We start from the raw sequence: 143,582 nt of genomic DNA on the forward strand, positions 1-143,582 counted from the left end.
CGAGTGTCGTTAATGTACCTGCCTCGACCACTTCCTCCGGCAGCTCCTTCCACAGACGGACCACCCGTATCCCCCTAAACCTTTCCTATCCGTGTCCCTGTCTGAGTGTCGTTAATGTACCTGCCCCGACCACTTCCTCCGGCAGCTCCTTTCACAGATGGAGCACCCGTATCCCTCTGAACCTTTCCTGTCCGTGTCCCTGTCCGAGTGTCGTTAATGTACCTGCCTCAACCACTCCCTCCGGCAGCTCCTTCCACAGACGGACCACCCGTATCCCTCTAAACCTTTCCTATCCGTGTCCATGTCCGAGTGTCGTTAATGTACCTGCCCCGACCACTTCCTCTGGCAGCTCCTTCCACAGACGGACCACCCGTATCCCTCTAAACCTTTCCTGTCCGAGTGTCGTTAACTTACCTGCCTCGACCACTCCCTCCGGCAGCTCCTTCCACAGACGGACCACCCGTATCCCTCTAAACCTTTCCTATCCTTGTCCCTGTCCGAGTGTCGTTAATGTACCGGCCTCGACCACTTCCTCAGGCAGCTCCTTCCACAGACGGACCACCCGTATCCCTCTAAACCTTTCCTATCCGTGTCCCTGTCCGAGTGTCGTTAATGTACGTGCCTCGACCACTTCCTCAGGCAGCTCCTTCCACAGACGGACCACCCTCTGGGTGAAAAACCTTCCCCTCGGGTCCCTATCAAATCTCTAAAACCTGTGCCCTCTGGATCAAGATTCCCCGACCCTGGGGGACAAGGTCTGTGCACATTCACCCTATCTGTGCCCCCTCGTGGTTCTACACCCCTCTGTCAGGTCCCCCCTGCGCTCCAGGGAGTGAAGTCCCTACCAGCCCGACCTCTCTCCGTAACTCGGCCCCTCGAGTCCCGGTAACACCCTCGTAAATCCTCGTGAGCTCCCGCCTGCGGTACGCGGTGCCCTGTCGTACGGTGGCGGGCATGCCGAACGCCGCCTTCACCGCCCCGTCTGACTGTGACCCCGCTTCCAGGGACCAGAAATCTAGGGAAATCTAGGAATCTAGGAATAATTGTGCATAGTTCCCTGAAGGTTGAATCTCATGTGGATAGGGTGGTGAAGAATGCTTTTGGTATGCTGGCCTTTATAAATCACAGCATTGAGTATAGGAGTTGGGATGTGATGTTACAATTCTACAAGGCATTGGAGAGGGCAAATTTGGAGTGTACAGTTCTGGTCACCGCGTTCCTTCAATCGAAGGCTAAAGTTCTGCCTCTTTCACCCCTCTCCGTCTCTCACCCTGTCCATGTCTCACCCTCTGTGTCTCTGCCCCCCTCTGTTTTCCACCTTTCTCTCCCCTCCCTGTCCGACCTCTCTCATCTCTCTCCCCATTTGACTCTCATGTCTCTCCCTCTATCAATTGCCACCTCTCTACTTTATCCCCCTTCCCTACCCCCATCTCTCTCCCACCCACCCCCTCTTTTCCTCACCCATTGCCCCCCTTCTCTTCCTCCTGGTCTGGGTCTCCCCACCTCCGCCTACCCCAATACCCACTCTCATTCACGCCTCTCTCTTCCCCGGCCATCTCCACCCATGCACATCCTTTTCTTTCGCCCCTCTCTCTCTCACCTCTCCGTCTCTCACCCTGTCCATGTCTCACCCTCTGTGCCTCTGCCCCCCTCCTCTGTTTTCCACCTTTCTCTCCCCTCCCTGTCCGACCTCTCTCATCACTCTCCCCCATCTGATTCTCATGCCTCTCCCTCTATCAACTGTCCTCTGCCACCTCTCTTCTTTCTCCCCCTTCCCTACCCCCATCTCTCTCCCACCCACCTTCACTCTTCCTCACCCATTGCCCCCCGCTCTTCCTCCCGGTCTGGTTCTCCCCACCTCCGCCTACCCCAATACCCACTCTCACTCTCCCCTCTCTCTTCCCCGGCCATCTCCACCCATGCCGCTTCCTCCCTGTCTCTCTCTGTCTCTCACCTCTCACCCCATTTTTCTCTCTCTCTCCCCCTCTCCCCTTTCTGTCTGGCTCTCTCCCCCCTCCCATGCTCCGTCCGCCAAACACCGAATCTCGCAGAGGTTTGTCAGCGGGATCACGGTGATCTTGCTGGTCAACTGCCTGGTCTCGCTGGTGATGTCCGTCCTCACGGCCATCGCCAACTGCAGGGACCTCGAGTGCTGCGCCACACAGCCTCCGGTGGTGAGTGGGATCTTCCTGTGCACGGGGGTTGTGTGTGTGGGCGGCGAGGAATGGGGCATGGGAACAAGAGGTGGGGGAGGTGAACACCGTGTGGAGGGAGCAAGAGAGCGGGAGGGGTAGAGAGAGCTGGAGGCAGAAAAGGAATAAGAGGGTGCGGAGAGGGGTGGAGAGAGGAGGATAGGGTGGGGAGAGGGGTGGAGAGAGGAGGGTAGGGTGGGGAGAGGAGGATAGGGTGGAGAGAGGGGTGGAGAGAGGAGGATAGGGTGGAGAGAGGAGGATAAGGTGGGGAGGGGTGGAGAGAGGAGGATAGAGTGGAGAGGAGGATAGGGTGTAGAGCGGGGAGGAGAGAGGAGGATAGGGTGGGGAGAGGGGTGGAGAGAGGAGGATAGGGTGGAGAGAGGAGGATAGGGTGTAGAGCAGGGAGGAGAGAGGAGGATAGGGTGGGGAGGGGTGGAGAGAGGAGGATAGGGTGGAGAGAGGAGGATATGGTGGGGAGAGGGGTGGAGAGAGGAGGATAGGGTGGGGAGAGGGGAGGATAGGGTGGAGAGAGGGGAGGAGAGAAGAGGATAGGGTGGGGAGGGGTGGAGAGAGGAGGATAGGGTGGAGAGAGGAGGATAGGGTGGAGAGAGGAGGATAGGGTGTAGAGCGGGGAGAAGAGAGGAGGATAGGGTGGAGAGGGGTGGAGAGAGGAGGATAGGGTGTAGAGCGGGGAGGAGAGAGGAGGATAGGGTGGGGAGGGAGTGGAGAGAGGAGGATAGGATGGGGAGAGGGGTGGAGAGAGGAGGATAGGATGGGGAGAGGGGTGGAGAGAGGAGGATAGGATGGGGAGAGGGGTGGAGGATAGGGTGGAGAGGGGTGCAGAGAGGAGGATAGGGTGGAGAGGGGTGGGGAGAGGAGGATAAGGTGGAGAGGGGTGGAGAGAGGAGGATAGGGTGGGGAGAGGTGTGGAGAGAGGAGGATAGGGTGGATTGAGGATAGGGTGGGAGGGGGTGGAGAGGGTGCGGAGAGGGGTGGAGAGAGGAGGATAGAGTGCGTAGAGGTGTGGAGAGAGGAGGATAGGGTGGAGAGAGGGGTGGAGAGAGGAGGATAGGGTGGAGAGGGGAGGAGAGAAGAGGATAGGGTGGGGAGGGGTGGAGAGAGGAGGATAGGGTGGAGAGAGGGGTGGAGAGAGGAGGATAGGGTGGAGAGGGGGTGGAGAGAGGAGGACAGGGTGGGGAGAGGGGTGGAGAGAGGATAGGGTGGGGAGAGGGGTGGAGAGAGAAGGATAGGGTGGAGAGGGGAGGAGAGAAGAGGATAGGGTGGGGAGGGGTGGAGAGAGGAGGATAGGGTGGAGAGAGGGGTGGAGAGAGGAGGATAGGGTGGAGAGAGGAGGATAGGGTGGAGGGGGAGGATAGGGTGGAGGGGGAGGATAGGGTGGAGAGGGGTGGAGAGAGGAGGATAGGGTGCGGAGAGGGGTGGAGAGAGGAGGATAGGGTGGAGAGAGGGGAGGAGAGAGGAGGATAGGGTTGAGAGAGGAGGATAGGGTGGGGAGGGGGTGGAGAGGATAGGGTGGAGAGAGGAGGATAGGGTGGGAAGAGGGGTGGAGAGGACAGGGTGGAGAGAGGAGTGGAGAGAGGAGAATAGGGTGGGGAGGGGGTGGATAGGGTGGGAATAGGGGTGGAGAGAGGAGGGTAGGGTGGGGAGAGGAGGATATGGTGGGGAGAGGGGTAGAGAGAGGAGGATAGGGTGGAGAGGGGTGGAGAGAGGAGGATAGGATGGGGAGGGGTGGAGAGAGGAGGATAGGGTGGAGAGGGGTGGAGAGAGGAGGATAGGGTGGAGAGAGGGGAGGAGAGAGGAGGATAGGGTTGAGAGAGGAGGATAGGGTGGGGAGGGGGTGGAGAGGATAGGGTGGAGAGAGGGGTGGAGAGAGGAGGATAGGGTGGGGAGGGGGTGGAGAGAGGAGGATAGGGTGGGAATAGGGGTGGAGAGAGGAAGGTAGGGTGGGGAGAGGAGGATAGGGTGGGAAGAGGGGTGGAGAGAGGAGAATAGGGTGGGGAGGGGGTGGATAGGGTGGGAATAGGGGTGGAGAGAGGAGGATAGGGTGTAGAGCGGGGAGGAGAGAGGAGGATAGGGTGGGGAGGGGTGGAGAGAGGAGGATAGGGTGTAGAGCGGGGAGGAGAGAGGAGGATAGGGTGGGGAGGGAGTGGAGAGAGGAGGATAGGGTGGAGAGAGGGGTGGAGAATAGGGTGGAGAGGGGTGGAGAGAGGAGGATAGGATGGGGAGAGGGGTGGAGAGAGGAGGATAGGGTGGAGAGAGGAGGATAGGGTGGAGAGAGGAGGATAGGGTGTAGAGCGGGGAGGAGGATAGGGTGGGGAGGGGTGGAGAGAGGAGGATAGGGTGTAGAGCGGGGAGGAGAGAGGAGGATAGGGTGGGGAGGGAGTGGAGAGAGGAGGATAGGGTGGAGAGAGGGGTGGAGGATAGGGTGGAGAGGGGTGGAGAGAGGAGGATAGGATGGGGAGAGGGGTGGAGAGAGGAGGATAGGATGGGGAGAGGGGTGGAGGATAGGGTGGAGAGGGGTGGAGAGAGGAGGATAGGGTGGAGAGGGGTGGAGAGAGGAGGATAGGGTGGGGAGAGGTGTGGAGAGAGGAGGATAGGGTGGATTGAGGATAGGGTGGGAGGGGGTGGAGATAGGGTGCGGAGAGGGGTGGAGAGAGGAGGATAGGGTGCGTAGAGGTGTGGAGAGAGGAGGATAGGGTGGAGAGAGGGGTGGAGAGAGGAGGATAGGGTGGAGAGGGGAGGAGAGAAGAGGATAGGGTGGGGAGGGGTGGAGAGAGGAGGATAGGGTGGAGAGAGGAGGATAGGGTGTAGAGCGGGGAGGAGAGAGGAGGATAGGGTGGGGAGGGGGTGGAGAGAGGAGGACAGGGTGGGGAGAGGGGTGGAGAGAGGATAGGGTGGGGAGAGGGGTGGAGAGAGAAGGATAGGGTGGAGAGGGGAGGAGAGAAGAGGATAGGGTGGGGAGGGGTGGAGAGAGGAGGATAGGGTGGAGAGAGGGGTGGAGAGAGGAGGATAGGGTGGAGAGAGGAGGATAGGGTGTAGAGCGGGGAGGAGAGAGGAGGATAGGGTGGGGAGGGGGTGGAGAGAGGAGGACAGGGTGGGGAGAGGGGTGGAGAGAGGATAGGGTGGGTAGAGGGGTGGAGAGAGGAGGATAGGGTGGGAAGAGGGGTGGAGAGAGGAGGATAGGGTGGAGAGAGGGGTGGAGAGTGGAGGATAGGGTGTAGAGCGGGGAGGAGAGAGGAGGATAGGGTGGGGAGGGGGTGGAGAGAGGAGGACAGGGTGGGGAGAGGGGTGGAGAGAGGATAGGGTGGGGAGAGGGGAGGAGAGAGGAGGATAGGGTGGGAAGAGGGGTGGAGAGAGGAGGATAGGGCGCGGAGAGGGGTGGAGAGAAGGATAGGGTGGAGAGAGGGGTGGAGAGAGGAGGATAGGGTGGGGAGAGGGGTGGAGAGAGGAGGATAGGGTGGAGGGGGAGGATAGGGTGGAGAGAGGGGTGGAGAGGAGGATAGGGTGTAGAGCGGTGAGGAGAGAGGAGGATAGGGTGGGGAGGGGGTGGAGAGAGGAGGACAGGGTGGGGAGAGGGGTGGAGAGAGGATAGGGTGGGGAGTGGGGTGGAGAGAGGAGGATAGGGTGCGGAGAGGGGTGGAGAGGAGGATAGGATGGAGAGAGGAGTGGAGAATAGGGTGGGGAGGGGGTGGATAGGGTGGGAATAGGGGTGGAGAGAGGAGGGTAGGGTGGGGAGAGGAGGATAGGGTGGGGAGAGGGGTGGAGAGAGGAGGATAGGGTGGAGAGGGGTGGAGAGAGGAGGATAGGATGGGGAGAGGGGTGGAGAGAGGAGGATAGGGTGGAGAGGGGTGGAGAGAGGAGGATAGGATGGAGAGAGGAGGATAGGGTGCGGAGAGGGGTGGAGAGAGGAGGATAGGGTGGAGAGAGGGGAGGAGAGAGGAGGATAGGGTTGAGAGAGGAGGATAGGGTAGGGAGGGGGTGGAGAGGATAGGGTGGAGAGAGGGGTGGAGAGAGGAGGATAGGGTGGGGAGGGGGTCGAGAGAGGAGGATAGGGTGGGAATAGGGGTGGAGAGAGGAAGGTAGGGTGGGGAGAGGAGGATAGGGTGGGAAGAGGGGTGGAGAGAGGAGGATAGAGTGGATAGAGGATAGAGTGGGAGGGGGTGGATGGGTGCGGAGAGGGGTGGAGAGAGGAGGATAGGGTGCGGAGAGGGGTGGAGAGAGGACAGGGTGGAGAGAGGAGTGGAGAGAGGAGAATAGGGTGGGGAGGGGGTGGATAGGGTGGGAATAGGGGTGGAGAGAGGAGGGTAGGGTGGGGAGAGGAGGATAGGGTGGGGAGAGGGGTGGAGAGAGGATAGGGTGGGGAGAGGGGTGGAGAGAGGAGGATAGGGTGGAGAGGGGTGGAGAGAGGAGGATAGGATGGGGAGAGGGGTGGAGAGAGGATAGGGTGCGGAGAGGGGTGGAGAGAGGAGGATAGGGTGGAGAGGGGTGGAGAGAGGAGGATAGGGTGGAGAGGGGTGGAGAGAGGAGGATAGGGTGCGGTGAGGGGTGGAGAGAGGGGAGGAGAGAGGAGAATAGGGTGGGGAGGGGCTGGATAGGGTGGGAATAGGGGTGGAGAGAGGAGGGTAGGGTGGGGAGAGGAGGATAGGGTGGGGAGAGGGGTGGAGAGAGGAGGATAGGGTGGGGAGAGGGTTGGAGAGAGGAGGATAGGGTGGAGAGGGGTGGAGAGAGGAGGATAGATTGGGGAGAGGGGTGGAGAGAGGAGGATAGGGTGCGGAGAGGGGTGGAGAGAGGAGGATAGGGTGGAGAGGGGTGGAGAGTGGAGGATAGGGTGCGGAGAGGGGAGGAAAGAGGAGGATAGGGTTGAGAGAGGAGGATAGGGTGGGGAGGGGGTGGAGAGGATAGGGTGGGGAGAGGGGTGGAGAGAGGAGGATAGGGTGGGGAGGGGGTGGAGAGAGGATGATAGGGTGGGAATAGGGGTGGAGAAGGAAGGTAGGGTGGGGAGAGGAGGATAGGGTGGGAAGAGGGGTGGAGAGAGGAGGATAGGGTGGGAAGAGGGGTGGAGAGAGGAGGAAAGGGTGGAGAGTGGGGTGGAGAGAGGAGGATAGGGTGGGGAGAGGGGTGGGGAGAGGAGGATAGGGTGGGAAGAGGGGTGGAGAGAGGATAGGATGGGGAGAGGGGTGGGGAGAGGACGATAGGGTGGGAAGTGGGGTGGAGAGAGGATAGGGTGGAGGGGGTGGAGAGAGGAGGAAAGGGTGGAGAGAGGGTAGGGTGGAAGGAGGTGGAGATAGGTTGGGGAGAGGGGTGGAGAGAGGAGGATAGGGTGGAGAGAGGATGGGGTGGGGAGAGGAGGATAGGGTGTGGAGAGGGGTGGAGAGAGGAGGATAGGATGGGGAGGGGGTGGAGAGAGGAGGATAGGGTGGGAAGAGGGGTGGAGAGAGGATAGGGTGGAGGGGGTGGAGAGAGGATAGGGTTGGAGGGGGTGTAGATAGGGTGGGGAGAGGGGAGGAGAGAGGAGGAAAGGGTGGAGAGAGGATGGGGTGGGGAGAGGAGGATAGGGTGGGGAGAGGGGTGGAGAGAGGAGGATAGGATGGGAAGAGTGGTGGAGAGAGGAGGATAGGGTGCAGAGAGGTGTGGAGAGAGGAGGATAGGGTGGAGAGAGGGGAGGAGAGAGGAGGATAGGGTGGGGAGGGGGTGGAGAGAGGAGGATAGGGTGCAGAGAGGGGTGGAGAGAGGAGGATAGGGCGGAGAGAGTGGAGGAGAGAGGAGGATAGGGTGGGGAGGGGGTGGAGAGAGGAGGATAGGGTGGGAAGAGTGGTGGAGAGAGGAGGATAGGGTGCAGAGAGGGGTGGAGAGAGGAGGATAGGGCGGAGAGAGGGGAGGAGAGAGGAGGATAGGGTGGGGAGGGGGTGGAGAGAGGAGGATAGGGTGGGGAGGGGTGGAGAGAGGAGGATAGGGTGGGGAGGGGGTGGAGAGAGGAGGATAGGGTGGAGAGGGGAGGAGAGAAGAGGATAGGGTGGGGAGGGGTGGAGAGAGGAGGATAGGGTGGGGAGAGGGGTGGAGAGAGGAGGATAGGGTGAGGAGGGGGTGGAGAGAGGATAGGGTGGGGAGAGGGGTGGAGAGAGAAGGATAGGGTGGAGAGGGGAGGAGAGAAGAGGATAGGGTGGGGAGGGGTGGAGAGAGGAGGATAGGGTGGAGAGAGGGGTGGAGAGAGGAGGATAGGGTGGAGGGGGAGGATAGGGTGGGGAGGGGTGGAGAGAGGAGGATAGGGTGGAGAGAGGGGTGGAGAGAGGAGGATAGGGTGTAGAGCGGGGAGGAGAGAGGAGGATAGGGTGGGGAGGGGGTGGAGAGAGGAGGACAGGGTGGGGAGAGGGGTGGAGAGAGGATAGGATGGGGAGAGGGCTGGAGAGAGAAGGATAGGGTGGAGAGGGGAGGAGAGAAGAGGATAGGGTGGGGAGGGGTGGAGAGAGGAGGATAGGGTGGGGTGGGGGTGGAGAGAGGAGGATAGGGTGGGAATAGGGGTGGAGAGAGGAGTATAGGGTGGGGAGGGGTGGAGAGAGGAGGATAGGGTGGGAAGAGGGGTGGAGAGAGGAGGGTAGGGTGGGGAGAGGGGTGGGGAGAAGAGGATAGGGTGGGAAGAGGGGTGGAGAGAGGAGGATAGGGTGGGAGGAGGGGTGGAGAGAGGATAGGGTGGAGGGGGTGGAGAGAGGATAGGGTTGGAGGGGGTGGAAATAGGGTGGGGAGTGGGGAGGAGAGAGGAGGAAAGGGTGGAGAGAGGATGGGGTGGGGAGGAGGATAGGGTGGAGGGGTGGAGAGAGGATAGGGTGGGGAGAGGGGTGGAGAGAGGAGGATAGGGTGGAGAGAGGGGAGGAGGATAGGGTCGGGAGGGGGTAGAGAGGATAGGGTGGGGAGAGGGGTGGAGAGGAGGATAGGGTGGGGAGAGGGGTGGATAGAGGAGGATAGGGTGGGGAGAGGGGTTGAGAGGAGGATAGGGTGGGGAGAGGGGTGGAGAGGAGGATAGGGTGGGGAGAGGGGTGGAGAGAGGAGGATAGGGTGCGGAGAGGGGTGGAGAGAGGAGGATAGGGTGGAGAGAGGGGAGGAGAGAGGAGGATAGGGTTGAGAGAGGAGGATAGGGTAGGGAGGGGGTGGAGAGGATAGGGTGGAGAGAGGGGTGGAGAGAGGAGGATAGGGTGGGGAGGGGGTCGAGAGAGGAGGATAGGGTGGGAATAGGGGTGGAGAGAGGAAGGTAGGGTGGGGAGAGGAGGATAGGGTGGGAAGAGGGGTGGAGAGAGGAGGATAGAGTGGATAGAGGATAGAGTGGGAGGGGGTGGATGGGTGCGGAGAGGGGTGGAGAGAGGAGGATAGGGTGCGGAGAGGGGTGGAGAGAGGACAGGGTGGAGAGAGGAGTGGAGAGAGGAGAATAGGGTGGGGAGGGGGTGGATAGGGTGGGAATAGGGGTGGAGAGAGGAGGGTAGGGTGGGGAGAGGAGGATAGGGTGGGGAGAGGGGTGGAGAGAGGATAGGGTGGGGAGAGGGGTGGAGAGAGGAGGATAGGGTGGAGAGGGGTGGAGAGAGGAGGATAGGATGGGGAGAGGGGTGGAGAGAGGATAGGGTGCGGAGAGGGGTGGAGAGAGGAGGATAGGGTGGAGAGGGGTGGAGAGAGGAGGATAGGGTGGAGAGGGGTGGAGAGAGGAGGATAGGGTGCGGTGAGGGGTGGAGAGAGGGGAGGAGAGAGGAGAATAGGGTGGGGAGGGGCTGGATAGGGTGGGAATAGGGGTGGAGAGAGGAGGGTAGGGTGGGGAGAGGAGGATAGGGTGGGGAGAGGGGTGGAGAGAGGAGGATAGGGTGGGGAGAGGGTTGGAGAGAGGAGGATAGGGTGGAGAGGGGTGGAGAGAGGAGGATAGATTGGGGAGAGGGGTGGAGAGAGGAGGATAGGGTGCGGAGAGGGGTGGAGAGAGGAGGATAGGGTGGAGAGGGGTGGAGAGTGGAGGATAGGGTGCGGAGAGGGGAGGAAAGAGGAGGATAGGGTTGAGAGAGGAGGATAGGGTGGGGAGGGGGTGGAGAGGATAGGGTGGGGAGAGGGGTGGAGAGAGGAGGATAGGGTGGGGAGGGGGTGGAGAGAGGATGATAGGGTGGGAATAGGGGTGGAGAAGGAAGGTAGGGTGGGGAGAGGAGGATAGGGTGGGAAGAGGGGTGGAGAGAGGAGGATAGGGTGGGAAGAGGGGTGGAGAGAGGAGGAAAGGGTGGAGAGTGGGGTGGAGAGAGGAGGATAGGGTGGGGAGAGGGGTGGGGAGAGGAGGATAGGGTGGGAAGAGGGGTGGAGAGAGGATAGGATGGGGAGAGGGGTGGGGAGAGGACGATAGGGTGGGAAGTGGGGTGGAGAGAGGATAGGGTGGAGGGGGTGGAGAGAGGAGGAAAGGGTGGAGAGAGGGTAGGGTGGAAGGAGGTGGAGATAGGTTGGGGAGAGGGGTGGAGAGAGGAGGATAGGGTGGAGAGAGGATGGGGTGGGGAGAGGAGGATAGGGTGTGGAGAGGGGTGGAGAGAGGAGGATAGGATGGGGAGGGGGTGGAGAGAGGAGGATAGGGTGGGAAGAGGGGTGGAGAGAGGATAGGGTGGAGGGGGTGGAGAGAGGATAGGGTTGGAGGGGGTGTAGATAGGGTGGGGAGAGGGGAGGAGAGAGGAGGAAAGGGTGGAGAGAGGATGGGGTGGGGAGAGGAGGATAGGGTGGGGAGAGCGGTGGAGAGAGGAGGATAGGATGGGAAGAGTGGTGGAGAGAGGAGGATAGGGTGCAGAGAGGTGTGGAGAGAGGAGGATAGGGTGGAGAGAGGGGAGGAGAGAGGAGGATAGGGTGGGGAGGGGGTGGAGAGAGGAGGATAGGGTGCAGAGAGGGGTGGAGAGAGGAGGATAGGGCGGAGAGAGTGGAGGAGAGAGGAGGATAGGGTGGGGAGGGGGTGGAGAGAGGAGGATAGGGTGGGAAGAGTGGTGGAGAGAGGAGGATAGGGTGCAGAGAGGGGTGGAGAGAGGAGGATAGGGCGGAGAGAGGGGAGGAGAGAGGAGGATAGGGTGGGGAGGGGGTGGAGAGAGGAGGATAGGGTGGGGAGGGGTGGAGAGAGGAGGATAGGGTGGGGAGGGGGTGGAGAGAGGAGGATAGGGTGGAGAGGGGAGGAGAGAAGAGGATAGGGTGGGGAGGGGTGGAGAGAGGAGGATAGGGTGGGGAGAGGGGTGGAGAGAGGAGGATAGGGTGAGGAGGGGGTGGAGAGAGGATAGGGTGGGGAGAGGGGTGGAGAGAGAAGGATAGGGTGGAGAGGGGAGGAGAGAAGAGGATAGGGTGGGGAGGGGTGGAGAGAGGAGGATAGGGTGGAGAGAGGGGTGGAGAGAGGAGGATAGGGTGGAGGGGGAGGATAGGGTGGGGAGGGGTGGAGAGAGGAGGATAGGGTGGAGAGAGGGGTGGAGAGAGGAGGATAGGGTGTAGAGCGGGGAGGAGAGAGGAGGATAGGGTGGGGAGGGGGTGGAGAGAGGAGGACAGGGTGGGGAGAGGGGTGGAGAGAGGATAGGATGGGGAGAGGGCTGGAGAGAGAAGGATAGGGTGGAGAGGGGAGGAGAGAAGAGGATAGGGTGGGGAGGGGTGGAGAGAGGAGGATAGGGTGGGGTGGGGGTGGAGAGAGGAGGATAGGGTGGGAATAGGGGTGGAGAGAGGAGTATAGGGTGGGGAGGGGTGGAGAGAGGAGGATAGGGTGGGAAGAGGGGTGGAGAGAGGAGGGTAGGGTGGGGAGAGGGGTGGGGAGAAGAGGATAGGGTGGGAAGAGGGGTGGAGAGAGGAGGATAGGGTGGGAGGAGGGGTGGAGAGAGGATAGGGTGGAGGGGGTGGAGAGAGGATAGGGTTGGAGGGGGTGGAAATAGGGTGGGGAGTGGGGAGGAGAGAGGAGGAAAGGGTGGAGAGAGGATGGGGTGGGGAGGAGGATAGGGTGGAGGGGTGGAGAGAGGATAGGGTGGGGAGAGGGGTGGAGAGAGGAGGATAGGGTGGAGAGAGGGGAGGAGGATAGGGTCGGGAGGGGGTAGAGAGGATAGGGTGGGGAGAGGGGTGGAGAGGAGGATAGGGTGGGGAGAGGGGTGGATAGAGGAGGATAGGGTGGGGAGAGGGGTTGAGAGGAGGATAGGGTGGGGAGAGGGGTGGAGAGGAGGATAGGGTGGGGAGAGGGGTGGAGAGGAGGATAGGGTGGGGAGGGGGTGGAGAGAGGAGGATAGGGTGGGGAGAGGGGTGGGGAGAGGAGGATAGGTTGGGAAGAGGGGTGGAGAGAGGAGGATAGGGTGGGAAGAGGGGTGGAGAGAGGATAGGGTGGAGGGGGTGGAGAGGATAGGGTTGGAGGGGGTGGTGGGGAGAGGGGAGGAGAGAGGAGGAAAGGGTGGAGAGGGTAGGGTGGGAGGGGTGGAGATAGTGTGGGGAGAGGGGTGGAGAGAGGAGGATAGGGTGGACAGGATGGGGTGGGGAGAGGAGGATAGGGTGGAGGGGGTGGAGAGAGGATAGGGTTGGAGGGGGTGGAGATAGGGTGGGGAGTGGGGAGGAGAGAGGAGGAAAGGGTGGAGAGAGGATGGGGTGGGGAGGAGGATAGGGTGGAGAGGAGGATAGGGTGGAGGGGGTGGAGAGAGGATAGGATGGGGAGAGGGGTGGAGAGAGGAGGATAGGGTGGGGAGAGGGGTGGAGAGGAGGATAGGGTGGGGAGAGGTGGAGAGAGGAGGATAGGGTGGGGAGAGGGGTGGAGAGGAGGATAGGGTGGGAAGAGGGGTGGAGAGGATAGGGTGGAGGGGTGGAGAGGATAGGGTTGGAGGGGGTGGAGATAGGGTGGGGAGAGGGGAGGAGAGAGGAGGAAAGGGTGGAGAGAGGGTAGGGTGGGAGGGGTGGAGATAGGGTGGGGAGAGGGGAGGAGAGAGGAGGAAAGGGTGGAGAGAGGGTAGGGTGGGAGGGGTGGAGATAGGGTGGGGAGAGGGGTGGAGAGAGGAGGAAAGGGTGGAGAGAGGGTAGGGTGGGAGGGGTGGAGATAGGGTGGGGAGAGGGGTGGAGAGAGGAGGATAGGGTGGACAGAGGATGGGGTGGGGAGAGGAGGATATGGTGGAGGGGGTGGAGAGAGGATAGGGTGGGCAGAGTGTAGGAGAGAGGAGGATAGGATGGGGAGGGTGTGGAGAGAAGAGGATAGGTGGGGAGAGGGGTGGAGAGAGGAGGATAGGGTGGGGAGAGGGGAGCAGAGAGGAGGATAGGGTGGGGAGAGAGAGGTGGGGAAGAGATGGAGAGAGAAGAGGGGACTGAGAGAGAGGCTGAGGGAGTGGGTCTCATCTCTCCTCACCTTCTCATTCTCCCCTCCCCTCCTCAATCTGACCCCTCCCTCTCCCCCACCCTGCAGAAAATGGTGGTGATCCACGCCAACCAGCCCGCACCGCCAGAACTCGCCTCCGTCTTCTCCGGCAAGCCGGCGCTCGCTCCTGCCTTTGACGGGCCCCAGTGACGACACGTCCCCCTACTCCACGGGACAGCCTGAACGATTCGGGCCGAGCGATCTGAGGCTCAGCCCGAAAGAAAAGTCAAAGCAGGACTTTCAAGTCTGAGGAGGGGAGGGTAACGGTGTTAGCCTCTTCCCGGAGTCACATTCCTCCCCCGTGGGAACCCCCCAGTTCTTGCTCCCCTGTTACGAGCCGCCCTGTCCCACCCTCGGCTCCCGTCTCCCCTGAAACACTCCGCTCTCTGTCCCCTCTATCACCGCCCATCCCACCCTGGCGGCCATTTTGTGATGGTTACCATTGACAACCGCTCTCCCCGCATCATAGAATGGGGCAAACCCTTTTCCTCACCTTCCACTCACTTCCCTCCCTGTTTATTCAATCTCAACTCCTCATCCCTCCTCTCCTTCCCCTCGGTGCCCGATCTCCTGACTCTCCATTTAACCTTCTGCCGATAGCCATATTGTGACAGGGTCTGACCCTCCCTCCCACTTCCTCCACCACGAAGTGTGTCACTCCCTCACACTCATCATCTTGTCACCCTCCTTCCCATCCCATCACTCGCAAACCCCTTCCCTCCCTCCCCTCGCTCTCCTCCCCCCGCCATCTCGATGCTCTGCATCGTACGCTGGTTGGGGCTGCCATTTTGCGATGCCAGTCTTCAGCTCTCCTCATCGCCCTCTTTCTCTCTCTCTGTTACCCAGTGAGACACTCCCCTACTCACCCCGTCACTCCTGACACCCTTTACCCTCTCTGGCCCCTTGCCCTTTCTCCCGTCATCCACCACATCCTGAGTGGTGAACATTTTCTGATGGGAAATTCTGCTCCCTCATCCACTCCCTTCCCTCCGTCGTTGAGTGAGTCGCTCCCCTCTCCCTCTGTTGGGACACTCAACTCTCCGTCTCATCAGCCCTGGCCACGTCCCCGACCCCCCCTCCCCGCGCCCCCTTGTCTCCGTGCACACCCCCTTTCTTGCAGTTCGTCTTATTTGTGAAGGAAATGGTCACCACCCATTGATCCTCCACTATTGAAAACGTCACTCCCCACCCTGTCCAATCAGACCACTCCCCCCGCTCCCCCTTGTCTCGGAACACGCCCCCTCCCTTCACCACCCATTGATCCTCCACTATTGAAAACGTCACTCCCCACACTGTCCAATCAGACCACTCCCCCGCTCCCCCTTGTCTCCGAACACGCCCCCTTTCTTGCAGTTCGTCTTATTTGTGAAGGAAATGGTCACCACCCATTGATCCTCCACTATTGAAAACGTCACTCCCCACACTGTCCAATCAGAGCACTCCCCCGCTCCCCCTTGTCTCCGGACACACCCCCTCCCTTCACCACCCATTGATCCTCCACTATTGAAAACGTCACTCCCCACACTGTCCAATCAGAGCACTCCCCACCTCCCCCTTGTCTCCGAACATGCCCCCTTTCTTGCAGTTCGTCTTATTTGTGAAGGAAATGGTCACCACCCATTGATCCTCCACTATTGAAAACGTCACTCCCCACCCTGTCCAATCAGACCACTCCCCCCCCCCCGCTCCCCCTTGTCTCCGGACACACCCCCTCCCTTCACCAACCACTGATCCTCCACTATTGAAAACGTCACTCCCCACACTGTCCAATCAGACCACTCCCCCGCTCCCCCTTGTCTCCGAACACGCCCCCTTTCTTGCAGCTCGTCTTATTTGTGAAGGAAATGGTCAGCACCCATTGATCCTCCACTATTGAAAACGTCACTCCCCACCCTGTCCAATCAGACCACTCCCCCCCCCCCCGCTCCCCCTTGTCTCCGGACACACCCCCTCCCTTCACCAACCACTGATCCTCCACTATTGAAAACGTCACTCCCCACACTGTCCAATCAGACCACTCCCCCGCTCCCCCTTGTCTCCGGACACACCCCCTCCCTTCACCACCCATTGATCCTCCACTATTGAAAACGTCACTCCCCACCCTGTCCAATCAGACCACTCCCTCCCCCCCCCCCCCGCTCCCCCTTGTCTCCGAACACGCCCCCTCCCTTCACCACCCATTGATCCTCCACTATTGAAAACGTCACTCCCCACACTGTCCAATCAGAGCACTCCCCCGCTCCCCCTTGTCTCCGAACACGCCCCCTCCCTTCACCACCCATTGATCCTCCACTATTGAAAACGTCACTCCCCACCCTGTCCAATCAGACCACTCCCTCCCGTCCCATTACATCCCCCACACTCTCCACACTGTCCAATCAGACCACTCCCCCCCCCCGCTCCCCCTTGTCTCCGGACACACCCCCTCCCTTCACCACCCATTGATCCTCCACTATTGAAAACGTCACTCCCCACCCTGTCCAATCAGACCACTCCCCCCCGCTCCCCCTTGTCTCCGAACACACCCCCTCCCTTCACCACCCATTGATCCTCCACTATTGAAAACGTCACTCCCCACCCTGTCCAATCAGACCACTCCCTCCCGTCCCATTACATCCCCCACACTCTCCACCCTGTCCAATCAGAGCACTCCCTCCCGTCCCATTACATCCCCTCCCACCCCGTCCCATCACTCCCACTCCCTTCCTGTTGTTTCTCTCCTCCTCACTCCGTCTTTACCTTCTCCATGTCGGCCTCCAGTTTGTGTCAGGGACTTTCGCCCCTTTGCCTCCGTCCCCTATTGAGTCAGTGACTTCGCCACGCTCACCGTCTCATCAGTCCACTCCTCGTCCCGTCACTCCTCTTCCTCCCAAACCCCTCACCCCTCCTCCCCAAAACCCTCATGTATATGTGTATGTGTGAATATCTCAGATATATACATTAGTTTATTCAACGACAAAATTATTGGACTTAAAACATATGTACAACACCCAAGACAATATAAAACACAAATTAAAATGCTGTTATTACAATCAATAACACACTCTGTCCCGGGATTGTATCCATGGGCACCGCATCTTCCTCCGCCATAGATGCTGTGCGTGACAGTGGCCATTGTAAGTCAGTGTCTCACTCCATCCCTGGCGGCCACATCAACCAAGGATTCGCCCATTTTAAATCAGCGCGACCCTCCCTCTCTTGCGCTCACTTCTACCAAAGCCGTCACTCCCTCCCCAGCGGCCATTTCAAGTGAAGCGTCGGACATCCCATCTCTCCCGGAAGTTCCGGGAGTCTTCCGCATATTGATAGCAGCTCCCTGAGGCCCGCGAATTATATACAATCTCCCGCAAATCGATTTTTTGAGAGGGGGAGGGAGAGGGAGGGAGCGCTCCATGGCAGAGTATTTAAAAAAAAAAGAAAATACAAAACGTACTTCACCCCAGACTACACTGAAGTGTTCCCCTGCCTAATAGGGGTCAGGAATAATGACAATGTGGCTTGCTGCACTGTTTGCAACAGTGACTTCTCTATTGCCCATGGGGGATTAAATCACTGTTGAGGTGAGTTTAACGGGTGTCATTCGTTCATTCGCATAGCTAACGCTATTTAAACTAGCTGGCTGGCCGCTAAGGAGCTACTCTCTTGCAGACATCCCACCTCTCCCGGGAGTCTCCCGTAAATTGATGGTGTCTGCTTCCTTGAAATGCGACTTTGCAGGGTGGAATTCATTGAGTGATGGAATGGTGCAGACGGAGCTTCACTGTGTGTTTGGCATTGCAAGTGTGTGATGGGACAGTGTGGAGGGAGATTCACTCTGTGTCTGACCCCGGGAGTGTGTGATGGGACGGTGTGGAGGGAGATTCACTCTGTGTCTGACCCCGGGAGAGTGTGATGGGACGGTGCAGAGGAAGATTAACTCTGTGTCTGACCCCGGGAGTGTGTGATTGGACGGTGTGGAGGGAGATTCACTCTGTGTCTGACCCCGGGAGAGTGTGATGGGACGGTGTGGAGGGAGATTCGCTCTGTGTCTGAGCCTGGGAGTGTGTGAAGGGACGGTGCAGAGGAAGATTCACTCTGTGTCTGACCCCGGGAGTGTGTGATTTGACGGTGTGGAGGGAGATTCACTCTGTGTCTGTCCCCGGGAGTGTGTGATGGGACGGTGTGGAGGGAGATTCACTCTGTGTCTGACCCCGGGAGTGTGTGATTTGACGGTGTGGAGGGAGATTCACTCTGTGTCTGAACCCGGGAGTGTGTGATGGGACGGTGTGGAGGGAGATTCACTCTGTGTCTGACCCCGGGAGCGTGTGATGGGACGGTGTGGAGGGAGATTCACTCTGTGTCTGACCCCGGGAGTGTGTGATGGGACGGTGTGGAGGGAGATTCACTCTGTGTCTGACCCCAGGAGTGTGTGATGTGACCGTGCGGAGGCAGATTCACTCTGTGTCTGACCCCGGGAGTGTGTGATGTGACCGTGCGGAGGGAGATTCACTCTGTGTCTGACCCCGGGAGTGTGTGATGTGACCTTGCGGAGGGAGATTCACTCTGTGTCTGACCCCGGGAGTGTGTGATGGGACGGTGTGGAGGGAGATTCACTCTGTGTCTGACCCCGGGAGTGTGTGATGTGACCGTGCGGAGGGAGATTCACTCTGTGTCTGACCCCGGGAGTGTGTGATGGGACGGTGTGGAGGGAGATTCACTCTGTGTCTGACCCCAGGAGTGTGTGATGTGACCGTGCGGAGGCAGATTCACTCTGTGTCTGACCCCGGGAGTGTGTGATGTGACCGTGCGGAGGGAGATTCACTCTGTGTCTGACCCCGGGAGTGTGTGATGTGACCTTGCGGAGGGAGATTCACTCTGTGTCTGACCCCGGGAGTGTGTGATGGGACGGTGTGGAGGGAGATTCACTCTGTGTCTGACCCCGGGAGTGTGTGATGTGACCGTGCGGAGGGAGATTCACTCTGTGTCTGACCCCGGGAGTGTGTGATGTGACCGTGCGGAGGGAGATTCACTCTGTGTCTGACCCCGGGAGTGTGTGATGGGACGGTGAGGAGGGAGATTCACTCTGTGTCTGACCCCGGGAGTGTGTGATCGGACGGTGTGGAGGGAGATTCACTCTGTTTCTGACCCCGGGAGTTTGTGTTGGGCCGGTGAGGAGGGAGATTCACTCTGTGTCTGACCCCGGGAGTGTGTGATGGGATGGTGTGGAGGGAGATTCACTCTGTGTCTGACCCCGGGAGTGTGTGATGGGACGGTGTGGAGAGAGATTCACTCTGTGTCTGACCCTGGGAGTGTGTGATGGGCCGGTGTGGAGAGAGATTCACTCTGTGTCTGACCCCGGGAGTGTGTGATTGGACGGTGTGGTGGGAGATTCACTCTGTGTCTAACCCCGGGAGTGTGTGATGTGACCGTGCGGAGGGAGATTCACTCTGTGTCTGACCCCGGGAGAGTGTGATGGGACGGTGCGGAGGGGGATTCACTCTGTGTCTGACCCCGGGAGTGTGTGATGGGACGGTGCGGAGGGGGATTCACTCTGTGTCTGACCCCGGGAGTGTGTGATGGGACGGAGTGGGGGGAGATTCACTCTGTGTCTGACCCCGGGACTGTGTGATGGGACGGTGTGGAGGGAGATTCAGTCTGTGTCTGACCCCGGGACTGTGTGATGGGACGGTGTGGAGGGAGATTCACTCTGTGTCTGACCCCGGGACTGTGTGATGGGACGGTGTGGAGGGAGATTCAGTCTGTGTCTGACCCCGGGACTGTGTGATGGGACGGTGTGGAGGGAGATTCAGTCTGTGTCTGACCCCGGGACTGTGTGATGGGACGGTGTGGAGGGAGATTCACTCTGTGTCTGACCCCGGGAGTGTGTGATGGGACGGTGTGGAGGGGGATTCACTCTGTGTCTGACCCCGGGAGTGTGTGATGGGACGGTGTGGAGGGAGATTCACTCTGTGTCTGAACCCGGGAGTGTGTGATGGGACGGTGTGGAGGGAGATTCACTCTGTGTCTGACCCCGGGAGTGTGTGATGGACGGTGCGAAGGGAGATTCACTCTGTGTCTGACCCCGGGATTGTGTGATGGGACGGTGTGGAGGGAGATTCACTCTGTGTCTGACCCCGGGAGTGTGTGATGGGACGGTGTGGAGGGAGATTCACTCTGTGTCTGACCCCGGGAGTGTGTGATGTGACCGTGTGGAGGACAATTCTCTCTGTGGCTGGTCCCGGGTGTGAGTAAATTTACAAATGTAAATGAAACAATGTGTGAGCTGCTGACGTGCGGGAATAAATAAGCTGCTCCCGACTCACTCACAGTCACACACAATTAACTGACCGGCGACAAGGAGTGACCGGTTGAATAATCAGTCCCGTTTCTCACCGTCACTCTGAACCGGGGAACCGATGATTATAAAATCACACTTCAGGGCCGTGTCCGGGATCGCTGCAGATCCAGGGTCACTGCCGGGGGATTTGTCCATTTAACATCATTATATCGGCCAGGCTGCCGAATGCACCGTCCTCAGCAAAGGGGGCAAAAGGATTCTCTCCCGGGACCATCCCCCCCACCCCGGGACACCGGTGTCCCAGACTGAGCCCCGGACCCCGGGCTCTTCCTGTCCGGGTAATTCCCCGGGGTGCCACGTGGGGAGACTCCAACACGCACTTCCGGCGGAAGCTGCCCCGCCGGACAGCAGGCGGAAACACGTCACTGCGGGACCGCTGCGAGCGACGCACACAGCGCGAGGCCCGAGCCGGTTCCGTTAAAACCGTTGAAAGTTGAACCAGGCGCGCGGCCGTTAAAGGTAAGGGCGGGAGTTAAAGGGGAGGGCGGGGAGTCGGCCAAATGTCCCCATCCCGCGGGCGGGGATGTTCACACATTCAGATCCACCATCAGTCCGGGTCTGGGTTCCAGGTAAGATCAAGGTTAAAGGCCAAATGTCCACAGATCCACCATCAGTCCGGGTCTGGGTTCCTGTAGAGATCTCAGTTCCTTCATCCCGGTCTCACTGAACCGATTCACCACATTCAGATGTTCAGATCCACCATCAGTCCGGGTCTGGGTTCCTGTAGAGATCTCAGTTCCTTCATCCCGGTCTCACTGAACCGATTCACCACATTCAGATGTTCACAGATCCACCATCAGTCCGGGTCTGGGTTCCTGTAGAGATCTCAGTTCCTTCATCCCGGTCTCACTGAACCGATTCACCACATTCAGATGTTCACAGATCCACCATCAGTCCGGGTCTGGGTTCCTGTAGAGATCTCAGTTCCTTCATCCCGGTCTCACTGAACCGATTCTCCACATTCAGATGTTCACAGATCCACCATCAGTCCGGGTCTGAGTTCCTGCAGAGATCTCAGTTCCTTCATCCCGGTCTCACTGAACCGATTCCCCACATTCAGATGTTCACAGATCCACTCTCAGTCCGGGTCTGGGTTCCTGTAGAGATCTCAGTTCCTTCATCCCGGTCTCACTGAACAGATTCACCACATTCAGATGTTCACAGATCCACTCTCAGTCCGGGTCTGGGTTCCTGTAGAGATCTCAGTTCCTTCATCCCGGTCTCACTGAACCGATTCCCCACATTCAGATGTTCACAGATCCACCATCAGTCCGGGTCTGGGTTCCTGTAGAGATCTCAGTTCCTTCATCCCGGTCTCACTGAACCGATTCACCACATTCAGATGTTCACAGATCCCCTCTCAGTCCGGGTCTGGGTTCCTGTAGAGATCCCAGTTCCTTCATCCCGGTCTCACTGAACCGATTCACCACATTCAGATGTTCACAGACCCACCATCAGTCCGGGTCTGGGTTCCTGTAGAGATCTCAGTTCCTTCATCCCGGTCTCACTGAACCGATTCACCACATTCAGATGTTCACAGATCCACTCTCAATCCGGGTCTGGGTTCCTGTAGAGATCTCAGTTCCTTCATCCCGGTCTCACTGAACCGATTCCCCACATTCAGATGTTCACAGATCCACTCTCAGTCCGGGTCTGGGTTCCTGTAGAGATCTCAGTTCCTTCATCCCGGTCTCACTGAACCGATTCACCACATTCAGATGTTCACAGATCCACCATCAGTCCGGGTCTGGGTTCCTGCAGAGATCTCAGTTCCTTCCTCCCGGTCTCACTGAACCGATTCACCACATTCAGATGTTCACAGATCCACCATCAGTCCGGGTCTGGGTTCCTGTAGAGATCTCAGTTCCTTCATCCCGGTCTCACTGAACCGATTCCCCACATTCAGATGTTCACAGATCCACCATCAGTCCGGGTCTGGGTTCCTGTAGAGATCTCAGTTCCTTCATCCCGGTCTCACTGAACCGATTCACCACATTCAGATGTTCACAGATCCACCATCAGTCCGGGTCTGACTCCCTGTAGAGATCTCAGTTCCTTCATCCCGGTCTCACTGAACCGATTCCCCACATTCAGATGTTCACAGATCCACCATCAGTCCGGGTCTGGGTTCCTGTAGAGATCTCAGTTCCTTCATCCCGGTCTCACTGAACCGATTCCCCACATTCAGATGTTCACAGATCCACCATCAGTCCGGGTCTGGGTTCCTGTAGAGATCTCAGTTCCTTCATCCCGGTCTCACTGAACCGATTCACCACATTCAGATGTTCACAGATCCACCATCAGTCCGGGTCTGACTCCCTGTAGAGATCTCAGTTCCTTCATCCTGGTCTCACTGAACCGATTCACCACATTCAGATGTTCAGATCCACCATCAGTCCGGGTCTGGGTTCCTGTAGAGATCTCAGTTCCTTCATCCCGGTCTCACTGAACCGATTCCCCACATTCAGATGTTCAGATCCACTCTCAGTCCGGGTCTGGGTTCCTGTAGAGATCTCAGTTCCTTCATCCCGGTCTCACTGAACCGATTCCCCACATTCAGATGTTCACAGATCCACCATCAGTCCGGGTCTGACTCCCTGTAGAGATCTCAGTTCCTTCATCCCGGTCTCACTGAACCGATTCCCCACATTCAGATGTTCACAGATCCACTCTCAGTCCGGGTCTGGGTTCCTGTAGAGATCTCAGTTCCTTCATCCCGGTCTCACTGAACCGATTCCCCACATTCAGATGTTCACAGATCCACCATCAGTCCGGGTCTGGGTTCCTGTAGAGATCTCAGTTCCTTCTCCCCGGTCTCACTGAACCGATTCCCCACATTCAGATGTTCACAGATCCACCATCAGTCCGGGTCTGGGTTCCTGTAGAGATCTCAGTTCCTTCATCCCGGTCTCACTGAACCGATTCCCCACATTCAGATGTTCACAGATCCACTCTCAGTCCGGGTCTGGGTTCCTGTAGAGATCTCAGTTCCTTCTCCCCGGTCTCACTGAACCGATTCACCACATTCAGATGTTCACAGATCCACTCTCAGTCCGGGTCTGGGTTCCTGTAGAGATCTCAGTTCCTTCATCCCGGTCTCACTGATCCGATTCACCACATTCAGATGTTCACAGATCCACCATCAGTCCGTGTCTGGGTTCCTGTAGAGATCTCAGTTCCTTCATCCCGGTCTCACTGAACCGATTCACCACATTCAGATGTTCACAGATCCACCATCAGTCCGGGTCTGGGTTCCTGTAGAGATCTCAGTTCCTTCATCCCGGTCTCACTGAACCGATTCCCCACATTCAGATGTTCACAGATCCACCATCAGTCCGGGTCTGGGTTCCTGTAGAGATCTCAGTTCCTTCATCCCGGTCTCACTGAACCGATTCACCACATTCAGATGTTCACAGATCCACCATCAGTCCGGGTCTGGGTTCCTGTAGAGATCTCAGTTCCTTCATCCCGGTCTCACTGAACCGATTCCCCACATTCAGATGTTCACAGATCCACCATCAGTCCGGGTCTGGGTCCCTGTGGAGATCTCAGTTCCTTCATCCCGGTCTCACTGAACCGATTCCCCACATTCAGATGTTCACAGATCCACCATCAGTCCGGGTCTGGGTTCCTGTAGAGATCTCAGTTCCTTCATCCCGGTCTCACTGAACCGATTCCCCACATTCAGATGTTCACAGATCCACCATCAGTCCGGGTCTGGGTTCCTGTAGAGATCTCAGTTCCTTCATCCCGGTCTCACTGAACCGATTCCCCACATTCAGATGTTCACAGATCCACCATCAGTCCGGGTCTGACTCCCCACAGAGATCTCAGTTCCTTCATCCCGGTCCCACTGAACCGATTCCCCCCCAGCCTGAAACAGATGGGAGAATAAAGATGAAATAAACAGATCACACAACAGTGTCAGTAACAGGGGACCGGGGTTAATGTTTCAACAACACTCACAGACAAATATCACCAGAAAACCCGCGGATCCGCTGATATTTTATCACATTGAACATTAACACAAACACTCACACGATCAGCTCCAGACTCTGGAGGGTCAGGATGAGGCGGCGGAGAGCGGGGATAGATCGGTTTGTCAGAGAGTTGTATCCCAGGTTCAGATCCGTCAGTGATGTGTTTGTACTGAGAGCGGAGACGAGATCCTCGGCACCAGAATCTGTGAGACCGACATGGCTCAGCCTGGAGATGAGAGAGAGTGAGGGTGAAGGACACAGAGAGACAGGAGACGGTACAAATCCCCAGTGTTTATCAGTAACACAATTACTGATCACATTAATGTTCAGTGTCAGACACCCAGTGACTGTAAACACAATCTCCCTCAGTCTGGAGATGAGAGAGAGTGAGGGTGAAGGACACAGAGAGACAGGAGACGGTACAAATCCCCAGTGTTTATCAGTAACACAATTACTGATCACATTAATGTTCAGTGTCAGACACCCAGTGACTGTAAACACGATCTCCCACAGTCTGGTACTTACTCCAGTTTCTGTATTTTACACTCCGGGTTCCTCAGAGCCGCAGACACCAGTTTCACTCCTGAATCCCCCAGTTTATTATCACTCAGGTCCAGCTCCGTCAGTGATGGGTTTGTACTGAGAGCGGAGACGAGATCCTCGGCACCAGAACCTGTGAGACCGACATCGTACAGCCTGGAGATGAGAGAGAGTGAGGGTGAAGGACACAGAGAGACAGGAGACGGTACAAATCCCCAGTGTTTATCAGTAACACAATTACTGATCACATTAATGTTCAGTGTCAGACACCCAGTGACTGTAAACACAATCTCCCACAGCCTGGAGATGAGAGAGAGTGAGGGTGAAGGACACAGAGAGACAGGAGACGGTACAAATCCCCAGTGTTTATCAGTAACACAATTACTGATCACATTAATGTTCAGTGTCAGACACCCAGTGACTGTAAACACAATCTCCCACAGTCTGGTACTTACTCCAGTTTCTGTATTTTACACTCTGGGTTCCTCAGAGCCGCAGACACCAGTTTCACTCCTGAATCTCCCAGTTCATTACGACTCAGGCTCAGCCCCGTCAGTGATGGGTTTGTACTGAGAGCGGAGACGAGATCCTCGGCACCAGAATCTGTGAGACCGACATCCCCCAGCCTGGAGATGAGAGAGAGTGAGGGTGAAGGACACAGAGAGACAGGAAACTGTACAAATCCCCAGTGTTTATCAGTAACACAATTACTGATCACATTAATGTTCAGTGTCAGACACCCAGTGACTGTAAACACAATCTCCCTCAGCCTGGAGATGAGAGAGAGTGAGGGTGAAGGACACAGAGAGACGGGAGACGGTACAAATCCCCAGTGTTTATCAGTAACACAATTACTGATTTTTTTCTTCAGCACGACTGGGCAGGTCGGCCAGTGAGAACAGCGAGAAGAGTTTAAAAGGAAGACAGATTTACAGAGCGAGCGTCAGAGGAGCGGGAGACAGAGTAGGAAGGCTTTGGCTCAACGGGGCTTCGGCGATGAAGGGTCGAGGCGAGGTAGGTTATCTGTTTACAATACAGACAGAGAGTATGTGTGTGAGGCTGGGTTTCTGTGCTCGGTGTCAGATGTGGGAGATCCTGGAGACCCCCAGCCTCCCGGACGGCAACATCTGCACCCGGTGTGTCGAGCTGCAGCTCCTCAGGGACCGAGTTAGGGAACTGGAGATGCAGCTCGATGACCTTCGTCTGGTCAGGGAGAGCGAGGAGGTGATAGAGAGGAGTTACAGGCAGGTGGTCACACCGGGGCCACGGGAGACCGAGGAACTGGGTCACAGTCAGGAGAGGGAAGGGCAAGAAGCAGGTACTAGTGAATACCCCAGTGGCTGTTCCCCTTGACAATAAGTACTCCGGTTCGAGTACTGCTGGAGAGGGAGCAACAACAGCTGCACCTCTGGCACCGTCTGGCCCTGTGGCTCAGGAGGGTGGGGAAAGGAAGAGGAAGGCAGCAGAGATAGGGGACTATAGTTAGGGGGTCAGACAGACGATTCTGTGGACGCAGTAAAGAAACTCGGATGGTAGTTTGCCTCCCAGTTTCCAGGGCCAGGATGTTCCTGATCACGTCCAAGATATCCTGCAGTGGGAGGGAGAACAACTGGAGGTCGTGGTACATATTGGTACCGGTGACATTGGTAGGAAAATGGAAGAGGTCCTGAAAACAGACTACAGGGAGTTAGGAAGTAATTTGAGAAGCAGGACCTCAAAGGTAGTGATCTCGGAATTACTGCCTGTCCCACGTGACAGTGAGAATAAGATTAGGATGAGGTGGAGGATAAACGCGTGGCCGAGGGATTGGAGCAGGAGGCAGGGATTCAGATTTGTGGATCATTGGGACCTCTTTTGGAGCAGGTGTGACCTGCACAGAAAGGATGGGTTGCACTTGAATCCCGTATATTAATATACGGACAGCAAGGTTTGCTAAGGCTGCTGGGGAGAGTATAAACTGGAATTGCTGGGGGGAGGGAACCAAATTGATGTGACGGAGGAGAGGAAGGTTGGCTCACAAATAGAGAGAATTTGGAGACAGTGTGAAAGGGAGGATACGCAGGTGATAGAGAAGGGAGACACTCAGACCGATGGTTTGAGATGTGTCTATTTTAATGCAAGGAGTATGATGAATAAAATAAATGATTGTCTGTGTCTGAGTGAGTCTCTGTGGGTGGAAGTTAGGAACAGGAAGGGGTCAATAACTCTACTGGGTGTATTGTATAGACCACCCAACAGTAACAGGGACATCGAGGAGCAGATAGGGAGACCGATTCTGGAAAGGAGTAACAATAACAGAGTTGCTGAAGTGGGAGATTTTAATTTCCCAACTATTGATTAGCATCTCCCTAGAGTGAGGGGTGCCGATGGGGTGGAGTTTGTGAAGTGTGTTCAGGAAGGTTTCTTGAAGCAATATGTACATAAGCCTACAAGAGGAGAGGCTGTACTTGATCTGGTTTTGGGAAACGAACCTGGTCAGGTGTCAGATCTCTCAGTGGGACAGCATTTTGGAGATAGTGATCGCAATTCTATCTCTTTTACCATAGCATCTTGGAGGAAGGGGGATGGGGAAGAGAGATCCCACAGGAGGAAGGGGATGGGGAAGAGAGATCCCACAGGAGGAAGGGGGATGGGGAAGAGAGATCCCACCGGAGGAAGGGGGACGGGGGGGAGAGATCCCACAGGAGGAAGGGGGACGGGGAAGAGAGATCCCACAGGAGGAAGGGGGACGGGGGGGAGAGATCCCACAGGAGGAAGGGGGACGGGGAGGAGAGATCCCACAGCAGGAAGGGGGACGGGGAGGAGAGATCCCACAGGAGGAAGGGGAACGGGGAGGGGATCCCACAGGAGGAAGGGGGACGGGGAGGGGAGATCCCACAGGAGGAAGGGGGACGGGGAGGAGAGATCCCACAGGAGGAAGGGGGACGGGGATGAGACACCTCACAGGAGGAAGGGGGACGGGGAGGGGAGATCCCACAGGAGGAAGGGTGACGGGGAGGGGAGATCCCACAGGAGGGTGACGGGGAGGGGAGATCCCACAGGCGGGTGACGGGGAGGGGAGATCCCACAGGAGGAAGGGGGACGGGGGAGGGGAGATCCTACAGGAGGAAGGGGGTCGGGGAGGAGAGACCCCACAGGAGGAAGGGGGACGGGGAGGAGAGATCCCTCAGGAGGAAGGGGGACGGGGAGGAGAGACCCCACTGGAGGAAGGGGGATGGGGAGGAGAGATCCCACAGGAGGAAGGGGATGGGGAAGAGAGATCCCACAGCAGGAAGGGGGACGGGGGGGAGGAGACCCCACAGGAGGAAGGGGGACGGGGAGGAGAGGTCCCACAGTAGGAAGGGGGACGGGGAGGAGAGATCCCTCAGGAGGAAGGGGGACGGGGAGGAGAGATCCCACAGCAGCAAGGGGGACGGGGAGGAGAGAACCCACAGGAGGAAGGGGAACGGGGAGGAGATCCCACAGGAGGAAGGGGGACGGGGAGGGGAGATCCCACAGGAGGAAGGGGGACGGGGAGGAGAGATCCCACAGGAGGAAGGGGGACGGGGAGGAGATATCCCTCAGGAGGAAGGGGGACGGGGAGGAGAGACCCCACAGGAGGAAGGGGGACGGGGAGGAGAGACCCCACAGGAGGAAGGGGGACGGGGAGGAGAGATCCCTCAGGAGGAAGGGGGACGGGGAGGAGAGACCCCACGGGAGGAAGGGGGACGGGGAGGAGAGACCCCACAGGAGGAATGGGGATGGGGAAGAGAGATCCCACAGCAGGAAGTGTGATGCGGAAGAGAGATCCCACAGGAGGAAGGGGGATGGTGAAGAGAGATCCCACAGGAGGAACGGGGACGGGGAGGAGAGATCCCAAAGGAGGAAGGGGGGTGGGGAAGAGAGATCCTACTTTTGGAAGGGGGATGGGGAGGAGAGATCCCTCAGGTGGAAGGGTGATGGGGAAGAGAGATCCCACAGGAGGAATGGGGATGGGGAGGAGAGATCGCACAGGAGGAAGGGGGACGGGGAGGAGAGATCCCACAGGAGGAAGGGGGATGGGGAAGAGAGATCCCACAGGAGGAAGGGGATTGGGAAGAGAGATCCCACAGGAGGAAGGGGGATGGGGAGGAGAGATCCCACAGGAGGAAGGGGGATGTGGAAGAGAGATCCCACAGGAGGAAGGGGGATGTGGAAGAAAGATCCCACAGGTAGAAGAGGAATGGGGTAGCAATCACTACAGGAAGGATGTGGAAACCATAGACAGGGTGCAGAGGAGATTTACAAGGATGTTGCCTGGATTGGGGAGCATGCCTTATGAGAACAGGTTGAGTGAACTCGGCCTTTTCTCTTGGAGTGACGGAGGATGAGAGGTGATTTGTTAGAGGTGTACAAGATAATGAGAGGCATTGATCGTGTAGATAGTCGGTCTTTTCCCCAGGGCTGAAATGGCTAGCACGAGAGGGCATAGTTTTAAGAATGGGCTGCTGGAGGCGAAAACTTTAAACTACAGGATGGTTACATGGAGCTTAGAAATATAGAGCACTATGGGTAAAACCGAGGTAATTCTAAGGTAGAAACATGTTCAGCACAGCTTTGTGGGCCGAAGGGCCTGTATTGTCCTGTATGTTTTCTATGTGTCTACTGATCACATTCATTCTCATTGTCAGACACCCAGTGACTGTAATCACAATCTCCCACAGTCTGGTACTTACCACAGTATCTGTATTTTACACTCCGGATTCCTCAGAGCCGCAGACACCAGTTTCACTCCTGAATCTCCCAGGTCATTCCGCCCAAGTCTAAACGCAAACAGACAGTTTGATAAACAAAGTGATTCAAACCGTGGGTCTGGGGGAATTTCTGTCACTCGGATATTTCAGGAAACATTAAACTGTCCAGTGAATCACTGATCGGAGTTCCCATCACTGTCAATGTCCCTCACTGCCCAGCTCCAGGGTACTTACCGAATGTCGGTAATTTCGTCTGTCGGTGTGACCCTCTAAACCCCACATATACTGTCCCATTCCCCAATGGAGAGAAAAGTGTTTCTGACCGAAATGCAGAAATGTCAATGGGACACAGCGAAATAGACCCACCCAAGCTAAAGGGATGGGGAAGAGAGATCCCACAGGAGGTAGGGGGTTGGGGAAGAGAGATCCCACAGGAGGAAGGGGGATGGGGAAGAGAGATCCCACAGGAGGAAGGGGGATGGGGAAGAGAGATCCCACAGCAGGAAGGGGGATGGGGAAGAGAGATCCCACAGGAGGAAGGGGGATGGGGAAGAGAGATCCCACAGGAGGAAGGGGGATGGGGAAGAGAGATCCCACAGGAGGAAGGGGGATTGGGAAGAGAGATCCCACAGGAGGAAGTGGGATAGGGAAGAGAGATCCCACAGGAGGAAGTGAGATGGGGAAGAGAGATCCCACAGGAGGAAGGGAGATGGGGAAGAGAGATCCCACAGCAGGAAGGGGGATGGGAGAGAGAGATCCCACAGGAGGAAGGGGGATAGGGAAGAGAGATCCCACAGGAGGAAGGGGATGGGGAAGAGAGATCCCACAGCAGGAAGGGGGATGGGAGAGAGAGATACCACCAGAGGAAGGGGGATGGGGATGAGAGATCCCACAGGGTGAAAGTGGATGGGGGAGAGAAATCCCACAGAAGGAAGGGGAATGGGGAAGAGAGATCAAATAGGATGATGGGGCATGGGGAAGAGAGATGAGACAGGAGGAAGTGGGTGGGGAAGTGAGATCAAACAGGAGGTTGGGGGATGAGTAGGGGAGATCCCATTGGAGGAAGGGGGATGCTGAGGAGAGATCCAATAGTTGGAAGGAAGGGGGAGTGGGAACAGAGAGCCCAGAGGATGAAAGGGGGATGGGAAAGCGAGATCTCACAGGAGGATTGCTACCTGTGCCACGTGCTGGTGAGGCTAGAAATAGGAAGATAATGCAGCTAAATACATGGCTGAGGGGATGATGCATGAGGGACCGGTTCATGTTTCTGGACAATTGGGCTTTCTTCCAGGGGAGGTGGGACCAGTTCGAATTGGACAGTTTGCACCTGAACTGGAGGGGACTAACATCCTTGTCGGTAGGTTAGCAAGTTCTGCTCCGGGGGTTTTAAACAAGGTTGCAGGGGGAGGGGAACCAGAGTGTTAGAGCAGATAGTGAGGTGGTGGAGGATAAGGGTCATGCGAGGACTGCTTGTATAGACTGATATCAATGGTTTGTATGTGATAGAAATGTTCTCAGGTGCATCTATTTCAATGCAAGGAGTATTGCAGGTAAGGCAGATGAGTTTAGATCGTGGATTGGCACGATGATATCGACATTATTGCTATTAGTAAGACTTGGTTTGCAGGAGGGGCAGGACTGGCAGCTTCATGTTCCGTGTTTCCATTGTTTCAGATGTGATAGGGGGTAGGGATGAAAGGGGGCGGAGTGGCATTACCAGTCAGGGAGAATATCACAGCTGTGTGTAGACCGGAGAGCCTGGAGGGTTCGTCTACAGAGGCCATATGGGTGGAGCTGAGGAACGGGAAAGATGTGAGCACACTAATAGGGTTGTATTATAGACCGCCCAGTAGTCAGAGAGAATTCGAGGAGCAAATCTGTAGAGAGGTAGCTCACCAATGTAAGAAACAGAAAGTCGTAATTGTAGGGGATTTTAACTTTCCACATATTGACGGGGACTCCCACTCTGAGAAAGGGTTAGATGGCGTGGAGTTTGTCAAATGTGTCAGGAAAGTTTTCTAAATCAATATATTGAGGTATCAACGAGAGAGGGTGCAGTACCTGATCTCCTATTAAGTAACCAGACAGGTCAGGTGACAGAAGTATGTGTCGGTGAACATTTTGGGTCCAGTGACCATAATGTCATTAGTTTTATGATAATTATGGATAAGGATAGGACTGGTCCGCCAGTTAAGGTTCTGAATTGGAGAAGGGCCAATTTTGTGGAAATGAGAGAGGATCTGGGAAGAGTGGATTGGGATGTTGTTTTCTGGCAAGGATGTGTTCAGTAAGTGGAATGCCTTCAAGGGTGAAATTTTGAGAGTGCAGAGTTTGCATGTTCCTGCCAGGATTAAAGGCAAAGTTAACAGGCAGAGGGAACCTTGGTTTTCAAGGGATATTGGCGATCTGCTTAAGTAGGTGTTTAGCAGCTATAGGAAACAAGGAACAAATGAGGTACTTGAAGAGTATAGAAAATGTAAGCAAATACTAAAGAAGGAAATCAGGAAGGCAAAAAGAAGACATGAGGTTGCTTTGGCAGATAATGTGAAGGTAAACCCGAAGGGTTTCTACAAGTATATTAAGAGTAAAAGGATAGTAAAGGACAAAATTGGTCCCCTAGAAGATCAGAGTGGTCGTCTCTGTGTGGAGCCTCACAAGATGGGGGAGATCTTAAACAGTTTTTTTGCGTCAGTGTTTACTCAGGAAACTGGCATAGCGGATATGGAATTAAGGGAAACAAACAGTAGTGTCATGGAACATATAGAGATTAAAGAGGAGAAGCTGCTTGCTGCCTTACAGTGAATAAAGGTAGATAAATCCCCCGGGCCTGACATGATATTTTCTCGGACCTTGAGAGAGACTATTGTAGAAATTGCTGGGGCTCTGGCAGAAATATTTAAAATATCCTCAGCCAGCGGTGCGGTGCCGGAGGATTGGAGGGTAGTTCATGTTGTTCCGTTGTTTGAAAAAGGCTCCAAAAGTACACCAGGTAATTACAGGCCAGTGAGCCTGACATCAGTAGCAGGTAAATTATTGGAAGGTGTTCTGAGAGATCGGATATACAAGGATTTGGACAGACAAGGGCTGATTAAAGATAGTCAGCATGGCTTTGTGTGTGGTAGACCATGTTTAATGAATCCTGTAGTGTTTTTCGAGGATGTTACCAAGAATGCATATGAAGGAAAGGCTGTGGATGTTGTCTACATGGACTTTTGTAAGGCCGTTGACAAGGTCCCACATAAAAGGTTAGTTCAGAAGGTTCAGACACTAGGTATCCATGGAGAGGTTGTAAACTGGATTCGAATTGGCTGTGTGGGAGAAGACAGAGAGTGGTAGTGGATGATTGCTTCTCAGACTGGAGGCCTGTGACTAGTGGTGTGCCCCAGGGATCTGTGCTGGGACCATTGTTGTTTGTTGTCTGTATCAATGATCTAGATGATGATGTGATAAATTGGATCAGCAGGTTTGCGGATGACACTAAGATGTAGGCATTGTGGACAGCGAGGAAGGCTTTCAAAGCTTGCAGAGGGATCTGGACCAACTGGAAGAATGGGCCAGAAAATGGCAGATGGAATTTAATGCAGACAAGTGTGAGGTGTTCCATTTTGGAAGGACAAATCAAGGTCCGACATACACGATAAACAGTAGGGCACTGAAGAGAGCGGAGGAACAGAGGGATCCGGGGGTTCCGATACATAATTCCCTGAAAGTGGCTTCACAGGTAGACAGGGTTGTAAAGAAGGCTTTTGGCATCCTGGCATTCATAAATCAAAGTACTGAGTATAGGAGTTGGAATATTATGGTGAGGTTGTATAAGACATTGGTGAGGCCAAATTTGGAGTATTGTGTGCAGTTCTGATCACCTAACTATAGGAAGGATATCAGTAAGTTTGAAAAAGTGCAGAGAAGATTTACTAGGATGTTGCCAGGTCTTCAGGAGTTGAGTTACAGGGAAAGATTGAACAGGTTAGGACTTTATTCCTTGAAGTGCAGAAGAATGAGGGGAGATTTGATAGAGGTTTACAATATTATGAGGGTATAGACGGGGTAAATGCGAATAGGCTCTTTCCACATAGATTAGGAGAGATAAATATGAGAAGACATGGCTTCAGCGTGAAAGGGGAAAGGTTTAGGGGGAGCATTAGGAGGAACTTCTTCACTCAGAGGGTGGTGAGAGTGTGGAACGAGCTGCCATCTGATGAGGAAAATATGGACTCACTCTTAAGCTTTATGAACAAATTGGATAGATACATGGATGGGAGAGGACTGGAGGGTTATGGACTGGGTGCAGGTCAATGGGACTAGCGGAATAAGGTTTTGGTACAGACTTGAAGGACTGAATGGCTTGTTTTCTGTGCTGTAGTGTTCTATGATTTTATGATTCTATGGGGAGGAGAGTTCTCACAAGCAAAAGGGGAATGGGGATGGGGAAGCGAGATCCCACAGGAGGAAGGGGGATGGGGAAGCGAGATCCCACAGGAGGAAGGGGGATGGGGAAGCGAGATCCCACAGGAGGAAGGGGGACGGGGAGGAGAGATCCCACAGGAGGAAGGGGGACGGGGAAGAGAGATCCCACAGGAGGAAGGGGGACTGGGTGGGGAGATCCCACAGGAGGAAGGGGGATGGGGAAGAGAGATCCCACAGGAGGAAGGGGGATGGGGAAGAGAGATCCCACCGGAGGAAGGGGGACGGGGGGGAGAGATCCCACAGGAGGAAGGGGGACGGGGAAGAGAGATCCCACAGGAGGAAGGGGGATGGGGAAGCGAGATCCCACAGGAGGAAGGGGGACGGGGAGGAGAGATCCCACAGGAGGAAGGGGGACGGGGAAGAGAGATCCCACAGGAGGAAGGGGGACTGGGTGGGGAGATCCCACAGGAGGAAGGGGGATGGGGAAGAGAGATCCCACAGGAGGAAGGGGGATGGGGAAGAGAGATCCCACCGGAGGAAGGGGGACGGGGGGGAGAGATCCCACAGGAGGAAGGGGGACGGGGAAGAGAGATCCCACAGGAGGAAGGGGGACTGGGTGGGGAGATCCCACAGGAGGAAGGGGGATGGGGAAGAGAGATCCCACAGGAGGAAGGGGGACGGGGAGGAGAGATCCCACAGGAGGAAGGGGGACGGGGAAGAGAGATCCCACAGGAGGAAGGGGGATGGGGAAGAGAGATCCCACAGGAGGAAGGGGGATGGGGAGGAGAGATCCCACAGGAGGAAGGGGGATGGGGAAGAGATCCCACAGGAGGTCGGGGGATGGGGAAGCGAGATCCCACAGGAGGAAGGGGGACGGGGAAGAGAGATCCCACAGGAGGAAGGGGGATGGGGAAGAGAGATCCCACAGGAGGAAGGGGGACGGGGAGGAGAGATCCCACAGGAGGAAGGGGGACGGGGAAGAGAGATCCCACAGGAGGAAGGGGGATGGGGAAGAGAGATCCCACAGGAGGAAGGGGGATGGGGAGGAGAGATCCCACAGGAGGAAGGGGGATGGGGAAGAGATCCCACAGGAGGTCGGGGGATGGGGAAGCGAGATCCCACAGGAGGAAGGGGGATGGGGAAGAGAGATCCCACAGGAGGAAGGGGGATGGGGAAGCGAGATCCCACAGGAGGAAGGGGATGGGGAAGAGAGATCCCACAGGAGGAAGGGGATGGGGAAGAGAGATCCCACAGGAGGAAGGGGGATGGGGAAGAGAGATCCCACAGGAGGAAGGGGATGGGGAAGGGAGATCCCACAGCTGGCATGGGAGTGTGGAAGAGAGATCCCACAGGAGGAAGGGGATGGGGAAGAGAGATCCCACAGGAGGAAGAGGCATGGGGAAGAGAGATCCCACAGGAGGAAGGGGGATGGGGAGGAGATCCCACAGGAGGAAGGGGGATGGGGAAGAGATCCCACAGGTCGAGGGATGGGGAAGCGAGATCCCACAGGAGGAAGGGGGATGGGGAAGAGAGATCCCACAGGAGGAAGGGGGATGGGGAAGCGAGATCCCACAGGAGGAAGGGGATGGGGAAGAGAGATCCCACAGGAGGAAGGGGGATGGGGAGGAGATCCCACAGGAGGAAGGGGGATGGGGAAGAGATCCCACAGGTCGAGGGATGGGGAAGCGAGATCCCACAGGAGGAAGGGGGATGGGGAAGAGAGATCCCACAGGAGGAAGGGGGATGGGGAAGCGAGATCCCACAGGAGGAAGGGGATGGGGAAGAGAGATCCCACAGGAGGAAGGGGATGGGGAAGAGAGATCCCACAGGAGGAAGGGGGATGGGGAAGAGAGATCCCACAGGAGGAAGGGGATGGGGAAGGGAGGTCCCACAGCTGGCATGGGAGTGTGGAAGAGAGATCCCACAGGAGGAAGGGGATGGGGAAGAGAGATCCCACAGGAGGAAGAGGCATGGGGAAGAGAGATCCCACAGGAGGAAGAGGGATATAGACAGAAAATAAACAGGATGAAGGGGGAAGGGGTTAAGAGATCGGCCAGGAGGAAGAGGGATGTGGAACAGAGTTCCCACAGGAGGATGTGGGATTGGGAAGAGAAATCTCACAGGAGGAAGGGGGTCGGGGAAGAGAAATTCCACAGGACAATGGGGCATGCCAAAGAGAGATCCGACAGGAAGAAGTCGATGGGGGAGAGAGATCCCACAAGAGGAAAGGGTATGGGGAAGAGTTCCAACAGCAGGAAGGGATAGGGAAGAGAGATCCCACAGGAGGAAGGGGGATGGGGAGGAGAGATCCCACAAAAGGAGGGGGGACGGGGAAGAGAGATCTCACAGGAGCAAGGGGGATGGGGAAGAGAGATCCCACAGGAGGAAGGGGGATGGGGAGGAGAGATCCCACAAAAGGAAGGGGGACGGGGAAGAGAGATCTCACAGGAAGGGTGGTGGGGTGTGTGGACAAGACATCCCACAGGAGGATGAGGAAAGAGTAATAGAGAGTCCACGGGAGGAATGGGGATGGGGGCGAGATTCCAAAGAATGGAAGGGAGATTGGGATGAGAAGTCCCACAGGAGGATTTCAAGGGTAAACGATAATCCTACAAGACGAGAGGACGCAGACATTTTTTGTACGTGTGTGTTGGGTCTGAACAGAGGCCCAGAGGAGATGCGCCCTCGCTCTTTGCATATCTGGAAGTGAGCAAAGTCACACACGGGGAAGGGCAGTGGGAGGACAATCTCACAATGGTATTTCTTTCCTTCTCACTGGGACAGTCTGCTGACGGTCTCTTGTCCCTCACCGCGAAGGGGGTGTGAATCTCTGACCCACCTGCTGCAGTCAGTGTCGGTCTGGGTGTCAGTCACAGTGAGAAGGAACATTGTTAATGGACGTGTCACAGACAGCGAGAAACACGGCCATTCCTGTGATTTACTACCATTAAACCAATGGCCGTTGTTCACTGATCTGATGAAGTCTCCATCCCTTCACAAGGATCCACAGAACCCTCCCGTCCTTGGGGAATTACTGACCGATCCCATGGGCATTTGTCACAATTCTTCACAATCTAATTTACTACAAATTTACCAAAATTCCTTTCCATTGAAACAACACAATGGAACAGTTTCACAGATCAGAGTGAGAGATAAATCAAGTTACCTCAACTCCTGGCACTTGTGCAGCCCGGGTCCCAGCCGCTGTATTCCCTCATACTGAATGTGGCAGTTCTCCAGGTCGAGGTGTTTTATTGTATCACAGAGTCCGATGACATGAGACAGGACCGCGCAGTCAATTGGGGTCAGTGTCATTCCACTGAATGAAAGTGTTTCCACAGATCCCAGAGCGGCCTGAGCCAGTCCACGATTCTGAGACTCAAACAGGTAGTGCAATGTGTTCAGGAGGCTCCTTTTACCAGCTTCACTCCTTGTGTTTCCACTCTGGCGTTTAACCTCCTCCTTCACCCAGTCAATCACCCGGCAGGTTGTTTCATGAGGAAATGGACCCAGGAACTCCTCCAGGCCCCGAGCTGCCATTGGGTTGGAGAGACCAGCAACAAAACGGAGAAATACCTCAAACCGCCCATCCTTCACACAGTGGGCTTCAGTGAGGAGTTTCGTAATATCTCTGCCATCTGGGATCAGGAATTGTGCGACTGCAGCTACAAACTCTTGGATGGTGAGGTGTGGGAATGTGTACACCACGCTCCGGGCAGAATCCTCTCTCTCCAAAAGCTCCATCAGGAACCCGGACAGGAACTGGGAAGGCTGCAGTTTGTAGTTGATCAAATCTCCATCTGTAAACACAATCTTCCTCTCGGACACTCCTCTGAAGGCCATCTGACCAACCCTGAGTAACACATCACGGGGGTTCTCAATCTCACGGCCGTGGTTTTTCAGGATGTTGTAAATATAGTAGGAGTACAGGTGGGTGATGGTCTTGGGAACTCGCTGCGGGTCCCTGACTCTTTGTGTGAAGAAGGGGCCCAGTGCCAGGGCGAGGATCCAGCAGTAGGAGGGGTTGTAGCTCATGGTGTACAGGATCTCGTTCTCCTTCACGTGTTTGAAAACAGCTTCCGCCACCGTCTGATCTTCAAAATGTCTGATGAAATATTCCTTCCGTTCCTCACCTGAAAATCCCAGGATTTCAGCTTCGGTACCGATCTCAGCCTTTTCCAATAAATGTAACGCAGTGGGACGGGTGGTCACCAGCACTGAACACCCTGGGAGCAGCTTGCCCTGGATTAAACTGTACACAATGTCAGACACCTTGCACTTGAAATCTGGATCTGTGCATGTGGACCGAGTTTCCGTGTCTCTCCGACGGTCAGAAAAATTAATTTGGTCATTGAATTCATCCAAACCATCAAATATAAACAGCGATCCCTCTGGGTTCTTCCAGACCTCTCTCAGGATATTCCCAAAGTAAGGATACTGATCCAGAATCAGTTCCTTCAGGTTTATTCTACAGTTAATGGAGTTTAAATCGCGGAATTTGAAACTGAAGACAAACTGGAACTGTTGGTATATTTTCCCCGTGGCCCAGTCGTAAACAATCTTTTGTACCATTGTTGTTTTCCCGATCCCCGGGACTCCGGCCACTGCTGCCGAACTCCCAGATTTGGAGTTAGTTTGGGAAAACCTGCTCTGGAACAACTGATCCATCTGGAGTTTCTCCAGCTCTCCGCAGAGATGTTTTTCTCTCCACTCCTCGTGGTCTCTGCCTCTTGCCAGCAGCTCATGCTCCACCAGTCTCCGATCTCGAACAGTAGAAATGACCGTGAGCTCAGCGTATCGATCAACCAGCTGGAAAACCTTCACCTTCTCCCTCATCAGGATCGTGTTCACTCTCAGTGTTTCAGTTTTTGCCCGCAGAGTCTCCTTGTGTTTCTGTTGAACATCTTCCATGGGAACAGACAGTGGACAAACTGTTAGATGCCTCAGCTCAGAACTCAGTATTTAAGCACACCAGAGTTAGCTCAGAGCTGTTGCATTGATGGATTCATCAATGGTTGTTCGTACAGTAAAGTAAATTTGATTAACAGACCGCTGACTGGACGGAGAGGCCTGTTCCAGATAAACACCAGATCATCACATTTTCACATTAACTGTGCTGTGAAGGTGAGTATTTCCCTGGTAGTTTACTGACCCCCAACTGTTCCGTACTGGACAACATCTCACTACTGCCACAGATATCATTGCTCCTAAGGAAGTATCTTTTAATCCCTTGTGTTGATGTGGCGTATGGAGATAGAGAAGAAGGTGGTGGGCATTCTGTCAAAGGAACAGGTCGGGGAATCACAGCTCACCCTCCCCTCCCACCATCACTGAATCAAAATACAAAGCAGCAGATTTGCTGATCAGAACATGAACTGTGGGTGGGTGGGGGGGGGTGCGTGGGATCTCAAAGTGTGTTCGAAACCTGTCGGGGTATGTGGGGTTATGCACTGTGTCCGGCCTCTGCCAGGGATGTATGGGAAGAGCACAGTGTGTCAGGAACATGTCAGGTGTGTGGGGTCTCACAGTGTGTCAGGACCCTGTCAGGTGTGTGGGGTCTCACAGTGTGTCAGGACCCTGTCAGATGTGTGTGGTCTCACAGTGTGTCAGGATCCTGTCAGGGGTGTGTGGGGTCTCATAGTGTGTCAGGACCCTGTCAGGGGTGTGTGGTGTCCCACAGTATCTCAGGTCCCTGTCAGGGGAGTGTGGGGTCTCACAGTGTGTCAGGACCCTGTCAGGGGTGTGTGGTGTCCCACAGTATCTCAGGTCCCTGTCAGGGGAGTGTGGGGTCTCACAGTGTGTCAGGGCCCTGTCAGGGGTGTGTGGGGTCTCACAGTGTGTCTGGATCCTGTCAGGGGTGTGTGGGGTCTCACAGTGTGTCAGGGCCCTGTCAGGGGTGTGTGGGGTCTCACAGTGTGCCAGGACCCTGTCAGGGGTGTGTGGGGTCTCACAGTGTGTCAGGACCCTGTCAGGGGTGTGTGGGGTCTCACAGTGTGTCAGGACCCTGTCGGGTTGTGTGGGGTCTCACAGTGTGTCCGGACCCTGTCAGGGGTGTGTGGTGTCTCACAGTGTGTCAGGGCCCTGTCAGTGGTGTATGGCGTCTGACAGTGTGTCTAGACCCTGTCAGGTGTGTGTGGTTGCACAATGTGACAGGACCCTGACAGGGGTGTGTGGGCTCTCACAGTGAGTCAGGACCGTGTTAGAGATGGGTGGAGACCCACAGTGTGTCTGGACCCTGTCAGGTATGTGGGGTCTCAGAATGTGACTGTATTCTGTCAGGTGTGTGTGTGTTGGTCTCACAGTGTATCAGGACCCTTCAGTGTTATGTGGTGTCTCACAGTGTTTCGGGACCTGGACAGGGGTGTGTGGTGTCTCACAGTGTGTCGGGACCTGGACAGGGGTGTGTGGGGTGTCACAGTGTGTCGGGACCCTGTCAGGGGTGTGTGGGGTCTCAAAGTGTGTCGGGACCTGGACAGGGGTGTGTGGGGTGTCACAGTGTGTCAGACTCTGTCAGGCGTGTGTGGGATCTCACAGTGTGTCAGGACCCTTCAGTGTTATGTGGTATCTCACAGTGTGTCGGGACCTGGACAGGGGTGTGTGGGGTCTCAAAGTGTGTCAGGACCCTGTCAGGGGTGTGGGATCTCACAATGTAACTGTATCCTTGGAGGTGTGAGTTGGGATTCACAGTGCATCCGGACCCTTCAGAGTTATGTGCTGTCTCACAGTGTGTCGGGACCTGGACAGGGATGTGTGGGGTCTCACAGTGTGTCAGGACCATGTCAGGGATGTGTGAGTTCTCACAGTGTGTCAGGACCCTGTCAGGGGTGTGTGGGGTCTCACAGTGCGTCAGGACCCTGTCAGGGGTGTGTGGGGTCTCACCGTGTGTCAGGATCCCGTCAGGCATGTGTGGGGTCTCACAGTGCGTCAGGACAATGTCAGGGGTGTGTGGGGTCTCACAGTGAGTCAGGGCACTGTCAGGGGTGTGTGGGGTCTCACAGTGTGTCAGGACCCTGTCAGTGGTGTGTGGGGTCTCACAGTGTGTCAGGACCCTGTCAAGGGTGTGTGGGGTCTCACAGTGTGTCAGCACCCCGTCAGGGGTGTGTGGGGTCTCACTGTGTGTCAGGACCCTGTCAGGAGTGTGTGGGGTCTCACAGTGTGTCAGGACCCTGTCAGGAGTGTGTGGGTCTCACAATGTGTCAGGACCCTGTCAGTGGTGTGTGGGGTCTCACAGTGTGTCAGGACACTTCCAGGAGTGTGTGGGATTTCACAGTGCGTTCAGACCCTGGCAGGTGTGTGTTGCTTCTCAGTGTGTGTCAGGAACCTAAAATGAGTTTGTGGGGCATCACAGAGTGTCAGGACCCTGTCAGAGACGTGTGGGATCTCACAGTGTGTCAGGCTCCTGACATGGGTGTGTGGAATCTCACAGTGTGTCAGGACCCTGCTAGGGGTGTGTGGGGTCTCAGAGAGTGTCAGGATCCTGCTAGGGGTGTGTGGGGTCTCAGAATGTGACTGTATCCTGTCAGGTGTGTCTGGGGTCTCACAGTGTATCAGGACCCTTCAGAATTATCTGCTGTCCCACAGTGTGTCAGGACCCTGTCAGGGGTGTGTGGCGTCTCACAGTGTGTCAGGACCCTGTCAGGGGTGTGTGGGGTCTCACTGTGTGTCTGGATCCTGTCAGGGGTGTGTGGAGTCTCACAGTGTGTCAGGACCCTGTCAGGCGTGTGTGGAGTCTCACAGTGTGTCAGGTCCCTGTCGGGTTGTGTGGTGTCCCACAGTATCTCAGGTCCCTGTCAGGATTGTGTGGGATCTCACAGTGTGTCAGGACCCTGTCATGGTGTGTGGGGTCTCACAGTGTGTCAGGACCCTGTCAGGGGTGTGTGGTGTCCCACAGTATCTCAGGTCCCTGTCAGGGGTGTGTGGTGTCTCACAGTGTGTCAGGGCCCTGTCAGGGGTGTGTGTCGTCTGACAGTGTGTCTAGACCCTGTCAGGTGTGAGTGGTTGCACAATGTGACAGGACCCTGACAGGGGTGTGTGGGCTCTCACAGTGAGTCAGGACCGTGTTAGAGATGGGTGGAGTCCCACAGTGTGCCAGGACCCTGTCAGGTATGTGGGGTCTCAGAATGTGACTGTATTCTGTCAGGTGTGTGTGTGTGTTGGTCTCACAGTGTATCAGGACCCTTCAGTGTTATGTGGTGTCTCACAGTGTGTTGGGACCTGGACAGGGGTGTGTGGGGTGTCACAGTGTGTCAGGATCCGGTCAGGGGTGTGTGGGGTCTCATAGTGTGTCAGGTCCCTGTCAGGGGAGTGTGGGGTCTCACAGTGTGTCAGGACCCTGTCGGGTTGTGTGGTGTCCCACAGTATCTCAGGTCCCTGTCAGGGGGGTGTGGGGTCTCACTGTGTGTCAGGACCCTGTCAGGGGTGTGTGGGGTGTCACAGTGTGTCAGACCCTGTCAGGGGTGAGTGGGGTCTCACAGTGTGTCAGGATCCTGTCAGGGGTGTGTAGGGTCTCATAGTGTGTCAGGTCCCTGTCAGGGGAGTGTTGGGTCTCACAGTGTGTCAGGACCCTGTCGGGTTGTGTGGTGTCCCACAGTATCTCAGGTCCCTGTCAGGGGGGTGTGGGGTCTCACAGTGTGTCAGGGCCCTGTCAGGGGTGTGTGGGGTCTCACAGTGTGTCAGGACCCTGTCAGTGGTGTGTGGGGTCCCACAGTATCTCAGGTCCCTGTCAGGGGAGTGTGGGGTCTCACAGTGTGTCAGGACCCTGTCAGGGGTGTGTGAGGTCTCACAGTGTGTCAGGACCCTGTCAGGGGTGTGTGGGGTCTCACAGTGTGTCAGGAGCCTGTCAGGGGTGTGTGAGGTCTCACAGTATGTCAGGACCCTGTCAGGGGTGTGTGGAGTCTCACAGTGTGTCAGGACCCTGTCAGGGGTGTGTGGGGTCTCACAGTATGTCAGGACACTGTCAGGGGTGTGTGGAGTCTCACAGTGTGTCAGGACCCTGTCAGGGGTGTGTGGGGTCTCACAGTGTGTCATGACCCTGTCAGAGACGTGTGGGATCGCACAGTGTGTCAGGCTCCTGACAAGGGTGTGTGGGGTCTCACAGTGTGTCAGGACCCTGTCACGGGTGTGTGGGGTCTCACAGTGTGTCAGGACCGTGTCAGGGATGTGTGGGGTCTCACATTGTGTCAGGAACGTGTCAGGGATGTGTGGGGTCTCACAGTGTGTCAGGACCCTGTCAGTGGTGTGTGGGGTCTCACAGTGTGTCAGGACCCTGTCACGGGTGTGTGGGGTCTCACAGTGTGTCAGGACCCTGTCAGGGGTGTGTGGGGTCTCACAGTGTGTCAGGACCCTGTCAGTGGTGTTTGGGATCTCACAGTGCGTCCGGACCCTGGTAGACATATGTGTCTTCTCTCTGTGTGTCAGGACCCTAAAATAAGTTTGTGGGGCATCACAGTGTGTCAGGCCCCTGTGAGGGGTGTGTGGGGTCTCGCACTGAGTCAGGACGCTGTCAGGTGTGTGGGGTCTCAGAATGTGACTGTATCCTGTCAAATGTGTCTGGGGTCTCACAGTGTATAAGGACCCTTCAGAATTATCTGCTGCCTCACAGTGTGTCATGACACTGTCAGGATTGTGTGAGGTCTCACAGTGTGTCAGGACACTGTCAGGATTGTGTGGGGTCTTACAGTGTGTCCAGACCCTGTCAGGGGTGTGTGGGGTCTCACAGTGTGTCAGGACACCGCCAGGTGTGTGTGAAATTTCACAGTGCATCCAGACCCTGGCAGGTGTGTGTGGCTTCTCAGTGTGTGTCACGAGCCTAAAATGAGTTTGTGGGGCATCACAGTGTGTCAGGACCCTGTCAGAGACATGTGGGATCTCACAGTGTGTCAGGCTCCTGACATGGGTGTGTGGAGTCTCACAGTGTGTCAGGAACCTAAAAGGAGTTTGTGGGGCATCACAGTGTGTCAGGACCCTGTCAGGGGTGTGTGGTGTCCCACAGTATCTCAGGTCCCTGTCAGGGGAGTGTGGGGTCTCACAGAGTGTCAGGACCCTGTCGGGTTGTGTGGTGTCCCACAGTATCTCAGGTCCCTGTCAGGATTGTGTGGGGTCTCACAGTGTGTCAGGACCCTGTCAGTGGTGTGTGGGGTCTCACAGTATGTCAGGACCCTGTCAGGGGTGTGTGGTGTCCCACAGTATCTCAGGACCCTGTCGGGTTGTGTGGCGTCTGACAGTGTGTCTAGACCCTGTCAGGTGTGTGTGGTTGCACAATGTGACAGGACCCTGATAGGGGTGTGTGGGCTCTCACAGTGAGTCAGGACCGTGTTAGAGATGGGTGGGGTCCCACAGTGTGTCAGGACCCTGTCAGGTATGTAGGGTCTCAGAATGTGACTGTATTCTGTCAGGTGTGCGTGTGTTGGTCTCACAGTGTATCAGGACCCTTCAGTGTTATGTGGTGTCTCACAGTGTGTCGGGACCTGGACAAGGGTGTGTGGGGTGTCACAGTGTGTCAGACCCTGTCAGGGGTGAGTGGGGTCTCACAGTGTGTCAGGATCCTGTCAGGGGTGTGTGGGGTCTCATAGTGTGTCAGGACCCTGTCAGGGGTGTGTGGTGTCCCACAGTATCTCAGGTCCCTGTCAGGGGAGTGTGGGGTCTCACAGTGTGTCAGGACCCTGTCGGGTTGTGTGGTGTCCCACAGTATCTCAGGTCCCTGTCAGGGGTGTGTGGGGTCTCACAGTGTGTCAGGACCCTGCCATGGATTTGTGGGGTCTCACAGTGTGTCAGGACCCTGTCCGGGGTGTGTGGGGTCCCACAGTATCTCAGGTCCCTGTCAGGGGTGTGTGGGTGGTCTGACTGTTTCTGAGGATCGTCTTAGGAGGCTGTGGTGTCTCTTGGTGTGTCAGGACCCTGTCAGGTGTGTGTGGTTGCACAATGTGACAGGACCCTGACAGGGGTGTGTGGGCTCTCACAGTGTGTCAGGACCCTGTCAGGGGTGTGTGGGGTCTCACAGTGTGTCAGGACCCTGTCAGGGGTGTGTGAGGTCTCACAGTGTGTCAGGACCCTGTCAGGGGTGTGTGGGGTCTCACAGTGTGTCAGGACCCTGTCAGGGGTGTGTGAGGTCTCACAGTATCTCAGGACCCTGTCAGGGGTGTGTGGAGTCTCACAGTGTGTCAGGACCCTGTCAGGAGTGTGTGAGGTCTCACAGTGTGTCAGGGCCCTGTCAGGGGTGTGTGGCGTCTGACAGTCTGTCTAGACCATGTCAGGGGTGTGTGGTTGCACAATGTGACAGGACCCTGTCAGGGGTGTGTGGGGTGTCACAGTGTGTCAGACCCTGTCAGGGGTGTGTGGGGTCTCACAGTGTGTCAGACCCTGTCAGGGGTGTGTGGGGTGTCACAGTGTGTCAGGATCCTGTCAGGGGTGTGTGGGGTCTCACAGTGTGTCAGGATCCTGTCAGGGGTGTGTGGGGTCTCACAGTGTGTCAGGACCCTGTCAGTGGTGTGTGGGGTCTCACAGTGTGTCAGGACCCTGTCAGGGGTGTGTGGGGTCTCACAGTGTGTCAGGATCCTGTCAGGGGTGTGTGGGGTCTCACAGTGTGTCAGGACCCTGTCAGGGGTGTGTGGTGTCTCACAGTGTGTCAGGACCCTGTCAGGGGTGTGGGATCTGACAATGTAACTGTATCTTTGGAGGTGTGAGTTGGGTCTCACAGTTTATCCGGACCCTTCAGAGTTATGTGCTGTCTCACAGTGTGTCGGGACCTGGACAGGGATGTGTGGGGTCTCACAGTGTGTCAGGACCCTGTCAGGGGTGTGTGGGCTCTCACAGTGTGTCAGATCCTGTCAGGGGTGTGTGGGGTCTCAAAGTGTGTCGGGACCTGGACAGGGATGTGTGGGGTCTCACAGTGTGTCAGGACCCTGTCAGGGGTGTGTGGGGTCTCACAGTGTGTCAGGATCCTGTCAGGGGTGTGTGGGGTCTCAAAGTGTGTCGGGACCTGGACAGGGGTGAGTGGGGTCTCAAAGTGTGTCAGGACCCTGTCAGGGGTGTGTGGGGTCTCACAGTGTGTCAGGACCCTGTCAGGGGTGTGTGGGGTCTCACAGTGTGTCAGACCCTGTCAGGGGTGAGTGGGGTCTCACAGTGTATCCGGACCCTTCAGAGTTATGTGTTGTCTCACAGTGTGTTGGGACCTGGACAGGGATGTGTGGGGTCTCACAGTGTGTCAGGACCCTGTCAGGGGTGTGTGGCGTCTCACTGTGTGTCAGGACCCTGTTAGGGGACTGTGGCGTCTTACAGTGTATCGTAAACCTGCCACGGGTGTGTGGCATTTCTAAGTGTGTCAGGACCCTGTCAGGGTTGTGTGGGGTCTCACAGTGCGTTAGGACCCTGTCAGGGGTGTGTGGGGTCTCACAGTGTGTCAGGACCCTGTCAGGGTTGTGTGGGGTCTCACAGTGCGTTAGGACCCTGTCAGGGGTGTGTGGTGTCTCACTGTGTGTCAGGACCCTGTCAGGGGTGTGTGGTGCCTCAAAGTGTTTCAGGAGCCTCTCAGAGTTGTGTGTGGTCTCATGGTGTGTCAGGACACTGCCAGGCGTGTCTGGGGTCTCACTGTGCGACAGGACCCTGTCAGTAGTGTGGGGGGTGACTATTCAATGTGTTGGGCTGTGATAGGGAGTGTAGGAAAACACTGATCCTGGATATTCACTTTCGAGAATGTGACAGTGGCAGAAATGATGTTCTTCAACAATCAGGGAGTGTATCAGTTTCATATTCAGAAATGGGTTTGGGAATTTCTCTGTCTTGTCTGTTCCCTCTGCAAACAGGATGAAGGACAATGATGATCAAACTTGTAGCGATTTACTAAACCCGTGTTCAGGGACACTGAGGGGTTTCATTGACCGGGTCTGGACTGGAGCAATATTTACAGAGGTCCCAGAAACGTCAGTAGTTTGCAAACTTCCTGATTCGAACATCTCTGCTCCCATATTTAAATTATCATCTTTGGGATTTGTTATTGTAAATGAGAGAGACTGAACCAGGGTTCTGGCCAAGATTCCTTGTATTTCTGGTAAGAGCTGCTCTGTGGTTGAACAGACCAGTTGGGATGTTCCCTGCTTTTCTAAGTAAAGTGATGCTATTATTACTATTCTGTGACCGGAACTTCAGTGACGCCCAACTCTAAGAAAAAATCATCTGCGGGAACTGGGGGAGTTTAGAAAATGGTTCAGGATGAGTCTGTTCAGGAGGGGGCAGTGCCTGGCAACAGAAGGTTTTGACTTTTTGGTGTGAAGAAATATAAGATTATTTTTCCATTCTCCAGATCGCCCTTCTCCACTCAGACTCCGGTGGGGATCTGGGGATCTCGCCAGCTCTCTGCCTCTTTCCTCAAAATGTCCTTTGAAAACTCTCCCTCTAGCAAACACGTTTCCCTGTGTCTCACTGTGTTCTCTGTCACAGTGTCAACATTTACCAGGTCAGATCCTGTTGGCTCATCAACTGAACCGCCCAACGCAAATTACAACCGTTGGTGGAAACAGAGGTCAAGTTTCAACTTAATGAAATTTGCTTCAGCCTCATCTGGGTCATTGCGTACCGTTCCGATCGCCCCACTACCGGAGGGATGTTGAGGCTTTAGAGAGGGAGCAGAAGAGCTTTACCGGGATGCTGCCTGGTTTAGAAGGCATGTGCTATCATGAGAGGCTGGATGAAATTAGCTTGTTTGCTCTGGTTCATCGGAGGCTGAGAGGAGCTCTGACACAGGTTCACAAGATTACGAGAGGCTTGGATAGAGTGGACAGAGAGAATCCGTTTCCCACAGTTGAAATGTCTATTACCAGAGGGAACATATTGAAGGTGAGAGGGTGTAGAATGAAGGGGGATGTGAAGGACAGCTTATTTTTTAAATTAAACAATCGTGGCTGCCTGGAATGCACTGCCTGGTAAGGTGGTCGAGGCAAATTATTAGAAGCTTTTAAAGGACTTTTGGACAGTCACATGGATGTAAGGAAGATGGAAGCATGTGGACATGGTGAAGGAAGGAGAGATTAGTCTTCAGGTTTGTTTGATTTATTTCTTGGCTGTTTCGGCACAATATTATTTGCCTAATGGCCTGTTCCTGTGTTATACTCTTCAATGTTCAATGCATGTTCACTTACCTTTCAGCTCACTGAGAACCTTTAGTAAAAGTTGAGCGGAAATTGGTCGATGGGAAGGATCACAACCTGTTTAAATATCAACAAATTGAGGGAAATCATTTTTGTAACATTTTAAAGTGTGCTGTATTCAATCCAAATTTAAATTAGTCTCTGATATTATCTCACCATATATCTGTAATTCCTTCAGTATTCTGTCCAGCTTTGGGACACCAATCCGCATTTTCACAAAGGTTTCCCACATCACCCTCCGGGCGCGGGAGCCTTTCTCCATCACCAGGCTCAGGAGGAGTTTAGAACTGTCCGCCCGCTCTCCCTTATCAGCGAGATCAGAGATTTTCTGTGAAGAGTAACAGTGAACATATTGGGGACTGACAGATTCGCACAGAGAATGAGAAGTAAATGATGTGCTCTGTAACGGGACCACACTGAGCAGTCACCCGGACGGGTGCTGATCCTGTCTGGACATGGACTGTACATTCTGAGTGCAGAGCACACGGAGGGACGTTCACCGTGAACCTGGTCCAACAGTCAATGAGATCCTGGTTGGCCTGTGGCCGCTTCATTGACATGGCTCCAAATCCATAAATATTTCCTCACCGGATTTGACCGTGTAAAACAAAATCAGAAAATAATGATCACAGATGAAGAAAGAAGTCAGGAGGGTTTTTGTATCAGCGTGAACAGTCTCTTGGAAGTTGCAGAAAAGATGATGTGATTCATCTCCTCAGTCCGCCAGTGTCCAACATGACAGCGGATTTCCGGCTGACACCTGATGCCTTTTCTTTGCCTTTTCCAGTGGAGGTTTATTCAGTGATTACACATTACAACATGGCAGTATTCCCCAATCCACACTATTTCCAGTTATAGATTGTAACAGAATGATCTCCACGCAGAACAGAACACACTCGAGCTCCTGTGGCATCCAGTCGTAATGCCCCGGTTCTCACTGAATCCTGCCGTCACTCTGTACACTCTTCCCGAAATAAAGATTTCTAGCATATTTTCATTTAAGCTCGTTTATTGCAACATCATAGAACTGTTGCCTACTCACCTCGCTCTGAACATTGAGCCACCAGCAGGGGTATTTACAACTTTTTCAATCATCGCTTGAGATTCACATTTTTAAGAATTATATATATTTATTTCTGATTTGTTTTTATGCTCTATTATCCAGTGAGTGAGAGATCTGACACCCATCAGTCCTGTGATGTGTGAAAATTCAAACCCATTCTCCCTCCCACTCACCCGATGTTCCTCTCCACTGAACTGATTCTCGGCCGTTAACGCCAGGCTCACTCCGTGCACCCCTCCTTCCATCGCCTGCTCCAGCCTGTCCCGGTAGATATCCGTCAACTGCAGCAGCTGGGAATCGTCACAGTTTGACAGGAGCTCGGTGATCACTGAGCTCGAACCTGTGGGGAAAATGGGGAGCATTAAAGAAATTTCAACACCATACTGGGTAGTAACTTTCTCTCTGGAACATAAAGACATAAAGATCACAACAAAACACGGTCCGTGGGGGGGGGGGGGGAGTGATGACGTAGTATCAAGACGCGGGAAACCAGCTCTCCCGTAAAGAATCAGTAAATTAATGTTTACGTGAAGAAAAGTTAGTAAATACTTTCTAAAAGTTACTTATAAACTACTCCGGATTGTTTCAACTGTGTCTCACAAACAGAAGATGAAGAAAACTACTAGCGTGAAGACAACACAAGTTGGAACAGAATCAAGGCCCACTTCTGCCAGAGAACCGGGGCTCAGGTACATTTCACCTGCGGTGATACAGAACAGGAAGCTGCGGCAACATTGACCATTTCAAAGAAAAAGACCAACAAGAACTGCGCAAACGCGAAGGAAGGAGCATGCGCAAACGCGAGCAACCAGAACTACAAATCCCAGTACCGATTGAAACCGGAAGTGAAAGTGAATCTGCGGCTGATTCAGATTCTCTGGATAAATCAGACGAAGATGGAGGTAAAAGTTTTTCTGGAAATATAGAAAAAAACTTTGATGCAAATAATGCGTAAATTAGAAAAAAATTAAACGCATTAAAAGAAATAAAAAAAAGATAAATATGGAGATTATGTTTGATAAAATGATAAAAAGACAGGAAAAAATGGAAAGAGAATTATAGACTTGGAAGCCACAACGGAAGACATGGTTGAAAGAATGAATAAAATGGAAGATAATATCTCTGCCTGGACATTAGAAAGAAAACAATTGTTGAAAAAAGTGGATAAGCTAGAAAAATTTAGCAGACGAAACAATATTAAGATTGTTAGACTTAAAGAAGATATAGAAGGAGAAGATCCAATAATTTTTTTGAAAAATGGATTCCTGAAAACTTGGAAATTGAAGAAGAAACTCTAATTGAAATTGAAAGGGTTCATGGAGCCTTAAGATCAAGACATCAAACTGATCAAAATCCACAATCAATTTTGATAAAATGCTTAAGATATCAAGATAAAGAAAAGATCCTGAAGGTGGCTGCCCAATGTGCCAGAAAGAGTAAAGGGACATTGGTGATAGAAGTGAAAGCAGTTCTTTTCTATCCTGATATAAGTGATAACCTTTTGAAGAGAAAGAAGGAATTTAACCCAGTGAAAAAAGCTTTTCGGGAAAAGGGTTATAAATTCATAATGCGTCACCCTGCAACACTGATAATTTTTTTGGAGGATGGAAGAAGATTTTTTTACCAATTATCGAGAAGCGGAGGAATTCGCAAGAAAACTCCTCGTTATTCGCTAACTACACATAGAGATTTCCAAGCGTAATGGATTAAAGATGGAGACAGAGACAGTGAATGGAATTGATGGACATTTAAGGATGATACAGGGGGCGAAAGGCAAAATTTGAGAAATATTAATTGCGAGTTGCATTTTTTCTTTTTTTTTCTTCTCATATATATACTTTTCAATGTCGCGGGGGAGCTGGAGGAGCTTTGGATCGATTGCTACGGGATTCACGTGTGTAATCATGGCGATTGCCATGACCCATACAACAGAGGGAGGTAATGTGTTCTTTTTTATCCACAACATTAGTAGGGGGGTATTTTGTTTTTTTCTTTATAATCTATTTTTCTTCTATCTTTTTTTGCCTGGATGATCGGTGGGGACACACATAGCAACATGGAGAATGTTTAAAAAGATTCCCCAAGGTTTCACGAAAGTTGAAAGATTAGGTATTATTATAGATTGGAGTAACCCAATTAAAAATAATGACTAAGTTACTGAATTTTCAAAGTTTTAATGTTAATGGGCTTAATGGACCGGTGAAAAGAAAAAGAATCTTAACACACATTAAAAAAATGAAAATAGATATACCTTTTTTACAAGAAACACACTTAATAGAGAAAGAACATCAGAAATTAAAAAAGAGATTGGGTTGAAAATGTTATTGCAGCTTCATTTAACTCATAGGGGAGAAGAGTTGCAATTTTGGTTAATAAAAATACAAAATGTATTAATTGATCCAGCGGGGAGATATTTAATTATACATTGTCAATTTTTTTCAGAACTATGGACTCTTATCAATATTTATGCACCACATGAAAATGATGTAAAATTTATACGACGTCTGTTTGAATTTGGTTAACACACATGACAAAATATTAATAGGTGGAGATTTTAACATTTGTCTAGATCCAGTTTTAGATAGATCAACAAAGGTTGTCACAAAATCAAAAGTAGCAAAATTAACTTTATCATTGATGAAAGATTGATATATGGAGAAGAATTAACACAAAAGTAAGAGATTCATTTTATTCAAATAGACATCCTATTAACGAATATTCAAGACAGTGAAAAATATGGAATATAAAGCAAGAATATTGTCAGATTATTGATAATGACAATGATAATGATAGATAAAGAGGAATCAATTTATAGATGGAGATTTAATTCTATATTACTAAAACATCAAGACTTTTGTGATTTTATGAAAAAGCAGATTCAGTCTTTTTTAGATACAAATTCACATTCAGTTGATAAATTTATATTGTGGGAAGCAATGAAGGCATATTTGAGAGGTCAGATAATAAGATACTAATAAAATTAAGAAGGAATATATGATAGAAATAGATCAATTGGAAAAAGAGATTACAAAATTAGCAAAAGAATCTCAAAGATATATGACAGAAAAACGGAGACAACTTGTTAATAAGAAGTTACAATATAATACGCTTCAGATATATCGAACAGAAAAAGCAATTATGAGAAGTAAACAGAGATATTATGAACTAGGTGAAAGATCACATAAGGTTCTTGCTTGGCAGTTAAAAACAGACCAGACTTCTAAAACGATAAATGCAATTCGAACAAGAGTAAATAAAATTACTTATAAACCTTTGGAAATTAATGAAACTTTCAATAACTCTTCCAAAATTGAATTTGTAAGAACAGAAGGGATTAGATATGCCTTTTACATTAAAAGAGGTCGAAGAAGCTCTATGATCATTTCAAAGTAATAAATCCCCAGGAGAAGATGGTTTTCCACCTGAATTTTATAAAAAGTTTAAAGATTTATTAATTCCTCCTTTTATGGAGTTAATACACCAAGCGGAAAGAATGTGTAAACTTCCAGAATCTTTTTCGACAGCTATTTTAATAGTATTGCCAAAAAAAGATAGAGATCTTTTAAAGCCAACATCATATAGACCTATTTCTTTGTTAAACACTGACTATAAAATAATAGCAAAAATCTTATCTAACAGATTATCTAAATACTTACCAAAATTAATACACATGGATCAAACAGGATTTATTTAAAATAGACAATCAGCAGATAACGTAACTCAGTTATTTAGTATAATTCATTTGGCTCAAAAGAGGGAGGAAATGAGTGTGGCAGTTGCTTTAGATGCAGAAAAAGCATTTGATAGATTGGAATGGGATTTTTTATTTAAGGTATTGGAAAGATATGGATTAGGAGTATCCTTTATAAAATGGATTAAAACCTTAAATACTAATCCCAAATCTAAAGTAGTGACAAATGGTCAAATTTCAACACCATTTCAGTTAACAAGGTCAACTAGGCAAGGTTGTCCATTATCACCTGCTTTATTTGTGTTGGTGATAGAACCATTAGCTGAATTAATTAGAATGGACCCAGAAGGGTTTCAGAGTTAACCAGGAGGAATACAAGATTAACTTATTTGCTGATGATTTTCTGTTTTATTTAACAAACCCATTGTACTCGTTGCATCAATTATCCTCTAGATTAGAAGAGTATGGGAAAATATCAGGCTACAAACTAAATTGGGATAAAAGTGAAATTTTACCTCTTACTAAAGGAGATTATAGTCAATGTCGATTAATAACTCAATTTAGTTGGCCGATAAACGGTATAAAATATTTAGGTATAAGAGTTGATAATGATATAAAGAACTTATATAAATTAAATTATTTACCATTATTGAAAAAAATTCAAGAAGATATTGATAAATGGATGATATTACCAATAACATTAGTAGGTACAGTAAATACCATAAAAATGAATCTATTCACTAGATTACAATGCTCATTCCAATCACTACCAATACAACTACCCCAGAAGTTTTTTTCAAGAGTTAAATAAATATGTGAGGAAGTTCCTTTGGAAAGGTACGATGTCAAGAATATCGTTGGAAAAATTGACGTGGAAATTTGATCTAGGAGGGTTACAACTTCCAGATTTTTAGAATTATTATAAAGCAAATCAACTTAGATTTATTGCATCTTTTTTTGAGAAAGATAGACAGGCATGGATTAGAATAGAACCAGATAAAATAGGAGAAAATACACCAGAAGATTTTATATATAAATGGGAATCTAAATGGATACGGGAAAAGAAAGAATCTCCTGTATTAAAACTTTTGATTGATTTCTGGAATAAGATAAATGTTGATGATGAGATAAAGAAATCTTTATTAGCAAAGAGATCTTTAATTCAAAATAGACTTATTCCTTTTACAATGGATATTCAACTTTTATATAATTGGTTTCAGAAAGGGATTAGATATATAGAAGATTGTTTTGAAGGAGGTATATTAACGTCATTTGATCAATTAAAGAATAAATATAAAATATCAATCAACACTTTTTTGCTAGTTCCAATTAAGGGGTTATTTAAGAGCAAAATTGGGTCAAACAATGTTATTGCCAAAATCTAATGAAATAGAAACTTTAATTCAAAAAGGAAAAACTAAAAAAATTATTTCTTGCATGTATAGTTTGATTCAAAAACAGGCAATTAAACAAGGAATCCATAAGTCAAGACAAAAATGGGAAATTGACTTGAATATTAAAAATGAAGAAACAAATTGGTCAAGACTATGTCTTGATAGTATGACAAATACAATAAATGTCTGGTTAAGATTAGTGCAATATAATTTTTACATCAATTATATATTACAACACAAAAAATAAATAAATTAAAACCAAATTTATCTGATCAGTGTTTCCGATGTAACCAAGAAATTGGTACTTTTTTACATTCTGCTTAGTCTTGTTCTAAAATTCAACCTTTTTGGACAAATTTAAGAGAACAAATTATTGGAACACAACTTCCACATAACCCGATATTATTTTTATTCGGCGATACTGAAGGGATAAAACCGAAACCCAAATTGAATAAATATCAGAAAGAATTCATAAAAATTGCACTGGCAGTAGCCAAAAAGTCTATTGTAGTTACTTGGAGATCAGATTCATACTTAAGTATAAATCGGTGGAAGAATGAAATTTCCAGGGGTATTCCACTTGAAAAAAATTACTTATAATTTAAGAGATAAATATGAAACATTTTTGAAAATTTGGCGCACTTGTTTACAAAAGACAGGATTAAATATATAGGTGCTCCGAAGATAAAATAATTGGTTATTTGGGGAAAGAAATAAATATATATATATATACTAAGTTATTATGAATTCCATGGAGCATGTGGGGATCTTCCGATATACAGGCATTCTTTCTTTCTTTCTTTTTTCCTCTTTTTCTTTTTATTTTCTTCTATAGGGATGTTAGGGGAGGGGGGAAGGGTAGATATTTTTTTTTCTTTCTGTAATCATTTGAAAACTCAATAAAAATTTAAAAAAAAAACAAAACAGACCGAAAAATATATGTGGGAGAACGGGTTTGGGCCGGAGGGTAGGGGTTGACGGGGGTGTAGGAGGTGGTATAGTTCCATCTGTTGAAGTCTGCTCTTTCGTGTCCCCAGGAATATACCTCCCTGTTTTGAAAGGACTCTGCTTATTGCTGAGAATATAGTAACCCATCACCATCACTCTCCTGGTACTGCACATCACCACCGCTTGGCTCTGTGTTACTGTCTGCCTGCCTGGTCAACCCCTTCCTCAGCAAATCTCTGGGAATTCTCACAAAATACTGGAGGTACTCAACATGTCAGGCAACATCTCTGGAGGAGAATAACAATCAATGTTTAAGGCCAAGGCCCTTCATCGGACTGGAAATGAGGAGACAGAAATTCTAGATATTTTTACATTACTTTCTGTTCCCTGTGGTCCTGATCTGAAATGTTGACTGTTTATTCCTGTCCATGGATGACCTGCTGAATTCTGCCAATATTTTGTGTGTCTTTTTGTTGCCCAAAACTTTCAGCATCTGCAGAATGTCTTGTCTTCTGGTGTAACTCGCTATTTTAATGTGCATCACAATCTGTTAGAGGAGCAGGAGCAGACGGTAACTGTCCTCCTTCCACGTGTGACTGAGTTTCCCCCAGAGATGTCAACTCTCTCTCTGATCTCTCTGCTCAGTTTTCACAAATATTTTGAGAATTGCCATTATTTAATTAAACCCAGACGGAGAATCCGCACAGTATTTATAAATTAAAATACTTCGCCAACATACCCGTGTCCTTTCCTGATGTTGACGCCACTGGAACTCCTCCACTGCTCGAACCTTGATCCATTCTGTGGACAGGAGTTTTCAGTTTTTGCTGCTCTGTAACAAAAAAAAAAATAACAGGAGGGTCAAACATTAATTGGGGTTTAAAGCAGAACAGTGTTTTGTTTTTAAACTGAGGTGAACACTTCCAAACATCTTGGGTCGATCCACTGAACACGCGCCATGGCCGGATCCACCTGCACCTGTCCACCCACAGTCACACAATGTCCATTTCCGATCTCTCCATGCATTGTACTCTGGGCCAGGATTCTCCAGGGTATCTACTCTCTGCATTGCAGGCAATTCCCTTTTAGGAACCAATCTTGTGTCCTGGACCGGGAGTGATGAGTCTCCAGAATGGCAAGCCAGGTTGAACAGACAGCGCCCACTGCTTTGGTCCTCCTGCCACTGGTGGCGCTGTGGTGAGTAATGGACAAGTGTTCCAGCAGTGTGGGGTGAAACATTTCTGCTGACGATGAGACTTCTATTCCTCTCGTCACTGGATTATACAGATTTCTCAGTCACACCTGATTCCCACCGTCTCCTTTCAGGTTAATATCGTCTGGCATTGACACCAATGGCAATATATGATTTGTGTCTATACAGAAACACTCTGACAACCTGAACAATGCAATCTCACACATAGCACCATGACATCCTGTCCTGAACCACTATAGTTTTTCCGGCAGGACTTTAAAACTATTATTAGCACCAAAACTTGGTTAAGATTTCTTTGAGCATATCACCTGGCTATTATCAGATAGTTAGTTATATGACACCTTGTTAAACACAATGTTGACACACCATACATCCAAAACAGTCAGTTCGGAAAAAAATTGTCAATATAATTAAAACAGAATGATGGAATTGTTCAACAAGACGAGAGTATGTTAATATTTCAAGTGGAGGACCCTGTATCAGAGCTGAGCCTATGTGCAGGAGCCATCTATCTGTTCTCTATCTGCATTGTATTCTGCGTTGTGTATTTATGATGCTTTTTTTATGGTAACAAGTCGCATCAGTGGGGGTGTGATAAATGCAAAGGGAATCAGTTACATAGTTTGCTTTTTCCATGCAGTACACAGGTGGGGACTGACCGATGTCATGTATTTTGTTACTATTAACTCAAATACGATGAATTTATGTTTGGGTACAGATCAGTTTCATCACTTCAAGATTGTATGTTTACTGATTGCTAATAAAGGATGGAATACATATCACCAACATTTGTAACAATCATTATTGGAGTTGAGGGAGCATCATGCAAGTACAATAAATCCACGGGGGGTCGCCAGCAATGGCAAATTAGCTTGGTTAAATTTCACCGCTACGTTCTCAAAAAATGTGTCTCAACCTGCCGATCATTGAAATATTCTGAGATACTGAGTATTTTGCTTCAGTTTTCACCAGTGAAAAGGACTTTGGCAATTGTGGGGATGACTTACAGCGGACTGAAACACATGAGTGTATGAACTATGAGAAAGAGCATGTGCTGGATCTTTTGCGAGGTATTCAGTTAGGTAAGTCACCGGGACTGAACGAGATATACTCCATGCTACTGTAGGAATCGAGGGAGGAGATTGCTAAGCCTCTGACGATGATCGTTGCATCAACAATTAGGTGGGGAGAAGTACCGGAGGATTGGAAGGTTGCAAATGATGCTCTCTTGTTCAAGAAATGGAGTAGAGATAATTCAGGAAATTACAGACCAGTTAGTCTTACTTCAGTTGTGGACAAGTATTGGACAAGATCCGGAGAGGCAGGGTTTATGAACATTTGGAGAGACATGGTCTGATTAGGGATAGTCAGCATGGCTTTGCAAGGGCAGGTCATGCTTATGAACCTGATTGAATTCTTTGAGGATGTAACAAAACGCATTGATGAAGGTAGAGCAGTGGAAACACTGTATATGGATTGCAGTAAGAGGTTAGCAAAGGTTCCCCAGGGAAAGCTCATTCAGAAAACAATGAGGTGTGGGATCCAAGGAGACATTGCTTTGTGGATCCGGATTTGGCTTGCCCACAGAAGGTGAAGGTAGGTTGTAGATGGTTCGTATTCTCCATGGATGATTGTGACTAACAGTGCTCCACTGGGATCTGTTCTAAGACCTTGATCAGACTCTGTTTGGGAGTACTGTGTTCAATTCTGCTCACCTCACTACAGGAAACAATATGGATGCTATCGAGACAGTGCAAAGGAGATTGACAAGGATGTTGCCTGGATTGGGGAGCATGCCTGATGAGAATAGGTTGAGGAAACTTGGCCTTTTCTCCTTGAAGCGATGGAGGATGAGAGGTGACCTGACAGAGGTGTTTAAGATGAGAGGCTTTGCTTGTGTCGTTAGCCAGAGGCTTTTTCCTCCAGGGTTGAAATGGCTAACAAGAGGAGCATAATATTAAGCTGTTTGGAAGTAGGTACAAGGGGGATGTCAGGGGTAAGTTTTTCACACAGAGAGGGATGGGTGTGTGGAATGCACTGGCAGTGACGGTGGTAGTGGTGGATCAGATTCGGTCTTATAAAAGACTCTTAGACAGGTACACGGTGCTTATAAAAATAAAGGTCTATGCTGCAAGGAAATTGTAGTCAATCTCTAGAGTAGGTTACACGATTGACACAGTATTGCGGGATGAAAGGCCTGTAACGAGCTTTAGATTTCTATGTTCTATCTTCTTTACGTTTTAACGACCGAGCTGCCAAGATGATCATTACTAATCAAATCTCACTGAGATTTCTCAGGTCCTGTTGAATTTATTGCCAAGTGCACAAGTACGGGAAGATACAGGTACAGAGAAACACTGACTTGTGGCAGCATCACAGGCAAGTACATTCAGATAACGCACGGAACACAAATTATACAATTCTGTGTCACTAACAATATGAGCATACCTTCTCCCACTGTTTGCCCACCGAAGAGGTGAATATCTCTGCTCGCCACCACTGTGGGCTCAGACGTTTCCATAGTCGAGCCCCTCATTTCTTTTTCCCACTGTCAATGGGTTCCTTCCCCCATTCTGCTCCTTGATCCCCCACCGGGGCAAACAACCTCTCAGACTCCATCCTACTCAACCCCCCACACCATATTTATCCTCCCTCCTCCTCCTGCTGGGTTCCCTCCGTCTCCAGGGAGATGGCAGCAATCCAGTGGGCCGAGTGGTCTCCTCATACCTCTCAACGATACATCAGACACCGACCGAAGGAGAAGCTTCTTAAAAACCCCCAGCTTCCCTCAGAGGGATATTAAAATAATTCAAAAAGTGGGGCATTTACTTTGGGATTTGTTCGCTTTTACAAATTTGTTCGTGGCGGGAGTATGAGATGTCCTCAGCGAGGGTAATGCCCTCTTGGATGGTCCATCTCTGTTATTGGGTGTAACCAGTGACTGACATCGCTTCGCACCAATGGGAAGAGTATAACTCCTCTGTAGACTGTGGGGTGGGGTGGGTGATTCAGGGAATTGTTACCTTAGCCGGTAAAGTTCAACCGTCTGTTGAAGGCTGTTCTTTCTAGTCCCCGGGATTATACCTCTCTGTTTGCAAAAGACTCTGGCAATTCCTGGGAATATAGTAACCATCGCCATCACTCTCCTTCTGCTGACCATCACCACCGCTTTGCTCTGCGCTACTGTCTGCCTGCCTGGTAATCCCCTTCTGATGCAAATCTCTGGAATATCTGACAAAATGCTGGAGGTACTCAGCAGGTCAGGCAGCGTCTATGGAGGAGAATAAACAATCAACGTTTCGGGCCAAGGCCCTTCATCGGACTGGAAATGAGGCAACAGAAACTCTAGATATTGTTACATTACTTTCTGTTCCCCGTGGTCTGATCCAAAACATCATACGTTTATTCCTCTCCATGGATGCTGCCTGACCTGCTGAGATCAGCCAATATTTTGTGTCTTTGTGTTGCCCAAAACTGTCATCATCCGGAGAATGTCTTGTCTTCCGGAGTAACTCGCTATTTTAATGTGCATCAAAATCTGTCCGAAGAGCAGGAGCAGACGGCAACTGTACTCCTTCCACGTGTGATTGTGTTTTCCCAAATATTTTGTGAATTGCCAATGTTGAATTAAACCCAGACATAGAATCACCAGTGTGTTTATAAATTAAAATAATACGCCAACAGATCCGTGTCCTTTCCCGATGTTGACGCCACTGGAGCTCCTCCACTGCTTGTACCTTGACCCATTTTGGTGAGAGGTGTGATCAGTTTGTGCTGCTCGGTAACTAAAAAAAATGACAGGAGGGTCAAACATTAATTGAAAAACTCGGTTTTGTTTCTAAACGGAGACAAACACTTCCAAACATCTTGGGCCGATCCACTGAAGCTTTGTCATGGCCGGATCCACCCGCACCCATCCACCCACAGTCACACAATGTCCATTTCCGATCTCTCCATGCATTGTACTCTGGGCCAGGATTCTCCAGGGTATGTACTCTCTGTATTGCAGGCAATTCCCTTTTAGGAACCAATCTTGTGTCCTGGACCGGGAGTGATGTGTCAACGTAAAGGCAAAGCAGGGTGTGCAGACAGCACCCGCTGCTTTGGTCCTCCTACCACTGGTGGCGCTGCGGTGCGCAATGGACAAGTGTGACAGCAGTGTGGGCTGAAACATTTCTGCTGACGATGAGACGTCTATTCCTCTCGTCACTGGATTATACAGATTTCTCAGTCACACATGATTCTCACCGTCTCCTTTCAGGTTAACATCGCCTGGCATGGACGTCTATGGCAATATATGATTTGAGTCTATATAGAATCACTCTGACATCCTGAACAATGCAATGTCACACATAACATTGTGACATCTTGTCCAGAACCACTACATTTTCTCCGGAAGTATTTTAAGATCATTATTATCTCCTAAACTCTGGTCAACATGTTATTGAGTATTTAAAGACAAATACACTGCAGATGCTGTGGTCAAATCAACACGTATGAACAGGCTGGATGTACTCAGCAGGTCAGGCAGCATCCGTTGAAATGAGCAGTCAACGTTTCGGGCCGAGACCCTTCGTCAGGACTGAGGAAGGAGGGGGCAGGGGTCCTATAATGAAGCTGGGGGTGAGTTTGAAGGTGCAAGTGAAAAAACAATCAGAGGAAAGATCAAGGGCTGGGGGAGGGGATAGGCAGGACGTAAAGAAGGAATGTAAAGGGTGTGGGTACCCTTTACTACTACTATAGGTAGTAGAAGGAGGCAGAATCATGAGAGAGGTGAATCCGATGTTCATACCAAGGGGCTGAGGTGTTGCTCCTCCAACCCGAGTTTGGCCTCATCATGGCAGTAGAGGAGGCCATGTATGGACATATCCGAATGGGAATGTGAAGAAGTGGGTGGCAACCGGGAGATCCTGTCTGTTGTGGCGGACCGAGCTGAGGTGCTTGACGAAGCGGTCCCCCAATCTGCGTCGGGTCTCGCTGATGTAGAGGAGGCCGCAATAGATGACACCAACAGGCTCACAAGTGCAGTGTTGCGTCACCTGGAAGAACTGCTTGGGGCCCAGAATGGTGGTAAGAGAGGAGGTGTAGGGACAGGTGTAGCACTTACGCTTGCAGGGATTAGTACCCGGAGAGAGATCTGTGGGGAGGGACGTGTGGACAAGGCAGTCACGGAGGGAATGATCCCTGCGAAAAGCAGAGAAGGGTAGAAAGGGAAAAATGTCCTTAGTGGTGGGGTGATTCCCTCACACGCATGTCCTCCATTTCCCGCACTTCGGCCCTCACCCCATCTTCTCGTTGCCACAACAGGGACCGTGTTTCCCTTGTCCTCACCTACCACCCCGTCAGCCTCCGGATCCAGCATATTATCCTCGGCCACTTCCGCCAGCTTCAACAGGATCTCATACACCTCATATACCTCTCTCATGATTCTGCCTTTTACTACCCATAGTGCTTTCCCCTTACATTCCTTCTTCACCTTTCCTGCCTATCCCCTCCCTGCTTCCCCTCCCCCACCCCTTGATCTTTCCTCTGATTAGTTTTTCACCTGGCACCTATCAGCCTTCTCCTTCTCACCCTCCCCCCACCTTCTTTATGGGGCCCCTGTCCCTATCCTGACGAGGGCTCTCGGCCCAAAACGTTGACTGTTCCTTTCCACGGACGCTGCCCGACCTGCTGAGTTCATCCGGCCTGTTTGTACGTGTACTTGAGTGTTTACCCGGCTATTAGCAGCTTGTAACATCGCCCCTTTGTTAAACACAATGTAGACAAGCCATACATACAAAACAGCAAGTTGACAAAACATCTTTAACATAATAAAACAAAAATGCTGGAATTATTCAACAAGACAGAGAGTATGTTAATATTTCAGGTGGAGGACCCTGTATCAGAGCTGAGTTCTGTGTAGGAGTCAGGTATTGTTCTCTATCTGCACTGTAGTCTGTGTTGCATATTAATGATTTTTTTTATGTTACTCAATCTGTTCCACAAAACTCCGTGCCCTCCCATTCACTATACCAGCCCCACCCTGGAGTGACTGTCCAAATGCTCCAACCCTCTCTTGTTCGAGTTGAAAACCATTCGCCATTTCTCAGACCATCTCCATAACTAACCAAGTTAATAGACAATAGACAATAGACAATAGGTTCAGAAGTAGACCATTCGGCCCCTCGAGTCTGCACCGCCATTCTGAGATCATGGCTGACCAGTCACTATCAATACCCAGTCCCTGCCTTGTCCCCATATCCCTTGATTCCCCTATCTAGCTCCTTCTTGAAAGCATCCAGAGAATTGGCCTGCACCGTCTTCCGAGGCAGTGCATTCCACACCTCCACAACTCTCTGGGAGAAGAAGCTCTTCCTCAACTCTGTTTTAAATAACTGACCTCTTATTCTCAATCTTTGAAATTTATTGTAACCTGTTGCAATATCAACCAGACTCCCGAATTTAGTATCAAACTTGATACCGTGCCATGTACATTCATATACAAATCAATGGCACGAATAACACATTAACGAGGTCTCGAGACTGACACGCACGTCCCACTTGTCACAGGCCTCCATTCGCTAAATTCATCTTCAATCATCTCCCCCTGCTTCTTGTCATCGAGCTCGGTGTGAATCCACCTCGCCAGCTCCCCGTGAATCCCACGTGACCGAACCTTCCCGATCAGCTGACATGCGGGATCTTGTTACAGACTTTACCAAAGTTCAGATGCAACATCACTGACCAACTTCACCCAACTCCCTAGTTAACTCTTAAATAATCTCCAAAATACTTGCCAGATATGATCTCCTATTGGGCAGTTTAGATGGTGACTTCCCCATAACCAACGTCCAACCGCCCGGGATTTCAGCTTCACTACAGACTCAGAAAATTCCGATCCCAGCTGCAGAATTACCAACCTGGACTGAAGCCCGTATACTGCCAGTTCCATATCCTCAGAGTCACCGGCCCAATATCATCACCCATGCAAAGACGCTTTGGTGCCGGCGATTTGCCGTGGTGTTCCTGCCATTTCCGATTGACAGAGTAAGATGAAATTGGAACCTAATGACCCCTGTCGGGGCTGGGGCTCAGGCTGGTTCCCCGGTCTGTATAGAGGATGCGGATACACTTCAGCCGGAACCCAGCAGATAAACCGAGCACATTTGATCTCTATGTCATCGCTGTGTGGGATCTTGCCCAGCACAGCTGGCTGCCATATTTCCTGCAATGTAGCAGGAACAAAATGTAAAGTTATAAAGTAGAAAATGCTGGGAACTCAATACATCAGACTACATCTCTGAAAGGAGAAATGGTGGAAGACCCAGTTCCAGAACTGAGACTGTCCAAGATGCTGCCGATCTGCTGAGCGTTTCCAGTATTTTCTGCGCTTCACTTTAAATTTCCTGCAACTGGGGTATTTTCTCCCTCTTCATTTTAATGCACAGATAGTAAACTGATTGCCACCCTAAACTGTAAATACCATCCCACCCCAACCAATATGTTAGTTCTGAATTCATTCCTACCCTGGTGTAGTCCATCCCACAGAGCCAATACTCACAGCATCCCTTCCTCCCACTATCATTCTGTTACATTTGCTCCCGAGGCCACTGACTCTACGCTGAGAGGCGGTGACCACAGCGCGATGAAAAATGTGCAACTCTTCTTGCAGCTATAGTGGGCCGTTACCCTGGAAACAGAGGAAGTGGCTCACCAAAAATAACCGAAAAGGGAAATAACAAACTCAACATCAGATGCTGTGAGTTCAATTATGACAAAGATTAACACTGCAGCCATTTTGTAACGGTGAAACTAAAATTGAAATGGCTGCTTTTACCCTGCCACATGTTGTGTTCAATTAAACCTCTGGTAGTCCTAGCTAGCGAAAAACCAATTCTGGAAAAGATGAAAAACAATACTTCACAATGAAGACAAAGTTTGAAAGATATTGTTGAAATATATCATTGCAGCAATGGGATACAGGCTGGGCTGAGGTTGTACAAGATGGTTGATATATATCACTGAGGTGATGGGATACAGACTGGACAGATGTTGAACAAGATGGTTGATATATATCATTGAGGTGATGGGATACAGACTGGACAGAGGTTGAACAAGATGGTTGATATATATCATTGAGGTGATGGGATACAGACTGGACAGAGGTTGAACAAGATGGTTGATATATATCATTGAGGTGGTGGGATACAGGCTGGGCAGTGGTTGAACAAGATGGTTGATATATATCATTGAGGTGGTGGGATACAGGCTGGACAGAGGTTGAACAAGATGGTTGATATATATCACTGAGGTGATGGGATACAGACTGGACAGAGGTTGAACAAGATGGTTGATATATATCACTGAGTTGGTGGGACAGAGGCTGGACAGAGGTTGAACCAGATCGGCAGGGGATGAGCAGAAGGAGCCTGATGGGAGAATGGGATGAAGGGCGATCTCTGATGGTCCCTCGCAATGCACAGATCCTGAAATAATAGTACGCACTGGTAGATAATAGATTCCAATATAACAAAACCAGAACAAACAGTAACAACTTTGGTATATGCCCTTTTCTACTCTACACACTTTATCAATGCACCGCAGGAAGTATCCCATCCCGATTCTTCACATCTTCATACGGCTACTGCTCTTCCTTTAACTGAATGAAATAGCGGAGAACTGTGGACACAGCTGAGTACATCATAGAAACCAACCTCCCCTCCATGGACTCTGTCTACACTTCCCACTGCCTCAGTAAAGCAGCCAACATATTGAAAGATCCCCACAACCCTGAACATTCTCACTTCTCATGCTCCATCGGGGCGAAGATAAAATAAAACAGAAACAGACCACCGGGCTCAAGGATGGTGTCCATTCTGCTGTTAGAAGCGATCAGCGTGATGAGTGGACTCCTGACCTCACAGTCTAAATCGATGTGACCTTGCACCACATATCTACCTGCACTGCACTTACTCTGTAACCAGAATGATTTGTTTTACCTCAGTGTACTGCTGCAATGTATTGATCTGTGTGGAGAATACCGGAGACACGATTTTCACTCTACCTCTGTACAAAATAAAGATTCCCTATTTCAATCGTGTGGAAATATCAGACAGCCTGGGTTTCTCCTTTGGAAATGCTGGAGGGAGTGTACACATTTCCGGGAAACCCAGATAAATGGACAAGACTTAATTCTCGCATTAATGGGGCCAGATATCGGGAAACACGGTCAGCATTTCGGCAAGTCGGAGCAATGGAAAGAAGATGGAAATAAACTTCCCAATACCCCGAGAGGACGTGAGAGATCTGGATCTCACTGTCCTGTCTGAACGGGGAAAGATGGAACTACTCATACACGTGGAGGAGTCTCCCGAGAGTTCGATTACTCTGTTTAACCCTCGAATCTGCAAGAATACAATGGGCCGAACGGCCGCTTTCAGTTTGCAGGAAATATTTAAAACAATTATCGATCCCAGTCGTCGATCCAGGTGAAGTTTGGATCCGATACCGGGCCGGGTGATGGAGGTAAAGTTCACCAGGTACATCTTAATGGATGGGTTCAGTCCCGGCATCACCACCTCATCCCGGACCTGGGACCAGAACACCAGGGGCTGAGCGGCGGCTCATCTCAGGCAGTTCGGTGTGAAGGTCCCATAACCCGGACCGACCACGACACGTTCTGTCCAGGAAGCGGGACGGGGCCGCCAGTTCGGGGAAGTTAACGGGACTCTCTGCCCAACGTGAGGTTCCCCGCCCCCGGGATCGGCTTCAGTACTCACCGATGGGAAATTGTCGGTTGCGTTCAACCCCAGTGACCGGCCTCAATACTGACCGATGAGAACATCATCAATTTGTCCGGAGAGCAGCGAGATCCGTCCACCGGCTCCACGCCGACGATCAGCTTCAACAGAGAACGGAAAGAAAACCCCCGCCCATCCGGAGACTGTGAGAGCGGGGGCGGGGCCTCGGAAGCAAAAACCTCAGATGCTGCAGATCTGCGTTTGAAATGGGAGCGAGGCACCGGTGACTCTGCTCCTTGCCCCTCACACACTGTCCGACCTACCTGCCGCATTCCCCACATTATTCCATATTTACACCAGCTACATTTTTATTTCCCCTAAGAATCTTCCCCGTCCCCATCGCTCCATCTCCCGGTTCTCAGAGGTAAGGGTTCGATTCCCATCCCGGTTTGACGTACAATTCCCACCTGAAAAGGAATTGTGCAGGCTTCTTTGAAATCAGTTCTATGTTTATAAACACTTTTTTCTATTCACATTCTTCCGGAGCCTCACTGGACAGGAACACTGAAACACCAAGTGAAAAACAGCAGGAAGAGGCCATTCAGCCCCTCAAACCAACAACAAGATGGCGGCTGCTCTCCCATCTCAGCCACATGTTTCTGTCCGATCCACATTCCCTCGATCCCTTCCGTCTCCACACATCTGCCGGCCTTTGTGTTTGTTTTATGTGAAGACGATCACTAAGGTGTTGCTCCTCCACCCTAAGGGCGGTTTCATCTTGACACAAGAGGAGGCCGTTGATCGAAACGTCGGAATGGGAATCAGAATTAAAATGTCCGGCCACTCAAAGTCCCCCTTGTGGCAGATGATACAGAGATGCTCGACGAAACGGTCTCCCAATTGATGGTGGGTCTCACCAATGTAAAGGAGGCCGCATCGGGAGCACGGGACACAATAAATGTCCCCAGCAATAGATTCGAGATGAAGTGTTGCCTCACCCGGAAGGACTGCTTTGTGTCTCTGAATGGAGGTGAGGGAGGAGGGGTACGGCAGTTGTAGCACTTAGGCTTATGCAGGGATAAGTATCTGGAAGAAGATTAGTGAGGGGAGATGAATGAACAAGGGAATTGTGGAGAGAGTGATCCCTGTTGAACCCTGTTTGTGACATCCTAAACAGATTTGCATGAATGCAATCCCTACATTCATTAGTTATCCATTTACTGCAACAGAAACGTTATATATTCCATACAGTGAATGCTCAAGGCATCCGGGCACCCACACCGGTTCCTGAGGTCAGTGACGGGCGGTGACCAGAGAGCGATAAATATGTTCAACACTCCATAGCTTTGGTGGGCTGTCACCCTGGTGATGGAGGAACTGGCTCAGCAGAACTAACTGAAAATAGGAAATAAGGAATTCAACTTCACATGCTCTTTTTCATGAATTTATGAACATTTGGAGAGGCAAGGAATTATTACGAATAGACAGCTTGGCTTTGTCAAAGGCAGGTTGTGCCTTATCGGCCTGATTGAATTTTCTGAGGATGTGACTAAACACATTTACAGAGGTAGAGCAGTAGATGTAGTGTATACGGATTTCAGCAAGGCACTTGATGAGGAACCCATGCAAGGCTTATTGAAAAATTAAGGAGGCATGGGATCCAAGCGGACATTGCTTTGTGGATTCAGAAATGTCTTGCTCACAGAACGCAAAATTGTTTGTAGATGGACGTCGCTGACTAGTGCTGTTCCTCAGGGATACGTTCTGGCACCACTTCTCTTCGTAAGTTTTATAAAGGACCTGGATGAGGAAGTGGAGGGATAGGTTAGTACATTTACTGATGACACAAAGGTTAGGGGTATTATGGATCGTTTGGAGGGCTGTCGAGGTTATAGCGAGACCCCGATTGGAAGCGAAACTGGGCTGAGAAGTGGAAGATGGGAGTTCGACCCAGATAAGTGTGAGGTGGTTCACTTTAGAAGGTAAATATGATGGCAGAATATAGTATGAATGATAAGACTCTTAGCAGTGAGGAGAATCAGAGGGATCTTGGGGTCTGAGTCCATAGGACACTCAAAAATGCTGCGCAGCCTGACTGTGTGGTTCAGAAGGCATACGGTGCATTGGCCTTCATCAACCTTGTGATTGAGTTCAAGTGCCAAGAGGTAATCTTACTGTTATATAGGACCCTGGTCAGACCCCACTTGGAGTTCTGTGCTTGGAGTGCAGTTCTGGTCGCCTCACTACGGGAAGGATGTGGAAGCCATAGAAAGGGTGCAGAGGATATTTACAAGGATTTCTCTGGATTGTGGAGCATGCCTTATGGGAATAGGGTGAGTGAACTCGGCCTTTTCTTCTTGGAGACCTAATAGAATGATGACTGGCATAGATCGTGTGGATAGTCAGAGGCTTTTTCTCAGGGCTGAAATGGTTTACATGAGAGGGCACAGTTTTAAGATGCTTGGGAGAAGGTACAGAGGCAATGTCAGGGGTAAGGTTTTTACGCAGAGAGTGGTGAGTGCGGGGAATGGGCTGCCGGTGACGGTGGTGGAGGCGGATACAACAGGGCCTTTTAAGAGACTTTTGGATACGTACATGGAGATAAAAAGAAGAGGGCTGATGGGTAACCCTAGGAAATTTCTAAAGTAGGTTCATGTTTGGGAGAGCACTGTTGGGCGAAGGGCCAGTGTATTATGCTGTGGGTTCTCTATGTTTCTCTGCTTCTGTGTTCTCAGTTCATCCCATACAGTCAATGCTCACAGTATCCTTTCCTCCCACTATCATACTGTTGCATTTGCTCCTGAGGCCACTGTCTCTGCACTGAGAGGCGGTGACCACAGAGCGATAAAAAAATGTGCCACTCTTCTTGCAGCTCTAGTGGGCCGTTACCCTGGAAACAGAGGAAGTGGCTCACCAAAAATAACCGAAAAGGGAAATAACAAACTCAGCATCGTGAGTTTAATTATGATAAAGTTTAACACTGCAGCCATTTTGAATCGAAGAATCTAAAATTGTAAAGTCGGCTTTTAACGTGCTGTTTACAATAAAACTCTGATAGTTCTGGCTAACAAAACATGACAATAGTTAGCGATCAATAATATATTAACCTCTGCCGTGAATATACCCAGTGACAGCCCCATTCACCATCTGTTGCAACAAACTCCACAGATGGATTACTCTTTGGCTGAAGAAGTTTCTCTCAGTTTTGAAGGGAAGCTTGTTTATTCCGAGGCTGTCCTCTCAGACCCCAGACTCTCCGTCTGATGGAAACATCCTCCACCTGTCCACTGTCTCCAGGCTGTTCAGCATTCTGTGGGTTTAAATAAGACTCCGTCCCCCTCTATACTTCTGAACTCAATAGAGTACAGGCCAAGAGTCATCAAATGCTTGCCATACGAGTGGTGATTGATACGTTCGTGACCCAAGGTAGATGGAGTCAATTTTTGAAAACCCAGCACATTTATTTTTCAACATAGTCCCCTCCTACATTTACACGCTTAGTCCAGCGGTCGTGGAGCAAACGCATCCCTTCTTTGCAGAATTCGACATCTTGGACCTCCAGAGTTGGCCGACAGTAAGAGTGATTGATAGGTTCATGGCCAAAGGTAGGAGACGAGTTATTCAGCTCTCGTTACATGCACGTTCAGATCAACTCTTTGATCTAACTCATCTCCCACCTCAGGCCACAGACTTGTCAATCACTCCCCCCCCCCCGCCCGTACAGAAACCCTCTCGTTCCTGCGATTACTCTTGTGAACCACGAGAGCCACAGTTGTACTGAACACATCTGCTTCATTTCCAACGATTGACAGACAGGAGGCAATGAGGGGCGAACACCAAACTCACGGGTCTATTTCTACTGTTGCAAACACGGTACAGCCCATTTACTCACAGCCTCTCACTGTGAGGGACGGGGTGCTAACTCATCCTCTCCTCGGTATGGCAGTCATTTCTTCCAAAGAAACTCCCGAAACAAACATCTGAGCCCAGAACAGAAATACTGGCTCAACATCTCATAAACCCGGGCAGCTTGAACCCCGGGGCCATTGTACTTGGATCTAAAACTGTGATATCTCAGGACCTAACCTCACAGGGTCACACAGCTGAATCTGCCACTCACCGACCCCCGAATCCTCACACATCGTCCCCGCATCTCACACTGCGTGGTGTAATCAGAAATTTCCCCATAGCCAATGCCCAGCACCCCGAGGCTTTTGATACACTCTGAAAGGAGGAACATCCAGCCCCCATCTGTGGAAGTACTGACCTGGGCCAAATCCCAGATACTGATAGGTCTAAATGACGACTGTTTCCCAGGTAACAGCTCAATCCGCATCTCGCCCAGGAGTCCTTGTCGCCAGTAATGTGCTGCAGTGTCTCGGCCATTCAGAGTTCAAACAGCAACACTCCGACATCAACCTGTGGCAGAACGGGAACCTGACTGGGTCAGAGATACTGACAGCTATATAGGCCCAGTGTTTCCCAGGTAACAGCTCACTCAGCAACTCGCCCAGGAGTCCTTGTCGCCAGTAATGTGCTGCAGTGTCTCGGCCATTCAGAGTTCAAACAGCAACACTCCGACATCAACCTGTGGCAGAACGGGAACCTGACTGGGTCAGAGATACTGACAGCTACATAGGCCCAGTGTTTCCCAGGTAACAGCTCACTCAGCAACTCGCCCAGGAGTCCTTGTCGCCAGTAATGTGCTGCAGTGTCCCGGTCATTCAGAGTTCAAACAGCAACACTCCGACATCAACCTGTGTCAGGACGGGAACCTGATGATCCTCTGACTGAGCCAGAGATCGGGCTAGAAAACCTGGGCGCGGGGTAACAGCAGGCTCGGTACATCAGATTGGATCAGTGGAAAGAGAAACTGTGGAAGACCCAGTATCTGAACCGGGACTGTCCAAGACGCTGCCCGATCTGCTGAATGTTTCCACCATTTTCTCTTTTTACTTTAAATGATGCACAACTATTAACTGATTACACGATATTTGTGACGGTCAGAACAAATTAGCACAAATGTAATACCAATGTTCATTAGTTTTTTCTTCAATCCAATACAGGGATAATTCAGTCAATGCTCACAACATCCATCCCACCCCATTATCAATCTGTATTCTCTGCTTTCAACCCTCCTTCCGACAAAGATTGATACAGCAGACATTTTAACTTTGAAGATGAAATCGCAATGGCTGTCTTTAACTTACTACGTGCTGTATTTAATAAACCCTCTGGTAGTTCCAGGTACAAACACCGATTTCAGTATCAACTCTGTGAGGCAAAAATAAGACAACGGTAGAAGAGAGATTGTTGATATATAATCGTTGATGGGATACAGGCTGGACAGATGTTAACCGAGATGGTGTATATATCTTTGATATGGTGGGATACAGGCTGGACAATGGTTGACCAAGATAGGTACACTTACATCCTTCATATACATGAGTAAAAATCTTTAAGTTTCCGTCTAAATATGCATGTGCAATTTATAGTAATTTATAATAAATAGTATGTTCAACAATAGAACATAAAATACGATTTTGTCAGCATGAATTAATCATTCTCATAGCCTGCTGGAAGAAGCTGTCCCGGATCCTGTTGGTGTCCTGTCTTTTATGTTGCGGAAACACGAGGAAATTTGCAGATGCTGGAAATTCAAACAGCACACCCAAAATGCAGGAACACAGCAGGCCAGGCAACATCTATAAGGAAAAGCATTGTCGACGTTCTGGGCCGAGACCCTTCGTCAGGACTAAGTGAAAGGAAAGATAGTAGAAGATTTAAAAGTAGTGAGGGGAGGGTGAACAGCGGAATGATAGGAGAAGACCGGAGGGGTTGGGATGAAACTAAGATCTGGAAAGGTGAATGTTGAAAGTGATACCGAGCTGGAGAATGGAAAGGATCATGGTTTTGGGAGGCCGAGGGAGAAAGAAAGGAGCAGGGGGAACACCAGAGGGAGATGGAGAACAGGCAAACAACTGAATATGTCAGGGATGGGGTAAGAAGGGGAGCGGGGGGGCATTAACGGAAGTTAGAGAAGTCAATGCTCATGCCATCAGGTTGGAGGCTACCCAGCCGGTATATAAGGTGTTGTTCCTCCAAACTGAGTTTGGATTCATTTTGACAGTAGAGGGGCCCATGGATAGACATATCAGACTGGGAATGGGACGTGGAATTAAAATGTGTGGACACTGGGAGGTCCTGCTTTTTCTGGCGGACTGAGCGTAGGTGTTCAGCGAAACAGTCGACCAGTCTGCGGCGGTTCTCACCAATATCTAAAAGGCCACACCGGGAGCACCGGACGCAATATACCACACCAGCCGACTCACAGGTGAAGTGTCGCCTCACCTGGAATGACTGTCTGGGGCCCTGAATGGTGGTGAGGGAGGGTGTAAGGGCAGGTGTAGCACTTGTTCCGCTTACAAGGATAAGTGCCAGGAGGGAGATCGGTGGGAAGAGATGGTGGGGACGAGTGGACAAGGGAGTCGCATAGGGAGCGATCCCTGCGGAAAGCAGAAAGAGGGGTCTAGGGAAACAGGTGCTTGGTAGTGGGATCCTGCTGGAGGTGGCGGAAGTTACGGAAAATTATGTTGGACCTGGAGGCTGGTGGGGTCGTAGGTGAGGAGAAGGGGATTCCTATCCCGAGTGGAGTGGCGGGTGGATGGGGTGGGGGCAGATGTGCGGGAAATGGGAGAGATGCGTTTGAGAGCAGAGTTGATGGTGGAAGAAGGGAATCCCCTTTGCTTATAAACGGAAGACGTCTCCTTCGTCCTGGAATGAAAAGCCTCATCCTGAGAGCAGATGCGGCGGAGACGGAGGAATTGCGAGAAGGGGATAGCATTTTCGCAAGAGACAAGGTGGGAAGAAGAATAGTCCAGGTAGCTCTGAGAGTCTGTAGGCTTATAGTAGATATCAGTAGATAAGCCGTCTCCAGAGATGGAGACAGAAAGATCAAGAAAGGGGAGGGAGGTTTCGAAAATGGACCAGGTAAATTTGAGGGCAGGGTGAAAGTTGGAGACAATGTTAATGAAGTCAACGAGCTCAGCATGCGTGCAGGAGGCAGAGCCAATGCAGTCGTCGATGTAGCGAAGGAAAAGAGGGGGACGGATAACCGTATAGACTTGGAACATGGACTGTTCCACAAAGCCAACAAAAAGGCTGGCATAACTGGGACCCATACGGGTGCCCTGGCTACACCCTTGGTTTGGATGAAGTGGGAGGAGCCAAAGGATAAATGATTGAGAGTAAGAACTAATTCTGCTAGACGGAGGAGAGTGGTGGTAGAGGGGAATTGGTTAGGTCTGGAATCCAAAAAGAAGCGAAGAGCTTCGAGACTGTCCGGGTGAGGGATGGAGGTATTTAGGGACTGGACGCCCATGGTGGAAATAAGGCAGTGGGGGCCAGGGTACTTAAAATCATTGAAAAAATACAAAGCATGAGAAGAGTCACGACCATAGGTGGGAAGGGATTGAACAAGGGGGGATAGGACAGTGTTAAGGTATGCAGAAATGAGTTCGGTGGGGCAGGAGCAAGCTAAGACACTGAGTCTACCTGGACAGACAGGTTTGTGGATCTTGGGTAGGAGGTAGAAACGGGAAGTGCGGGGCGTATAACGTTGGTGGCAGTAGATGGGAGATCCCTAGAGCTGATAAGGTTGGTAATGGTGTGGGAGACAGTGGCCTGGTGCTCCTTAGTGGGGTCATGATCGAGGGGTAAATAAGAGGATGTATCAGCGAGTTGCCGCTGTGCCTCGGCCAGGTAGAGGTCAGTACGCCAGACTACTACAGCGCCCCCCTTGTCAGCGGGTTTTATAGTGAGGTTGGGATTGGTGAGGAGGGAGTGGAGAGCAGTTTGTTCGGAATGAGTGAGGTTGAAATTGGAACAAGGTGTGAAGTGGTGAAGTCGAGACGGTTGACGTTCCGTCGCCAGTTAGCAATAAAGAGATCCAGATCAGGCAGAAGACCAGAGTGGGGTGTCTATGAAGAGGAGGGGGGTTGAAGACGGGAGAAAGGGTCATCGGTGGGGATGGGAGAGACCTTGCCAAAATGTGAGCTCGGAGACAGAGCCGGCGGAAGAAGAGTTCAGCGTCATGGCGTACGCGGAACTCGCTGAGGTGTGGGTGAAGGGGGACAAAGGCGAGGCCCTTACTGAGGACGGCTCGTGCTGCCTCAGAGTGGAATGTCAGAGGGGATGGCAAAGACCCGGCATGGATGAGAGCCGGGATCAAAGGTGGGGGGGGGAGGGAGTCTAGTTGAGTAATTGGAGAGGGGAGGGTTGGGCTGAGAGAAAGATGGAGGCTCCGAGTTTCCAGCGGTTAACGGTGGGATCTGAGGGGCAGTGGATTGTAGAGTGCTGGTTGTGGAAGGGGAGACGAGAGTCACAATCGAAGCTTGTGTGGAGTCGTTGGAGGCTGCTCCCACCCCCAACGATGACCCCCTACTCCTGCTTAAATTTCCAGCATTTGCGGATTTCCTCGTATTTCTGTTATCATTACACCTTTCCAAGATCTGTTTCCCTATCTGCTCCTCCATATACCTGTTACTATTGGGCGGCCTATAAAAACACCCAGTAAAGTTATTGTCCCCTTGCTGTTCCTAACTTCCATCCACAGAGACTCTGTAGACACCACCTCCACGGCCTCCACTTTTTCTGCAGCCGTGACACTATCTCTGAGCAACAGTGCCATGTCCCCACCTGTTTTGCCTCCCTCCTTGTCCTTTCTGAAATATCTAAGACCCGGCACTTGAAGTAACCGTTCCTGTGTCTGAGCCAACCAAGTCTCTGTAATGGCCATCACATCATATCTCCAAGTACTGATGCACGCTCTAAGCTCATCCGCTTTGTTCACAACACTCCTTGCAGTTAAATGGACACATCTCAAAGCGTCCGTCTGAGCGCCTCACTTCTCTATCAGCTGCCTCTCGCACTATCTACAAGTTTTGTCTATTTGTGAGCCAACCTCCTCTTCCCCAGTCTCTTCAGTTCCGTTCCCACCCCCAGCAATTCTAGTTTACACTCTCCCCATCAGCCTTTGCAAACCTCCCCGCCAGGATATTGGTCCCCCTGGGATTCAAGTGCCGCCCATCCTTTTTCTACAGGTCACACCTGCCCCAAAAGAGGTCCGAATGATCCAGAAATCTGAATCCCTGCCCCCTGCTTCAGGGCCTCATTTATCCTTCACCTCATTCTATTCATATTCTCAATGTCGCGTGGCACAGGCAGTAATACCGAGATTGCTACCTTTTGGGGTCCTTCTTCTCAATATGCTTCCAAACTCCCTATAGTCTTTTCTCAGGACATCTTTCCTTTTCCCACCTATGTCATTGGTGCCAATATGTACCATGACCTCTGGCTGTTCTCCCTCCCACTGCAGGATATCTTGGACGCGATCTGAAACATCCCAGACCCTGGCACCTGGGAGGCAAACTACCATCCGAGTTTCTTTCCTGTGTCCACAGAATTACCTGTTTGACCCCCTGACTATAGAGTCTCCTATCACTACTGCCTGAGTATAGGCGATGTTTCGGGGGTGGAGGGGGGGGGGGGGGTAGTGATGCAAGGAGCTGGAGGTCGGTTGGCTAAAGGACTGGAAAAGGGAGAATCTGATAGGATTCTGACACAAGGCCTTGGATGAAAGGGAAGGAGAAGATTCACCAGAGGGAAGTGCAGGTTTGAAGATATAGTGAGAGAGCCTTCTAGAACTTCCGATAATTATACCCGTCCACCATTTTCCTTTACCAGCCCGACTCCCATTTCCGTCTCTCACCTTCCCATCGTCTTCCTCTGATGTTCACCCCCCTCCCTTCCCATTCTTCAGTGAAACTGAGAAAAGAGGCATTTCCACGTCCAAAACCGTTTCTTATTGTCAATCTTGTGACATCTGTTCATACGATTTCACAATATCTGGCACGGCCGCAGATTTACAGTTTGACAGAGATCCGTTACTTCAAACTGAAATGAGGAAAGTCAAAACCTTACACTAACTTACACTAAAACTGAATTTCCACTCAAACTTTGCCTTTGCACTTCGCTACAGATGCATATGATATGGAGAAAAGGTTCCTACTACCCAAAACATGTATGTCCCTAATAACGTTTGAATGAAATAACTCCCACTCCTCCACTTGAAGGAGGCTATGGCAGATTATCCGCAGATAACCTGAAAAGCCGCACGTTCGGCAACAGACTGGTGAAAACCCCTATGTATAGGCTCCACTGAGATTACATACATTTCTTATGGGAAGCAGGACCAGCAAGATACTCTAACCAGGCCAATGCTATGTATAATTGCATCATGACCTTTCCCGTCAGTGAAGGGAGGTATTCGGAACGTATTAAACACCACGTTATGAATCTGCTTGTATACATTCACTGGCGTTTGAAATTCCATCACCTTGTCTTCCTCTACATCAACTCTCTCGAGACCCCCGACACTCATTGCGAATATATCAGCCCTACTCATCCATATATGGTAATCAGCCCACACCTTAATATCGATCTTTGTCTGCCCTTCAATATCCATTTGACAAATTGATCAGTTTCATTATCAGTTTCATTCCAGAACTGATAACCTTCTACTGCGACGTCAATCTAGACACAGTGAAATGCTTTTCTTGCGTGCCATTCGGTGCAGACAATTCAATACATAGGTATATCAAGGTGCTGCGTCAGGAAAAACTAAAACAATGTTGTGTTGTATTTATAGAGCAAGTGCAGTTCAGATTGCGTAATAAATAAATCCGACTATCTACCTCAACGACACAACGAAATTCCCCAATATTCATTGCTGCTGGTTTCACCACAATGACAGTGACGTTTTCAGCAAAATTAAAAGTGACATTGGAGCTGTGCCGAGCCTCAAAGTCAGAAGCACAAAAGAAATGAAGCAGAGGGAGTAAACATAAACCCTACGGTATACACGTACTGATGGCTAATCTGGCGATTTGTTTGCAAATCTGTACTGACTGGCGTCTGCAACTGAAGAAATCGAGGATCCAATTGCAGAAGGATGTACTGACACCAGGTTCTTGCAACTTATTGATTATATTTGTTGCCTGACTTATTGAATGCTGAGCTGCACTGAACAGCATCCTGATGTATGCGTCTTCACTGTCCAGATGTTCCAGAGCTTGAACCTTATTTGACAAGGGTTTGACTATGTTCCGTACGGAAGGTTGGTTAGGAAGGTTCAATCATTAGGTATTAATATTGAAGTAGTAATATGGATTCAACAGTGGCTAGATGGGAGATACTAGCGTGCAGTGGTGGATAATTGTTTGTTAGTTTGGAGGCCGGTGACTAGTGTTGTCCCTTAGGAATCTGTATTGGGTCCAATGTTGTTTGTCATATACATTAATGATCTAGATGATAGGGTGGTAAATTGGATTAGTTAGTATGCAGATGATACTATGGTTGGTGGCGTTGTGGATAATGAAGTAGGTTTTCAAAGCTTGCAGACTGATTTAGGCCAGTTAGAAGAGTTGGCTGAACGATGGCAGATGGAGTTTAATGCTGTTAAGTGTGAGGTGCTGCACTTTGGGAGGAAAAATCCAAATCGGACATACATGGTAAATGGTAGGGCATTGAAGAATGTAGTAGAACAGAGTAATCTCTGAAATAATTCAAAAAGTGGAGCATTTACTTTGGGATTTGTTCCGCTTTGACAAATTTGTTCGTGGCGGGAGTATGAGATGTCCTCAGCGAGGGTAATGCCCTCTTGGCTGGTCCATCTCTGTTATTGGGTGTAACTAATGACTGACATCGCTTTGCACCAATGGGAAGAGTGTAACTCCTCTGTAGACTGTGGGGTGGTGTGGGTGATTCAGGGAATTGTTACCTTAGCCGGTAAAGCTCAACCGTCTGTTGAAGGCTGTTCTTTCTAGTCCCCGGGAATATACCTCTCTGTTTGCAAAAGACTCTGCCAATTCCTGGGAATATAGTAACCATCACCTGGTACTGCCCATCACCTGCGCTTTGCTCTGCGCTACTGTCTGCCTGCCTGGTAATCCCCTTCCGATGCACATCTCTGGAATATCTCACAAGATGCTGGAGGTACTCAACAGGTCAGGCAGCGTCTATGGAAGAGAATAAACAATCAACGTTTCAGGCCAAGGCCCTTCATCGGGCTGGAAATGAGGCAACAGAAATTCTAGATATTGTTACATTACTTTCTGTTCTCCGTGGTCCTGATCCAAAATACCATACGTTTATTCCTCTTCATGGATGCTGCCTGACCTGCTGAGTTCAGCCAATATTTTGTGTCTTTGTGTTGCCCAAAACTGTCATCTTTCGGAGAATGTCTTGTCTTCTGGAGTAACTCGCCATTTTAGTGTGCATCACAATCTGTCCGAGGAGCAGGAGCAGACGGTAAATGTACTCCTTCCACGTGTGATTGTGTTTCCCCAGAGATGTTAACGCTCTCTCTCATCTCTCTGCTCAGTTTTCACGAATATTTTGTGAATTGCCAATGTTGAATTAAACCCAGACATAGAATCAGCAGTGTGTTTAGTAATTAAAATAATTCGCCAACATACCCGTGTCCTTTCCCGATGTTGACGCCACTGGAGCTCCTCCACTGCTTGAACCTTGAACCATTTTGGTGAGAGGTGTGATCAGTTTGTGCTGCTCGGTAACAAAAAAAATGACAGGAGGGTCAAACATTAATTGAAAAACTCGGTTTTATTTCTAAACGGAGACAAACACTTCCAAACATCTTGGGCCGATCCACTGAAGCTTTGTCATGGACTGATCCACCTGCGCCCATCCACCCACAGTCACACAAAGTCCATTTCCGATCTCCCCATGCGTTGTACACTGGGCCAGGATTATCCAGGGTATCTACTCTCTGTATTGCAGGCAATTCCCTTTTAGGAACCAATCTTGTGTCCTGGACCGGGAGTGATGTGTCAACGTAAAGGCAAAGCAGGCTGAGCAGACAGCACCCGCTGCTTTGGTCCTCCTACCACTGGTGGCGCTGCGGTGAGTAATGGACAAGTGTGACAGCAGTGTGGGCTGAAACATTTCTGCTGACGATGAGACGTCTATTCCTCTCGTCACTGGATTATACAGATTTCTCAGTCACACATGATTCTCACCGTCTCCTTTCAGGTTAACATCGCCTGGCATGGACATCTATGGCAATATATGATTTGAGTCTATATAGAATCACTCTAACATCCTGAACAATGCAATGTCACACATAACATTGTGACATCTTGTCCAGAAACACTACATTTTCTCCGGAAGGATTTTAAGATCATTATTATCTCCTAAACTCCGGTCAACATGTTATTGAGTATTTAAAGACAAATACACTGCAGATGCTGTGGTCAAATCTAGACGTACAAACAGGCTGGATGTACTCAGCAGGTCAGGCAGCATCCGTTGAAATGAGCAGTCAACGTTTCGGGCCGAGACCCTTCGTCAGGACTGAGGAAGGAGGGGGCAGTGGTCCTATAAAGAAGGTGGGGGTAGGGGGAAGGTGCAGGTGAAAAAACAATCAAAGGAAAGATCAAGGGCTGGGGGAGGGAATAGGCAGGACAAGTGAAGAAGGAATGTAAAGGGTATGGGCACCCTTTACTACTACTATGGGTAGTAGAAGGAGGCAGAATTATGAGGGAGGTGAATCCGATGTTCGTACCAATTGGCTGGAGAGTACCGAGACGGTATTTGAGGTGTTGCTCCTCCAACCCGAGTTTTGCCTCATCATGTCAGTAGAGGAGGCCATGTATGGACATATCCGAATGGGAATGTGAAGCAGAGTTGAAGTGGGTGGCAACGGGGAGATCCTGTCTGTTGTGGCGGACCGAGCTGAGGTGCTTGACGAAGCGGTCCCCCAATCTGCGTCGGGTCTCCCTGATGTAGAGGAGGCCGCAATAGATTACCCCAACAGACACACATGTGAAGTGTTGCCTCACCTGAAAGGACTGTTTGGGGCCCTGAATGGTGGTAAGAGAGGAGGTGTAGGGACAGGTGTAGCACTTACGCTTGCAGGGATAAGTACCCGGTGGGAGATCTGTGGGGAGGGACGTGTGGACCAGGCAGTCACGGAGGGAATGATCCCTGCGAAAAGCAGAGAAGGGTAAGAGGGGGAAAAATGTCCTTAGTTGTGGGGTGATGCCCTCACACGCATGTCCTCCATTTCCCGCACTTCGGCCCTCACCCCATCTTTTCGTCGCCACAACAGGGACCGTGTTTCCCTTGTCCTCACCTACCACCCCGTCAGCCTCCGGATCAAGCATATTATCCTCGGCGACTTCCGCCACCTTCAACAGGATCTCATACACCTCATATACCTCTCTCATGATTCTGCCTTTTACTACCCATAGTGCTTTCCCCTTACATTCCTTCTTCACCTTTCCTGCCTATCCCCTCCCTGCTTCCCCTCCCCCACCCCTTGATCTTTCCTCTGATTGGTTTTTCACCTGGCACCTATCAGCCTTCTCCTTCTCACCCTCCCCCCACCTTCTTTATGGGGCCCCTGTCCCTGTCCTGACGAGGGCTCTCGGCCCGAAACGTTGACTGTTCCTTTCAACGGACGCTGCCCGACCCGCTGAGTTCATCCGGCCTGTTTGTACGTGTTCTTGAGTGTTTACCTGGCTATAAGCAGCTTGTAACATCGCACCTTTGTTAAACACAATGTAGACACGCCATACATACAAAACAGCAAGTTGACAAAACATCTTTAACATAATAAAACAAAAATGCTGGAATTATTCAACAAGACAGAGAGTATGTTAATATTTCAGGTGGAGGACCCGGTATCAGAGCTGAGTTCTGTGTCGGAGTCAGGTATTGTTCTCTATCTGCACTGCAGTCTGTGTTGCATATTAATGATTTTTTTTTGTTGTTGCTCAATCTGTTCCACAACTCTCCGTGCCCTCCCATTCACTATACCAGTCCCACCCTGGACTGACTGTCCAAATGCTCCAACCCTCTCTTTTTCGAGTTGAAAACCATTCGCCATTTCTCAGACCATCTCCATCACTAACCAAGATGTCTTTGAAATTTATTGTAACCTGTTGCAATATCAAGCATACTCCCGAACTTTGTATCAAACTTGATACCGTGCCATGTACATTCATATACAAATCAATGGCACGAATAACACATTAACGAGGTCTCGACACTGACACGCACGTCCCACTTGTCACAGGCCTCCATTCGCTAAATTCATCTTCAGTGATCACCCCCTGCTTCTTGTTCTCGAGCCCGGTGTGAATCCACCTCGCCAGCTCCCCGTGAATCCCACGTGACCGAACCTTTCTGATCAACTGCCATGCGGGATCTCGTTACAGACTTTACCAAAGTTCAGATGAACATCACTGCCCAACTTCGCCCAACTCCCTGGTTAACTCTTAAATAATCTCCAAAATACTTGACAGATATGATCTCCTATTGGGCAGTGTAGATGGTGACTTCCCCATAACCAACGTCCAACCGCCCGGGATTTCAGCCTTACCGCAGACTGAGGAAATTCCGATCCCAACTGCAGAATTACCAACCTGGACTGAAGCCCGTATACTGCCAGTTCCATATCCTCAGAGTCACCGGCCCAATATCATCACCCATACAAAGACGCTTTGGTGCCGGCGATTTGCCGTGGTGTTCCTGCCATTTCCGATTGACAAAGTACGATGAAATTGGAACCTAATGACCCTCTGCCGGGGTGGGTGCTCAGGCTGGTTCCCCGGTCTGTATAGAGGATGCGGATACACTTCAGCCTGACCCCAGCAGCTAAACCGAGCACATTTGATCACAATCTTCCTGCTGTGTGGGATCTTGCCCAGCAGAGCGGGCTGCCATGTTTCCTGCAATGTAGCAGGAACAAAATGTGAAATTATAAAGCAGAAAATGCTGGGAACTCAGTACATCAGACTACATCTCTGAAAGGAGAAAAGGTGGAAGACCCAGTTCCAGAACTGAAATTGTCCAAGATGCTGCCGATCCGCTGAGCGTTTCCAGTATTTTCTCCTCCTCACTTTAAATTTCCTGCAACTGTAGTATTTCTGCCTCTTCATTTTAATGCACCGATAGTAACTGATTGCTACCCTAGCCTGTAAATATCACCTCACCCCAACAAGTTTGCAAGTTCTCAGTTATTTCAGACCCTGGTGTAAAACATCCCATACAGTCAATGCTCACAGCATCCTTTCCTCCCACTATCACTCTGTTACATTTGCTCCCTAGGCCACTCTCTCTGCGCTGAGAGGCGGTGACCACAGAGCGATAAAAAGTGCAACACTTGCTGCAGCCCTGACAGGCTGTTACCCTGGAAACAGAGGAAGTGGCTCACCGAAAATAACCGAGAAAGGAAATAGCAAACTCAACTTCAGATGCTATGAGCTCCATTATTATGAAGGTTAACACTGCAGCCATTTTCTAACGGTGAAACTAAATTTGAAATGGCTGTTTTTACCCTGCCACATGTTGTGTTCAATTAAACCTCTGATATTTCCAGCTAGTGAAAAACTAATTTTGGAAAAGATGCAAAAGAAAACTTCACAATGAAGGCAAAGTTTGAAAGAGAGATTGTTGATATATATCATTGCAGCATTGGAGTTCAGACTGGACAGAGGTTGAACAAGATGGTTGATATGTATCATTGAGGTGGTGGGATACAGATTGGACAGAGGTTGAACAAGATGGTTGATATATTTCATTGAGGTGATGGATACAGACTGGACAGAGATTGAACAAGATGGTTGATATATATCATTGAGGTGGTGGGATACAGACTGGACAGAGGTTGAACAAGATGTTGATATTTATCATTGAGGTGGTGGGATACAGGCTGGACAGAGGTTGAACAATGTGGTTGATATATATCATTGAGGTGGTGGGATACAGGCTGGACAGAGGTTGAACAATGTGGTTGATATATATCATTGAGGTGGTGGGATACAGGCTGGACAGAGGTTGAACAAGATGGTTGATATATATCATTGAGTTGGTGGGATACAGACTGGACAGAGATTGAACAAGATGGTTGATATATATCATTGAGGTGGTGGGATACAGACTGGACAGAGGTTGAACAAGATGTTGATATTTATCATTGAGGTGGTGGGATACAGACTGGACAGATGTTGAACAATGTGGTTGATATATATCATTGAGGTGGTGGGATACAGGCTGGACAGAGGTTGAACAATGTGGTTGATATATATCATTGAGGTGGTGGGATACAGGCTGGACAGAGGTTGAACAATGTGGTTGATATATATAATTGAGGTGGTGGGATACAGGCTGGACAGAGGTTGAACAATGTGGTTGATATATATCATTGAGGTGGTGGGATACAGGCTGGACAGAGGTTGAACAAGATGGTTGATATATATCATTGAGTTGGTGGGATACAGACTGGACAGATGTTGAACAATGTGGTTGATATATATCATTGAGGTGGTGGGATACAGGCTGGACAGAGGTTGAACAAGATGGTTGATATATATCATTGAGGTGGTGGGATACAGGCTGGACAGAGGTTGAACAAGATGGTTGATATATATCATTGAGTTGGTGGGATACAGACTGGACAGATGTTGAACAATGTGGTTGATATATATCATTGAGGTGGTGGGATACAGGCTGGACAGAGGTTGAACAAGATGGTTGATATATATCATTGAGTTGGTGGGATACAGACTGGACAGAGATTGAACAAGATGGTTGATATATATCATTGAGGTGGTGGGATACAGACTGGACAGAGGTTGAACAAGATGTTGATATTTATCATTGAGGTGGTGGGATACAGGCTGGACAGAGGTTGAACAAGATGGTTGATATATATCATTGAGTTGGTGGGATACAGACTGGACAGAGATTGAACAAGATGGTTGATATATATCATTGAGGTGGTGGGATACAGGCTGGACAGAGGTTGAACAATGTGGTTGATATATATCATTGAGGTGGTGGGATACAGGCTGGACAGAGGTTGAACAATGTGGTTGATATATATCATTGAGGTGGTGGGATACAGGCTGGACAGAGGTTGAACAAGATGGTTGATATATATCATTGAGTTGGTGGGATACAGACTGGACAGAGATTGAACAAGATGGTTGATATATATCATTGAGGTGGTGGGATACAGACTGGACAGAGGTTGAACAAGATGTTGATATTTATCATTGAGGTGGTGGGATACAGACTGGACAGATGTTGAACAATGTGGTTGATATATATCATTGAGGTGGTGGGATACAGGCTGGACAGAGGTTGAACAATGTGGTTGATATATATCATTGAGGTGGTGGGATACAGGCTGGACAGAGGTTGAACAATGTGGTTGATATATATCATTGAGGTGGTGGGATACAGGCTGGACAGAGGTTGAACAATGTGGTTGATATATATCATTGAGGTGGTGGGATACAGGCTAGACAGAGGTTGAACAAGATGGTTGATATATATCATTGAGGTGGTGGGATACAGACTGGACAGAGGTTGAACAAGATGTTGATATTTATCATTGAGGTGGTGGGATACAGACTGGACAGATGTTGAACAATGTGGTTGATATATATCATTGAGGTGGTGGGATACAGGCTGGACAGAGGTTGAACAAGATGGTTGATATATATCATTGAGTTGGTGGGATACAGACTGGACAGAGATTGAACAAGATGGTTGATATATATCATTGAGGTGGTGGGATACAGACTGGACAGAGGTTGAACAAGATGTTGATATTTATCATTGAGGTGGTGGGATACAGACTGGACAGATGTTGAACAATGTGGTTGATTATATCATTGAGGTGGTGGGATACAGGCTGGACAGAGGTTGAACAATGTGGTTGATATATATCATTGAGGTGGTGGGATACAGGCTGGACAGAGGTTGAACAATGTGGTTGATATATATAATTGAGGTGGTGGGATACAGACTGGACAGATGTTGAACAATGTGGTTGATATATATCATTGAGGTGGTGGGATACAGGCTGGACAGAGGTTGAACAATGTGGTTGATATTTATCATTGAGGTGGTGGGATACAGACTGGACAGATGTTGAACAATGTGTTTGATATATATCATTGAGGTGGTGGGATACAGGCTGGACAGAGGTTGAACAATGTGGTTGATATATATCATTGAGGTGGTGGGATACAGAATGGACAGAGGTTGAACAATGTGGTTGATATATATCATTGAGGTGGTGGGATACAGGCTGGACAGAGGTTGAACAATGTGGTTGATATTTATCATTGAGGTGGTGGGATACAGACTGGACAGATGTTGAACAATGTGGTTGATATATATCATTGTGGTGGTGGGATACAGAATGGACAGAGGTTGAACAATGTGGTTGATATATATCATTGAGGTTGTGGGATACAGGCTGGACAGAGGTTGAAAAAGATGGGCAGGGGATGGGCAGATGGAGCCAGATGGGAGAAGGGGATGAAGGGCGATCTCTGATGGTCCTGAAATAATAGTACACACTAGTAGATAACAGATTCCAATATAACAAAACCAGAACAAACAATAAGAACTTTGGTATATGCCCTTTTCTACTCTACACACTTTATCAAAGCACCGCAGAAAGTATCCCATCGCGATACTTCACATCTTCATCCGGCTACTGCTCCTCCTTCAACTGAATGAAATAGCGGAGAACTGTGAACACAGCTGAGCACATCATAGAAACCAACCTCCCCTCCATGGACTCTGTCTATACTTCCCACTGACTCAGTAAAGCAGCCAACATAATGAAAGATCCTCAGAACTGTGGCACTTCTAATACTCCCATCGGGCCGAAGATAAAATAAAACAGAAACACACCACCAGGCTCAAGGACAGTGTCCATTCTGCTGTTAATAAGCGAACAGCATGATGAGTAGACTCCTGACCGCACAATCTAAATCAATGTGACCTTGCACCACATATCTACCTGCACTGCACTTTCTCTGTAACTAGAATGATTTGTTACACCTCTCACCTGCCAGCCTTCTCCTTCCCACCCTCCTCCCACCTTCTTCATAGGTTCCCTGCCCCTCCTTCTTCAGTCTTGACAAAGAGTCTCGGCCCGAATCGTTGACTGTTCTTTTCCACGGATGCTACCCGACTTGCTGAGTTGATCCAGCTTTGACCCCAGCATCTGCAGAGTATTTTGTGTTTATGATGATGGCTCCTCTCCTATTTCAGCCACAGGTTTTTCCTCGATTCATCCGTTCTGCTGATCCCTGTTTCCCTCCAGGAAACAGGGTGGTGAATCTCTAAAATAAATACTCTCTAACCTCTTTGCTAATCCTCTATAGAATTAAACGTCATCTTCTGCTGCCCCGTGTTGCCCAAACCACTCATGTTCCACTCCCGTTACTATTTCCAACTTCCCATCTCCCCCCTCACCTGGATCTACGTCCCACTCCCTAGTTCTTGCCCCATCCCGAACCCGCACTTGTTTTCTCTGACTTTTCCCCGTCTGCTCTCAGTCCAGAGGGAGGGTCTCAGACCAGAATGTTGACAGTCCATTCCCCTCCACAGATGCTGCCCGAACCACTGAGTTCCTCCGGCAGTTTGTTCTTTGGTCTGTATAACCCACATTATTATGGGCAGCTGGATTTCACACCATATTCCAGGTACAGTCTCAACGAACCCCAGATGTTCAACACTCCTTGCTCTGGTGGTTTGTTACCCTGGTGATGTAGGAAGCAGAACTAACTGAAAAAGGAAATAAGGAACTCAACCTCACATACTCTGAACTTCATTATGACAAAGATGAATACTGAGCTGTCAGCCATTTTGTAATGGGGAAGCTAAAATTCCAGTGGCTGTTTTAACCCTGTCTCGAGGTGCATGCAGTAAATATATTGGTAGTTCCATATCTACAGAACTTTCAGCAGATCCAAAATCAAACAAGTTGTTGGATGTGGCCTATCTGTTCCAAATGTCAACTGTGGGATATTTACAAAGGGCATCAGACAATGCATTCAAAGGCAATACGAGTGAATCTGCTGATGCTGGAAATTAATTTAAAAAATGAAATGCTGGCAGAACTCAGCAGGCCAGGCAGCATCTATGGGAGGAGGTAATAACGACGTTTCGGGCCGAAACCCTTCCTCAGGAGTGAAGTAACATAGGATGGTCGAGGTGGGATAGGAAGTGGGGGGAGGGATAAAGTAGAGAGCTGGGAAGTGATAGGCTGGAGGGAAATGGTGGAGAATTATGGGAAATAAAAGAGAAAGAAAGGCAGGGCTGGGGGGAGAGATTATAGTGAGGGGGAAAGAGAGAGAAAGAGAACCAAAGAGAAACATCTCTCCCCCCAGCCCTACCTTTCTTTCTCTTTTATTTCCCATAATTCTCCACCTCCCCCCCCCATCCCATTTCCCTCCAATTCTTATTCCCCCTCGACTTCCCATGTTATTTCACTCATGTTGAAGGGTTTCAGCCCGAAACGTCGTCACTACCTCCTCCCATAGATGATGTCTGGACTGCTGAGTTCTGCCAGCATTTTGTGTTTTTATTTATTTCACACAATGCGTTGTTGTGATAACCATGAAGTTTCCTTCTTTGTTTAATTAAGTGGTTAAAACTTTCGTCACATTCCTGTGTCTGCAAATATCTTCTAACTGCGATCAACCCCCGGCATTGATACAGGTGGACTTCAGATCCTGCTACTGGACAGAATGATGAAAGCGAAGTTCCTCAGATACAATTAAATGGATTGAGATTGTGACCTCAGGTTCCAGATTCCCCTACTGTTGAAAACATCTTGTCCCCATCGACTCTATCCAGAACATAGGATTTCACTGAGGTTCCTGTTCCCAGAGTCACCATCCCTCCATCGATAATAGGAGCAGAGACTTATCCAACTTCCGTTAATGCCCCTCCCCCCTTTCTTACCCCATCCCTGCAATATATATTATCCCCCCTCCCTTTTTTTTCTGTCTCTGCCCATCACTCTGCCTGTTCTCCATCTCCTTCTGGTGCTCCCGTACCCCTTTCTTTCTCCCTAGGCCTCCCGTCCCATGATCCTTTCCCTTCTCCAGCTCTGTATCCCTTTGGCCAATCATCATTCCAGCTCTCAGCTTCACCCCACCCCCTCCGGTCTTCTCCTATCATTTTCACCTCCACCCCACTACTTTCAAATCTCTTACTATCTTTCCTTTCAGTCAGTTCTGACAAAGGGTATCGGCCCGAAACGTCGACTGTGCTTTTCCTTATAGATGCTGCCTGGCCTGCTGTGTTCCACCAGCATTTTGTGTGTGTTTGAATAAGCAGCATCTGCAGATTTCCTCCTGTATTCCTCATACATAAAGCATTTCATTCCAGAATCACTCTTGTGAACTTTGTAAACAACAACTGTAATGAGCACATTCTCATAAATAGCAGACAATGTGGTAGTAGGATAAATTATTGAGAAAACCTGTTATTTCCTCCCCGCTCCGCTAACAGTTACAAAATAACATCTGACGTTCAGCGTGCTCATCTGCGCACGAAGCCGTAAGAGATGGGAGAGATCGTCTATGACATCTCTGTGCCTGTGTTTACTTGGGAGACAGATAGAGACTATAGAAATGAGGAGAGTCAGTCAGGACACGGATTGTGTACAGATTACACGACAGGAGTTTGCTGCCTTGAGGAGAATTAGGATGGATAAATCCCCAGGGCCTGACAAGGTCTCCCTCGGACCCTGTGACAGGTTGGTGCAGGAGGCTTGGCAGACACGGATGTTGCTGTCATTTTAGGAACTGAGTTACAGGGGTAGTTTGAACAGATTAGTTATTGATAACCTGGAGAACATGAGAATCAGGAGAGATGCTCGCAGGGGTTCGGGACCATTTTCTGCTATGCTCAACGGTGGGGCCTGCGGACACCAAGTTGGAAACCCCTCCTAGAGCATACAAACCTATAATTGTATAAATAGGGCGAATGCATGTAGGCTATTGCCCTTCGGGATGGGTGAGGGCGTGGATTTGGGCCGAAATTTTAAATATTTAAGGGTAATTTGAAGGTGCTTCACTGAGAGGCCGTGATCACGGAGCGATAAACATTTGCAACAGGCCTTGCAGCTCTGGTGGTTTGTTACCCTGGAAATGGAGGAAGTGGCTCACTAAATGTAACCGAAAAAGGAAATAACAAACTCAGCATCAGATGTGTGTTTCATCGTGACAAGGATTAACACTGCAGCCATTTTGTAATGGTGAAACGAAAATTGTAAAGGCAGCTTTTACCCTGCCACGTGTTGCAATCAATTTAACCTCTGGTAGTTCTAGCTAATTAAAAAAAAAAATGCTGGAATAAATGGAAGACAAAACGTCACAATTGAGACAATGTTTAGTAGAGAGACTGCTGATATATATCATTGAGGTGGTATGACGCAGGCTGGACAGATGTTGAACAAGATGGACAGGAAATAAACAGATGAAACTGGGAGGGAGATGGAATCAAGGGCAATGTGTGATGGTCCTCAAGCAATACACCGTACTGAAATAATAGTACACTCTGATAGATAACAGATTTCAATATGACAAAACCAGAACAATCAATAAAAATTGTGGTATATGTCATTTTCCACTCTACAATCTTTATCAATGCTCCACAGAAAGTATTCCATCCCGATGCTTCACATCTTCATACGGCTATTGCACTTCGTTTAAATGAATGAAATAACAGAGAACAGTGGGCACAGCTGAGCACATCATAGAAGCCAACCTCCCCTCCATGGACTCTGTCTATATGTCCTGCTGCCTCAGTAAAGCAGCCAACATAATGGAAAACCCCCTTCACTTCTCAGTCTCCGATTGGGTCGAGAATAAAATTAAACAGAATCGTAACACCAGGCTCAAGGACAGTTTCCGTTCTGCTGTTATAAGCGAGATGAATGTTCCCCAGTGTGATGAGATGGACTGCTGACCTCACAGTCTAACTAGATGTGACCTTGGACCACTTATCTACCTGTACTGTACTTTCTCTGTGACCATAATGATTTGTTACACTCTGTTATTGTTTTACCTTATATCACCTCGATGTACTGTTGTAATGCTTGATCTACGTGAGTGATGGCAAAGACAGGATTTTCACTGTGCCTCGTTTCATGTTAAATAAAAATCCCCATTTCAATCGTGTGGGAATATTAAACAGCCTGGGTTGCTCCTTTGGAATTCCGGAGAGAGTGTACACATTTCCGAGAAACTCAGATAAATGAGAAAGACTTAATTCTCGCATTAATGGGGCCAGATATCGGGAACACTGTCAGCATTTCGGCGACCCGTAGAAATGGAAAGAAGATGGAAATAAACTTCCCAGTCCCCCGAGAGGACGTGAGAGATCTGGATCTCACTGTCCTCCCTGAACGGGGAAAGATGGAACTACTCATACACGTGGAGGAGTCTCCCGAGGGTGCGATTACTCTGTTTAACCCTCTGTCTGCAAGAAAACAACGGGCCTAACGGCCGCTTCCAGTGTGCTGTAAAACCATTATCGACACCAGGCGTCGATCCAGGTGAAGTTTGGATCGGCTACCGGGCCGGATGATGGATGTAACGTTCCCCAGGTACAAGTGAACGGATGGGATCAGTCTCGGCAACACCACCTCATCCCGCTCCTGGGACCCGAGCAACAGAGGCGGAGCGGCGGCTCATCTCTCCAGCGGTTCGGTGTGAAGGACCCGCAACCCGTTCCAACCCCGGGCAGGTTGTGTCCAGGAAGTGGGACGCGGCTGCCCGTTTGGGGAAGTTAACGGGACTCACTGAACAACGTCAGGTCTCCCCCCAGAAGTTGTCGGTCCCGTTCCCTCTCAGGACCGGCCTCAATACTCACCGGTAGGAACTTGATCAATTTGTCCCGCAGACAGTGATCCGACCCCCGGCTCTACTCCGACTATCCGCTTCAACACTGGAAGGAAAGAAAACCACCGCCCATCCGGGGACTGTGAGAGCGGGGGCGGGGCCTCGAAAAGCCGCAGATGCTGCAGATCTGCGTTTGAAATGGGAGCGAGAAGTGGATCACGTGACGGGTGGAGGTTCTCCCACCTGAACCGGTGTCACACGCTGCCCGACCTACCTGCCGGATTTTACACATCATTTCATATTTACACCAGCTAGTTTTTCCCTCAGTGCCTTCGCCGTCCCCTCAGCTCCACCTTCCGGTTCTCAGGGTTACGGGTTCGATTCCCATCCCGGTCCGATACACAATTCAAACCCAAACCGGAATTGTACTGTTTTCATTCAAATCAGTTCTATAGATACAAACACAAATTCCAATTAACATTCCTGCAGGACTTCGCTGTACAGGAACACTGAAATATCAAGTGAGAAACAGGAAGAAGTGGCCATTCAGCCCCTCTAACCGTCAACAAGATGGCGACTGCTCTCCCATCTCAGCCTCATGTTTCTGTCCGATCCTCATTTCTTCGATCCCTTCCTTCTCCACACATTTGCCGGTCTCTGTTTTATGTGAAGACGATCAGTGAGACTTCATCGTCCTCCAGGAATCAGTCTGGTGAATCTCTAAAATAAATACTCTCTAATTTCTTGTAATCCTCCATGGAATGAAATACAATCTTCCGCATCCCCGTCTTGCCCCAACCACTCTCATTCCACCCCTTGTCTCTATTTCCACCTTCCCACCTCTCTCTCACCTGGACCCACCTCTCACTTACCAGCTCTTTCCCCGTACCCACCCCTCACCTCTTTTCTCTGACTATTTCCCGTCCACTCTCTGTCCAGAAGGAGGGTCTCGGCCCGAAATATTGACGGTCCATTTACCTCCACAGACGCTGCCCAGGTATTGCCTCACCTGGAAAGACTGTTTTGGACTCTGAATGGAGGTGAGGGAGGGGGTGTACCGGTAGGTGTAGCACTTAGGCCGTATGCAGGGATAAGTATCTGGAGGAAGATTAGTGAGGAGGGATGAATGAACAAGGGGATTGTGGAGGGAGTGATCCCGGTTGACCACACTAAATCCTGAGGCCACTGAGGGGCGATAAAATTGTTCAACACTCTGTAGTTACCCTGGTGATGGAATAGGTGGCTCAGCAGAACTAACTGGAAATAGGAAATAAGGAACAACCTCACATGCTCTGAGTTTCATGATGACAAAGATGAATGTTGAGCACTCAACCATTTTGTAAGGGGGAAGGTAAAATTCTAATGGCTGTTTTAATTCTGTCTCGAGCTGCCTCCAGTAAATCTGTTAGTAGTTCCATCTCTACAGAACTTCCAGCAGTGCAGAAGCTGTTCCAAAATCAAAACACATTGCTGGATGCGGCCTGTCTGTTTCAAATGTCAACTATAGGATATTTACAGAGGATATCACACAATACATTGTGCGATAACCATTAAGTGTCCTTTTTTGTTCAATTAAGTGGCTAAAAATTCCATTATATTCTCGTGTCTGCAAAATGACATATAACTACGATCAACCCTGGCATTGATACAGGTGATATTCAGATCCTCCTACCGGACAGAAGGATAGAAGAGAAGGTCCCCAGGTATAAATAAATAGATTGAGATTGTGATCTCAGATCCTAGACTCTCCTACTGCTGAAAACCTCTTGTCCCTATCACTCTATCCAGTCCTCAGGAATTCATTGATATTTCTTTTCCCAAGTCACCATTTTGCACAGGCCCAGAGACAACAAATGCCCCTTATACATAAAACTTTTCATTCCAGAATAATTATTATGAAATTTGTAAACAATAACTGTCATGAGCACGTTTCCAGAATAATATACAAGTTGGTGGCAGGATAATTTATGGAGAGAAATTGTCCTTTCCTTACTGCCCCTTTGGCGGTCACAAGATATCTCCCGATGTTCAGTGTGCCTATCAATGCATGGAGCCGAAAGAGATGGGAGATATTTTAAACAAATTCTGTGTGCCTGTGTTTCCTTGGGAGACAGGAAGGGACTATACAAATGACGAAAGCCGGCCAGGTCATGGATTGTGCATGGAATACACAACAGGTGCTTGCAGTCTTGAGGTGAATTAGGATGGATAAATCCCCGGAACAGGGTAGAGACTGCAGTAGCCCTGTCGGACACGGATGATGCCGGTATTTAAGGAGTAGAGTTACAGGGGTAGGTTGAACAGGTTAGAAATTGTTTCGCTGAAGCACAGGAGAATGAGGGGAGATGCTAGCAGGGGTCCCCAAACTTTTTCATGCGGTGGACCCCTACCAGTCGGCGGGACTGTGGACCCCAGATTAGGAACCCCGCTAGAGGTAAACAAAACTATGATGGTAGAAATAGGGTGAATAGGTTTCGCCCCTAATGTTCGGTGTGCTCTTGGTGTTAGGGCAAAAAGTGGAATATTTAAAGGGAATCGGACTAGGAACTATCTCACTCAGAAGGTGACATGAAAGCGGATGCAGGTTTCAAATGTAGTATATAGGAGAAGTTTGTATGGTTACATGGATGAGGGAGGTATTGAGGGATATGGACTGGGTGCAAGTGGATGGGTCCAGGCAGAGGAAGACACAGACTAGATGGGCCGAAAGCCCTGTTTCTGTGCTGTAAGATAGCGAATTTAAATTGAACGTCCCACACAATTCTATTTCCCAGGAGACTAAATCATTTCAACGTAATGTTCTAAAACGCTGCAAATACAAGAAACACTCTGGAGATAAAGAATATCTGTGGAGAGGAGCAAAGTTAATGATTCAGCTCCAACCCCCTGTGTCGGAATGGCTTCAAACATTTTCTGATCTGATTTCAGGTCTCTAACAATATGATCGTTCCTTTAATTTCCAGCTGCTGACAGACAGGCGACAAGAGCGGGAATTTCCAAATACGGTGGGAATACTGATCCCCGGGTCGATAACCAACGATGCAAACACTGAACTGCTCGTTCCAGACACTCACTCGCTCTGTGTGTTGAGATTTCCTCTCCAGTGTCTCTCATCTCTGCTCTATTGTATCTGGGTCCTTTGGCTTCGGACTCCCCGACCCTGGGCAACAATCATTGGTATATTTGACTGGGCATTAACGGCATTGCAGACTACCATATAACCATATAACAGTCACAGCACGGAAACAGGCCATCTCGGCCCTCCTAGTCCGTGCCGAACTCTTAATCTCACCTAGTCCCACCTACTCGCACTCAGCCCATAACCCTCCTCTCCTTTCCTGTCCATATACCTATCCAATTTTACCTTAAATGACACAACTGAACTGGCCTCTACTACTTCTGCAGGAAGCTCATTCCACACAGCTATCACTCTCTCAGTAAAGAAATACCCCCTCGTGTTTCCCTTAAACATCTGCCCCCTAACACTCAAATCATGTCCTCGCGTTTGAATCTCCCCTACTCTCAATGGAAACAGCCTATTCACGTCAACTCTATCTATCCCTCTCAAAATGTTAAATACCTCGATCAAATCCCCCCTCAACCTTCTACGCTCCAATGAATAGAGACCTAACTTGTTCAACCTTTCTCTGTAACTTAAGTGCTGAAACCCAGGTAACATCCTAGTAAATCGTCTCTGCACTCTCTCTAATTTATTGATATCTTTCCTATAATTCGGTGACTAGAACTGCACACAATATTCCAAATTTGGCCTTAACAATGCCTTGTAGAATTTTAACATTACATCCCAACTTCTGTACTCAATGCTTTGATTTATAAAGGCCAGCGTTCCAAAAGCCTTCTTCACCACCCTATCTACATGAGACTCCACCTTCAGGGAACTATGCACTGTTATTCCTAGATATCTCTGTTCCTCTGCATTCCTCAATGCCCTACCATTTATACTGTATGTTCTACTTGGATTATTCCTGCCAAAATGTAGAACCTCACACTTCTCAGCATTAAACTCCATCTGCCAACGTTCAGCCCATTCTTCTAACCGGCATAAATCTCCCTGCAAGCTTTGAAAACCCACCTCATTATCCACAACACCTCCAACCTTAGTATCATCGGCATACTTACTAATCCAATTTACCACCCCATCATCCAGATCATTTATGTATATTACAAACAACATTGGGCCCAAAACAGATCGCTGAGGCACCCCGCTAGTCACCGGCCTCCATCCCGATAAACAATTATCCACCACTACTCTCTGGCATCTCCCATCTAGCCACTGTTGAATCCATTTTATTACTCCAGCATTAATACCTAACGACTGAACCTTCTTAACTAACCTTCCATGTGGAACTTTGTCAAAGGCTTTGCTGAAGTCCATATAGACTACATCCACTGCCTTACCCTCGTCAACATTCCTCGTAACTTCTTCAAAAAATTCGTTTTTCACCAAACTACGTCAGGGACGTTACGTACTCTGAACAATGCTTCGAGGCACCCAACACAATCCAGCCACGAACGCTACCCCATCCTACGTTTGAATAGATTGCAATAGGTACATTTAATATCAGGGAAATGTATACGATATAAATCCTGAAATTATTTTTCTTCGCAAATATCCATGAAAACAGAGGAGTGCCCTAAAGAATGAATGACAGTTAAATGTTAAAACCCCAAAACACCCCCAACCTACCCCTCCCATGCATGAGCAGCAGCAAAGCAACAACCCCCCCCTCCACCACTGGCAAAAACAAACATCTGGAACCCCCACCGAACACTCAAACGTGCAGCAATGCATCAATAAAAATAAAGTTTTGGACTGAAACAACCTGCTTCAGAAAGTCAGGATGTAGAACCGCTCATCACTCCCAATCATCCTCAACACGGGCTGTGTGCTGAGCCCATTGCTGTACACTCTGTTCACACATGACCGCACGTCCAAACACCCGAGGAATCACATTTTCAAGTTCGCCAGCGTCACGACAGTTGTGGGGTCCATCACTTATCAATGAGAATGACATAGAGAGAAGGGCTCAAGGCCGGGTACACCTCAACCCACAAACTCACCCCACCACACCCTCATTACCACCAGTTTAACATTTCCTGGCACTCACCATATGTACAGATACTCCTGTGCCTAACGTCACTTTATGGACATATCACCAATGTTTTAAGCTATGAGATGCTTTTATATAATGCTGATATTTATTTCTGCGATTTTTGTTCCTGCGTGAGATCCACAGCAACAATGATTTATGTTCCCCTTAATTTGTCGAATTGAGCAGTTTGTTGCAACAGATGGTGATTGAGGCTGTTACTGGGTATATTCACCGCAGTGGTTAATATATTATTGATCGCTAAGTATTGATCATTTTTGTTAGCCAGAGCTACTAGACGATTAATTGAATGCAGCACGTCAAAAGCAGACGTCACAATTTTAGATTCTTCATTTCAAAATGGCTGCAGTGTTAAACTTTATCATAACGAAACTCACAGCATACGATGTTGAGTTTGTTATTTCCCTTTTGGGTTATTTTTGGTGAGCCACTTACTCTGTTTCCAGGGTAACGGCCCACTAAAGCTGCAAGAAGAGTTGCACATTTTTATCGCTCTGTGGTCACCGCCGCTCAGGGCAGGGAGAGTGGCCTCGGGAGTAAATACAGCGGCATGATAGTGTGAGGAAAGGATGCTGAGAGCATTGGCTGTATTGAATGAACTGAGAACACAGAAGCATAGAAACATAGAGTACCTACAGCATAGTGCACAGACCCTTCGGCCAACAGTGTTGTCCCAAACATGAACATACTTTAGAGATTTCCTAGGGTTACCAGCCCTCTACTCTTCTAAGCTTCACATACCTATCCAAAAGTCTCTTAAAAGACCGTAAAGTATCCGCATCCACCAAAGCCGCCGGCAGCACATTCCTCACACTCACCACTGTCTGCGTAAATTAAACTGAGCCCTGACATCGCCTCTATACCTACTTCCAAGCATTTTAAAACTTGCCCTGGGAAAAAGCCTCTGACAACCCACAGGATCAATGCCTCTCATCATCTAATACACCTCTATCAGGTCACCTCTCATCCTCCATTTCAAGAAGAAAAGACCAAGTTCACCTAACCTATTCCCATAAGGGTTGCTCCCAATCTAGAAAAATCATTGTAAATCTCTTTTGCACCCTTTCTATGTTTTCCACATCCTCTCTGTAGTGAGGTGACCAGAACTCAGCACAGTACTCCAAGTGGGGTCTGACCTGGATGCTGTATAGCTGTAACATTACCTCTTGGGTCTTGAACTCAACCCCATGATTGATGAAGTTCTACACACCACATGCCTTCTGAACCACAGTCAACCTGCGTACCAGTTTTGAGTGTCCTATGAACTCGGATCCCAAGATCCCTCTGATCCTCCACACTGCCATGAGTCGCCATTAATACTATATTCTGTTGTCATATTTGACCTACCAAATGAACCACTTCAAACTTATCTGGGTTGAACTCCAACTGTCACTTCTCAGCCCAGCTTTGAATCCTATCAATGTCCTGCTGTAACCATGGACAGCCCTCCACTCTGTCCACAACACCCCCGACCTTTGTGTCATCATCAAATTTACTAACCCATCCCTTCACTTCCTCATCCAGGTCATTTATAAACATTGCGAACAGAAGTGGTGCCAGAACAGATCCTTGAGGCACAGCACTGGTCAGCGACCTCCATGCAGAATATGACCCATTTACAACAACACTCTGTCTTCTATTGGCAAGCCAGTTCTGGATCCAGAAAGCAATGACCCCTCGGACCTCGTGCCTCCTTACTTTCTTAATAAGCCTTGCATGGTGTACCTTATCAAATGCCTTGCTGAAATCCATATACACTACATCTACTACTCTTCCTTCATCAATACGTTTCATCACATCCTCAAAAAATTCAATCAGGCTCGTAAGGCACGACCTGCCTTTGACGAATCCATGCGGACTATTCCTCATCATATTATGCCACTTCAAATGTCCATAAATCCTGCCTCTAGGATCTTCCCGATCAATTTACCAAACTCTGAAGCAAGGCTCGTTGATGTATAATTTCCTGGGCTATCTCTACTGCCTTTCTTAAATAAACGCAACCCTCCAATCAATTAATATCTTTGCATTTAAAATAAGAGAAACTGCTGTTGCAGGAGATTTAAAGTAAAATGGTTGAATGCTGGAAACATTCAGCAGATCTGCAGCATTTCGGACAGTCCCAGTTCTGAAACTGGGTCTTCCACCATTTCTCCTTCACGGGTGCACCCGGATGTACTGAGTTCCCAGCATTTTTTATTTTATAATTTTACATTATGTTTCTGCTACCCTGAGGGAAACATCGCAGCCAACTGTGCTGGGCAAGATCCCACAGTGCAAGAAGACAGTGATCAAAGATAGTTTAGCCGCTGGAGACAAGGTGAAGTGTATCCATAACCTCTCACAATCTACAGCCCGGTCAACCAGCCTGAACAACAGCGCAGGCAGAAGGTCCTTATAGTCCCGTCCCGCCTTAGATTGTGAATCGAAAATGGTAGGAACACAACGGCAAATCCCCGGCAACAAAGCAACTGTGACTGGGTTATAATGTAGGGATGGAGTCTCTAAGAACATGCAACTCACAGTATATGGACTTCAATCCAGGCTGGTAATTCTACAGCACGGATTGGAATTTCCTCAGTCTGCTGTGAAGCTGAGGTCTCGGGTGGTTAGACAGTGGTTATGGGGAAATCACCGACCGCAATTCCCAGTGGGACATCATAGCTCTCAAATATTTTGGGACATCATACCTCTCAAATATTTTGGGACATCGTACCTCACAAATATTCTGGAGATGTCCGAAAAGGTAACGATGGAGATAGATGACGTAGGGCAGAGATTTTGTCTACATGGACTTTGGTGAAGCCTCTAACAAGATCTTGCGTGGCAGCTCATCTGGAAGGTCCAGTCACGTGGGATTCGCGGGGAGCTTGCGAGGTGGATTCACACCGGGTTCAATGACAGGAAGCAGAGGGTGATGACTGAAATTGGATTTAGCGAATGGATGCCTGTGACGAGTGGGAAGTGTGTGTCAGTATTGGGGCCTCTGTAATTCATTATTCATGCCATTGATTTGACATGAACGTGCCTGGCACTGTTAGCAAGTGTGTTTTTCATGTTGCAACAGGTTACAAATAATTTCAAGGGGCCCTTCAGTCAGCTATAGAGATAGGCTGAGAAATGGCAAATGGTTTCAACTTGGACAAGTGAGAGATGGTGATTTTTGGCTGCCAAACCAGGGTGGGACTGGTGTAGTGAATGGGAGGTCATGGAGTGTTGTGGAACAGAGCGATCTGGGAGTACGAGAGTACAGTTCACTGAAAGTGGACGGGCAAGTATAGAGGGTGGAAATGACGGCTTTAATCATGCTGGCCTTCATCAGTTAGAGCATTGAGTTCTCGACTATGGACATTATATTGTAGATATATAAATTGTTGGTAAGACTACACCGAAAATTAAATACGTGTTTTCTTTTCATACTATAATAGGAAAGCCATTATCAGGTCGCAGAAGAGATTGGCTAAGATGCTGCCTGGACTAGAGGGCCAAGTGATAGGAAGAGGTTGGCTGAGCTGCATCTTTATTCCAAAGGAGAATGGGAGTAACGTTGTCGGAGTTTATAAATTCATGAGGGTGCACAGGTAATATGGGCGGTCGTGGTATTCTCCCCAGGGTTCAATACTCAGGATTGTTTATTGTCAATCCAGTGAACTGCAGTAAAGGGGAACATAAATCAGTGTTGCTGTGGATCTCATGCAGGAACAAAAATCGCAGAGATAAATATCAGAATTATATAAAAACATGCCATAGCTTAAAACATTCGTAGTATGTCCATAAAGTGACGCTAGTCACAGGAGTGTCTATACATACGGTGGGTGCCAGGAAATGTTAAACTCGTGGTAATGGGTGTGTGGTGGGGTGAGTTTGTGGCTGAATGTATACCAGGCCTTGAGCCCTTCTCTCTATATCTCATCTCATTGATAAATGATGAACCCCACAATTGTCGTGTCTTTGGCGAACTTGACAATGTGATTCCCCGGGTGTTTGGACGTGCGGTCATGTGTGAACAGAGTGTACAGCAATGGGCTCAGCACACAGCCTGTGTTGAGGATGATTAGGAGTGAGGGCCGGTTGTACATCCTGACTTTCTGAAGCCGGTTGTTTCAGTAGTCTAACACCCAGTTGCACAGGGGTGTATTTAGATGGTAGAGTTGGAGTTAGTTACAGAGCGGTTCCTTAAGTAAGAATATTGGTGAGTGAGCAGTGTGGCAGGATTGGAGTTATTGATATGTGCCATTACCAGCCGTTTCACGCTCTTTGTGATGATTGGCGGCAGTTCCGCCGGGTGGTAGTCGTTTCATTCTGACGGTGTAGAATTATTTGTTGCAGGGATGATGCTGGCCGATGTGAAACCTTCATGAGAGAAGTGTTGACTATGGCCGTGAAGTCATCAGTGAGCTGGTGTCCACACTGCCGGAGCACTCGGCCTGGGATGTTTTCTGACCCGTCGGCCTCTCAGAGGAGGGGTGTTGTGGCTTTTCTTCTGCTTATGCATGGGAGGGAGAGCCTGGGGGACTTTGGGGTTCTAACATTTCTCTGTCATTCATTCTTTGGGACGCTCCTCTGTTTTCATGGATGTTTGCGAAGAAAAAAATAAGTTCAGGATGTATATCGTATACGTTTCCCTGACAATAAGTGTACGTATTGAAATCTGTTCAAACGTCGGAAGGGGTAGCTTTAGTGGCTGGATTGTGTTGATGCCTCGAAGCATTGTTTAGGGCACGGTGCGGGGGGGGGGGGGTTGGGGGGCATCACTGCTACAGTCAGAGCTATCTTTCCTAACGTAGTCTGCAAAGCCGTTGATGCCCAATCAAATATACCAACGATTGTCCCCCAGGGTTGGGGAGTCCAAAACCAAAAGGCACAGATGCAAAAGAGCGGAGAGATCAGAGACACCGGAGAGGTAATCCCAACACACAAAGCGAGTGAGTATCTGGAATGAGCTATGTACTGTTTGCATCGTTGGTTATCTACCTCGGGATCAGTATTCTCACCTGCCGTCTGTCTGTGAGCAGGTGGAAATTAAGGAAACATTCAAGTTGTTAGAGACCTGAAATCAGATTAGAAAATGTTTTAATCCATTCCGACACAGGGATTTGGAGCTGAAGCATTAAATTTGCCCCTCTCCACAGATATTCTTTATCTCCAGAGTGTTTCTTGTATTTGCAGCGTTTTCGAACATTACGTTGAAATTATTTAAGGCTACTGGGAAATAGACTTGTGTAGAGCGCACAATGTAATCCATTCTATTACAGCAGAGAAACAGGCATTTCGGCCCATCTAGTCTGTGCCATTCTCTGCCTTGACCTATCCACATGCACCCAGACCATATCCCTCAATACCTCCCTTATCCTTGTACCCATACAAACTTCTCCAATATACTGCATTTGAAACCTGCATCCGCATTCGTGCCACCCTCCTAGTGAAATAGTTCCTACTGCGATCCCGTTAAATGTATCACTTTTTGGCTTTAACCGTTAAATCCATGCGCACACCCAACATGAGGGGCGAAATCCTACTTGCATTCACACTATTTCTACCATCATAGTTTTTTTTTTAACTCTAGCAGGGGTTCCCAACCTGGGGTCCACAGGCCCTCCCGTTAATGGTAGGGGTCCGCGGTATTAAAAAGTTTTGGAACCCCTGCTAGCATCTTCCCTCTTTCTCCTGTGCTTAAGGGAATCACTTTCAAACCTGTCCAATCTACCCCTGTGACTCTACTCCTTAAATGCCAGCAACATCCGAGACCTGCAGGGCTCCTGCAGTCTCTACCCTATTCCTGGGGTATCCATCCTATCCATCTTAATTCACCCCAAGACAGCAAGCACCTGTTGTGTAAACCGTGCACAATCCACGACTTGACTGGCCTTCGTTATTCCCAACTAAACACAGGCACAGAGATTTCTTTGAAAATCTCTCATCCTATTTCGGCTCCATGCATATATAGGTACACTAAACATCGGGAGATATTTTGTGAGCGTTAACAGGGCAGTAAGGAAAACATAGTTTCTTTCAATAAATTATCCTGCCACCAACTTCTCCGTTATTCGTGGAAATGTGCTCATTACATTTGCTGTGTACAAATTTCACAAGAGTGATTCTGCAATGAAAAGTTTGATGTATGAGGGGTATTTGGTTTCTTCGGGCTGTTCTCAATGGAGGGGTGTTGATTCTGGGAACAGAAACCTCAATCACATCCTAAGGTCTGGATAGAGTGATAGGGATAAGATGTTTACAACAGTAGGATAGTCTAGGATCTGAGATCACAACGTTATATGTACCTGGGAACCTTCCATAACATCCTTCTGTCCAGTAGCAGGATCTGAATAGCAGCTGTACGAATGCCGGGGGTTGATCATAGTTATAGGTTATTCGCAGACACAAGAATATAAAGGAATTTTAACCACTTAAATGAACCAAGAAAGATACTTAATGGTTCTCACCACAATGTATTGTATGATATCCTTTGTAAATATCCTATAGAAGACAGGGCGCATCCAACAATGTGTTTTGATGTTGGACCAGATTTTGCACTGCTGGAAGTTCTGTAGAGATGACACTACTAACAGATTAACAGGATGCAACTCGAGACAGCATTAAAACGGCCACTGGAATTTTAGCTTCCCCATTACAAAATGGCTGAGAGCTCAGTATTCATCTTTGTCATAATGAAGTTCAGAGGATGTGAGGTTGAATTCCTTATTTCCTATTTTCAGTTAGATTACTGAGCAACTTCCTCCATCACCAAGGTAACAGCCCGGCAGAGCTGCAGAGTGTTGAACATTTTCATCGCTCTCTGCTCACTGCCTGTCAGTGGCCTCAGGAGCCGGTGTGGAGGTCCGGATGCCTTGAGCATCCACTGTATGGAATATATGATGTTTATGTTGCAATAAAGAGATAACTAATGAATGTAGGGATTGCATTTATGCAAATCTGTTTAGAATGTCACAAACAGGGATCACTCCCTCCACAATTCCCTTCTGCATTCATTACTCCTCACTAATCTTCCTCCACAAACATCCCTGCATACGGCCTAAGTGCTACACCTACCCGTACACTCCCTCCCTCACCTCCAGTCAGACACAAACAGTCCTTCCAGGTAAGGCAACACTTCACCTGCGAATCGACTGGGGTCATCCATTGTGTCCGGTGCTCCCGCTGCGGCCACATTACACTCGTGAGACCCGCCATAAATTGGAAGACCGTTTTGTCGAGCATTTCTGCATCATCTGCCACAAGAAGGACTTTGCAGTGGCCAAACATTTTAATTCTGATTCCCATTCCGAGGTCTCGATCAACGGCCTCCTCTTGTGACAAGATGAGACCGCCCTCAGGGTGGAGGAGCAACACTTTAATTTGAATCTGGGTATACTCCAATCTGATTGTATGAATATTGAATTCGCCTTCCAGAAGACAAATTCCGCCCCCACCCACCTCTCTATTCTCCACTCTGAACTTTCATTTGTGCTCACCAGCCTATTACTTCCCCCCGGCTCCCCTCTTTCCCTTTCTGCTGTTGATAACACTCCGATTCTTTCATCTCCAGCCCTTGACCAGCCCATGACTTGACCACCTATCACCTTCCTGCTCGCCTCTTTCCCCTCCCCGGTTCGGGTGGGAATTGTGTGTTGGACCGGGGTGGCAATCAAACCTGTAACTCTGAGAACCGGGAGGTGGAGGGATGGCGACGGGGAAGATGCAGAGGGAAAAATTAAAAATGTAGCTCATGTAAGTATGAAATAACGTGTAAAATGCAGCAGGTAGGTCGGGCAGCGTGTGAGGGGCGAGGAGCAGAGTCGCCGTTTCAGACGGCAGACCATCCACCGTCACCAGATCCTTTTTCTCGCTCCCATTCCAAACGCATTTCTGCAGTATATCAGGTTTTCGCTTCCGAGGCCCCGCCCCCGCTCTCACAGTCTCCGGATGGGCGGGGTTTTCGTTCCGTTCTCTGTTGAAGTGGATCGTTAGCTGGGAGCGGGTGGACCGATCGCTGTCTCCAGGGCAATTTGATCAAGTTCTCATTGGTCAGCATTGAGGCCGGTCACTAGGGGTGAACGCAACCGACAATTTCCCATCGGTGAGTACTGAAGTCGATCCCGGGGGCGGGGGACCTCATGTCGGGCAGAGAGTCCCGTTAACTTCCTCGAACTGGCGGCCTCGTCCCGCTTCCTGGACACAACCTGTTGTAGTCGGTCCGGCTTATGGGACCTTCACACTGAACCGCCTGAGATGAGCCGCCGCTCAGCCCCTGGTGTTCTGGTCCCAGGTCCGGGATGAGGTGGTGATGCCGAGACTGAACCCATCCATTAAAATGTACCGGGGAACTTTACCTCCATCACCCGGCCCGATATCGGATCCAAACTTCATCCGGATCGATGCCTGTGGTCGACAATGGTATTACTTTTTTCCAGCACAATGGAGATGGACGTTTGGCCCGTTGTGTCATTGCACACAGCGAGGATTAAACGGAGCAATGGCACCCTCGGGAGACTCCTCCACGAGTATGAGTAGTTCCATCTTTCCCCCGTTCAGGCAGGACACTGAGATTCAGATCTCTCACGTCCTTTCTTCCATTTCCGCGACTTGATGACATGCAGCCAATGTTTCCCGATGTGTGGCCCTATTAATGGGAGAATTAAGTTTTTTTCCATGTATCTGGGATTCTTGGAAATGTGTACACTCCCTCCCGTATTTCCAAAGGAGCTTTCTAATATTTCCCCACAATTAAAATGGGGAATCTTTATTTTTTACATGTACTGATGTACAGTGAAATATTGTCTTTGGTGTCATCCACACAGATCAACACTTTACAACAATACATTAAGGTGATATAAGATAAAACAAAAACAGCATGTAAAAACTCTCAATGTAACTCATTCTGGTTACAGAGAAACTGCAGTGCAGGTAGATATGTGATGCAAGGTCTTGTTAGACTGTGAGGCCAGGGGTCTATCTCATCACACTGGGGAGCATGCAGTCCGCTTCTTATTGCAGAATGGAAACTGTCCTTGAATCTGGTGGTATGCTTCCATTTTATTTTGTTTTCGACCTGAGAGGAGGGTGAGAAGTGAGATTGTCCAGGGTTGTGGGGATCTTTCGTTATGTTGGCTGCTTTACTGAGGCAGTAGGTAGTGTAGACAGGGTCCATGGAGGGGAGTTTGGTTTCTATGTTGGACAAAGCTGTGTCCACAGTTCTCCGTTATTTCATTCAGTTACAGGAAGAGCAGCAGCCGTATGAAGATGTGAATTATCGGGATGGGATACTTTCTGCGGTGCTTTGATAAAGTGTGTAGAGTAGAAAAGGACATATACCAAAGTTCTTACTGTTTGTTTTCGATTTGTTATATTGGACTCCGTTATCTGTTAGTGCGTACTGTTATTTCAGGATCTGTGTATTGCTGGAGGACCATCAGAGATCACCCCTGATCAACCATCTTCTTCAACCTCAGCCCAGCCTGTATCCCACCACCTCAATGCTATATGTCAACCGTCTTGTTCAATCTCTGTCCAGTCTGTATCCCATTGGTGCAATGATATATTTCAGCAATCTCTCTTTCAAACTTTGTCTTCATTCTGAAGTTTTGTTTTGCATCTTTTCCAGGGTGTTTTTTTTTATATATCGAGGACTACCAGACAGACAGACATACTTTATTGATCAATTGAATACAGAATGTAACAGGGTAAAATCAGCCATTTCAATTTTAGTTTCACTGTTACAAACGGGCTGAAGTGTCAATCTTTGTCATAATGGAGCTCATGGCATCTGTTGTTCAGGTTACTTCCTCCTTTGGTTATTTTCAGACAACCACATCCTTTGTTTCCAGGGTAACAGCCCGTCAGAGCTGCAGCAAGTGTTGCACTTTTTATCGCTCTGTGGTCACCGCCTCTCAGCGTAGAGACAGTGGCCTCAGGAGCAAATGTGCTGTCAGAGATGTGGTCTGATATACTGAGCTCCCATCATTTTCCACTTTATAATTTGACATTTTGTTCCTGTTACACTGCAGGAAACATGGCAGCCCGCTCTGCTGGGCAAGATCCCACATAGCAGGAAGATTGTGATCAAATGTGCTCGGTTTAGCTGCTGGGGTCAGGCTGAAGTGTGTCCGCATCCTCTATACAGGGAACCAGCCTGAGCACCGGCCCCGGCAGAGGTTCTTTAGGTTCCAATTCCACCTTAGTCTGTGTATCAAAAATGGCACGAACACCACGCCACATCGCCAGCACCAAAGCGTCTTTGTATGGGTGATGATATTTGGCTGGTGACTCTGAGGATATGGAACTGGCAGTAGACGGGCCTCAGTCCAGGTTGGTAATTCGACAGCTGGGATCAAAATTTTCTCAGACTGCAGTGAAGCTGAAATCTCAGGCGGTTGGGAGTATCCTGCTCTTTTGATATTATTATATATTTGGATTTTTTTTTACCAAAATCTAATTTGGTTAGACTAAAATCTGCACTTGTTTATACTACTTTGTCCAGGGGGATTTGTGGGTCTTCTGCAGCACTTGATATTAGGGTGCTATCTTATATTGTTGATGTAAACACCTCCAATATTTATCCTATCCAGGTCTTTTGTTTCGCTGAGAATCATTTCACTATAGATATTAAATAATTTCAGTGAGGCAACGCATCTCTGCCTAACTCCCCTTTGAATTTTGGTCCAACTGCTTATATTATCATCAATTTCTACCTCCACCATTCGATTCCAATATAAATTTTGAAGCAGTTATTGATCCCTTCTGTCAATGTTTAATTCAGTAAGAATTTGAAATAATTTTTCATGTTTTACTTTGTCGAATTTTTTAATGAAATCAATAAAATATAAAAAAACATCATTATGATATTCAGTTGCCCTTTCTGAAAGCATTCGCAGGATGAAAATTACATTGGAAGATCCACTATCCTCCATAAACCGATATTGAAGTTTAGAAGTTTTAAGCCTTAACTTGTTTTTAATTTGACTGATAACAATTCTCAACAAAATCTTTATAATGTAACTCATCAGACTGATTGTTCTATAATTTTCGCAGTCAATATTTCCAGGAATTTTAGGCAGAATTATAAATACTGATTTCTAGAGATCGTCAGGCAATACACCAGACCCATAAATGCCATTAAACTCTTCAAAATGAACATCCATGCCCACATCCTCTGGGGCGTGTATCATTTCCACTGAAATCCCATCAGGTCCAGTGGCATTACCTTGTTTCATTGTTTTCATTGCTTTCGTTATTTCATCTTTGGTAATAGGTGGGCCAGAATGAGAGTGTTTCATACATGGGGTTCCCCTCTATTATCTCAAAAAGCTGCTCTACATACTGAATCCACCTCTAACATACTTTATCTGGATCTGTTAGGATGGATCCGTCTGCTGATCCTATGCATCCTGTAGACGAGGTTTTCTTAATGCCAGTAACTTTCTTAATTTTCTGGTGCATTTCTCAGCTGTTGTTAATACGTCATTCTACTTCATTGCATTTTTCATTCCGCCATTCTTCCTTTGCAATATTGCACAATTTTCTGGTCTATGACATTGATTGTCTGTCTGTAAAGGCAGAGGAGAGCCTGGACATACTGAGAATGATATTGATTGTCTATCCATAAAGTTACTTTAGGCACAGGAGTGTCTGGAACTTTCAGGAAATTTTAAACCAGTAGTGGGTGGTGTGTGGATGGTGGGTTAGTGAGTAGAGGTGTTGATACCGCTTGCTGCTTGGGAAAAATAGTTGTTTTGAGCCTGATTGTCCCGGCGTGGATGCGACAAATGTTTAAGGCAGCACCAGATTCGTAAAGAGAATTTTGGGCATATTGACCTTTATAACGCAGGCTATTTCGAAGAAGGGCTGGGATATTAATGCTAGAGTTGTAAAAGACACGGTGATTCCAAAATATGCAGAATTGTGTGCAGTTCCGGTCAGCTACTGGGAGGAAAGATATAGATACGCGTGAAAGAGTGCCGGGAAAATTACAAGGACTTTGCTGGTATTTCAGGAAATAATTATAGTGATAGGTTGAACAAGTTAGAACCTGATTACCTGGAATACAGGGAAATGAGGGGGTATCCTAGCAGGATTCCAACTCTTTATGCAATTGGCCCCTACAATTAAAGGAAGGGCCCATGGACCCCAGGTTGGAAAACCCAGCTAGAGATATAGAAATCTATGATAGTATAAATAGGGTGAATGCAGGTAGGCATTTTCTACTCAGGTTGGGTAAGGTCATTGATTTAGGGCAAAAAGTGACACATGTAAGGGGCATCTGAGGGGGAACTACTTCACTCACAGTGTGGTGCGAATGTGGATCTAGCTCCCAGCAGAAGTGAGGGATGAAGGTTCGATTGTGATATTTGAGAGATATTTGTTAGTTGTAGGATGAGGGAGGTATAGAGGGCTATGGTCTGGGTGCAGGGGAATGGGACCACACCGAACATACCACGGATTGGATGGGCTAACAGTCCTGCGTTTGTGCTCTAAAGGCTCTATGAATCTAAATTGAAACTTCTACACATAATCGACATTTGTTGCAGACGGATCGTATCCAACAATGTGTTTATATTTTAGACCAGCGTCTGCACTGCTCAGAGTGTTGTAGAGCAGGTACCACAGTGAGATTTACTGAATGCAACTGGAAAGGGTAAATACAACCACTGTAATTTTAGTATCACCATTACAAAATGGCTGAATGTTCAGTTCATCTTTGTCACAATGAAACCGAGAACGTGTCACACTGAGTTTGTTGTTTCCCCGCTCGGTTATCTTTGCGAGCCACTTCCTCCGTCACCAGGGCAACAGCTCACCAGAGCTGCAGAGAGTGTTGAACGTGTTTATCTCTCTCTGGTTGCTGACTCTCAGCGGAGAGACAGTGGCCTCAGATACGAGGATGCTTTCAGCATTTACTGTCCGGGATGGAGTGAAGAAGATTGTAGGGATTGTATTTAGGCAATTTTGTTCTGGGTGTCAAACACCTTGCAGGTAGTCAATCGTTTCTTCATCAAAAGAAACAAAATATAAACTCTTGTACTGAGTTGCCAGTGCTATATTCCCAACGTTATATTTAGAACATATTATTCCTGTTGCACGACGGGGAAAGTGCCGGCTAATTGGCCTGGGCTACACCGCACTCAACAATAAAATAATGAACAAATGTGTTCAATGTAACTGTGGAGGAAATTTGAAATGTATCAGCACCCTCTTTGTGACCCAATACCCATGTTTTCCGTCGGATCCCTGTCCAGACCAAAGATCATCAGGCTCCAGTTCTGTCACAAGTTGGTGTGGGAGTGTAAGGTTTTGAACTGGGATTAGCTGAGACACTGCCACATATTACCGGCAGCAAAGAGCCCTGGGAGAATTGGTGCTTGTGATACAATCTTGGGATGTGGTCTCCAGGAATATGGAACGGTCAGTGTCTGGGCTTCGGTCTACGTTGGTGCTTTTACAGATGCGGCTGGATGTTCCTCATTCTGCAATAGAGCAGACGTCTCCAGTGGCTGGATATTGATAGCGTGAATCTCTCAGAGTGAGATGTGGGAACACCCAGTGTGAGATGTGGAAAAGATGTTCGGGCTGTGACACTCTGGGGTTGGATCTTGGGATACCAGGCATGTTTTGACCCAGATAAAATGAATCAGGGGATCAAGTTGTCCGGGTTTATGAGATGTTGAGCGAGTATTTCTGTTCTGTACTCAGATGTTTGATTCTATAGTTCCTTTGGAAGCAAAGCAGAGAATGAGTTCCCATTCCATCCCTCACAGGGAGAGGCTGTGATTAAATAGGCTGTTTTGTGTTTGCACCAGTAGAAATAGACCGGCGTTTCAGAATTCAATTCAGGTTTGGAAGTTTCCCCCCCCCCCCCGCCACTGCCTCCTGTCTATCTGCCAGTGGGAGTCAGATAGAAGCTCAAGATGCTGGAGTTGGAACAGAACATGGAACAGTACATCACAAGAACAGGCCCTTCGGCCACAATGGTGTGCCAAACCAGCAGAAAAGTAAATCAACCCTCCCCCAACAAAATCTAGAGTTGTTGGGGGGGGGGTGAAGTTGGGGCGGGAGTGATTATCTACACCAACAGAATAACAACAAGTCTGGATACTGAAAACGAAGAGGGTGTCTGGATTGGACGGCGAGTCTGGGAACTGAGCGTGCTGCCTCAGAATAAAGAAACTTCACTTTAAAACGGAGATGAGAGACATTACTTCAGCCAAAGGTTGTTTGATCTGTGGAATTTGTTACCACAAACAGTGGTGGAGGCTATCCTTGGGTATATTCATGTTCTGGATTGCTAAATAGGTTAAGAATTATAGCAGGAAGCAAGAATACGGTGTTGGAAAAATAATCCACCATGATTGATTATAGAGCAGACTAGAATGACGGAATCACCTAATTCTACTCCTATATATTATGATTTGTATCTTATACCATGACTGAGTGATGACTTCCTTGTATCCCATCACAAACAATAGGAAATCTTCAGATGCTGGAAATCCAATCAATACACACAAAATGGTGGACTAACTGAGCAGGCCGGGCAGTGTCAATGGAAGAGAGTAGCGTCGACATACAGATGCTGTCTGGCCTGATGTGTTCGTCCAGCATCTTGTGTCTGTTCTTTTGTATCCCATGTCAGGCTTTCTAAAGAGTGAGGGGCAGTTACAGATTTCTTCACTCTGGTCAAGACATATGCGTTCCAGATTTAAATTTCAGGTTAATGCTTTGTTCTCGTTTGTTTTAGTAACATACTTCATTATTTCTCTGGATATAGACCTGCGGTGAGAGGTTTATTGAAAGAAAAGCCCACAACTGGAAGCAAACCACAACTGAAGACAAGGGAAAAGCAACAAGGAAACCAGCCCGAGGACTGAGAGAACCATTTCGAGAGAACCCATCTGATTCGGAATTTCCATTGATTCAGTCAGGAGAAAGTTTGGTGAGTCTCATTTGCTCTAACACTGGTCCTTTAGACATTACATTTCTGTACCAAGGAAGGCAGGAAACAGCTGAAGTGAGAGCGAATAAACCTAGAAGTGCCAGTTATGCCAGTTGCAATCACTCCAGATATACTAACGTACTGTCAGCATCAGCTCTGCGAAGCCACGAACATTCCTCAGATTGTTTGCTCATTTCAAACTTGTTACTGCTGATGTTTCCTTGCTTGTCTGTGTTATGTCATGATAATCTCAAACGCGTTGAGAATTTCCTCCCTTTAGAAGACGCCGCAACTGTTTCCTGCTGTAGTGACTGCAGAAATGCGGAATTACCATGAAGTACAGCAACATGTCATTGACTCCTCTGTCTATTACAAGCTGTAATGATATACTTGCCCTCGAGTATATCGCTCTGCTAAGAGCAAACCCTCTCGAAGCCAAATGTCCCAGTACCACATTTCATTCAGTCTAAACCAGCAGATGCCAACCAATAATTTACATTTATATACCCTGTCGTCATCAAGTACTTTTCTGCTAACAAATTGTCAGAACCTATGAATCTGCGATTAAGCAGAAATAGGTTTTGCAATGTTCCCACTTGACCCTGTACCAAATCCATGGGTTAAACCTGTACTTGAGGTGAACGAATGTCCTTGCAGCCAGGACTGCTGGAGGTGCCGGAATCGGCTTAAACTCAGTGATTTCGGTTGGAAAGCAGCGTGTTGGGTCACATGATGAAGCTGTTGATATTAAGATATTTCCAATGTTCAGAGAGACTGTGGAAGGATTGGCTGTGGACAGGGCATCATGTATTGAAAAGCAGCAAACTCTTCCGCTCGCCTCCCCACTCCCTCTCCCACACTCCTATTTTTTGCCAGTGTTAATTGCAGGAGTTAGGAACTCTTTCTACTCACTGAACACTGAAATTAAAGCCTGTGATACCATTCAAATCCCAGTTTCTTTATAAAGAATGGGGTTGAAGTGTTATCGAGATGAACATGGGGGAATGTGTAACGCAAGTTTAAATCAGATCAGCCGAGTGGTCCACTTATGCATTTGTTGTGTTGACTAGAAAAGTTCTGACAGTTCAATTAGTGTAAGACAATATAATTTCTGCATATTAATTATATTGTGGAACTGAAAAGAAACACTGCATTGATTAACAATATACATCGAGATTTGTGCGTTAATGTTGAACCCCAGCGGGTTGCGGATCGACCATGACTCATTCGCTCCCAGTTCTCTGTTCCTGGCTCTGCAGTCTCCCTATCTACCACCCGAACGAGCTAACCGCCCCGCCCACTGTGCCACGCGCGCCCTCTCGCGGAGCTTCGTCACGCTCGCGCTCCCGGGCTGACGTTGAGACGATTTAAGCATTCTGCGCGTGCCCGGTATCTCTCTTAAAGTGACGTGAGATTTACTTGTCTCTCATTGGTGACAGAAAATGCCATTTTAGCATACCAACCAATCGGGATATGAGCTTCTTCATTAAGGAGTTCCCTCCGTAGACCCCGCCAGATGTTTACCACCCTAACTCCTGGGAAAGATCCAAAAAGCTAATTTATTTAATGCCGCTCTTCCTCTCCAAGGAGTCTGTAAGGGCGATGTATTTAAGTTCACTCAAACTATTCTCATCGGGCACGATCCCCAATCCAGACAGCATCCTTGTAAATGTCTTCTGTGCGCTCTCTATATGATCCATTTCGTTTCCTGTAGTGAGGTGACCAGAACTGAACACTGTATTCCCAAGTGGTCTAATCAAGGTCTTGTATATCTGTAACATTACCTCTCGCTCTTGAACTCAATCCCATGACTGATGAATGCCAACACACCATATGCTTTCTTAACAACACTGTCAACGTGGGCAGCAGCTTTGAGTGTTCTATCGACACAGAACCCAAGATCTCACTGATCCAACACATTGCCAAAAGTCTTCGCGTTAATATTATATTCTGTCTTTAAATTTCATTTACAGAAATGAACCACTTCACGCAGATCAGTATTGAACTCCATCTGCCACATATCTGCCCAGTTCTGCATTCTATCGATGTTGCACTGTAACATCTGACAACCCTGCAGACGATACACAACACTCCCAACTTCCGTGTCATCAGCAAACTTAGAAACTTACAAACATCCTTCAACTTCCTCATCCGGGTCAGTTGTAAAAATCACAAACAGAAGGGGTCCCAGAACAGATCCCAACGGAACACTATTAGTCACCATCATCCATGCAGAATTTGAACCATCTGCAACGGCACTTTGCCTTCTGTGGGCATTAGCTCTGGATCCACAAAGCAATGTCGCCTTGGATCCATACCTCTTTCTTTTCCGAATGAGCTTTCCATGGGGAGCCTTAGCTAACCTCTTCCTGAAATCCATATACAGTACTTCTACTGCTCTACCTTCATCAATGTGTTTTGTTACATCGTCAAAGAATTCAATCAGGTTCATAAGGCGTGACCTGCCCTCGGCAAAGCCGTGCTGACTATCCCTAATCAGATTATGTCTCTCCAAATGCTCATAAACCCTGCCTCTCAGGATCTTCTCCAAAACTTGCCCATCACTGAAGTCAGACTCACAGGTCTATAATTTCCTGGGTTATCTCTACTCCCTTTCTTCAACAAGGGAGCAATGTTTGCAATCTTCCAATCCTCTGGTACTTTTCCTGTCCCTATTGATGATGCAAAGATCATCGCCAGAGGCTCAGCAATCTCCTCCCTCGCTTTCCAGAGTAGCCTGGGTACATCTCATCCAGTTCGGCGACTTATCGAATTTTATGACTTTCCAAAGCTCTAGCAATTCTCTTTGTTGAAGTCTCTGCACACAAGCGTCTCAGTCCGCTGTAAGTCATCCCCACAACTTCCAAGGTCCTTTTCACTTGTGAATAACGAAGCAAAGTATTCACTAAGTACATCAGAATATTTTAAATGATCGGCAGATTGAGAAACATCTGTTGAGAATATAGCGGTGAATTCTAACAAACCAAGTTGCCGTTACTGGCGACCCCACAGATTTGTTATATTTGCATGTCGTCCCCTCAGCTCCAGTGATGATTGTTACAAATGTCGGCGATATGTATTCAATCCTTTATTAGCAATCAGCAAACAATCTTGAAGCGTTGAAACTGAAGTGTACCCAAGTGTAGGTTCAACGTGTAGGATAATAACAAAAGATATGACATCCCTCAGACTCCAGATGTGAACCGCATGGAATAAAGCACAAATATGTAACTGACTCCCTTCACATTTACCACTCCTCCACTGATACTACAAGTTAACATAAAAAGCATCATAAATACACAACGCAGAATACATTGTAGATAGAGAACAGTTACACGGCTCCTGCACACATGTTCAGCTCCGATACAGGGTTTTCCACCTGAAATATGAAAATACAGTCTGTCTTGTTGAATAATCCCAGCATTTAATATTATTTATGTCAAAGATTATTCTCCCAACTAGCTGTTTTGAATGTATGGCGGGTCTACATTGTGCTTAACAAGGTGCTATTTAACTATCTGATACTAACCAGGTGATATGTTCAAATAAATCTTGACCGATTTTCAGTGATAATAATGGTTTTAAAGTCCTGCCGGAGAAACTAAAGTGATTCAGGTCAAGATGTCCTGAACCTGTGGTTGAGATTGCATTGTTCAGGATGTCACAGTGTTTCTACATAGACTCAAACCATATATTGCCATTGGTGTCAAAGCCAGGCGATGTCAAACTGAAAGGAGACGGTGAAAATCAAATGTGACTGAGAAATTTATAGACTTCAGTGATGACAGGGATAGATGTAAAATTGGGCAGCAGAAACGTTTTAACCCACACTGCTGTAACACTTGTCCATTACTCACCACAGCGCCACCTGGAGCAACAATGACGTGGGCGCTGTCTGCTGAACCTGGCTTTCCATTTCATTGACACGTCACTCCCGATCCAAAACACAAGATTGGTTCCTAAAAGGGAATTGCCTGCAATGTAGCGAGTAGATACCGCGGAGAATCCCTGCACAGTGTACACTCCATGGAGAGATCGGAAATGGACATTGTGTGACAGTGGGTGGATGGGTGCAGATGAATCCGGCCATGTCAAGGCTTCAGTGGATCGGCCCAAGATGTTTGGAAGTGTTTGCCTCCGTTTAAAAACAAAACTGTGTTCTCCTTTAAAGCCCAATTATTGTTTGATCCTCTTGTTATTTTTTTTGTGACAGAGCAGCAAACACTAATCACACCTGTCCTCAAAATGGATCAAATTGCGAGCAGTGAAGGAGAGCCAGTGACGTCAACATCGGGAAAGGACACGGGTATGTTGGGGAGTTATTTTAATTTTTAAATACTTTGCGGATTCTGCGTCCGTGTTCAATTCAATATCGACAATTCACAAAACATTTGTGAAAACTGAGCAGAGAGATGAGAGAGAGGGAGAGTTAACATCTCTGAGGAAACAGTCACACGTGGAAGGAGGACATTTACCGTCTGTTCCTGCTCCTCTAACAGATTGTGATGCACATTTAAATAACGAGTTACTCCAGAAGACAAGACATTCTGCTGATGCTAAATTTTTGGCCAATAAAAATACACACAAAATATTGGCAGAACTCAGCAGGCCGGGTAGCATCCATGGAGAGGAATAAATATTCGACGTTTTGCGTCAGAATCACAAGGAATAGAAAGTAATGTGGCAATATTTAGAATTTCTTTCCCCTCATTTCCAGTCCGATAAAGGGCCTTGGCCCGAAAATTTAATTGTTTATTCTCCCCCATAGATGCTGCCTGACCTGCTGAGTACCACCAGCATTTTGTGACAAATTTCAGAGATTTGCTGAGGAAGGGGTTGACCAGGCAGGCAGACAGTAACCCAGAGCAAAGCGGTGGTGATGGACAGTACCAGGAGAGTGATGGTGATGGTTACTATATTCTCAGCAATAAACAGAATCCTTCCCAAACACAGAGGTGTATCCCCGGGGACAAGAAAGACCAGTCTTCGACAGATTGAACTATACCCCCTCCTACCTGCCCTGCGCTCCCCACCCTCCGGCCCAAGCCCATTCCTCACTACACCCCTCCCCGTCCCGATATATATATGTGTATATTCCGGACTGTGTTTGGTGATTTTAGGGTTCCAGAGAGAAAGTTACTGCCCAGTATATGTTCGGTAATTTCTTTAATGCTCCTCATTGTCTTTCACAGCTCCGAGCTCAGCAATCACCGAGCTCCTGGCAAACTGGGACGATTCCCAGCTGCTGCAGTTGACGGATATCTACCGGGACAGGCTGGAGCAGGCGATGGAAGGAGGGGTGCACGGAGTGAGCCTGGCGTTAACGGCCGAGAATCAGTTCAGCGGAGATGAACATCGGGTGAGTGGGAGGGAGAATGGGTTTGAATTTTCACACATCACAGGACTGATGGGTGTCGGAAATCTGACTCATCAGATCTTAAATTAGATAAAAGAACAACTGGGAAATAAATACTGTATATGCATTCACAAACATGTGAATCTGAACCAGTGATAGAAAGGGGTGAAAAAACTCCACGATCTGTTAGGCGGCTGCTCAATGTTCGGAGTGACTTGAGCAAATAACAGTTGTGTGGGCTTGCAGAGTTAAATGGAAATATGGCAGGAAGTTTCAGTCTGGGAAGATCGTGCAGTGTGACGGCAAGCTGTCAGTGAGAACTGGGGTGTTATCTGTGAATGCCACAGGAGCTCGAGTGTGGTTTGGTCTGGGTGGAGATAATTCTGTTACAATCCCTAACTGCAAGCGGTATGGTTCGGGGAATACTGCCATCTTGTAGTGTGAATAAACCTCCACTGGAAAAGGCAAAGGAAAGTTATCACATATCCTCCAGGAATCCGCTGTCAAGTTGGACACTGGCGTCATCATCTTTTCTGCAACTCCTCTGTGACCGCTCAATTCGTCATAAAAAAAAAACAATTCCTGTTTTATTTCTTCATCTGTGATCGTTATTTTATGATTTCTGTTTTATACCGCCAAATCTGGTGAGGAATTACTTAATGATTTGGAGCCTTGTCAATGAAGCGGTCACAGGCCGGCCAAGATCTCATTGACTGGTGGACCAGGTTCACGGTAAATGTCCCTCCGTGTGCTCTGCACTCAGAATGTACAGTCCATGTCCAGACAGGATCAGCACCCGTCCGGGTGACTGCTCAGTGTGATCCTGTTACAGAGCACATCATTTACTTCTCATTCTCTGTGTGAATCTGTCAGTCCCCAATATGTTCACCGTTACTCTTCACAGAAAATCTCTGATCTCGCTGATAAGGGAGAGCAGGCGGACAGTTCTAAACTCCTCCTGAGCCTGGTGATGGAGAAAGGCTCCCGCGCCCGGAGGGTGATGTGGGAAACCTTTGTGAAAATGCGGACTGGTGTTCCAGAGTTGGACAAAATGCTGAAGGAAATACAGATATATGGTGAGATAATATCAGCGATTAATTCAAATTTGGATTAAATACAGTGCACTTTAAAATTTTACACATCATTCCCTCAATCTGTTTAAATTCAAATAGGTTGTAATCCCTCCCATCCATCAAACCCCGCTCAAGTTTTACTGAAGATTCTCAGTGAGCTGAAAGGTAAGTGAACGTGCATTGAACATTGAAGAGTATAACACAGGAAAAGGCCATTAGACAAATAATATTGTGCCGAAACAGCTGAGAAGTAAATCAGACACACCCAAACTCTCTCTCCTTCCTGTACAATGTCCAGATGTCTCCATCCTCCGTACATCTATGTGCCTATCCAGATGTCTCTTAAAATGCTTTTAATAGTTTGACTCTACCACCTTACCGGTCAGTGCGTTCCGGGCAACCACGACTCTCTGATTAAAAATCCTACCCCTCACATCCCCCTTCATTCTACACTCTCTCACTTTCAATATATTCCCCCTGGTACTAGAAATTTCATCTGTGGGAAACCGATTATCTCTGTCCACTCTATCTATGCCTCCCATAATCTTGTAGACCTGTGTCACCGCTCCCCTCGGTCTCCGATAATCTGGAGAAAACAATCAAAATATTTCCAGCCTCTCATGACAGCACATGCCCTCTGAACCAGGCAGCATCCTGGTAAAGCTCTTCTGCTCCCTCTCTAAAGCCTCAACATCCCTCCGGTAGTGGGGCGATCGGAACGTTACGCAATGGCCCAGATGAGGCTGAAGCAAATTTCATTAAGTTGAAACTTGACCTCTGTTTCCACCAACAGTTGTAATTTGCGTCGGGCGGTTCAGTTGTTGAGCCACGAGGATCTGACCAGGTAAATACTGGCACTGTGACAGAGATCACAGTGAGACGCAGGGAAACGTGTTTGCTAGAGGGAGAGTTTTCAAAGGACATTTTGAGGAAAGAGGCAGAGAGCTGGCGCGTTTGAGGAAAGTGGTCACACCACTCTGGGGCCTGCAACTACAGATCCCCACCAGAGTCTGAGTGGAGAAGGGGCGATCTGGAGAATGGAAAAAAAAACTTATATTTCTTCACAGCAAATAGTGAAAACCTTCCCTTGCCAGGCACTGCCCCTCCTGAACAGCCTCATCCTGAACCATTTTCCAAACTCCCCCAGTTCCCGCAGATTATATTTTCTCAGAGTTGGGCGTCCACTGAAATTCCAGTCACTGAATAGTAATAATAGCGTCACTTTAATTAGAAAAGCAGGTAACATCCCAACTGGTCTGTTCAACCACAGAGCAGCAGATGAACCCCTCTGTGTTCACATCTGCACTCCCTAGTGCAAACACTGCTACAGTGTTAGAGAGGGTGAGACCGGGGGACATATTCCTCAGCTCAGTCCACAGAAGCTGAAATTCATGTCTGCCGGTGTTGTGTGATGGACACTGAGGAAGGATGAGAGATGGGAATTAGGACAGGGAAACCGAGGGTTGTGGGATCGCGGCAAGGAAGGTGGAAAGGTCTGGAAATATCTATAAATAATATTGCAATTAGTTAATTTGTGACCGTCTGGATGGGAAGCTCACTACATCCGGAAGCCCATCGAGTCTGTGAAAATGGAGCCCGGGGCAGTGCATGGGCTCAAGAGATTGTGAGGCTTCATCATTGCAGACTGAGTTGGATCACTCAACTTCACATTTAACAGAGGAGAGAGCGTAGGAAAGGCAAATATCAGAACATTATTAATCTTACAGTAGCCCATGATTCATCTGATTATTCGAAGCTCTTATAAGAAATATAAGAAATCTCGGTCAGAACCCTCATTTACAAGAACAAATGCCAAAGATGATAATTTAAATATGGGAGCAGAAATATACGAATCAGGAAGTTTACAAACTACTCACATCTCTGTCACCTCTGTTAATGCTGTTCCAGTCCACATCCGGTCCATGAAACCCCTCAGTTTCCCTGCACCAAGGGATTGGTAAATTGCTACAAGCTTGTTCGTCACTATTACTCTTGTTGTTTGCCGAGGCAACAGACACTACAGTGAAATTCCCACACCCATTTCTGAATATGAAACAGATGCACTCCCTGATTATTGAAGAGCATCATTTCCACCACGGTCACATTCTCTAAAGTAAAAATGTCGATGATCAAACTTTACTTACACTCCCTATCACAGATGAATACATTGAATGGAGACACCACATGTCCTAACATTGTGAGACACCATACACCACTGACAGGTTCCTGACACGCTATGAGACCCCACACGTCCCTGGCAGGGTCCTGACACACTGTGAGACACCACATGCCTCTGTCTTTGTCCTGACACACTGTGAGACCCCACACATCCCTGACAGGGTCCTGACACACTGTGAGACTCCACACACCCCTGACAGGATCCTGACACACTGTGAGACTCCACACACCCCTGACATTGTCCTGACACACTGTGAGACCCCAAACACCCCTGACAGGGTCCTGACACATTGTGAGAGTCCACACAACCCTGCCAGGTTCCTGACACACTGTGAAACCGCACACACCCCTGACACGGTCCTGACACAGTGTGAGACTCCACACACCCCTGACAGGGTCCTGACACACTGTGAGACCCCACACACCCCTGACAGGGTCCGGACACACAGTGAGACCCCACACGTCCCTGACAGGGTCCTGAAACACTGTGAGAACCCTCACTTCCCTAACAGGGTCCAGACACACTGTGAGATCAGGTCTTATCAGGGAGATTAATGTAAATGACGCCTCAGGAGGCAGCAGGGGTCTGCATAAAAGAAGAGGAAACGCAATATAATGTAGAAAAAATGAATGGAAATTTCATTGATTTCGGATGAAAGGCAACAAAAGGCAGCAAAGAAAGGATGAAGGCAAAATAATTGAAATTATAGGCTAACACACAGAAAATGATGGAGAAACTCAGCAGACCAGGCAGCGTTTGTGGAGAAAGTTCAGTCAACTTTTCGGGCCGAGAACATTTGGTGTGACTGGGGAAAACACGCTGAGGGGTAGGTTTGAAGGGTGGAGAGCGGTCTGGGAGGGTAGAGAGAAACGCCAGACGATAGGTGAGACTTGGAGGGGGAGTGATGAGCAAAGAGCTAGGAAGTTGGTTAGTGAAAGAGACGGAAGGCCATGGAAGAAAGGAAAGAAAGGGATGGGGCGAGCACCAGACGGAGGCATAGATGAGCTCGGTATGACCTATTGTATTTCGGTGAGACCGTCGTAGATTGGGAGACCGATTCGCCGAGCATCGACACTGTGTCCGCCAGAACAAGCGGCATCTCCCAATGGCCACCCGTTTTATTTCCACTTCCCATTCTCATTCCGATATGTCAGCCTCCTCCAAAGTCAGGATAAGTCCACACTCAGGTTGGAGGAGGAACAACTTATGCTCCGTTTGAGTAGCCTCCAAATCCTGGCATGAATATCGATTTCTCAAACTTCCAGTAAAGCTTCCTCTCCCCCTTCACCGTTCCCCATGCCCTCGTACTTCTCACATGTTATCTCCTTGCCTGTCCACCGCCTCCCTCTGGTGCACCCCCCCCACACTTTTTTCTTTCTCCGTGGCCTTCTGTCTCTATCAAGAGTTAACTTTCTAGATCTTTGCTTCATCCTTTCCTCTCCAAGTTTCACCTATCGCCTGGCATTTCTCTCTGCCCACCCCCGCCACATTTCAAATCTACTCAGCTTTTTGTCTCTGGTCCTGCCGAAGCATCTCGGCCCGAAACGTCAACTGTTCCACAGATGCTGCCTGGCCTGCTGAGTTCCTCCAGCATTTTGCGTGTGTTGCTTGGATTTCCAGCACCTGCAGATTTTCTCTTGTTTGTGGAATTATAGGTCAGTTAGCCTAAGTTAAGTGATTGGGAAACTGTTGGAGTCTATAAATTATTTTAAATTACAATGATTGCACATTGCACATTCAGATGGAGACGTAATGTAAAGATTATTACTCCTCATGTATGTGAAGGATGTAAGAAATAAAGTCAATTCAATTATTAATGTTCAGGTTTCGAGATTCGGAGACTAATGATAAAATAAGTCAAAGTCCGTATAGTTTATATGAAGGGAAATCTTCCTTAAGAAATTTGCTAGAGTTCGTTGAGTAAATACCAAGCAGGGTGGAGTTTCAGAAGGTGTTTGATATGTTGCCACACATGAGGCCGCTTAACAAGATACAATCCGAATGGCGTTACTGGAGAGCTACCGGCATGGACAGAGGAATGGCCTGAGGGTAGGAGGCAGGGAGTGGGAATAAAATGGGCCTTTCCTGTTTCTGCTGATGATTAGTGATTTTCCTAGGGTTAGTATCGGGACCTCTACTTTTCACATTGTTTGCCAATGATTTTGATAATGGAATTGATGGCTCTGTGGCAAAGTTTGCAGGTGATACTAAGATAGGTGAAGGGGTAGCTGAGGAAGCAATGGAATTGCAGCAAGACTTAGACAAATTGGAAGAATGGGCAAAATGTGGCAGATGGAATACAGTTTTGGGAAATGTATGGTAATGTATTTTGGTAAAATGAACAATAGTGCAGATTGTTAGCTAAAGGGGGAGAAGGTTTAAACATCACAGTTTAATGTGGAATCATGCTAGCACCAACGTTGTAGGCCGAAGGGCCTATTCTTGTGCTGTTCTATGTTCTATGCAGATCCTGTGACAACTGAAATCCTGAACTACCTGCTACCAGAATTCCTCGGTCTCTGCTCTCTTCTTCACCACCCGACAAGAAATCAGCACGGTTTTCAAACTTGTGTTTAAAGTCATAGACCAGTAGCATCTCCCATTTCCACAGATATTGTCTGACCTGTTCTCACATCCACACTGCCGTCCGTCAACAGCGGAGCTGCAGAGGGCAGGCCAACATGCTGCATAACTGTGTCGGACTGGGAGGCTCCACAACGGGGAGTCAAAACTGCCCAACGCATCACCGGCACCATCAGCCTACCTTCCATCAGGGACGTATAAACAGAAAGACTCCAAGAAGGGGCCAGCAGCATCAAAAAGGATCCCACCTATCCTGCCTATGGGCTGTTTGCCACTCTCCCATGAGGGAGGAAGCTACGTAGCATCCACAGCAGGACCACCAGACTCAAAATCAGTTACTTTTCTCAAGCAGTAAGACTGATCAACACCTCCAGTGACTAAGCCACCCCTACACAACTAACAACCCCCACCCCACCACCATCACGGTTTTAAAATTTTCTGTCAGAACCACCTGAGGTCAGAGTGACTCCTGTATCGTATGTATTTATATTTATTGTGTTTTCCATTGTGTTCTTTATCTGAGTTTTTGTGCTGCATCAGATCCGGAATAACAATTATTTCTTTCTCCTTTATCTTCAATCTGTTCAGAATTTACAACACGTACCCTTTAAGAGACACGAGACTGCAGATCTGCCGTCTGAAACCATTTTCCCGAGGAACTCAGTGAGCTGAGCAGCATCTGTGATGATGGCAGGTGTGAATTGTCTGTGTTTTGTGTCAAAATGCTGACAGTCTCAACCTCCTGAACAGTTTTATTGACATTTTCTCCCCCAATCACCCACCCACAGTGCACGTGCCAGTAAACAAATGCACCTTGCAATTTGAATTAATGATGGTGGGAGGGGGAACTGTGATTCCCCGACCACTTCCTCTGAGAGGATGCCCACTAACCTTTTCTACATCTCTAGACACCACATCAATATCGGACTTTCAAAGTTCTTCCACAGGAACAATGATAGCCGTGGCAGTGGTGGGTGTTCGTCCAGTACGAGACAATCGGAGATCAGTAAACTACCAGGGAAATACTCACCTTCACAGCACAATTAATGTGGAAAAGTGATGATCTGGTGTTTATCTAGACAAGGCCTCTCTGTCTGTTAATGAAATTTACTGTACGAGCATCCATTGATGAATCTAGTTAATGCAATAGCTTTGAGCTAACGCTTGTGGGCTTAAATACTGAGTTCTGAGTTGAGGCATCTAACAGTTTGTCCACTGTCTGTTCCCATGGAAGATGTTCAACAGAAACACAAGGAGACTCTGCGGGCACAAACTGAAACACTGAGAGTGAACACGATCCTGATGAGGGAGAAGGTGAAGGTTTTCCAGCTGGTTGATCGATACGCTGAGCTCACGGTCATTTCTACTGTTCGAGATCGGGAAATGGTGGAACATGAGCTGCGGGCAAGAGGCAGAGACCACGAGGAGTGGAGAGAAAAACATCTCCGTGGACACCTGGAAAAACTCCGGACGGATCAGCTGTTCCAGAGCAGCTTTTCCCGAAGTAAATCCCAATCAGAGAGTACAGCGGCAGTGGCCGGAGACCCAGGGATCGGGAAAACAACAATGGTTCAGAAGATTGTTTATGACTGGGCCACGGGGAAAATATACCAACAGTTCCAGTTTGTCTTCAGTTTCAAATTCCGGGATTTAAACTCCATTGACAACAGAATAAACCTGAGGGAACTGATTCTAGATCAGTATCCTTACTTTGGGAATATCCTGGGAGAGGTCTGGAAGAACCCCGAGGGATTGCTGTTTATATTCGATGGTTTGGATGAATTCAAACATAGAATCGATTTTGCTGACAGTCGGAGAGATACAGAACCCAAGCACCAGTGCCCAGATCCCGAGTGGTGGTGTGAAATGTCTGACATTGTGTACAGTTTAATCCAGGGCAAGCTGCTCCCAGGGTGTTCAGTGCTGGTGACCACCCGCCCCAATGAGTTACATTTATTGGAAAAGGCTCAGATCAGGGTCTGGGCTGAAATCATGGGATTTGTTAGTGAGAAACGGAAGGAATATTTCATCAGGCATTTTGAAGATCAGATGGTGGCAGCAGCTGTTTTCAAACACGTGAAGGAGAACGAGATCCTGTACACCATGAGCTACAACCCCTCCTACTGCTGGATCCTCGCTCTGGCACTGGGTCCCTTCTTCACACAAAGAGTCAGGGACCCGCAGCGAGTTCCCAAGACCATCACCCAACTGTACTCCTACTATATTTACAACATCCTGAAAAATCACGGCCGTGAGATTGAGAACCCCCGTGATGTGTTGCTCAGGCTTGGCCGGATGGCCTTCAGAGGAGTGTCCGAGAGGAAGATTGTGTTTACAGATGGAGATTTGATCAACTACGATCTGCTGCCTTCCCAGTTCCTGTCCGGGTTCCTGATGGAGCTTTTGGAGAGAGAGGATTCTGCCCGGAGCGTGGTGTACACATTCCCACACCTCACCATCCAAGAGTTTGTAGCTGCAGTCGCACAATTCCTGATCCCAGATTGCAGAGATATTATGAAACTCCTCACTGAAATCCACTGCGTGAAGGATGGGCGATTTGAGGTATTTCTCCGTTTTGTTGCTGGTCTCTCCAACCCAATGACAGCTCGGGGCCTGGAGGCGATTCTGGGTCCATTTCCTCATCAAACAACCTGCCGGGTGATTGACTGGGTGAAGGAGGAGGTTAAACGCCGGAGTGGAAACACAGAGAGTGAAGCTGGTAAAAGGAGCCTCCTGAACACATTGCACTACCTGTTTGAGTCTCAGAATCGTAGACTGGCTCAGGACGCGCTGGGATCTGTGAAAAAACTTTCATTCAGTGAAATTACACTGACCCCGATTGACTGTGCGGTCCTGTCTCATGTCATCGGACTCTGTGATACAATAAAACACCTCGACCTGGAGAACTGCCACATTCAGTGTGAAGGAATCCAGCGGCTGGGACTCGGGCTGCACAAGTGCCAGGAGTTGAGGTAACTTGATTTATCTCTCACTCTGAACTGTGAAACTGTTCCATTGTGTTGGTTCAATGTAAAGAAAATTGGGTAAAACTGTAGCAAATCAGATTGTGATGAATTGTGACAAATGACCAGGAGATCAGTCAGTAATTCCCAAAGGATGGGAGGGTTCTGTGGTTCCTTGTGAAGGGATGTTGGAGACTTCATCAGATCAGTGAACAACGGCCATTGGTTTAATGGTAGTAAATCACAGGAATGGCCGTGTTTCTCGCTGCCTGTGACACGTCCATTGACAATGTTCCTTCTCACTGATACTGACACCCAGACCGACACTGACTGCAGCAGGTGGGTCAGAGATTCACACCCCCTTCCCGGTGAGGGACAAGAGTCCGTCTGCAGACTGTCCCAGTGAGAAGTAAAGAAGTACCATTGTGATATTGTCCTCCCCTGCCCTTCCCCGTGTGTGACTATAACCATCAGTCCACCGGTGTGACTGTGCTCACTACCAGATACCCATAGCCCATGGGCGCATCTCCTCTGCCGACTGTGGGCCTCAGTTCAGACCACACCTCCGGTATGATCCATTTCTGGATGATCTCATCTGATTGGATTATCTTTTCCCATTCGTATACTGCTGTGGGAATTTTCTCCCCTCTCTCGCCCGCTCTTGCCCCTTCACACCCTCTCAACCCCATCCCCCTTCCTCCTGCAGATTCTGTCTCCCTATCCCTTTTCCTCAGGTGGGGTCTCTTCCACCGTCTCCCATCGACATTTCCCCATTCACAAAACTTCCTCACTGTGGGACTTTCTCCCATCCTTCATCCTTACCCCTCCCAACCCTCTCATGGCAGGAACACTTTTCTAACCATCGGGGAATGAGACAGAATATGTGAAGTTTACAGGGTCACACCGACAGACTAAATTACTGACATTCGGCGAATACCCTGGAGCTGTGCAGTGAGATTCATTGACAGTGATGGGAACCCCGAACAGTGATTTGCTGAAGAGTTTAATGTTTCCTGAAATATCCCAGTGAGAGAAATTCCCTCAGACCCATGGTTTCAATCACTGTTCATCAACTTGTTTGTGTTTAGCCTTGGGCAGAATGAACTGGGAGATTCAGGAGTGAAACTGGTGTCTGCGGCTCTGAGGAACCCGGAGTGTAAAATACAGAAACTGTGGTAAGTACCAGACTGTGGGAGATTGTGTTTACAGTCACTGGGTGTCTGACGCTGAACATTAATGTGATCAGTAGAAGCATAGAAACATAGAAAACATACAGCAGAATACAGGAAACACAAAGTATACTGCAGATGCTATGGTCAAATCAACACGGACAAACAAGCTGGATGAACTCAGCAGGTCGGGTAGAATCCGTTGAAACGAGAAGTCAACGTTTCGGGCCGAGACCCTTCGACAGGACTGAAGAAGGAGGGGGCAGGGGCCCTATAAATAATGTGGGAGGAGGGTGGGAAACCAATCAGAGGAACGATCAAGGGGTCGGGGAGGTGAAGCAGGGAGGGAATAGGCAGGAGAGTTGAAGAAGGAATATAAGGGGAAAGCACAATGGGTAGTAGAAGAAGGCAGAATCATGAGAGGTGATAGGTAGCTAGTAGAGGAGGCAAAGTGAAAGCGGGATGGGGGAAGGGAAAGGGAGGGAATTACCAGAAATTGGAGAATTCGATATTCATACCAAGGGGCTGGAGACTACCCAGTCGGTATATGAGATATTGCTCCTCATCATGGCAGTAGAGGAGGCCAAGTATGGACATATCTAGATGGGAATGTGAAGCAGAGTTGAAGTGGGTGGCAACCGGGAGATCCTGTCTGTTGTGGCGGACGGTGCGGAAGGTGCTCGAAGAAGCGGTCCCCCAATCTACGTGGGGTCTCGCCGATGTGGAGGAGGCCGCACCTGGAGCACCGGATGCAATAGATGACCCCAACAGACTCACAAGTGAAGTGTTGCCTCACCTGGGAGGACTGTTTGGGGACCTGAATGGTGGCAAGAGTGGGGATGTAGGGTCAGGTGTATAACAAGTACCAGGTGGGAGATATGTGGGGAGGGACGTGTGGACCAGGTAGTCATGGAGGGAATGACCCCTGCGAAAAGCAGAGAGGGGTAGAGAGGGAAAGATGTCCTTAGTGGTCGGGTCCTGTTGAAGGTTCGGAGGATAATATGCTGGAATCGGACGCAGGTGAGGTGGTAGGTGAGGACAAGGGGAACATGGTCCCTGTTGTGGTGATCGGAGGATGGGATGAGGGCCGAAGTGTGGGAACTGGAGGAGATGCGGGTGAGAGCATCATTGATGACGGCAGAAGGGAAACCACGATCCTTAAAGAAAGAGGACATTTGGGATGTCCTGGAAAAGAAAGCCTCATCCTGGGAACAGATGCGGCGGAGACTGAGGAACTGGGAATTGCATTTTCACATTTGGCCGGGTGGAGAGAGGTATAATCAAGGTAGTGATGGGAGTCAGTGGGTTTATAAAAAATGTCAGTGGACAGTCTATCTTCAGATATGGAGAATACAGCAATATAATATGATATGTTATAATATAATATGGAGAATACAGCAAAATACAGGCCCTTCGGCCCACAAAGCTGTGCCGAACATGTTCCTACCTTAGAACTACCTAGGCTTTACCCATAGCCCTATAATTTTCCGAGCTCTATGTAGCCATCCAGGAGGCTCTTAAAGACACTATGGTTTCCAACTTCAGCACTGCTGCCGGCAGCCGATTCCACGTACTCAATACTCACTGCGTAAAAAACCTTACCCCTGACATCTCCTCTGTACCTACTTCCAAGCACCTTAAAATATGTCCTCTCGTGCTAGCCACTTCAACACTGTGGAAAACCCTCTGACTAACCACATGATCCATGTCTCTCATTATCTTGTACACCTCTATCAGGTCACGTTTCATCCTCCGTCACTCCAAGGAGAAAAGGCCGAGCTCACTGAACCTATTCTCATAAGGCATGCTCCGCAAACCAGGCAACATCCTTTTAAATCTCCTCTGCTCCCTTTCTATGGATTCCACATCCCTCCTATAGTGAAACGACCAGAACTGAGCACAGTACTCCAAGTGAGTCTGATCAGGGTCCTATTTACCTTCAACGTTACCTCTCGACTCTTAAACTCAATCCCACGACTGATGAAACCCAATGCACCGTAAGCCTTCTTAACCACGGAGACAACCTGCGTAGCAGCTTTGAGTGCACTATGGACTTGGACCCCAAGATCCCTCTGATCCTCCACATTGACAAGAGTCTTCCCATTAATACTATATTCTGCCATCATACTTGACCTACCAAAATGAACCACCTCACGTTTATCTGGGTTGAACTCCATCTGCTATTTCTCATCCCGTTTTTGCATCCTATCAATGTCCCGCTGTAACCTCTGACCGCTCGTCACACTATCCACAACACACCCATCCCTTCTGTCATCAGCAAATTTACTAACCCATCCCTCCACATCCTCATCCAAGTCATTTATTAAAATCACAGTGATGGTCACCGGCCTCCATGCAGATTATGACCCTTTTACAGCCACACTTTGCCTTCTGTGGGCAAGCCAGTTCTGGATCCACAAAGCAATGTCCCCTTGGATCCCATGCCTCCTTACATTATCAAATGCACCTTATCAATTGCCTTTCTGAAATCCATATACACTACATCTACTGCTCTACCTTCATCAATATGCTGATTCACATCCTCAGAAAATTCAGTCAGGCTCATTAGGCACGATCTGCCTTTGGGAAAGCCATGTTGACTATTCCTAATTATATTTTGCCTCTCAAGATGTTCATAAATCCTACCTCTCAGGATCTTCTCTATCAACTTACCAACCACTGAAGTAAGACTCACTAGCCTATAAGTTTCTGGGCAATCCCTACTCCCTTTCTTGAACAAGGGAACAACATCTGCAAACCTCCGATCCTCCGCAACCTCTCCCGTCCACATTGATGATGCAAAACTCATAACCAGAGGCTCAGCAATCTCCTCACTTGCTTCCCACAGTAGCCTGGTGTACCTCCCATTATGTCCCGGTGACTTATCCAACTTGATGCTTTCTAAAGGCTCCAGCACATCCACTTTCTTGATATCTACATTCACAAGCTTTTCAGTCCACTGCAAGTCAGTTCTACAAACGCCAAGATCCTTTTCCGTTGTGAATACTGAAGCAAATGATCGACTATTTGCTGGATCCACTATTTCCTCCGGGTCCATACGCACTTCCCCACTGTCACATTTGATAGGTCCTATTCTTTCACGTCATACCCTCTTGCTCTTCACATACTTGTAGAATGCCTTGGGGTTTTCCTTAATCCTGTTCGCCAAGGCCTTCTCATGGCCCCTTCTAGCTCTCCTGATTTCATTCTTAAGTTCCTTCCTGCCAGCCTTATAATCTTCCAGATTCATATCATTACCTAGTTTTTTGAACCTTTCGTAAGCTCTTCATTTCTCCTGGACTAGATTTACAAGGGCTTTTGTACACCACGGATCTTGTACCCTACCATCCTTTCCATGTCTCATTGGAAAGTACCTACTCAGAGCCCCACGCAAATATCCCCTGAACATTTTCTACATTTCATCGGTATGTTTCCCTGAGAGCATCTGTTTCCAATTTATACTTACAAGTTCCAGCCTGATAGGCTCGTAGTTCCCCTTACTCCAATTAAAGGTTTCCCTAACTTGTCTATTCCTATCCGTCTCTAGTGCTATGGTAAAAGAGATAGAATTGTGATCACCATGTCCAAAATGCTCTCCCTCTCAGAGACCTGACACCTGACCAGGTTCATTTCCCAATACCGGATCAAGTACAGCCTCCCCTCTTGTAGGCTTATCTACATATTGCGTCGAAACCTTCCTGACCACACCTAACAAACTCCACCCCATCTAAACCCCTAACTCTAAAGAGATGTCAATCAATAGTTGGGAAAATAAAATCTCCCACCTCAACAACCCTGTTATTATTACACCTTTCCAGAATCTGTCTCCCTATCTGCTCCTCGATATCCCTGTTACTGTTGGGTGGTCTATACAAAACACCCAGTAGAGTTATTGTCCCCTTCCTGTACCTAACTTTCACCCACACAGACTCGATAGACAAACCCTCCATGACTTCCTCCTTTGCTTCAGCCGTGGCACTATATCTGATCTACAGTGCCAAGCCCCCACCTCTTTTGCCTCCCTCCCTGTCCTTTCTGAAACAGCTAAAGCCTGGCACTCGAAATAGACATTCCTGTGCCTGCACCATCAAAGTCTCTGTAATGGCCACCACATTATATCTCTAAGTACAGATCCACGCGCTCTAAGCTCACCCGCTTTGTTCACAACATTCCTCGCATTAAAATAGACACATCTTAAACCATCGGACTGAGTGCGTCCCTTCTCTATCACCGGCCTAACCTCTCTTTCGCACTGTCTCCAAACTTTCTCCCTTTGTGAGCCAACCTCCCTTTCCTCCATTACTTTGGTTTGGTTTCCAAGCCCTAGAAATCCTCTTTTAAACTCTGCCCAATAGCATTGACAAACCACTCTGCCAGGATATCAATCCCCCTGGGATTCAAGTGCAACCCCATGATCCAGAAATCTGAATCCCTGTCCCCTGCTCTAATCCCTCAGATACGCATTTATCCACCAACTCATTCTATTCCAATTCTCACTGTCGCGTGGCACAGGCAGTAATCCCGAGATTACTACCTTTGCAGTCTTGTTCTCAACTTCATTCCTAACTCCCTATAGTCTTTTTTTCAGGACCTCTTCCCTTTTCCTACCTATGTCACTGGTACCGATAGGTACCACGATCTTTGGCTGTTCTCCCTCCCACTACAAGATAACCTGGATACCATCTGAAACATCCCGAACCCTGGCACCTGGGAGGCAAACTACCATCCGAGTTTCTTTCCAGCGTCCACAGAATCGCCTGTCTGAACCATTATCTATAGATTCCCCTATCACTACCTCCTCTCTCTTCCTTTCCCTACACTTCTGAGCCACAGGGCCGGACTCTTGTGCCAGAAGCACGACCACTGTCTCTTCTCCCCCACACCCACCGCTCCGCCCCCCCCCGTAGACCGTCCCCCCTCCAGCAGTACTCGAACAGGAGAACTTATTGTCAAGGGGTAGAGCCACAGGGATACTCTCTAGTACCTGCTTCTTGTCCTTTCCTCTCCTCACTGTGACCCACTTCTTCAGTCTTCTGTGGCCCCGGTGTGACCACCTGCCTGTAACTCCTCTCTATCACCTCCTCACTCTCCCTGACCAGAGAAGGTCATCGAGCTGCATCTCCAGTTCCCTAACTCGGTCCCTGAGGATCTGCAGCTCGACACACCGGGTGCAGATGTTGCCGTCCGGGAGGCTGGGAGTCTCCAGGATCTTCCACATCTGACACCGAGCACAGAAAACCAGCCTCACACACATACTCTCTGTCTGTACTGTAAACAGATAACCTACCTCGCCTCGACCCTTTATCGCCGAAGCCCCGTTGAGCCAAAGCCTTCCTACTCTGTCTCCCGCTCCTCTGACGCTCGCTCTGTAAATCTGTCTTCCTTTTAAACTCTTCTCGCTGTTCTCACTGGCCGACCTGCCCAGTCGTGTTGAAGAAAAAAATCAGTAATTGTGTTACTGATAAACCCTGGGGATTTGTACCGTCTCCTGTCTCTCTGTGTCCTTCACCCTCACTCTCTCTCATCTCCAGGCTGGAGGATGTCGGTCTCACAGATTCTGGTGCCGAGGATCTCGTCTCCGCTCTCAGTACAAACCCATCACTGACGGAGCTGAGCCTTGGTTACAACTCGCTGACTGACGGATCTGTCCCCGCTCTCCACCGCCTCATACTGACCCTCCCGAGTCTGCAGTGGATCCTGTGAGTGTTTGTAATAATGTTCAATGTGATAAAATATCAGCGGATCCGCGGGTTTTCTGGTGATATTTGTCTGTGAGTGTTGTTGAAACATTCACCCCGGTCCCCTGTTACTGTGACTGTTGTGTAATCTGTTTATTTCACCTTTATTCTCCGATCTGTTTCAGGCTGTGGGGGAATCAGTTCAGTGAGACCGGGGAGAAGGAACTGAGAGCTCTCCAGGGAGCCAGATCCGGACTGACAGTGATGGTGTGAACATCCCCGCCCGCCGGATGGGGACATTTTGCCGATTCCCCGCCCTCCCCTTTAACACCCGCCCTTACCTTTAATGACCACGCGCCTAGTTTAATTCCCAACGGTTTGAAGGGAACCGGCTCCTGCCTCGTGCTCGGTAACATCAGAATGGTCCCGCAGTGACGTATTTCCGCCTGTTGTCCGGCGACGCAGCTTCGTCGCCGGATGTGCGTGGTCGAGTCTCCCCACGTGAGACACCTGGGAATTACACAGACATGAAGACAACGTGGGTCCGGGGTTTATTCTGGGACACCGGTGTCCCGGGGTGGGATTATCCCGGGAGAGAATCCTTCTGCTCCCTTTGCTGAGGACGGTACATTCAGCAGTCTGGCGGATATAATAGTGTTACATTGACAAATACCTCAGCAGTGACACTGGATCTGCAGCGATCCCGGACACGGCCCTGAAGTGTGATTTTACAATCATCGGTTCGCCGATGCAGAGCGACGGTGAGAAACGGGAATGATTATTCATCCTGTCACTTGTTGTCGCCGATCAGTTAACTGTGTCTGACTGTGAGTGAATCAATTTACATTTGTCACGATGATATCAATAAACCGCTGTAACTTCCTGTCTTGGTGTCGGACTTTAGTCTCATTGGAGGAGAAACAGTGACCTGGGGTTACTGCTGCAACCTGCAGCCGATGAACTGAAATAATTCATGGTAAATGGTTGGGCATGGGGGAATGCAGTAGAACAGAGTGATCTAGGAATAATGGTGCACAGTTCCCTGAAGGTGGAATCTCGTGTACATAGGGTGGTGAAGAAAGCTTTTGGTGTGCTGGCCTTTATAAATCAGAGCATTGAGTATAGGAGTTGGGATATAATATTAAAATTGTACAAGGCATTGGTAAGCCTAAATTTGGAGTATTGTGTACAGTTCTGGTCACCGAATTATAGGAAAGATGTCAACAAAATAGAGAGTACAGAGGAGATTTATTAGAATGTTACCTGGGTTTCAGCACCTAAGTTACAGAGAAAGGTTGAACAAGTTATGTCTTTATTCTTTGGAGTGTAGAAAGTTGAGCGGGGACTTCATAGAGGTATTTAAAATTATGAGGGGATTAGATCGAGTTGACGTGGATAGGCTTTTTCCATTGGAGATTCAAACAAGAGGATATGAGTTGAGAGTTTGGGGCAAAAGATTCGGGGCAACACGAGGGGGAACTTCTTTACTCAAAGAGTCGTAGCTGTGTGGAACGAGCTTCCTGTACAAGTGGTAGAGGCAGATTTGATTTTGTCATTAAAAAAAATGCATAGGTATATGGGCAGGAAAGGAATGGAGGGTTATGGGTTGAGTGCAGGTCGGTGGAACTTAGTGAGAGAAAGCGTTCGGCACGGACTAGAGGGGTCCAGATGGCCTGTCCCATCACATACTCCTGGGAGTCAGACACCGAGTGAATCTCCCTCCATACTGACCAATTACACTCCCTCAGGGTCAGACACAGATTGAATATCCCTCTTCACCGTCCTATCGCACACTCCCGGGTCAGAGACAATATCAAGCTACCTCCATACAGTCCCATTACACACACTCGGGGTCAGTCTCAGAGAGAAGTTCCCTCCACTATTCACATCACACAACTCTGGTGTAACACACAAATTGAATCTTCCTCCATACTGTCCCATTACACATTCCCGGTGTTAGACACAGAGTGAATCTCCCTCCGCACCGTCACATAACACAATCCAGGGGTCAGACATAGAGTGAATCTCCCTCTGCATCGTCCCATCACACACACCCGGGATCAGACTCAGAGAGAAGTTCACTCCACACAATTCCGGGGACAAACACAGAGTGAATCTCCATCCCCTCCGTCCCACCACACAATCCCGGAGTCAGACACATATTTAATCTCCCTCCTAACCGTCATTTCACACATTCCCAGGGTCAGACACAGAGTGAAGCTCCCTCCACACCGTCCCATCACACACCGTCAATCTCACTCCTCACGGTCCCATCACACACTCCCGGGGTCAGAGACAGAATGAAGCTACCTCCACATCGTCCCGTTACACACACCCGGGGTCAGACTCAGAGTGAATCTCTCTCCCCTCCATCCCACCATACACTCCCGGAGTCAGACACATATTTAATCTCCCTCCTAACCGTCATTTCACACATTCCCGGGGTCAGACACAGAGTGAAGCTCCCTCCACACCGTCCCATCACACACTCCAGGGGTCAGCCACAGAGGGAATCTCCCTCCACTCTGACCAATCACACTCCCTCAGGGTCCGACACAGTGGAAAGCTAAGTCCACATTGTCCCATCACACAGTCCCGGGGTTAGACTCAGAGAGAAGTTCCCTCCGCATCGTCCCATTACACACACGAGGCGACAGACACAGAGAGAATCTCCCTCCACACAGTCACAACACATTCTCCTGTGTTAAGACACAGAGTGAATCTTTCTCTGATTCGTACAATTACACACTCCTGGGGCTCAGACACAGAGGGAATCTCCCTCCACACAGTCACAACACATTCTCCTGTGTTAAGACACAGTGTGAATCTTACTCTGATTCGTACAATTACACACTCCTGGGGCTCAGACACAGAGTGAAGCTACCTCCACATCATCCCATCGCACACACCGGGGGATAGACGCAGAGAGAAGTGGCTCCACTTCTCCCATTAGACACTCCCGGTGTCACACACAGATTGAGTCTCCCTCCACACTGTCCCATCACACACTCTCGAGGGTGCGACACAGAGTGAAACTCTGAAGTCACCGTCCCATCACACACTCCTTTGGTCAGACACAGAGGGAATCTCCCTCCAAACCGTCCAATTACACAATTCCACTGGACAGACCCAGAGTGAAGCTCCGTCCAAGCGGTCCCCTCACACACTCCAGGGGTCACACTCAAAGTGAACCTCCCTCCACACCGACCAATCTTAAATTCCGGGGGTCAGATACAGAGTGAAGATCTCCACACTCCGTCACATCACACTCTCCCGGGGTCAGACACAGACTGAAGCTCCCTCCGCACTGTCCCATCACACCGTCAAGGGGTCAGACAGAGAGTGAATCTCCCTCTGCATCGCCCATCACACACACACACCCGTGGTCAGACTCAGAGACAAGTTCCCTCCACTCCTCACATCACACACTCCCGAGTTCAGACACAGACAGAACCTCCCTCCGCATCGTCCCATTACACACACTAGGCGTCAGACACAGAGAGAATCTCCCTCCACACAGTCACAACACACTTTCCTTGTTCAGACACAGAGTGAATCTTTCTCTGATTCGTACAATTACACACTCCTGAGGCTCAGACACAGAGAGAATCTCCCTCCACACAGTCACAACACACTTTCCTGTGGTGAAACACAGAGTGAATCTCCGTCTGTATCGTACCATTACAAACTCCTGGGGTCAGACACAGGTGAAGCTACCTCCACAACATTCCATCGCACAGACCCGGGGTCAGACTCAAGGAGAAGTTCCCTCCTCTCCACCCATCACACACTGCCGCAGTCAGAGACAGAGTGAATCTCCTTAGACACTGTCCCATCACATGCTCCCTGGGTCAGACACAAATTGAATCTCCCTCCAAACCGTGCAATCACACAATTCCCAGGACAGACCCAGAGTGAAGTTCCCTCCACTCCGTCCATCAGACACTGCTGGGGCTCAGACACTGGTGAAGCTACCTTCACATCATCCCATCGCACACACCCGGGGTCAGACACAGAGTGAATCTAGCTAGACACCGTCCCATCATAAATTCCCAGGTTCAGATACAGAGTGAAACTCTCTACACTCCGTCACACCACACACCCCTGGTGTCAAACACAGAGCGAAGCTCCCTCGAAACCATCACATCACACACCCCCGTGCTGATACACTGAGTGTAGCTACCACCACATCGTCCCATCACACACTCCCGGTGTCAGACACAGAGTGAATCTCCCTCCACACCGTCCCATCACACACTCCCGTGGTCAGACACAGAGTGAATCTCCCTCGGCACCGTCCCATCACGCACTCCCGGGGTCAGACAGAGTAAATCTCCCTCCACACCGTCCCATCACACACTCCCGGGGTCAGACACAGAGTGAATCTCCCTTAACTGCTCCCAACACACACACCCAGGATCACACATAGCGTGGAGCTCTTCTGAATGCGCTGTGAGAAATCGAGGAAATCTGCTGTATTAAGGCCGTGAGTTACTTGGAGATGATTTGAAACGTCTCTTGAACATCGAAGTGAGCGGCTGGTTTACTGTGGAAGCTTCGTTTGGAGTTTTTCTGCCAGTTTGGACGGGGTTCGTTGACGGCTGCGAACTGCGTAGCTCCCTGCTGTGGCCGCTGGCAACTCGCCAGGATACCAGGTCGCTCGAAAAACCGGAGACAAACGCTATTTTCCACCCACTGACATAGGGGCAACCTCCTTCCATCTTTATCGTCGTGGCTCACTTTCGCTGTCGGAGCCGAAACATCGTTTGAGACGTCTCGACCTCTCACGGCCTGGAAGTTCAAATTCAGGAGGCGCACCCTCCGTACCGTAATCTATTTCCGGCGACAAGTATTCATGCAGCTGGAAAGGGAGGAGGAAGTTGAGGGCCGGTTTACTGTCCGGCACAAGGGGGTAGATAATCAGGGGTATTGGAGTTCTGAGCGCCCACGGTGCCATGCGTGCGGGGAGGTGGGGCACTTTCGGAGGGACTGTCCTCGCACCCGAAAACCCAGGGAGTCCACTTCGGGGGCTAGTGCCCCAGGTACCTCGGCCCCGATCCGGCCCCTGCTCCTGCTCCGGACCCTGTCTCTAACCCTGTCCCTATTCCTACGTCTCTTCCGGTCTCTGCTCCTACCCCTGACCCTGTCTCTACCCCTGTCCCTATTCCTACGTCTCTTCCGGTCTCTGCTCCTGCCCCTGACCCTGACTCTACCCCTGTCCCTGTTCCTACATCTGTTCCAGTCTGTGCTCCTACCCCTGACCCTGTCTCTACCCCTGTTCCTATTCCTACGTCTGTTCCAGTCTCTGCTCCTACCCCTGACCCTGTTTCTAGCCCTGTCCCTGTTCCTCCGTCTGTTCCCGTCTCTGCTCCTACCCCTGACCCTGTCTCTACCCCTGTCCCTATTCCTACGTCTCTTCCAGCCTCTGCTCCTACCCCTGACCCTGTCTCTAACCTTGTCCCTATTCCTACGTCTCTTCCGGTCTCTGCTCCTACCCCTGACCCTGTCTCTAACCCTGTCCCTATTCCTACGTCTCTTCCAGTCTCTGCTCCTCCCCTGACCCTGTCTCTACCCCTGTCCCTATTCCTACGTCTCATCCGGTCTCTGCTCCTGCCGCTGACCCTGTCTCTAACCCTTTCCCTATTCCTACGTCTCTTCCGGTCTCTGCTCCTGTCCCTGACGCTGTCTCTAACCCTGTCCCTATTCTTACGTCTCTTCCAGTCTCTGCTCCTACCCCTGACCCTGTCTCTACCCCTGTCCCTGTTCCTACGTCTGTTCCAGTCTGTGCTCCTACCCCTGACCCTGTCTCTACCCCGTCCCTGTTCCTACGTCTGTTCCAGTCTCTGCTCCTACCCCTGACCCTGTCTCTAACCCTGTCCCTATTCCTACGTCTCTTCCGGTCTCTGCTCCTGCCCCTGACCCTGTCTCTACCCTTGTCCCTATTCCTATGTCTGTTCCAGTCCCTGCCCCTGACCCTGACCCTGTCTCTAACCCTGTTCCTATTCCTACGTCTGTTCCGGTCTCTGCTCCTAGTCCTGTGGTTCAGGCGAGTGTTCCTGAGGCTACGAGCAGGGAGGTGAGGCAAGTGACGTGGAGGAGCCTGTGCGGAGCAAGAAGGCGAATAAGAAGTCCAAACACTCTAAGAGGTCGGCCCCGAGAGGGCAGAGCTCACATCATTTTGCCCTGAAGTGGAGCGGGATGCTCGGGTAAGTGCGCAGTTGGAGGGGGTGATGGAAGCAGAGAGCACCATCGCTGTGCTCCTCCGGCTTTAAGATGAGAAGGGAATGTTTCCCCAAGAGGGCAGGGAATGTAGATGCGGGGGAGTCCCAGAAAGGGGTAGGAATCTGGGTAGAAGTTGTGTCTAACCCTGAATTCCCAAATGTAGCCACCAGTCCTGTGGTAGGTGGTGTGGTTGTGCAGGAAGCTAGTGCTGGGCCAGTTTGCACAACTAAAACAGACCTGGAGCCCTCCACCCAAAACTTAGCAGTAAGCGCCTCCCTGGAGGCAAGTGTATTAAACAGTATGAGCGGAGAGGAGACCAAGCTCTCTCACTGTCAGCATCAGGCTGCCAGTGAATCCCTTGGACCAGAGATGCTGGGGTCCCCTTCATACCTGTCTTCTGGGGAGGGTGATATGCCCTGCATGCCGACCCCATCAACTAATGGCCTGCAGGGAGTCTCTGGGGATTATCCCTCCATCGTCGGAACTGTGGATAAGACTGATGCGCCGGTGGAGCGGAAAGGTTTGAGTGAGGTACCCGCTGCGCAGTGTGGGTCACGAGTGCAGCCACCTATTAGAACACATGAGGAGGAAGATGGGGGATCTGTCTGCAGTGAGGGGTTGGAGGGAGATTCTTTTCTTAGCGAGAGAATGGACATCCTCACCCGTTCAGAGAAATCCCCATTGATAACTGTGAAGGAGATGAGAGAGTTCATTCACTCCTCTGTGGGTGCCAAGCATCGGCCTAAGCTCGCCTCGCTTCGCTGGCCTAACATGCCGAGGCTGGTGAAGTCCCTGCGAGTCATCCTCGGACGGAAGGGGAAGAGGAAGAGGAATGCTGTGTCAGGGAAAGACAGACGACAGCTGAAATCCTTCCTGGATGACCTTCCTGGACATCAGAGTGGGAAGCAGCCTCGCTCCTTCGGGAGACGGTGGGTCACAGGGTGGCGTTGGCACCACTCGGGCCGGAAAGCAAACAGCATTCTTGCTTTTTTTTCTGGATAGTGTGGTTGAGGGCCCCTCCGCTCTCACCGGGAAGGGTACTGTTGCTGAGGCCTAGTGTACTCCCGACATGACGCTCACTGTAGCTGGTCTAAAGTTTAATGGTAGCAGGGGTTCTCTCCGCAGATAAAACAATCTCGCAGTCCTCAGGCATGGGAGATATGCGGTGAATGACCTGTAGGGAATCCATACCACCCCAGGGGATGAGTCTTCTTGCCTTCTAGAGTGGCGGGGCGGGGTCTACATGAGCCACCTTAGCTCCAACTCTAGCGGGGTGGTGATCCTGTTGGCCTTGACCTTCCGGACGGAAATGGTAAAAGCTCAGGATGTCGTGCCCGGCCGCCTGCTCCACCTGGCTGTGCGCCTGGATGGTGAACCTCTGCATTTCATCAACGTGTATGCCCTGAGGGGCGGGGTGATCTGGGTGAGCCCCCGGCACACAGCAGCTACAGGGACAAGAGGGCCATCACGGAGGAGGAGAGGTTCTGGTTGACAGCCTCTCCCAGATTGGGCACGGCCCGATTGTCCCGTGACGTGATCCGGATGACCAGTGTGCTGGAGACGCCGGCTGACGGAACGGCAGTGGCACTGGGACAAGAGAGCCATCACGGAGGAGGAGAGGTTCTGGTTGACAGCCTCTCCCAGATAGGACACGGCCCGATTGCCCCGTGAGGTGATCCAGATAACCAGTGTGCTCGAGACGCCGACTGACGGAACGGCAGTGGCACTGCAACACACCGAAGATGCCCTCGCCCGAACGGCGGCAGAGCTGGCGGCCGACAGGATAGTCGCCCTGCAGAATCGACTGGCCCCGGATCACCTACTGGCGGCTGATGGACCTCTGCAGTCATTGGTAAGGGGTACTGCACGTTTACCCCTGACGAGTGGAGCAACATCACCCACTGGGCTGCTCACATTCGGGACTCGGTGGCTAAAATCTCGAGGGACCAGCTCCTCCAACACGACACCTCATGGGGAAACTGGTGGCCGTTTGGGTGGTGGGCAACTGTCACTCACTGATCGATTGCACTCAATCTTGTTATAATTCTGTGTGTATATTGTGCTGTGCTGTTCAAACTATTCAGAGCACGTCTGCCTTTCTTCAGAAATAGTTAAGTGTAAGACTTCCATTAAGATATATTACTTTACTTCTCACTCTGTTACATGTAATGAATTGAGAGATTCAGGAGTGAAACTGGTGTCTGCGGCTCTGAGGAACCCGGAGTGTAAAATACAGAAACTGGAGTAAGTACCAGACTGTGGGAGATTGTGTTTACAGTCACTGGGTGTCTGACACTGAACATCAATGTGATCAGTAATTGTGTTACTGATGAACACTGGGAATTTGCACTGTCTCCTGTCTCTCTGTGTCCTTCACCCTCCCTCTCTCTCATCTCCAGGCTGTGGGATGTCGGTCTCACAGATTTTGGCGTGGATCCGAGGGGTGGACTGTATTGGAGGAGTCGTGACTGTCACGTGACGGAACTGCCCACTACCTGGTCGGAAGGTACGCCACCTGCCAAGCAAGGTTTGACCCCTCCTCGCCCATCAATGCACGCCTCACTATTGGTCCCTTTAATTAGCCTTTGTAATCGGCTTAACCTTGCTGGCACCGAGCCATTGCCCCCACTGTGAATTACCAGGGCGGGACCCTCTAGTCCTGCTGCACTATAAAGGGTGTCAGGTGTGCTGGAACCTTTCCCTTTGCCAACTCCGAGGGATCACCCTGCTTCACCCCAGGCTGAGAACCGTGGAACGGAGCTGGAGGAATTGTTGGTGAGCTGTGTATTGAAGACTATGGAGAGCATTGATTACTATCCCTAATATCATAGAGCCGAGCCTGCACAGAGACAAGGGGTGGAGAGTATCGTATTGAATTTTGCTTTGGTTGTGGGTGCGCGTGTACTTTGTCCCCAGGCGACTTTCCCACGTTCATTAGTAATTGCCCGTGTGTGTTTTATTGCAGATCCGACTTTCCCCACGACTGTTGTGAATTGTGTGCATGTTGCTTCAGATGCCATTTTCCCACGCCTGCCTTCTGTAAATAAAGTACTTTACTACCAAGACTGTGTCCGAAGTCCTTGCCTTTGAGACCTACCGAATCTGTTTCCCCACCTGCAACGATTGCTCAGCCAATTTACACTTTACTATGTTCATGTGATATGGGTGTTGTTTAATCGGTTTGGCTTGACCAATATCTGCGTCATGTACTGAGACCGTGGTTTGCTTGGGAACATCGGGAAAAAAATATTTAAACTTCAGAATTAATTCCTTCAGCTGTTGGTCTTGCTTTGGCTGCAGATGAGCCAACTTGTTATCAATGTTTTCTAGAACAACCCAGTTCATTAGCCTAACTGGGACCACGTTTGGCTTCTGAAAATTCTCAGACGTGTCAATTGTTTCATTCTCAGTGTTGCCAGATTCATGTGATTTGACAACAACACTCACAGACGGTGCCTGCCTGTCAAAAAAAAGGCTTTATCATATTTACGTGTAACACCTGTGTTAGTTTACGTCGGTCGGGTGTTTTAATAACATAATTCACGTCATTAATTTGAGAGACTACTTCATACAGTCTGTTTAATTTCGCCTGAGGTGGATTCGTCAACATTGGAAATAGGCAAGAACCTTATACCCCACCTGGTATTTTATTACGCAAGCCCGCTTATCAAACCAACACTTCATTTTGTTTTGAGAAATCTTTAAGTTTTGTCTCGCTAGAGTACAGGCCTGGTGTAGTTTATTTTTGAACTTCAAAACATAGTCTAACAAGTTAACATGTATGCCCCCATCAATCCACTGTTCCTTTAACAAGGGCAAAGGTCACTTCACTCTGTGACGAAATACGTTCAAATGGACTAAAGCCCAGTGATTCCGATACCAACTCTCTTACTGCCAACAAAAGCAAATGTATTCCTTCACCCCAGTCTTTTACATTTTCAACACAGTGTCTTTTTTTGGCGTGTATGTGCGTGCGTCCGATTATGTCTTTTTCAAGCCTTTACAAGGCGCGGAGCAAGAGAGAGAGAAACTGTGTGGAACACATTATGTCTTAGTCATTGTTTTGAGGGTAGAATGAAATCTTTCTAGAACCCATGATGGAATGCGGATGATGTAATTTGTTTAGCTCCCAGTTCATAAACTACCTGCTGGAATAATCCAGATGTAAAATTACTTCCTTGATCAGACTGGATTTCTTTTGGCAAACCAAATCAAGTAAAAAAACTTGGTAACAGCCTTCACCAGAGTTTTAACTTTAATATTTCTGAGAGGTATTGCCTCTGGGAATCGGGATGCAGTACACATAATAGTTAGCAAATATTGATGGCCAGCTTTAGCCTTTGGCAATGGGCAAACTCAATCCACGATAACTTTAGAAAAGGGTTCACCGAATGCAGGTATAGACCACGGTGGGCCTTCTATCAAACCGACACCGACATGACAAGTGTGACAGGTTCTGCAAAAGGTCACAACGTATTTCCCAAAATTAGGCATGTAGAAGTATTTCATAATCCTGTTTACAGTTTTATTCACTCCAAAATGTCGACCTAAGGGCATACTGCGGGCCAAAGTTAAAATTTCAGCCCTATAAACTTTAGGAACTACAACTTGATGAACAATTGCCCATTCCTCACTTGCTGGTATAGCAGGTGGCCACCGCTTCCTCATTAACACTCCATCCTCGAGATAATATCCTACTGGCACTTTCTCAATCTCACCATCTGAGACAGCTGTTTCTTTCAAAACTTCACTCTCAGGGTCTTGGTTCTCTTCTGCAATAAACTCCTTCCTAGACAGGAATAAGTCTTTCTCATCAGACTTACTACCTGAATCCTGTTGAAAAAATGAAGGCAGAGAAGTCCCCGACAAGTCGTCATAACCTGAATCCCGATTTTGGCCATCATGGGTATCAGAATCATGCTGCACAGAACCGTCTGCGTCGGCAGATTTTTTAGCCATACTTCGAGTTACTGGGCAGGAAGGATAAATGTTAAAATCCATCTGTGGGTCGTCAGTGGTTGGCTTAGTTGTCAACAGCACTGCAGGAACAACTTTACCATCTGCCAGGTCATTCCCTAACAGCAAAGTAACATCTCCCACCGGTAAACTGGAGCATAATCCGATCTTAACAGGTCCCGAAACCAACCCTGACTGTGAAGTTACCTTGTGCAATGGTACAGAAACGATACCGACCCCAATGCCTTTAATTAGATTTACCTCTCCTCTCCAGTGTTAGTCTCATCACCAAACATTAGAACACTGTCTAATATAAGTGACTGAGAAGCCCCAGTATCTCGAAGAATTTTCACTGGTACTGGGGTTGACCCTTCCTTTAGTAATACAAACCGATCTGACATAAAATGATCGAATCCCTTCTTAACTCGGTCAGAACTCAGTCCTTAATTGAGCCTCAACAGAATGTTCAGAACCCTATGGGTTTATAGGTGCTTCAACATACTGAACACAGACATTTGGGACTGACTCCTTTTACTTTTTCTTCTTCAGGACAGAATAATTAGCCATCATATGACCAGATTTCTTACAATAGTAACAAGTGAGACCAGAATATTTCTCCTTCAACTGCTTCCCTTCATCCTTACTCTTGTCACTGGTCCCAGTTTCAATTTCTGGTTTACCCCTGCTAATCTTTTGGAAGCTCTTATTCTGGGTAAACTTAACATGAGTTAAAACAGACTCATCTGCTAATCTAGCAGACTCCTACCCCTGACCCTGTCTCTACCCCTGTTCCTATTCCTACGTCTGTTCCAGTCTCTGCTCCTACCCCTGACCCTGTTTCTACCCCTGTCCCTGTTCCTACGTCTGTTCCAGTCTCTGCTCCTACCCTTGACCCTGTCT

General features: G+C 49.1%; 3 protein-coding genes and 1 long non-coding RNA gene across 8 annotated transcripts; 3 read left to right on the forward strand and 1 right to left on the reverse strand.

The window, feature by feature from the left end:
• Positions 1-16,481: 16,481 nt before the first annotated feature.
• Positions 16,482-56,759, reverse strand: LOC132388450 (NACHT, LRR and PYD domains-containing protein 3-like). Of its 2 annotated transcripts, none has more exons than XM_059960798.1 (7): positions 55,507-56,759; positions 48,908-49,074; positions 47,828-47,999; positions 47,663-47,728; positions 36,697-38,434; positions 29,106-29,192; positions 16,482-24,097 (listed from the first exon to the last, which is right to left on the reverse strand). In XM_059960798.1, exons 1-7 carry the CDS (start codon positions 55,634-55,636, stop codon positions 23,926-23,928), a joined length of 2,532 nt encoding a protein of 843 aa, XP_059816781.1. In that variant the 5' UTR covers positions 55,637-56,759; the 3' UTR covers positions 16,482-23,925. The 2 variants fall into 2 exon arrangements, with proteins under 2 accessions (XP_059816781.1, XP_059816780.1); XM_059960797.1 differs by lacking the exon at positions 16,482-24,097 and adding an exon at positions 24,848-25,037.
• LOC132388451 (uncharacterized) lies at positions 20,230-47,987 on the forward strand. The gene is made up of 4 exons (XR_009510237.1): positions 20,230-20,350; positions 25,283-25,425; positions 46,331-46,447; positions 47,850-47,987. It is a non-coding gene; the product is annotated as an uncharacterized LOC132388451 (long non-coding RNA).
• Positions 39,437-43,183, forward strand: LOC132388452 (keratin-associated protein 5-4-like). 2 transcript variants are annotated; one of them, XR_009510238.1, is made up of 2 exons: positions 39,437-41,188; positions 43,171-43,183. XR_009510238.1 is itself a non-coding variant. In XM_059960799.1 (2 exons), the coding sequence occupies exons 1-2, from the start codon at positions 39,855-39,857 to the stop codon at positions 40,858-40,860; spliced, it is 930 nt and encodes a 309-aa protein (XP_059816782.1). In that variant the 5' UTR covers positions 39,437-39,854; the 3' UTR covers positions 40,861-41,226. The 2 variants fall into 2 exon arrangements, 1 of the variants encoding a protein (XP_059816782.1); XM_059960799.1 differs by lacking the exon at positions 43,171-43,183 and having other exon boundaries at positions 39,437-40,627; positions 40,704-41,226.
• Positions 56,760-103,538: 46,779 nt separating the features above from the next.
• On the forward strand, positions 103,539-131,986 carry LOC132388453 (NACHT, LRR and PYD domains-containing protein 12-like). Of its 3 annotated transcripts, XM_059960800.1 has the most exons (11): positions 103,549-103,657; positions 108,139-108,211; positions 110,339-110,503; positions 114,722-114,809; positions 115,696-115,862; positions 116,764-116,935; positions 117,032-117,097; positions 122,929-124,666; positions 125,746-125,832; positions 131,358-131,525; positions 131,690-131,986. In XM_059960800.1, the coding sequence occupies exons 2-11, from the start codon at positions 108,197-108,199 to the stop codon at positions 131,775-131,777; spliced, it is 2,754 nt and encodes a 917-aa protein (XP_059816783.1). In that variant the 5' UTR covers positions 103,549-103,657; positions 108,139-108,196; the 3' UTR covers positions 131,778-131,986. The 3 variants fall into 3 exon arrangements, with proteins under 3 accessions (XP_059816785.1, XP_059816783.1, XP_059816784.1); XM_059960802.1 differs by lacking the exon at positions 108,139-108,211 and having other exon boundaries at positions 103,539-103,657; positions 114,717-114,809; XM_059960801.1 differs by lacking the exons at positions 103,549-103,657; positions 108,139-108,211 and having other exon boundaries at positions 109,509-110,503; positions 114,717-114,809.
• Positions 131,987-143,582: the final 11,596 nt, after the last annotated feature.

The sequence above is a fragment of the Hypanus sabinus genome, unplaced genomic scaffold (genome assembly GCF_030144855.1).
Source record: "Hypanus sabinus isolate sHypSab1 unplaced genomic scaffold, sHypSab1.hap1 scaffold_326, whole genome shotgun sequence".
In the NCBI taxonomy this organism is placed as follows: Eukaryota; Metazoa; Chordata; class Chondrichthyes; order Myliobatiformes; family Dasyatidae; genus Hypanus; species Hypanus sabinus.

Excerpts from the sequence above, each read along its gene's own strand:
- LOC132388452 (XM_059960799.1), top strand. The coding sequence starts at position 39,855 with ATGTGGTGTCTCACAGTGTTTCGGGACCTGGACAGGGGTGTGTGGTGT. Across the intron at positions 40,628-40,703 it reads GTGTCAGCACCCCGTCAGGG|GAGTGTGTGGGTCTCACAAT; the intron begins GTGTGTGGGGTC and ends GGACCCTGTCAG.
- LOC132388450 (XM_059960797.1), bottom strand. The coding sequence starts at position 55,636 with ATGTTTGACCCTCCTGTTATTTTTTTTTTTGTTACAGAGCAGCAAAAA. Across the intron at positions 49,075-55,506 it reads AACATCAGGAAAGGACACGG|GTTCGAGCTCAGTGATCACC; the intron begins GTATGTTGGCGA and ends TTTTCCCCACAG. Across the intron at positions 38,435-47,662 it reads GGTTCTCAGTGAGCTGAAAG|ATGTTCAACAGAAACACAAG; the intron begins GTAAGTGAACAT and ends TTCCCATGGAAG.
- LOC132388453 (XM_059960800.1), top strand. Across the intron at positions 124,667-125,745 it reads CACAAGTGCCAGGAGTTGAG|CCTTGGGCAGAATGAACTGG; the intron begins GTAACTTGATTT and ends GTTTGTGTTTAG. Across the intron at positions 131,526-131,689 it reads CCGAGTCTGCAGTGGATCCT|GCTGTGGGGGAATCAGTTCA; the intron begins GTGAGTGTTTGT and ends GATCTGTTTCAG.